Consider the following 144,179-nt stretch of genomic DNA (forward strand, 5'->3'; position numbering starts at 1 on the left):
GCATCCTCTACTCTCAACTGGCAGTAGCTCTCCAGTATCCCCAGCTGAGGTCCTTCCCATCACTTGTTGCCACCTCCTTTAACTGGAGATTCCCTCCATTGAGATGGAGGGGGACAAACTATGCATGCAAAAGCTCTGTGTACTTATCAGAAGGGACATGAGAATCAGGACTGAAGCTTCAGAAGAAGAAAAAGGAAAAGAATAGCTTGAATAGCAATGGAATTGAAACTACTGTGATAATGTAGGTCACATTATCTGGCGTTAGGGTTTTCAAATCTCACCATCCTGAACAGACATCAGGAGCCTTCAGCAGCCATGTGGAAAGAAAAACAGCAAATGAATTTGTTTTTTTTTCCCCCCCCAATTGCAATGAATGTTATTCTCTCCTTTTTGTCTGAGGAGCCCTGTTGACCACCTGGCAAACTTACCAAGATGTCAGAGCTGGCCTGCTTTGTATGGCTACAGCTTTTCATATATTACGCCCAATAATTCACCAAGTAAATTCTATTATCATGTCTCCTTACACTGATACTCTGATGCCCCATAAATAGGCCTCCAGCTTACTAGGATGTACATATCTGACATTCCAAAGTGGTACTGCTTCAAGCAGATGTTAGAGAGCAAACTTCCAGAATGCCTTCTCTTCCTTCTAAAATATGCACATTTTCTTCAGAAGTGTAGAAATAATTCAGACTTGAATTATTTTCCAAGTTTAACTGTGTATCCAGGCTGAACAAGGGGCTTCACTGATTTTCAATCACCGTGCCGATTTTTCAACCAGCAATTTTCAATCGTTGTGCCGAGGCACATTGGAGTGCCACAGACAGTCCGCAGGTGTGCGGAAGGGTCATTTATCAGTAAGGCCACTGGAGAATGTGAGCCTCCTGCTAGTAGCAAAGTGTGCCTTGTAAAAAAACTGAAGGTCTCCCTTGACAACTTTAGCACCTTGTCAGTGTGCTATGAGAAAGGTTGAAAATTGCTGGATGAAGAAGTCCGATTTCTACAGTAGAAAGCAAAAGAGAATGGCATTTTTATTTCCAATTACAGATATTAAGCAAGTCATTGCAGGGCAGTTTGAGAGCATTTTTAAAGAGCTATTATTTATAAATAGAAATAAATAGAACTTTTTTGGAGTTCTGAGTTCCTAAGACCAGTGGCACTAAGGCATCTTGCTTTATAGCTAAAGAGCATGCAAAACTCAACCAATGACACTGTAAAACTTGCTAAAACATATTGAAAAAACCATTCCAGTAAGACGCAAGGCTTTTGCCACAGGACACATTGCAGAAGAGGAGTCAGAATTCACTGACATCCCTTTACCAATGACCTACATATTCAACTTCTGGCTTTGCTAGTCATGCACAATGCTGCACTCCAAAGAGACATTGCTTAGCCCTTCATAAACCAACTGAAGTCTTCGTGGCCAAGTCTGGGTCTTATACAAATTCCCAACTACGTAGTTTCAATTCACTGAATCGTCTCCCTGAATCCTCTGGCAGTGGACATCAGCACCAGTCTTGCCATTCCAAAACATTCCAGAGACACATGTCCCATGGGTAGATTACTGGAGTGTGGACACACATTGAAATTTATTTTGTAAAATGAATTCTCCCTAAGAGTATATTTTTCAAAATTTTAGTATGAAGCATTTTTTATTCCAAAACTTACATGTCCTGAAGCAGTGCTGATGGGTCTGGACAGCTCTGTGGACTGAGTACAGAGCTGGCAGGCTCTGAGACCCAGGAGTATAGCCTGCATGTCTATCACAGATTTTCCCTAACAGATACCTCCAGGTCCACACACAAACTATTCCCCATTGTTTCAAAGTGATTTAACACAGCCTTTTCATACAATGGCATTCCCGTCCAAGTCACTTTGAATTGCATTTTCAGATGAAAATATATATTTTCAAACAATTTAATAAACTTCATTTTCTTCAGGAAAAATATTTGCTGCCATTATCTCTATTCAACAGTTTTGTTGTTTTATGAACAATGGCATTTTCTGGACTGTCTTTAAACTCTCATTGCTGAGAATATCAGCTTCTATCCCATTACCAAAAAACCCAGGTTCATGCACTCTGGTCCACCTCTCTGCCACTGATGCCCACTCTCATACATAATGGCTGAGATTCAGCAGACCATTTACTGTCCTCCTAGGGAGACTATGCACATTGTTCCTAAAGTACGAGGTTTAAGGAGGTAGAGGCATTATCTACAACCAAGCACAACCCAATGAATATATGAAGGTGCCTTCCACAGAATCTGATCATTAACCCATCGAGTTCAGTATTGTCCATGCTGACTGGCAGACATTATCCAGGGTTCCAGACAGGAAACTTTCCAAGCCGTATGTGATACCAGGACTGAAGCTGGAACTTCCGGCATGCAAAATATACCATACCACTAACTAGTGCTACATCTCCAATATTGGGACCTCTGTTGTCAACATATCCCCAGTTCTCAAGGATCTCCTGCAAGGCCTCAAACTCTGCACATGGCATTGTCCACTTAGCTCAAAGGCTTTCTGCAAGGTGGGCTTCTGTGAACCAATCAGATGACACACCAATAGGGTTATATTCCGCTTTTACTTGATCCCAGTCATTTTGCCAGTATCTCCTTGACACATGTACATTTGGTGGTTGTATTCCAAATGAAGGTCAGTACTATGCAGCTATACATGATACATGGAGCATATCACACTACAAACACTATGAAGACATCATTACGCAAAGGTCTTTGAAGAGTCACTCACATATGACCTGAAGGTTTGCTCCGTAATAGCAAAATCCTGATTGCATTCATTTATTTGCCCAAACTGAGGGGCTAGACAGCTGTGCCAATAAATTGTGTATAATCACCTCCTCTAAAAATAATAGTAAGTGTAAAAGAAAGTGTAAGGGGGAAAAAATAAGTATTATGTGCAAGATGGGGAAGGAAGACGAGGAACTGATATTTTTTTAAGAAGTGCAGGTGGAGGAACCGAATGAATGAAATTGGAACATGTTGATCAGGAAAAGCAACAATAGTGGAACAGTGAAATCAGAAGAAAATTTAATGGCAGGTAATTGCGCTGGGTCAAGACAAAATGCTAATTCTCAAAATAGAGGAAAGCTGGATTGAAAGGAAAGGGAGAGAAAGCAGCAATTAAATCATGGGTAGAATCATCTTTTCATCTCTAACAACACCAAGCATTAAGTGGAAGAATTCTACTCTGTTACCGGTGAAAACAGACACTCAATTTAGGATTGAGACTGACAGAGAAATCCAAACTTTCCCTTGTGCCGACCTCCAGCTGTCACTAATGCGCTGAAGAGCATGTTCACATCATGTCAGGAGGCAGGTAGGCTAGTGCTAGAACATGTGCCAACCTCCCCATGCCAAATCTGAACCCAGTCGACGTCAGTTTGTGCCAGCCGAGGAAGGCCGGCATGGGGGGTTGGACAGGGAGGCAGGAGGGTGAAACGGTGTTTTGAGGCAGAGGGAGGGCAGGACAATGGGCAGACTGGGCCTGGGAGGGGAATGGGACTGATCTTGGCAACTTATGTCAGACCCTAACCCACTTCCCAGAGGGCTGTTCAGATTTGTGCCCATAGGGATGGCTGGTGCAATACATGGGTAAGGTAACTTATTCCGAGTTGCACTTCAGCTGGCCCCTATCTATTCCAGTGTGTTAGGATTGCGCCCTGACTTTTATGGTACTAATGCTAAGTAATTACCTAAGGGCACAATCCTAATCAACTTTCCCACACTGACCTAGCTGTAACGCAGCCCCAAGGTAAGGTAACAAACATTCTTTTATCTTGAGGATGCCTCCTTTACTGCCTCTCCACTGCAGGATGCAGTGCGTGCAACATTGGTATAGCTATGTCAGTGCTGGAAAATTGGTTAGGACTGAGCGCTAAGTTAATGAAAAAAGCAGTAAAAATGTATTTCTGTAATATGGAACAAAATCGTCATGTGCACACTGAATAAAGACAAAGTGGATGAATTAAAACTCGTTCCCAGAATGCTAGCTAGAATGCTAGAACATAAGAACAGCCCTGCTGGATCAGGACATAGGCCCATCTACTCCAGCTTCTTGTATCTCATAGTGGCCCACCAAATGCCTCAGGGAGCACACAAGACAACAAGAGACCTGCATCCTGGTGCCCTCCCTTGCATCTGGCATTCTGAAGTAGCCCATTTCTAAAATCAGGAGGTTGCACATACACATCATGACTTGTAACCCATAATGGATTTTTCCCCAGAAACTTGTCCAATCCCCTTTTAAAGGCATCGAGGCCAGATGCCATCATCACATCCTGCGGCAAGGAGCTCCACAGACCAACTACACACTGAGTAAAGAAATATTTTCTTTTGTCTGTCCTAACTCTCCCAACACTCAATTTTAGTGGATGTCCCCTGGTTCTGGTGTTGTGTGAGAGTGTAAAGAGCATCTCTCTATCCACTCTGTCCATCCCCTACATAATTTTGTATGTCTCAATCATGCCCCCCCTCAAGCACCTCTTTTCTAGGCTAAAGAGGCCAAACGCCATAGCCTTTCCTCATAAGGAAGGTGCCCCAGCCCATTAATCATCTTAGTCGCTCTCTTTTGCACCTTTTCCATTTCCACTATGTCCTTTTTGAGATGCGGCGGCCAGATCTGGTTGCAATATTCCAGGTGCGACCTTACCATCAATTTGTACAACGGCATTATAATATTAGTCGTTTTGTTCTCAATACCTTTTCTGATGATCCCAAGAATAGAATTGGTCTTCTCTACTGCTGCCGCACATTGGGTTGACACTTTCATCAAGCTGTCCACAACCACCCCAAGGATCTGATCTGTTACAGACAGCTCAGAACCAATTAGCTTATATAAGAAGTTTTGATTTTTTACCCCAATGTGCATTACTTTACACTTACTTACATTGAAATGCATCTGCCATTCTGCTTCCCATTCTACCAGTTTGGAGAGATCCTGCTGGAGCTCCTCACAATCGCTTCTGGTCTTCACCACTTGGAAAAGCTTGGTGTCGTCTGCAAACTTAGCCACCTCACTGCTCAACCCTGTCTCCAGGTCCTTTATGACCAGGTTGAAAAGCTACTCAGTGTCACAGCGCTGTAGGAAAAAGTTTGCATTCCAACCATTCTAAAGACTATCACTTAATTTTTGAAGTCTTGCACTCATAATGTGGAAGTTCTTGAAGTTTTTTCAAAGCATGCAATAAAGTTAGAAGTAGCATAGCATACTTCTTTTATATATTTCATATATGCTCATATATGCGCTCACACTTCAGTAATCAGTTGTCACTCAGCCAAGACAATGCTGAAGACTGGCATTCGGGGAAGAAATACATCTCTGATTCAGGTCTGTCGAGCTTTTCAGAAAAGGAAAGTAATCAAAGCTCTGCTTCGAGTGTATGGGACTCATTTTAAAGACTATAATAAGAGGCAAATTACCTCTGTGGCATCAGCTAAAAAAGACAGCTGAATGACAGATTAGAAGAGACAGAAAAGGAAATGAAGGAGTTGGAAGCAAAATAAGCAAGGTCTGAAGACCAAAAAAGAGGTAGGATCAAGTTACTGGAATTAAGAAAAGAATGCAATTTTCCAATTATGCATGAAGACTTTTCTGCACAGTCATATGGGATAACAAATCCAGTATGCAAAAGGCCCACTTGAAGTTGACTTACAATGAAGTTTCTACAGCAGTTATTTGACTCTTACAGAATGTGCAGCATCAACAGGGGCCACATCTAAAAGCCAAACCAATCAAAGACACACGCCCCATTGAACTGTTTGGGTGCTCCTCACAAAAAACCTTGGAGTCTCCTTTTAGATGTTCCATTTGACATCTTTGTTCTGTAGAAAGGCAACATGGTGACATGCACAATTACTGGTCCGCCATGGAATTTTTTTACCTTCAGTGAAAGGGCAGATAACTGTCACACACAATTTTTTTCCCCAATGATAGGTGTCTGTTTAGTGTAAATCAGGATTTCTCAAACTGTGGGTCGTGACCTGATTGTGGGTGGGTCAGAAAGCTGAAACTGACAGGCAGGTAACTGAGAAGGAAAATACATGGAGTGTGAAACTGAGCCACATCGTGCATTCATGAGTAGGTGAAAGTGCCTTAGTTCATTGCAAAGGACAGGGCAAGAGGAATCCAACACCACCAGAATGGTCCTGATCTGATGAACACAGTCCCTAAAAACACCCAAGAAGGAAATCCCTCACTCCACGCTGACGAACATATTGAGCCCTATGGAAAGTGAAACTAAGCTACATTGTCACATTTATTCATGAGTAAGCAAATGTGCCTTGGTTCATGTTGAAGGTCAGGCAAAGGGGAAAGCAAGGACATCAAAATGATTCTGATCTGATGAAAGTGGAGTTCAACAAATGCTCCAGAAGACAGCTCCCACCACCATAAAAAAGATTAAGAACAAAGGCTTGAGCTGTTGAAGTGATTTCCCCCCCCCCTTTAGACTTGTAAAGCTAGGTTGATCCTGACAGTGACAAGGTTTAAATATAAAAATTTAAACTGAACTGGGCACTGGGTAGGGCTGAAAATTTTACTTTTTTGGGGGGGGGGTTAAAGTTATTGCAGGCAGAGAGAATTCTACAATTGCAATTCTCATTGCAATCCTACACAGGGAGTTTTATTTGGTGGAACAGGTTTGGCTTCATCATCTCATCTTCCCTTATTTGTTTCACTTTAATTATGTTAATTTGCTTGATGATGTCACTTCTGGCCATGACATCACTTCCTGGATAGATTGTTCTTCTAAAAAGTGGGTCCCAGTGCTAAAAGTTTGAGAACCACTGGTGTAGATCATATTCTACCTTGCCTATTCAGAAGTCAGATACCTTCTAACTATGCATATGGACTCAGGAGATGATGGTGATGACACAAGATAATAATAGTATATATTCATTAAATACTAAGAAAGTGATGTGTTTAAAAATCAGACTGAAACCAAAACTCCTTTCCCCAACAGTCCTCTTGAAACCCAGAGATTTTCCTGAAAGGTAAGAAAACCTAACAGCCTCTTGAGTCCTGTATTATATATAAAAAAGCACCCCTCTCCTGGCACACACACACTTTTTCTCTGCTAGACTCTTGATGGCTCTTCTTCTACAACACACTCCCTGCTGTTTTATATCCACCACATTGCAGGGAATCAATTCGCTGTTGCCAATTACATCATTGGTACTCCATTTCTTCCAGGTGCAGTGTATGGGCCGAGTCCAACTCCTGCTGCAATCTCTGTTTGTCCTGGCAGCGCTGGTTCGAGCCACAGGAGTATTCAAGTCTTCTAATTTAAATCAATCCTCTGGTTTCCTTGGAAAACTATCCTGGAGAAATAAGGCCATTTAGTAATTAAATACGCTGAAATTGGAAAAAAAATTCTCCCAGGAACGTGTAAGCTTATATCAAAGCATGTTCTTATGAAAAACCTTGGAAATACCATTTATCAAACTACAGGATAGATTTTGTACTCTGAACCGACAGAACCCCAAAGCCAGAGTGAGAGAGCCCAGAACCAGTGCATTCTGACAAGGTCATAGGGCAGACTGCCACAAGAGTTCAGGGGCCAGGGAGACAAGCTGGGTTCAGTGCACACAATCCTAGTTTTTGCACAAGTCTCACTTGATAAGCAAAGCCTTAACAAAAAAAACTTCAGTGTGTAAGGACAACAAAATACGTGCAGGCATAAGTTAGTGGCGGAGTGGGTTTTGCAGCAACTGTAGCTTCTCTAGCCAGTAGCACACTGGACGGATGCTTTTGCTGCAAGATCAATGCATATAGGGGACTTACTTCAGCAGCCCTAGCGTGTATGTGCTTTGACACACACAAAATAAAACAAAAATAGAGCTGGGGCTCTCACATGCAGCATTCCAGCAGCCATCTCGAATCTTTCCCTGACTTACTACAGTAGCCCTAGTGTGTATGTGCTTTTACACTTACACTTACACACACACACACACACACACACACACACACACAGAGAGAGAGAGAGAGAGAGAGACTCTGACTATGCTGGTGAACAGTATAAGGGCCATGGGATAAATGGCACTCCACTGAGGAAAAGAGAGAAATTCATTCCTTGAGTGGATGGTTGACATTCCACAGAGGACATACATGCCATGGTGACTTGCCTGACTAGTGTGGAGTTAGGGTACAAAGAAAAAGTGCTTTCCCAAATCTGCTTGAAAACATATGAGTGAACCTGGTCAACTTTTTCACCACTAGTACTATCTGATATCGCTTCACTTGTGTGAATATTAGGTCTTAACTGAGTGAGATCAAAAGAACAAGCAGTTAAGGAGGCAGCTGAATGCATGTCAAAGTACTAGGTGAGTTCTTGCATTTGATGCAGTGCCTTTTGGCCAATGGTGTATGCTGCCATAGCTTTGTTTATCCTTAAGGTGCCACATAACCCTGAGTTGATTTTTCGAAAGGAAATATTCCCTTTCATTGATGGAACTAGTCTTTCCTTCAGAGGAAAGGAAGAGACTATTTGGATCAAGTCCTGTGTTTCTGCTGCAGGAGGTACAATAAGGTTCAGGACCACTGGTTGATGAGGATTTTGCACCCTTTGCCTCATGGCAATCCTAACTGCCCACTTTATGTTAGAAAAATCAAGCACACCATTTCTAATCATGGAGTGGGCATGCTATCTAGTTTGGCCCTTAGATGGGACCAACTTTCTCTAGATTGGGGTACACAAGAATCTGCTGGAGTACTAATTTAATGGTACTGCCAGTAACATTTTTTGTTAATTTGGTCTTGAATTGCACAACTGAATGTGTTTGTTATAAGTAAGTGAATCCTGCATGGCACACAGCCAACATTCCAGAAGAGAAAAACTGTCTTATTTTACAGCTTTTGCACTTTGGGCTTCAAATATTTTTCCACTAACAAGTTCTGTTCCTCCATTACTTGGGTATACTGATTTTTTCCCCCCTACCGATCAGACAATAGGCTTTTTCAGGCAAGTGCAAACTAAACTCAGAATAATTTAAACAAATTACATTGTTTACATAGAGAATTAAAAAAGCGAGGTGAAAAGAGCTGACATATGATTTACTGCAGGGTCGTTCCTTGTATATTCACATTTTCCAGTTTAGCCACACGTGAGACAGAAACACATCTGCTTAATGTAGTTCACAGTTTTGGACACAGTATTGGTAAATATATATATTAAAAAGAAAAATGTAAAGAAAAACTTTAAAACGCAACAACGTGTTTTAAGCCTGATTATCTCATATAGAGTGTAGCGCATATTTGGCGCACGAAAAGGGGGGGAATCAATTTACAGCTTATGCTTGATACAATAACTAAATGCAAAGGAAGAAGGTCCACTAGGGGCAGTAAAGGACTTACTTGATGCTGGAGAAAAGGATCATTTTGTTGCATGGTGAGAATGGCTAGATAAGAGCATTCTTCTGTAGGAATACCTGCCAAGATGACATCTGAAGGTGCTTAAGGGGCATATCTATCAGTGTTGCCTAAAAGGGAGATCAAAGCCAGTTGGCACTAGAGCTTTCATCAGGTTGTGTCAGTTTTGCACCATATTCTGTAGTTCAAGGGCTTTGGGGGAAACACACGCACTAAGCCGTACTCCCCATCTTGGCTGTTTTTGTGAGCTGGGCTGCCTGTAATTAATACCAGCGCCACAGTAATAGTATACAGTTGTACATTTTGCTGACAATATAGTAATCTGGGGAAATGAAGAGAACATGGGATGAATTGCTTGCTAACTCATGACTAATGTGTATTACCATGGCATAGGACATTATAGTGGCAGCTTCTGTTTATAAGAACTTGTTTGCTTTTAGTTGCAGCGTAATGAGTTTAAATACGACAGAAAGTTTCAATACCAGATTCTAAAAGATATGTGTTGCTGTGATTGGGGCTTTTGACCATGAGGTGGTCCTGAAAATACAATGATAAATTTTTCAAATGCATTTGTAGAAATAATATAATTTTCTAACTGCATGTTAAACAGCTTTTTAATTGCTTTCTCCAATTAGCTCTAACATGCCAAAGCTGTACATGGTTTTTGCTGTGGACCCAATGTAAATGATGGTATTTAAAAACTCTTCCTAGAATAGGGATTCTTAACTAGAGGTATCCATAGCTCTCGGGGGCATGGGAACTAAATGATTGGCATATGGGCTTAATCTCTAAACCATTAAAAAAATTTTTTATTAGATTAGATTAGCTATTACCAATACTTGATTAAGGCGTCCTGTTCCTAGCTATCCATATGTAAAGTAAAACCAAGTTACTGACATCTTTTTTAAGTCATACTGGTACATAACAGGACTGGTGATGATGATGTTGACATTTTTTCGAAGGGGATATGGGGATGTACTGAGCAATCAGTTGGGGGTCTGTAATTGCAAAAATGTTAAGAACCTCTGCTCTAGAGGTTAATGGTGAGGTCACTGTCTATTTCAAACCTGTAGCTGTCCACAGGGAAAACAAGGCCCACCCATGTTTTCCAGTGTTGATCAAAATAGTGATTAACATGACCTCCCTGCATTACAATCTCTGCGCATGAACTGGAGGTTGTCCATGACTTTGTGTACCTTGGCTCAACGATCTCTGACACTCTTTCTCTTGATACCGAGCTAAACAAACGCATCAGTAAAGCAGCTACCATGTTTTCCAGACTCACAAAGAGAGTCTGGTCCAACAAGAAGCTGACAGAACATACCAAGATCCAGGTCTACAGAGCTTGCATCCTGAGTACACTTCTGTACTGCAGCGAGTCATGGACGCTTCGCTCACAACAGGAGAGGAAACTGAATGCTTTCCACATGCGCTGCCTCCAACGCATTCTCGGCATCACCTGGCAGGACAAAGTTCCAAACAACACAGTCCTGGAACGTGCTGGAATCCCTAGCATGTATGCACTGCTGAAACAGAGACACCTGCGTTGGCTCGGTCATGTTGTGAGAATGGATGATGGCCGGATCCCAAAGGATCTCCTCTATGGAGAACTCGTGCAAGGAAAGCGCCCTACAGGTAGACCACAGCTGCGATACAAGGACATCTGCAAGAGGGATCTGAAGGCCTTAGGAGTGGACCTCAACAAGTGGGAAACCCTGGCCTCTGAGCGGCCCCCTTGGAGGCAGGCTGTGCAGTATGACCTTTCCCAGTTTGCAGAGACACTTGGCCAACAGTCTGAAGCTAAGAGGCAAAGAAGGAAGGCCCATAGCCAGGGAGACAGACCAGAGACAGACTGCACTTGCTCCCGTTGTGGAAGGGATTGTCACTCCCGAATTGGCCTTTTCAGCCACACTAGATGCTGTTCCAAAACCACCTTTCAGAGCGCGATACCACAGTCTCTCGAGACTGAAGGTTGCCAACAAATAATGAGCAGTAAAGTAGCAGCCCAAACTGGGCATTAGCCTTGGCTGGGATGAAGCCCTCCTTTTGATATATCAATTAGGCCAGTCCTCCAAATCCAGACCTCTGTTACTCAGTACAACTAGGTAACATGTTCTGTTATATTCTTTCTTGCTTACTTTGGTATGTGAATTAGATAAGATTCAGACAACCAAAGCCCTCTCTTGCAAATAACTATATATTTCTCTTGTTTAACTATATTTAAAAAAAGAGAAAATAAAATAAAAAACTAAGGTTTCACAGTAGAAAAAATATAAAAATTATATTTAAAATATGTCATTTAGTTATGCAATTACACAGGTTATTGTCACAACCTTACATTTTTGGTTACACTTTGTTATATATACATACAGTACATGTTTTGAGAATACACCATTCATAAATTAGTGGTGCCCATTTGTTTGGTTAAGTATTCTTTCATATCAAGAAGCAAGAAAAACACAACAATTGCTATGTGAGCAAACTAGTATAACAGATCTTTATAAGCTATGATAATCCTTCATGCTTCCCATAACAAGCCAGAAGTAGAGTAAAATATTCTGGCTGTACTCCAGAAAGCCACACATGCAGCTGGATCCCACGGTGGCAATGGTAAGCAAAGAACTCTGAGCAACAGCCCTTCTGTAATCAACAGTAGGAAAATCCTAGCTGCACTCATCAAACAGCTGCCACTGCGTCACTTCAAAGAGGTCCAAGGAAATCTGCACTTACAAACTGGAAATGGACAATTCACTGACCTCAAATAATTCTGAGACGTTCTCAGCATACTACATATAGGAGAGTCATTGAAATCAAAGGCATAAACCTCTACATGCTGTAATCCAAGCTTTCACCTCAGCATTGTACTGGAATTAAACATTTTGCTTGAATCCGTTTGCTGAATCCGTTTGCGATTCCTTCATAAATTTACATTTTCTGGAAACAATGTATATTTTTTATTCCTCATACAATGGGCCCTCCTTACCCATGGGCTCAGCATCCACACATCTGAGTAATCACAGGTGAAGAGCCCATGGCTGAAAGGCATCAGGAGGCCTCCCAGACGAGACTGGAAGGCGCTTCTGGTGCACCGTGTAAACCTGAAGTGCCTTCCAGTTGTGTCCGGGAGGATTCTCAAGAGGCTGGAAGACCACATGCAAACTTCTGGAAGGGGTAAGTAACTGTGGTGTTATGCGGCTCCCTCATGTATTTTATTATTTGTGGAATTCGGTATCCATGGAGGGGGGGGTTCTGGAACAGATTCCCCATGGATACTAAGGGCCCACTGTATTTTTAAAAGTGCCATTTCTGCTGCAAGGTAAAAAGGATCAAGACAATTTGACTCTTGAGCAAAACAATTTTGAGAGCATCCAGTCCCAAATTACGGATCTGCAAAACCACTTTGACAGCACCTTGCATTTTTGTACTTAGAGATGCTCAGAGCAAGGCAAACATTTGTAGGACTTTCCAGCTCATCAAATGTCAGTTAGAATTTATCCTAATTCTTCCAAGTGATGCTAAGGAGGTGCAAAGATATTGATCTATACATTGAAACAACCCCCCACCGAAAAATGAGATATTTTGCTGCTATATTATCAGCAAACATACACATGCAAAAAAGCATGTGCGTCTATAAGTGTATTTACATATGCACTGAATACTATGAAGCACCAACTTTTGTCTCTGCCCCCCCAGCTGATGTGTGCTTGGTTTAGGAATCTGAGGGACATTCTGCTTGACATTTAGCACCAGAGCAGGTGCTAAAAACAAGCTAAAATAATGGCTCTGTGAGTATCACGGACATCTAAGAAATGCCACACATCTTTAGCAATTCACCTGAGTTTAAGAAAGACTGTCACTGTGGAAGTGCTGTTATACCCAGGATACCTCAAAATGACTGGACATGCAGAATTCAAATTACTAACCCCCTGCATCAGAAATCTGAGTTTAAGAGCATTTCATAAAGAAAGATCAAGGAAGCACCTGATATGCCAAGTGTGACTTTTGCAGTGAAGGTAAAATGTTTGACCAAAGCAAGAGTCCCCAAATTTGGCCATGGGCCAAATCAAGCTCACTAACACATTTTGACTCGCCTGCTGAGCCCAATGGCATTTTAATTATGCAAGTCCCTTTTTTTTACCCCTCACACCCACCTGTCACTGCTGGGTTGGGTAACTCTCTCCAAGAGCCCAGCTGAGGGAAAGAGAGACAGCAAGCAACCCCACTGCTGCACATATTTGCTTCCATTATGAAAATTCTTAGAGTTATGTACAAAATGTATATATTATTTTCTACAATAGACTTGCTCTGTTCCACTATCAGAGTAAGAACAAGTGATGCGGCCCTGGCAGCAAAACGTTTTGGGACCCCTGGACTAAAGAGTCAATCTTAACTTAAAAGATAAAATATTTACAGATACAGACAGAACATGCTATGCTCATGTGAGAAAATAGCAAATACCTTTAGCTGAAAGTTTGTTTAAACAGTTTGAGTCAATGATAAATAAGCTATACTTGAACTTCCTCCTCTGCAGAAAGTTCACATGTTGGACCACCTGGGCACATCCCTTTCCGGCTAGGGTGTGAGGCTACAGGGGATGCTGTGGGCGTCTGCACTGTGAGCAGAGACAGAGAGGGGGAAAAACTGGGAGTCATGGCTGATGGAGGATGTCTCAGGTGATGGGTGAGAGGAGAGCGGGGATATTTTTTCATTGCCTGAGCTGGTAGTAGACTTGGCAATCTTGGAGGGACTGTCTTTAAACCAGGTTGAGCTATGGAAGTAATTAAGGGAGGGGGAAAAATGAAATATTTCTTCTCCTTAGGAAAGCTGTATGTTTTTAGGCTTTCATCCTTCAATTCAGCAATTTCATTGAACACGGAAGCCAGAGGCTTAAACCTGGGTTCCCAGTTTAGCAAGTAATCCCAGTTACCGCTGTCCCTGAGATCCTCATCACAGTCTACTAGCGTAGCAAGAGATCCATAATGGGAATTCTGGCCATCAGGTATGAAGACATGTTCTCTAGTGATGTCAGCCACGATGTCTTTTTCTTTTATTCTCATATCTTGAAGTGCTTGCAACAGCATTTTATTGCAAGTATACGTTGTATCACAGTCGCTTCTCCCTCCATCTTTAAAGCAGTGGACAGGCCCAATGCTTTGAGAAACTGCCACCATATCCGTCTCTCCAGACTGACACGAAAGTTGGTCAGACTCCCTGGGAATCCCTGAGTCTGGAATGCGCGAGCCTCCGTCACTTAAAGCTGATCCAGAACCCTTCCGACAGGGATGCTCATTGATCCTCTGAATTTCCTCATCTTCTGCTGTTTCTCCTTCTGCAGACCCATGGCCACTAGAGTCTGAATGCCTGCAGCAATTATCTATGTTCTTCTTTTCTCTGATGCCGACTATACTTACCCACTCAGCTATGGCACCTATGGGAAGGGACCCGGTTGCAAGCACCTGAGTTTTCTGGGTAGCTTTAGGGGTGGTTTTTTCATTGTTCAAATCAGTAGCTGAGGAGCATGGCACCTCTTTCTTCATCCTGGAGTTTGCTGCATCTTTTTGTCTGTATCTCACAATAAGCACAGCAAGAGTGACGGCAAGTAACAGGAACATCACAGTGGAGGTAGCAATGCTGACAGACACAGTGTGTACTGGCAGCATGGAATAGGCCTCAGGAGTATTCGAAATGTTTACCCAAATTGTACAGGTGCTGAACTTAGAGTCCAGCTTTGGGCTATGAGCTTTTACAATCAATTCAAGAATGCCATCTGTCCTCTTCATACTGTCCCTTTTCCTGTGGAAGGATCTAGTCAAGTAGATAGCACCGCTACTATGGTTGACTGAAAAGAACGGAGACTGTTTTAGCAAAGTATAGTGAACAATGCCATCCAGTCCTCTGTCATAATCCGATGCTGTCACTTTGCCAACTAACTGACCCGCTTCATTCTTTTCTGGGAAATCAAAAAAATACTGATCCTGGTTGAAAACAGGATCAAATTCGTCTACTCCTTCAACGGTCACCTGAATGGTAACAGTGGCTATTGAATCACTTTTGTCTGATGCCTGAGCTACAAAGCAGAACTTCATCTGGCGCTCAAAGTCAAGCACATGTTTGGTGCGGATATCTCCAGTCAGAGGATCTATGAAAAACATGTCGTGATCTCTGGAAGTTCCGTGGTTGGGCAAACATGATGACATGATGGAGTATGAAAGATGACCAAAGGGGCCAGTATCAAAATCTAATGCAGAAATTGTGCATACTGAAGAAAGTGGAGGGAGGTTTTCACCTACTTCACAGTCCAGGTTGGGAAATACAAATATTGGGGTATAATCATTAGCATCAAGGATGTTGACAAACACAATTGCAAAAGCCTCATTTTTAACATCAACTCCTCCATCGGAGGCTTGAACAGTTAGACTGAATTTCATTGTTTCCTCATAATCCAGAGCTTTGACCAGATCAATGGAACCGGTTCTTGCATCTAACCGAAAATGTCCCTTGTCGTTTCCAGAGGTGATAATGTAAGTTACTTCTGCATTAGATCCAGAATCACAATCGCTAGCTGAAACAGCAGTAATATGACTACCTACTGGAATATTTTCTCTGATGTGAACGTGATATTCCAAACTGGTAAATATAGGTGGGTTGTCATTAACATCCAAAACAACAATTGACACAGTGGCTGTAGAGTTTAAAGGAGGAGTTCCATAATCAGATGCAAGAATTAATAACTGGTATGTCGAACTCTTCTCTCGGTCCAGAATACTTCCTAACACAAGATTTCCAACCAGTTTATTCACAGAATCTGGTCCAATGACACTTATTTCTACGTGGAATTTGTTACTACCATTGCCACCAATAATGGAGTACTCAACCTTGGTGTTTTCGGGTGTCCTGTCACGGTCAATAACCGAAAATGTGAGCAGCTTCTCTCCAACGGAGGCATTTTCGCTTACACTGACATTATATAATGGCGTTGTAAACTGAGGTGCATCCTTATTCACATCTTGTATCTGTACCAAGACTGAAGTGAGAGCAGTCAACGGGGGACTTCCATTGTCACAGGCTTCAATGAGGAGCTGAACCACTGGATTCTTGTCTTCATAGGTCACTGCTTTAGCAAGAAATACTGAGCCTAAAGCAAAGTAAAAGCAAACTTTCAGTAACAGAAATATAACAATGGCTCTGTTTGATCTGTCTTGCCTGAAAAGGAAGAAACAATGACAAATGGAGATTTTTTTTGTATGGTAAATGGCATCCTGATTTCAGAAAGGTGGGTAGAGAATGGGTAGAGAGTTTTTTTTGGGACTGGTGCCCTGTCTATGAAACGTTCCCAGCAGTGCTCAACTGGTGACTAGCCTGATACCATTCAACGGGGAGGCAAATACCTTTCCAGTTCTTTACTACCACTATTGACTGTTCTCTCCTGCTGTGTTCTATTGCTGTTACTTATTTTCTATGCTGTTTTTAATGGAAGGTTTTTTGAAGTTTATGCTTCATTTTTAAACTTCGTGAGCCACCCTGAGAGCACTTATGCGTTGAATGGTGGGACGTAACAAATAAGCAAACCAATCGTACAAGGAATGTGCCTAGTTCTTGTAAAAAAACTGTTAATGTGACAGATCTTTTTATTGTATAATTTCGGGATAATTCTAACATAGACCCATATTTACAGTTTTTGTCATTTTTTGAAAGTAGTGGAGTAGATGTAGTCTCTGTCACTGTTCTCTCTGTGTGCTGAGGACTCAGATTTCTCTTCTGCTTGATCTTTAGCTTTTTAGTATTTCATTATCTGTGCTTTATATGATTGTGCTGTAGATTCCAGCTGAAATCTACAGTTTGACTGCCTGTAATAAGCTACTGTAATGAAATCTGGTTGTGTGGATGACTAGTGGGCATTACCCAGAGGTGAATAAACAGAGCATTATGTACAGATTACATGCACTCAAGTCAATTTTCTGGCTCCTTTTCCCTCCAAGTTCTATTACACGAATTAGCGACAACTTTGGTAGCACTTGATGTGTAGACACGAAGACACGTCAGTAAGTTTCAATCCATGGTACATGTTCCACATTTCATATTATTAAATGTGTACCAAACTCACCATTTTGTGAATCAATAGAAAACACATCTGAGGGGAAAATAATTCTGTAGGATATATTTCCATTATACTGTGAATCTCTGTCTGTGGCATGGACAGTCAAGATGGAGACATCTATGGGCATAAGCTCTGGTATCATCACCTGAAGAGAAAACAGATCCCAGAGCCTCAAGGACACCAAAACATATTTTCAAAAGAAATGTTTCCAGTTATGTACTATAATATTTCTGATCTTACCTGATATGCATCCTGAGTAAATACTGGTGGATTATCATTTTCATCAAGTATAAGGATCAGAAGCTCTTCTGTGGTTTCGTGCACAGAATCCGAAACACTGATTAACAGTTTAAGTTGACCAATTTCTTCAAAGTCTAATGCTTGCACCAAGGTGATTATTCCCTTGTATTGGTCAATTGCAAATTTCATTCTTGAATTACCATCCTCAGCAAAACTGTAGTGAAGAGGTGGGCCTAGGTCCATGTCATCTGCCAAAACTTGCAGCACCAGGAAGCCAGGTGGAGCATCTACAATAGTCATGCTCAAAAGTTAGACTATGTTATCATGGCTGTTCTTGCATGTGCTGGAGAACATGGGCCCTCTATATATGCCATACATCTAATAAACAAGTCTAGGTGTAACAAAGACTAATTCCCAGGAACCTTAGTAATATTTTGTGTTCAAATTCATCTGGATTTCTCTGATATGATGTGCATAGACCAGTGGTTCTCAAACTTTTTAGCACCAGGACCCACTTTTTAGAATGACAATCTGTTGGGACCCACCAGAAGAGATGTCATTAATCTGGAAGTGATGTCATGGCCAGAAAGGACATCATCAAGCGGGAAGATTTTTAACAATCCAAGGATGCAATCCTACCCAAACGTGCCTAGGAGTAAGCCCCATTGACTATTATTGTTAAAAGCATGTACATAGTGGACTGTTTAAAGTACAGATTTGTCACATTTCCCCAAATGTAGTCACATAACATGGTAGCATGAAGTCTAACAGATTCAAAATAAAATATTGAAATGAATGGGGACCCACCTGAAATTGGCTCATGACCCACCAAGTGGGTCCCAACCCATAGTTTGAGAAACACTGAGTAGGGGTGTCAAACTCATTTCATATAGCTGGTCGAATAGCATTTATGAAGCTTGCTGAGGGCCAGAAGATATGTAATTAAGCAGAAGTATAAGCAGGCCATGATAAGAAATCAGCACTTTTTTCTCACTTAGGAACTCATTAGCGGCAAATAAGAGAAAATGTGCAAATCTTGATCATATTTTCAAGATACGGGAGAGCCCAATTATCAAGTGGGCTGCCCTTTTAGCAGTGACACCTCAGCACAGTTCGATTTTGGTGCTGGGAATGCCCAAGGGCTGGATAAATTGTTTCCCCACGGGCTGCATCCAGAATGCGGGCCTTATGTTTGACACCCCTGATACTGAATATTTTTGGGCAATTGCTCTTCCAACCACCTCACTGTTTTGCTCAACAAGTGAAAGATATGGCCTTCTATAATTCCCCTCCCCTGGGGAAAAAAAAACACCAAAATAGCACACTTGTTATCATCAGGGACCTACACGTATTTATACCATGAGAAATTATAGGACAGGACAGTCACCTTAGCAATCCTTGTCACAGCAAATTAGGCAAGATCTAAAAGTAACACAGAGGTTGAGCAAAAACTTCCACATATATATTTTTAAATAATGGCAGGAATGGAAATACAAAAAATGAGGTTAGTTTCCTAAATGGCATCATTCTCCTCTGAAATCAGAATTATTTGTAATATAACTTTGCTCAGATGAATCCTCCCCAATTCTTTTGAATACCTGATATTTCAATTGTGGATTTTAAAGTCCAACGGTTACTTTTCAGCCCATTCATGGTTTTTATTTGCAGGTGTGTTCCTAAAGGTTACAAATTAGCCAGAAACCAGGTAAACCAAACTACTTCTGGATTTTTGGCAAATCCATGCCAGATTAGTGGTCCGCAAATGAACAAATGCTTTACACTTGTGGGAGTGACTTGCATCATTCCTGTAAGTGAAAAATTAACATCAAAACATACCATATCCTCATTACCTTTACTGATGTGATAGCTAATGTATCATGGCTCCTTCATGAGCTGTATCTGTCTATAGCCAAAGGTCAAATGGGACCACTCAAGGCCCCAACTGCTTCTCATGTTGCTCCAGTTCCTGAGAGTGAAGACACTAGCACGTGGACTCATCCCATACAGCCTCATGCTTCCAGCACTGCTGAGTGGTACCATGATACAGCAGTTACCATGCCACTGAAGCATGAGCATCAGAAGGGGTCCTATGTACTGGAAAAAGGTTGCCTGACATTCCAACTCAAAACTCAATTTTGAGGACTTCAACGAATTAAGAAACTATTTTATTTTCATAACTTTGGTGTTACTTTTCTCAACAATGATAGTGTTACCCTGTTTCACCTAACTCTGCTAGCTTAAGAAAAATAATGTTTCTCTCTCTCCAAAAATGAAATGGAGACTCTAACTCAACAATTTGCCATCTGAGTCTTGGCTCAGTATATTAATCAATGTTGTGGTTTTGGAGAGGTAGACTGCATGAACCAATCTACTTGCTTTAAGTTACCTCATGCAGCTTTGCAACTAGCAGAAATATGCCACAGAATTATGGCTCATGTTTTTGACTGAAAATGACTGACAATTCAAAAAACTAGTCTATTTGTCCTTTACTGTGCACAAAACCATAAGAAGACCATTGCTTAGTCCAGCAGTCACCATACTTACTTTCTGGGAGCTTCACCACACCCAGTGGTTGCAGTGTTGGAGCGTTGTCATTGATATCCACAACTTGTATTTCTACTATGCTTGTAGCAGATAGTTGGGGTGTTCCCTTATCAACAGCTTGTACAATCAATCTGTTAAAAATTAGCCACCATGGGGTTATTATCTACTAGGAGCAAAATACCAATTACAGGCATGCGCCACTTAACAACCTTTTGCTTAATGATGGACCGTATATATGTTGGTGGTCATGCACAATAAAGATGCTCTTAATGATGCAATTGTATCTCCCATAGCCTGCAGCAGAGTGTCTGTTTACACAACAGAGAGGTTCTTAATGCAAAGAAGAGGCAATCTGTCTCCAGTAGCCATGCAGCCAGGGAGTGTCTGGCAGGGAGTGTCTATTTACACAACAAAGACAACAGATTGCACTGAATGTTCACGTAACGACCCAATCACATAACAAGAGGGACTGGAGAACGTACTCCAGTCATTAAGTGGCGCACACCTGTATTTAATTTCCTTACTTCTCAAAAGCAGGGCTAGGAAATAGTTCTATGGTTTCTAATGATTTCCAAAAGACAAATATTTTATGCTAAAAAAATATGGTATCAGTGTCGATCTTTATAAATATATGTCTACACCACGTTTTCCAACAATGCAGAAAAGACCACAACTTCATTCTCATCATTCCCAAAAACCTGAGTTGTTCAATCCAAATAGATCCACAGCAAGCGGGTACGATAACAATTAGCAAAGCACATGTAATCTGATGTGGGCATGTATCTAGCATAGAACACGTCTGCACAGGATCACTGAACAGAGGTAGTTACTATACAGATCAAATGCCTGTTTCTGACCTTCTTTAAAGACAGCTCTGGATTTGTACACTTTTACATCTAATGCAAAATAATTAACCAACCAATAATTCAAAAATTTGTTCTTGATTTTTCAAAACGAAAAATAAACATAGTTTTAATTTTATCACTTACATTGTACTATTTATTTTGCAGAGTGCTAGGGAGGGGTTCAATTCAAGAGCCATAACGGCAAGAACAAAAATAACACAGGACACAGGACTAGGAGTTGACAATAAGGCTTCGCGAATGTCATGTTTTAAATATTGTACAATGGGGTAAGCAGCATTTTCTTTCCTTCAGAGGCATGTGTTTTATTGTGAATGTCATTACAATCCATTTCAAAACTTAGGATCCAGGATGCTATAGTGGAGATTGCCAGGATGATGTAGAGGTTTGGGAGTTGGAAGATTCAAATCCCTTTTCAGCCATGAAGCTTTCTGGGTGACCTCGGGTCAGTCACTATCTCTCAGCCTAACCTACCTCATGTGGTTGTCATGTGGACAAAAAGGAGGGAAAGAACCATGTACACCATCTTGACTCCCTTGGAGGAGTCATGATGTAAACATGTGAAGAATGAATGAATGAATGAATGAATGAATAGCAGAATTCATCTTCTCTTTCATCTCTGACACAATAACTTCCTTGCAAAAGTGACAGAAGGAATTGTTTCCCATTCTTCACATGACAGCGCTGAACACAAAATGCTGCAATTTGATCTGTGGCGTCTGCTGTGATCTACCACACTGTTCTGCTCTGTGAGTTTTTGTGGCTTGAAAATTGTCAGAACACATTACTTGAATTACAGACTTGTATTCAAGTTTGTAAACAAGCATAATTTCATATTTTGTCTAGAATGTACAAAATTCTAAGGTACATATGAAAATATTTACTAAAATAATCAGTTTCTTTTAAGTTTTCAGTGGGAAAAAAAACCTCATAAAAAGAAATCTTAACCAAGATATTGAAATTAAACTTCTGTCGGCACTTCTCTCTGAAGCCTCTATTTTAAGGGCCTTAAATTCCAGCCCAAGTACATTGTTTAGGTGAAAAGGAGATCGTTTGAGTTTTGAGAAAGTGGAGTCCACAGTTTCCGTTTTGGGGGAAAAAAAGAGGAAACATAACATTCTAATACCAGAAATGCATTGCTTTTTGGTTTAACTTAAATAGTCCACTGATTAGAGAAGAACAGTTTAAAAATAAAAGCTTACCCAACAATATAAGAATGTGTTTCCAACTCTGCATTCAAGAATAGTGACCTGATGTATGGAAAATGATTCTGAAATCCCTGTTTTGTTTTGTTTTTAATGGCCAGGATCAAAGATTCTTGTCATGATTACATTGGATGGATTACAGATACAACCTGAAAAAGGTTAGTTATGACTAACAGCCGAATCCAATTGAGGAACAGGCTGTCGTGCTGAAACCTTTACAACGGCAGAAATTACTTCGACTGTCACAAAATGTGCACGCTGCTGCAAGTCTGTCACATTCACTGGACCAGGTAAGGCAATGGTGGGAGTGGGGTGAGCGTGAGGAAGGGGTGGACAGAGGGTGAAACTGGGCATGCAATGGGGCATGCCAGATCCTACCCTCTATGTTCAGACTCCTTGCCCTTTTTTCTCCTAGAATCTGTGCCAGCTCTGTCGCTGGCACAGGTCCAAGGAAACCCATTGGCAAGTGGGAGACTTACAGAGGGGTAAGGGGAAGTAATTCTTTCTCCTCCCAAGCCACCCAATCCATGCTGATACGGCATATGCTTTTTGGCACAGCTGCACTGGGGGGAGGGATACAATTGGGCTCTTAGTCCTACTGAAATTAGTCATGACTACTTTTTTCTCATTGATTTCAATGGTGCTTAGTTAAGATTCCTTCTGTTTGCATACAGCTCTAGGCTGCATGTGCTGAACAGCATTCTATGGAGTTCTTGGGAATCAAATTTTGGCTGGTGCAGAAAAGGGGAGGTAACAGTGCAGTGTATGTGATAGGTAAGAAAAACTCTGATGCCCCAAGCACATATGCAGAAGGTTATTTCACAGCCTTCAGACTTGTCCTGTATTAACCCAACTTTTCACACCATGACTCCTATAAAGTGAACTACTGCACTGAGGCAAGATTTTTAAAATCACATCTGGACAATCTATATCAAAATGTTTGCCGCTCATGGCATCTAATCCCAGAAATATGGCAGCTGGGGCCAAGGCTACCATTCTAGTAAAATGCCTGAAAGACAGATTCACTTGAGACCAGTGGACTAGAATTGGCTACATATGCTACAAACCTATATGATGAAATGCCTTCACGATCCAGAATTGTATTGGTTGATATAATTCCTTGCGTCGAATCAATGAGAAATGTGTCATTGATGTTTCCAGACAAAATTAAATATTCAATTTCTCCATTCAGTCCACTGTCAAGGTCTGTTGCATAGATCTGTATGGGAACAAAACCCATGCTTATCCCCATGTAGTAAACCACATGCTTCTGAATTGAATTGAATTGAGTCAGGGCCAAATGTAATACATGATCAGGAGGCTCATTTAGGGTTTTTTCTTAAAATAGCATGTGAGGCCCAGTGAAGTCACCGCAGGTGCTAGGGGTGCTTTAATAAATACTTTGCCATTGCTTCGGTTCTCATCAAGATTCTGCATTCCAGAGGAGGAATAAAACCTCCACTGAAGTAATTATTTAAAGATAAAGCTGTTTTAGTTTAGTTTTTAGCACCATTTCAAGGGAAAAAAAACACAGAAAAAGTGGCTAAAACAGGTATTAGAAAGTGTATGTTACATCTCATCCTTTTCTATCCAGTGTTCACATCTTGTCAATTGCCACCCTTTTCAATACGGCAGCTTCAACTGTACTTTCATAGAAAATGTTATGTGTTTTCCTCATATATTATATTACAAGCTTACAAATCTCACTCAGGGAAGTGATGATTTACATGGGAAAACTGGTTTCCATGTGTGGGTAAACGTCAAGAGACTGCTACAATTGATGCCTTTCTTGCTCATATGAAGGGATACTAATCTGATATTTGAACATACAATAGCAGGGGAATTTGTGCATGAAAGAGAGGGCTTATAGGAGGGCGTTCGTAGTCTCATAGACCCATTCCTAAACTATAATTCCATCTCTATATATGAACCGGACCTGGTTTCACACTGTTGTATATGTTAAATTGGTTAAGCAGGTTCATTTCATTTCTCATGACTTCTCAAAAGTCATGATAATTTTTGTAACCCCTTTTGTGAGTTAAGTAATCTGTAGGTGCCCTCAATTTTGCATTACAGGGGGAGCATGTATATTCATGGATTTTATATTTTAATACATTTTATATTTTAAATCCGCAAATCTGGTTCAACACAGATCCTCTGGAACCTGTGTTGAGCCAGACTTGGGCCCCATCGGAACCCTCTGGTCCACTCCAGAGGTTTTCTGAAGCTCGCAGAGACCAAGTGCATCTGCTCACAGCCTCTGCAGACTTCAGAATGGCCTAAAAGGCTGAAAAAACGCAACTTCCAGTTTCCAAAGGGAAACTGGAAATGACTTAAGGCATCATGAGGCCTGGGGAAGCCCCAGAGGGGTTGCATCCTGCGGTGGTGGGGACAATTATAGAGCCCTCCTCAAGATAAGGGAATGTTTGTGCCCTAACCTAGGGGCTGTATCATGGCTATATCAGGGCTGGAAAGTATTGATACCAATGGGGAACATTTTGAGCACTTGGTCGGTTGTCTACCTAACAAGTAACTGGGTCAACCAACAGCCTTGTATAAGTGTATACCATGTGCAGTTTAAGTGTAATTATAGCATGATAAATTTGACATTATAAAGTGTGTGTACATCTTGAGATTCTTTGTAAAAGGGAAACCTCCTGTATACAGCCTTACAAAAGCATAACTTTAACTAACTGAAGAAACATATTTAAAACAAGATTGAGGTTACCTGCATGACGTATGTGTTGCTGACTTGACCTTCCCACACCAATGTTTTGTAATAGCTTTGTTCAAACTGTGGTGCATTGTCATTCATGTCTTGTATCAACACAGTCATCTCACACAACGCTGAATTCAAGCCATTTTCAGCTAAGATTGCAAAATGCACCCTTTTCCTGACTTCATAGTCAAGAAATTGAGATTGTTTTACTGTGATCTCACCTGTTTTGTTTGATAAAAAAAGAAAACAAGGACAGTTAAAGACTTTGGACACACATATGTATATGGTTAAAGCAGTGGCATATCTTGCATAGTAGGATGCAACTGTTCATAGCAGCTGAACAGAGGAAAAATCTGTAAATAAAAGAGCATAAAACACAAATGTAGGCTGGTATTCTCTCTTTTAACCACTTGACAATGGAGATCTAGAGTTCATTTGCTCACACCAGCCACTCTCTAAATCCGTGTGCAGAAATGAAAACCATAATGGCAATCTGGCAACAAACAATCTACATACATTACAGTGGGACAACATCTGCCCCATATTAGGCCAATTAAAGAAGCACAACAGCCAGAGATGGGCTGATGAAAGCGGTCCAGATGAGAGCTGGTGCAACACTCTTATCTTGGTGAATCATTACTACTCCAGTAGCCAAAACTTACAAGGTGGGACAATCCTACAGTATTGCCACAACTATTTATCTCTACCAATATTAATACTGGTCGACTCTAGACCAGTGGTTCTCAAACTTTTAGCACCAGACCAACTTTTTAGAATGAGAATCTGTTGGGACCCACCAGAAGCGATACCATGACCAGAAGTGACATCATCAAGCAGGAAAATGTTTAACAATCCTAGGCTGCAATCCTATCCACACTTACCTAGGAGTAAGTCCCATTTACAATCATTGTTCAAAGCATATACATAGCAGTGTGTTAAAAGTACAGATCTGTCACATTTCCCCAAATGCAGTCACATACCATGGTAACATCAAGTCTGATATATTAAAAATAAAATACTGAAATGAATGGGGACCCACCTGGAATTGGCCTGCAACCCACCTAGTGGGTCCTGATGCACAAACACTGCTCAGACCATTTGGTAATAAATAGTTTAATTTATTATCTATGACCAGTTTTTTTAATCTAATATATTAATTGCACATTCTTACCCCAGCATTAGAGCTGTATGATCCACAGTTAAAGAGTTCTTATTATAAACACAGTTTATAAATAAACATTATGAACATGGTTGGTGTACATAAAATTTCCATATGGTCTCCCATCCATGCACTGAACAGACCCATAGCAACTTAGCTTCAGAAAAGTTGCTTCATCATGTATTATGCCCTGGGACCAGTATATCTGTGACTGATCTACAGATACTGAACATTGGTGAGAAAACATGCACTTCGATATGCACTTTCAATACATTATTTTTTATCCTTCCTGAAAAGCATTCAAAACAATGCTGTTGGACATGGCACAGCATCTGGTTCATAAGTGTCAACTAAGGGCCCAACCCTATCCAATTCTCCAGGGCTGGTGCAGTGGTGCCAATGGGGTGTGTGCTACATCCTTTGGTAGGGAGGCAGTCACTGAGGCCTCCTCAAGGTATGGGAACATTTGGTCCCTTACTTTGGGGCTACATTGTGACTGCACTGGAGCTGGAAATTTGGATAGGATTGGGCCCTAAGTTCAAATGCTACAAACAGAAGACAAATTTTGCTTACAAGAACATTCCCGGGGCAAGGCATATTGAACAAATTCACACTCACTGCTGTAGGGGATATACGGAATTGGAAGTAGGCACCTGATCCCACCCCATAAGCAGAGGCTTCCTAAAGGAGCATCCTCAATAAGGCAAAGAGGGAGTGCTGACCCATTTCAAAGCGCTCCAATAGTTGACTAATTTCTGTCAGTTCTATTGCAGCTTTACAAGGGGGTATAGGGCTGCTATGCCTAGGAGTTCCTTGGGATTTCTGCAGCCTTGCTTCTACTCCCCCACCTGCCTCAAAAACCCACTTTCATAGGAGTTTCCTGATGCACGAGTGCAGCTCCAGCAGCAACAAAGACTGCCATTTCTTAGTCAGTGGGCAGCTTCATAACACCCTCATTACACCTTCCCACTGTGCACATGCCCAGTACCTTGGTGCCACATCCCATGCAATGCTTTACTTTAAAGCAGCACCCAGGATTAATCTGTATGCATGTAAAAGGTGGGACTTTGTATCCAGAAGCTTCGATCTCTCCAACCACTCCTCAAAATAATTTAAGTGAATCATCCTGATGGAAAACTTATGACCTGAAAGATGTCCCAATTTAGGCCTTTTCCTGCTGGCACAAAGAAAGAAATAAAATTTTACATATATTATTTGACTCTATTGTATTAGCAACACAGTCGCTGAAAACATCTTATGTAAACGTTCCCAAATGTGCCCTTGATTTAGATTAAGCAAGACAGTCATGTTAATAAAATAATTGATTATTAAAAACATACTCGAGTTTTAACTAAGCAGTAGATCTCTCTTTCCACAGCCAGAAGGAAGTTATGTTTTCAGCAATCAGCTGGTATTCATTTAAGCACACAGCAATTTTACTCATAAAATCTAGCCTGTGGATGATTTATGTGAGAACTTTTTTAAAAAGACATACTTTTATGTTTCAATGGATGTTCCACAAATATATATGTTTACAGTTTTTTTCACATCAATATTTGTAACACTGTTGATGTTTGAATACTGAATATGAAAAATTCCATTTTGAACTCTCCACGGAGTTTGAGAATTAAAAATTGACATGAAGTTCACTATCAGTCTGCCTGATTGACTATAATTGCATACATTCCATCTGCCCTGTTGATGAGAGACAGTCCTACTGATCTTACCAAAATCACTATTTAATTTTTGCCTTCTAGCGATACTTTATAACAGGGTTTCTCAAACTGTGGGTGGGTCCTGTACAGATTGTCATTCTAAAAAGTGGGTCCTGGTGCTAAAAAGCTGGAGAACTTATGCTTTTAACATTATAAGGCATTTTCTAGTGAGTTTCTACAGCAGCCATTTTCACTATGCCATGGCACATAGGGAAGGATCACTTATTAGTAGGGCCATTGGGGGATGTGAGACCAACCGCATAGTGTGCCTTGTCAATTGTCAAAAAACTGATGGTGTGCATTGACCATTTTAGTACCTTGTCAGTGTGCCATGAGATGAAAAGGGTTGAAAATCACTGTTATAGAGTTAACATTTCTCAGGGTTCCTTACTCAATCTATAAGTTATATTTTTGAACAAGGGATGGGAGATTCATCTTCCCTCTAGTGCATAGGCTTATAAATGCATGCAAATGAATGCTAAGAGTCAAACATCACATTCTAGAGTTTTGGAGGCAGATGCAATATGCCTCTGAATACTAGTCGCAAGAGATGGTTATGTCTTTATCTCTTCCCTATGGGTTTCACCAAAGGCATCTGGTAGACTATTATGCGAAATGCAACGTTAGACCGCATAAGTCTTTAGTCTCATCCAGCTGGGCTTAAGTTCTTCAATATAGCCTGCTTCCTGTTTTTTTTAACTTATCTTTCCTTCTAAATAGCAGCCACTGAGAGGAGTCAGGACTGGAACTATGGTATGTGATGGGTAATCCTTTCCCCTCACACCATGGATGTAATATCTCCCCCCCCCCCACCCCTGAAATGTTCTTTTTGCCTTTGGAGAAAAATTGCCATTTGCACTAAAAGATTGTCATCTTGAGAGCAATTAGAGACACATTTTTTAGAAATACACTTCCCAGATGCAGAACTTTCCTCCTTCTGGGTTCTAACACAACCGAAGACTAAGGCCCCATTTTGCATTATGCTGGCTAAGTGGAAGACACTGCAGTGCAGCTTTTTCCTGTGCTACTAGGATGACATGCAAAGGCCCAGGTCACATGGGAAGAAAGGAAGGCGAGAGATGGGTGGTGTGTAAGCACAGTTAGGGTCTGTTGCCTGACATGCAACCTATTAATGATGAAGAAGTTCTGCCTACACTGAAAATAGGGATTAAAATCACATGATTTGGCTAGGAAAGAGGTTGCTGCTCCTAGTTTCACTGCTGGAGTGCAAAAACAGAGACAGCAGTGGAGGTGGAATAACAAAGATGGAGCCAATACAGAGTGAAGCAACAGGAAGACACTATGGGGAAGTATGATAGGAGTATTCCCAAGATCTCCTATTATTATTCTTCCCAATTGCTTTTTTCATCCTCAACCATCCTACTCATTTTTCAGCACATTTCTTACCATTCCACACAGTTCTTCGCTGCTACACTCAATCCTTGTAGGCTGCCTGCCAGTCTTTCCATTCTACTCACTCTCCCCGATGCCTGTCGTTATCCCACACTCTCTTCCCTCTATTCCCCCATCCCAATGTTTCAATTCACTTGCATTATTTCACAGCCTCTTTGAATTCCAAAATAGATCAATTACTTCCAAAGGGAATTTCATATATTCCAGTGCATGCCTTTATTGTTTAAATGACATGCAAGTTAAGAGGAACATTGGATTACAAATTCCATGCTCCTTGGACATCACTAAATTTGAAACAGCCTTGACTCTTTGCCTAAACTGACTTTTTAAATCATAAAACACACACTCAACCAGGTTTGTAGTACATAGAACTAACTGTCCAAGCAGATACATTCAGTCTTCCCAACAGTCCTCTATTGAGTCAAACCTTCAGTCCACTGAACTCAGCATTGTCTTCACAGACTGAAGCAGCTCTCCATGGGTTCAGTCAAGAGTCTCTCTCTACTGGCCCAATCCCTTTGCCGTTGTATGCAGCAAGTGTTCAGGCCATGTACAGCACTTTTAAGCTGACACAAAAGGCAACAAACCAGAGCAAGCAGCCAGTTCCATGCACCAGCAGACTCTGGATTCTCACCAGCCCTGTTAAGTCAGCCTAGAGGGTAGGTGGAATGGGGCAATAACAGTGGTGCAATGGAGGGAGGACAGGGAAAGAGAAGGGGTGGGTTTGGCAGCAGTGGTGTCTACCAAATTCAGGCCCCCTTCCTGACCTTGATCTGCCTTCATGGGGTCCATGCAGACTTGCACCAGGAATGGGACTGGCACAGGTTCAAGTAGTCCTGGCAGCCACAATTGCTCCCTTACCCCAAGGATGCCTCTGGAGGTTAAAAATATCCTGTAGGATATAGTGGGTGCCATGCTGGCACCACTGCATTGCTGCATGGGGAGTTAGGATTGGGTCACTTGAGATGTCAGGGATTGAGGCCTTCTGGATGCGAAGCTTATACTCTAGCGATCAGCTATAGCTTTTCCCCCAGGTGTTTGCAATTCTTGGGTTAATTATTTTGAGTAAATCATTAGAAGTTTCTCAAATGGGCTTTGCTGCACAACACATATAGCATGCTTCATAAAACCTATTCAGAGAATTTGATGGTGTTTTTGCCAAAGAAACAGAAGTTATGAGGACTAAAACCTGGTAGTGAAAAGGTAAGTAGGACAGTAAAGTAAAACAAAATCTTATTTTGTTTTAAAAGAGGGAAAATACCTCTTTTGTAATCGACGGCCAATATCCTCATGTGTAACCTGTGTAGTCCCAGCCCTAAGTTTATCCAACCTTCCTTACCTGTTTCTGTAATAAATAAATAAAGTATTGCCAAAAAAAAAAAAAAAAAAAGAGGGATAATACCTGCAAATCGCTATGGGAAATTATGTAGAATCTATTTCAGATTCTTTCACAGTTTTACAATGTTAACTGATTTACAAATGTACTAATGTAAGCTCACCCAGGGTGAGGCAGTCACAGTCCTGCTGACTCCAGCAATCTGCACCTGTTCCTGAACCACCTTGTTGGCTGTGTTTCTGCCTTATCCAGAACATAGACCTGACAATAAACACTGCTAGGATTCACATGGTAGTAATTGTCCCTGGGGGCTGGGGCTAAGAATAGGCCCTCAGTTTGGCTGTACTTGTCGTAAGAGGCGACTAAACAGCCACCGGGTAGATGGGACTCGTCAGCCTAGGAAGGCAGCTCATCTAAGAGAAGGAAACTCTGACCTCAAACCTCCACTGCCTTGTGGCTACATCCAGTTCTGGAAAAGGCTTCAGGAGTCAACCTCGAGGCAAAATCAGGAGCCGGAGTCCCTTAGGCAGTTCATGGCTGAACACAGTCACGTTCTGGCAACTCCTGCGACGCCGCTGGAACCAACCGTATTGGCTTCTGCCTTTCCATTGGACCATTCCAGCGACGTGGAGAGGGGGGATTTGCTGCATGGGTAACAGCCTATCCTCCATACCTTCTTTACCCAGGCTTCGCGCACTGGAGAGGACACTCCAACTTCGCCATACGGCGTTGGCACAACACGGGAAGCAGCAGTTTACCGGTTATAAGTCTTTGCTCGATTGGCGTAGAGCATGACGCCAGGGGCTGCTTCCGACGGTGGGAGAGATCATTGCATCTCATTGGGCAGCTACCGCCCGCCTTAAGCTGGGCAGTCCCCAGCCAGTAAGGTGTTGCCTCGCCACGGTCCGTTAACCTCATGGGGTGCGTGGGGTTTAGGGTGAAAACCGACAAGCGGATCGACAACTCTGCACCATGCAACAGAAAACAGAAAACTACTGCCCTAAAGCTGGGCACCTGGAACGTTAGGACAATGACACCTGGCTTCTCTGATGACCTGCAAGAAATAGACGACGCACGCAAAACAGCTGTCATCGACATGGAGCTGAGCAGACTGCAGATGGACATCGTCGCCCTTCAAGAGACTAGGCTGCCAGATTCCGGATCTGTCAAGGAGAGAAATTTCTCATTTTTCTGGCAGGGAAAACCACCAAACGAAACCAGGGAACATGGCGTTGGCTTTGCGGTCAGAAATACCCTGCTGAAATCCATCATCCCACCTACTGTGGGAAGTGAAAGAATTTTGTCCCTGCAGCTCCAGTCATCAGCAGGACCTATCACTCTCATCAGTGCTTATGCACCGACTCTGTCGTCTCCAGCAGAAGCCAAAGACAAATTCTATGATGACCTGGCCACCACTGTCAAGAAAATCCCTGTAAAAGAGCCATTGTTCATCCTCGGCGATTTCAATGCTAGAGTTGGTGCTGATAACAGTTCATGGCCCACTTGCTTAGGTCAGTTTGGCACTGGGAGGATGAACGAAAATGGCCAACGCCTGCTAGAGTTTTGCTGTCATCACGGTCTCTGTGTCAGCAACACGTTCTTCAACACAAAGCCCCAACATAGAGTCTCTTGGAGACATCCAAGATCAAAGCACTGGCACCAGCTCGACCTGATCCTCACCAGACGCTCCAGCCTTCCCAGCATCAAGATCACACGCAGTTATCATGGTGCTGCCTGCGACACTGACCACTCCCTGGTGTGCAGCAGAGTGAAACTGCAAACAAAGCGACTGTATCACACGAAAAAGGAAGGAAGACCTCGCATTGATACCAGCAAGACCCGGGATCAGAGAAAAGTGGAGGAATTTGCACAAGCGCTTGAGGAATCTCTTCCAGGCCCGGCCGACGCAAACGCATCCAACAGATGGGAACATTTCAAGAATACCGTTTACAACACCGCCTTGTCCATATTCGGCAAGAAAACCAACAAGGCGGCAGACTGGTTTGAAGCCCACTCTGAGGAGTTGACACCAGTCATTGAGGAAAAGAGGAGAGCTCAAGCAGCATACAAGGCCTGTCCCAGTGAGCGCAACCTGCAGGTCCTCCGAACTGCTCGCAGCAAAGTCCAACAGACTGCCAGGAGATGTGCTAACGACTACTGGCTCCAGCTCTGTTCCGAGATACAGATAGCAGCTGACACGGGCAACATCAAGGGGATGTATGATGGTATCAAGCAGGCCCTAGGTCCAACACAGAAGAAAATTGCCCCTCTGAAGTCTGCCACAGGCGAGGTCATCCAGGATCAGGCGCAGCAGATGGAACGCTGGGTGCAGCACTACTCTGAGCTATATTCCAGAGAAAATGTAGTCACCGAAGAAGCACTGAACAACATTGAGTGCCTGCCTGTGCTGGAAGAGCTTGACAGTGAACCAACCCTAGAAGAACTTCACGTGGTCCTGGACTCCCTTGCCTTTGGCAAGGCACCTGGAAAAGACAGCATCCCTGCTGAAGTCCTAAAATGCTGCAAAGAGATCATCGTCACTGAGCTGCATGAAATCCTCTGTCTCTGCTGGAGAGAAGGTGGAGTACCTCAAGACATGAGGGATGCAAACATCATCACGCTGTACAAGAACAAAGGCGACAGGGGTGACTGCAACAACTACCGCGGCATCTCTCTCCTTAGCGTTGTAGGAAAGCTGTTTGCCCGAGTTGTACTAAAGAGGCTCCAGGTACTTGCAGAGAGCGTCTATCCAGAATCGCAGTGTGGATTCCGAGCCAACAGGTCCACCACTGATATGGTATTCTCCCTTAGACAACTGCAGGAGAAATGCAGGGAACAACGACAGCCACTCTTTATAGCCTTCATAGATCTCACAAAGGCTTTCGACCTGGTCAGCAGAGACGGCCTCTTCAAGATTCTCCCCAAGATTGGATGTCCACCCAGGCTCCTCAGCATCATCAGATCTTTCCACAAGGACATGAAGGGCACTGTTGTCTTCGATGGCTCCACATCAGACCCTTTTGACATCCGAAGCGGAGTGAAGCAGGGCTGTGTTCTTGCACCAACCTTGTTTGGGATTTTCTTCGCTGTCCTGCTGAAGCAGGCCTTTGGAACTGCAACAGAAGGCATCTATCTCCGGACCAGATCAGACGGAAAGCTCTTCAACCTCTCCAGACTGAGAGCAAAATCCAAAGTCCAGCTGAAATGTCTGCGTGACTTCCTCTTTGCCGACGATGCAGCTGTCACTACCCACTCTGCCAAAGATCTCCAGCAGCTCATGGATCGTTTTAGCAAGGCCTGCCAAGATTTTGGACTGACAATCAGCCTGAAGAAAACACAGGTCATGGTTCAGGATGTGGACTCACCTCCCTGCATTACAATCTCTGAGCATGAACTGGAGGTTGTCCATGACTTTGTGTACCTTGGCTCAACGATCTCCGACACTCATTCTCTCGATACCGAGCTAAACAAGCGCATCGGTAAAGCAGCTACCACGTTTTCCAGACTCACAAAGAGAGTCTGGTCCAACAAGAAGCTGACGGAACATACCAAGATCCAGGTCTACAGAGCTTGCGTCCTGAGTACACTTCTGTACTGCAGCGAGTCATGGACTCTTCACTCACAACAGGAGAGGAAACTGAGCGCTTTCCACATGCGCTGCCTCCGACGCATCCTCGGCATCACCTGGCAGGACAAAGTTCCAAACAACACAGTCCTGGAACGTGCTGGAATCCCTAGCATGTATTCACTGCTGAAACAGAGACGCCTGCGTTGGCTTGGTCATGTCGTGAGAATGGATGATGGCCGGATCCCAAAGGATCTCCTCTATGGAGAACTCGTGCAAGGAAAGCGCCCTACAGGCAGACCACAGCTGCGATACAAGGACATCTGCAAGAGGGATCTGAAGGCCTTAGGGATGGACCTCAACAAGTGGGAAACCCTGGCCTCTGAGCGGCCCGCTTGGAGGCAGGCTGTGCAGCATGGCCTTTCCCAGTTTGAAGAGACACTTTGCCAACAGTCTGAGGCTAAGAGGCAAAGAAGGAAGGCCCATAGTCAGGGAGACAGACCAGGGACAGACTGCACTTGCTCCCGGTGTGGAAGGGATTGTCACTCCCGGATTGGCCTTTTCAGCCACACTAGACGCTGTGCCAGAACCACCATTCAGAGCGCGATACCAGAGTCTTTCAAGACTGAAGGTTGCCAATACAATGTAAGCTCTGTTACTAATATCCTCCTGGAAGGATGAATCAGTCCCTATGGCTTCAGATGGTTTGAGGAGAAAATCAACCCTATGAAAGTTTGATTTTGTAGCAACAAAAGTTTGAAGGCCAAAAGCCTGTTTCTACTGGCACTTAAATAAACTAACACTAACCACTGAGATAATGTTTGTACAAAAGCAACCATAAATCAAATGTGGAAAAAATTCTGCTAAAGCCTCAAATGGTTTTAGAACAGATGCACATATATAGAGATTGATTTACCCTTGATGGGATGGATGGAGAAAATATCCTCATGTTCATTGAAGATTGTGTGTTTTAAATTTGCTCCCAGCAAACTACGATCATAAGCGGCTACAGTGAAAACAGAGGTGCCTACGAAAACAAAAAATATTTTTCATTAACTAAATGTGGTAAGATGATATCTTAATTCACTATACATGGACTCCATACAATTATGAACAATGAAAGCCTAAGCACCCACTCATTTCCTACTTGGAGAATTTTTTTCCAATATTTAAAGAATATATTTTGTATCCCCATGCTAATCTAGCCAAACACACGCATGTTCCATGAATAATCCATATTTTGTAATGTAATAATCCAATGTAAGAAGCTAGTATAAAAACTGCAAGACAGAAAGGAGAGCAACACAGATTACAAAAGGTTTTAAATACATTGGGTTGTATTCTAAGTTTAGCTAGTTACGAGGAAGGAATTATTCATTAGTATGCCCCATTGACTTTAAGGGAACCACATCAGTAACTTCTTTAGTCACAGCTAATTGAACTAAGATATGAGCCATTTGATACAACTAGTGGAAGAAAGATCTAGACACATTTATATGTTGACAACAGCATTCCAATAACAATTTTGAAGTTCATATTTAGGAATGGATTTATCCGATTCTGTTCCACTACAGTTTTACAGGTTTGTTCACAGCAGAACTCTGCTCTGCCTTCCTTCTGATTTAACATGCATAGTTTGCCACAGATTACAGTTCCTTCAGTTCCAAGTCTTTTCTTCCTCTCTGTCTTACCATCATCGCCACTCTAAAGGGGCAACTCTATGCTGTAAGAATCCAGGAAGGTCATCCCAAGAAATGCTACTTGACTCAGGTTGCAGTTCAAGTTGCATTTTCTTTAGTCTTTATACAGCGTAGCCCTAACCTGGGTGCTCCCAGCTGCGCGTACACACCAAGGCTGCTTGCTTCAGTGTCCAGCACTCTGAAGTTCCATAGAATCAGTTCTTTCACTATCCCTCTCGGGACACTTCTTGCCTCCTCTCAGGTAGAGGCACAACACCCAGACTGATCTGGTGCCCAGCACCGGTCAGGGTAACAGAGGGACAAATCCAGCAGCCACGGCTGTGCAAAGTCAATGGTTTCTCTAGCAATGGGGCTAGGATACTGCTTCAGGAAGATATTGTTCCCCCCCCCCACTTTTCAGCAGTTCTCCTCTTGCTGCCTTCCTCTCAGTCCTCCACAGCTATCTCTCTCTCACACTCTTTTCACTCTGTCTTTGGTCTATTGCTTTCCTCTTTTTCAGACTTCCCATCGGTCTGTCTAGAGGGGCTCCTTGTATAGACTGGTACAAGCCCAGCAGCTTTGCCCACCCCCATATCAGACATCTCCTATGGGCCTTCTGGATCTTGCAGCAGCCTGGAATTGGCCCATGGTTTGGTTGCACTCCAATGTGACCTGATGGCTAGGTGTCCAAAGCTGCTGCTGATTAATCCACTTTCAGACTGGAGCCAGAAGTCAACTGTAGGGTCAGGGAGTCATCTCTACACTTACTGAACGGTACAAGCAACTGTTGCTGAACCACACCATAGGCTACATGAGCAAATGAGCACATGAACACAGATGCAGATGGTAAGGTCGTGCAAGGACTTTTGCGCATCAGCAAGGAAGGGAATTAAAATTGAACAGGTAACTGGAAATTAAAAGTGCGGTAAGTTGGACACAAGCAGAGGTCTCTACAAAGACTAGAAAGAAAAATGGAAGGATGGAGGGTACCCAAGGCATTGGTGCTCCCTGCAGACAAAACCAGGTCACTTGCAACCCCAAAACATACGGACAAATTTAAGATGGGGACAATGTTGTAAGCTCCCTACTAAAAAGTTTTTAATGGAGAAAGGGGAAAAATTTTTGTAGGACTAAAGGTACAAAAAACCATGAAAGTTCCATGAGTTGAGAGGAGGGTTAGGCTAAAATTCTGAGCAAACAGTTCTGGGAATAAACCTCGCTGAACATAGTAAGACTTACGCAGGAGTCTGCTGTTCAGACTTGCTTTTGTCAAACAACATATCCTTGTCCTCCACTCATGTGCCACATGGCAAACCGCTTTAAACAATGAGATATTTCAAAATCAGTTATATGGCATTGGAGGGGAGACAAAAAAGGTCAAAAATCCCGCTGGATTACAATTTTTCAGTGCGGTGAGAATTAGCCCCAAGATGTTTCACACGGATATGCTCAGTTTGTTACTGACATCAAAGAAAGTATACCATTTGTTCACAGGGATCCCTAAATCAGACAAAATCTATGATCTATCATAGAAAAGGCATGAAATAAACAAACATTCTGGTTGCAGTTTAAAGAGGAGGAATAAACAAACCCTAAGACATTATCCTAACCAAACACATCACATTTAACTGTGACTAAGTTTAAAAAACATTTAGCAAGATAGGTTTTCGTTAAGATTGCTTCAAGATTTATCAAGATTAAAGTTCTGAGAATTCTATTCAGTTGTGAAACCAATTTTGTTAACCTGACAATTGATTTTAATCAGTACTGATGGATTCAGGTTACTGTACATTGACCTTTTCCAAATGAGATTTTATTGCATTGCAGGAAACATTTTGTAAATACAAACAGACTTACATTTTGGGGGCAGGAATGTACTGCCTTTGTAGTCTGAGTGGCTGTTAGTGCAAAAAAATCTCCTGTTTAGTACTTTCTGCAATAATTTCAAAAAAAGCACGCATGCACACAAAGGAAATGTTAACAGCCTTTCTATTTGCTAACCACAAAAACATCAACATTTAAGTAAAAATAGTATACAATGCTATTGCAAAGGCTCAGATGTTAAGCGGAAATTACACTGAGAAAACATGGTTGTTTTGAATCAGTACAATAACGGTAGAGCTAACAGGTGTACAATATCTATATTATAGAAATTAAACAAGGGTGCCATTTTTCTGGTCACTGGTTAGAGCCACTGTAAACTACATCCTCAAAGACTTCTCACACAGTGGTACTGAAAACAAAAAAGACCTATTTTGAAACACAGCACGCTTTGTAAATATTGCATACTTTCCACTGCACATTAACACAAGATGCATTGTCTATAACTCCTAGGTTCAAGGTAATAAGTGCTGCACATACAGTAATTGGTGCATTTAGGTGGTTACATGCTTAAGGGCGCAATGCCTAAGGGTTACATGCCCTTGGCCCAGTGCAAGTCCCTTGCGCCGGCCCAAGAGGATCACAAAAGTGCCATAAGGCACATTTGTGCCTCCTTGAGAGACGGCTGGGCGGATGCACAGAGGCACGCCGGCCTGCAGAGGCTGAATTCAGCCTCTGCACTGACAGAGGGAGCAAGCCTCAGTCAACACATGGCTCTGTGGCGGGTGGGGAGGAGGCAGGAGGGAGGTGTTCCAGGATGGGGGGAGGGCTGGCAGTGGGCGGTCCCAGGGGCAGGCAGGTGGGGAGTAGGAGGCGGGGCTGGGATCTGGCTGTTATGCCTGATCCCAGACCCCATCCCCGAGCAGCTTCAAGCCGCTCTGCACTCTTCGAACTTGTGCCACCTCCGGAGATGGCACATGTCTGAGGAGACCCATAGGGGCTGCAGTGGCTTATCCTGGGGTAAGGGGAAGAGTTTTCCCTTACCTTCGGCTGAGCCACTTTTCAGCCCTATCTTGCGCTGGATACAGTGCAAACCTCCTGGCTGGCCCGTTCCAGCACAAGATAGGATTGCGCTGTAATGGTTATTATGAAACATGTATGGAAGTGGACAGGGAATAAGCTCCAACCTTACCACACATTTACTATGCATGGGAAGGTAAGGAAGGGTCGTGCTAAACTGTTACTCCTTCACTTGGATGCCCTTATTTCTGGTGGCACCAGGTTCCACAAAAGACTAGTACAGAAGTCATGAAAAGCTATTCAGAACCTTTCAATTCTAACCTGTACTTAAGTATATAAGACAGGGAGCCTTTTATTTGATTTTCTCTGTAAACTGCTCTGTGAATTTTTTGTTGAAAAGTGGTATATAAACATTCATTACTACTACTACTACTACTACTACTACTACTACTACTACTACTACTACTACAAACTTCCTTTGACAGAAACATTTTCTATCAGCAAATTCAGGACAAAGTCAGTACAAAGTCACAGTCATCGTACTAATGTGCACAAGCAAACAAGGCTACAGTATCTAATTGGATAGCTGAACATTTGGTAGACTACACATCCTGACAATGCAGAAACAAGGAAGCTATCATATAATGCCCTTTTCAAAACCATAGAAGCTATGTTGGAGAGCACAGCTGTTAGCAAGAGACATTCAGTTTCAAATCCCATTGCTGCATTTTTGGTATGAACTCTCTTTGTGCAGTCTCACCCCCTGCTGGACCTAAGACACCATATTTTTGGCAGAGGTATAAATGCAAATTACAACTGGGTACTCACCAATTCCACTGTTTTCAGGCAAAGCTGTTTCATATTGCTTATGGCTGAATGAAATCATCTCCATATTTGCTTCCGAATAGATAGCCAATAGAGCAGTAGCTGTCCTCGCTGGGATCCCTTGATCTGAAGCGATTATCAGAAAGTGGGTATTGAAATCTTTGTGAGGTATCTGTTCTCGAAGAAAAACTTCTCCTGTGCTTGGGTTCATCTGAAACATGGCTTCTGGTGTTGCCAAGCTAAAACTGACTGCTCCATTTCGTCCTAGGTCTAGGTCACTGGCCCTCACTGTAGCTATGGTCTGATTTACAGGTGTTTGAGAGGATACATATGCTTTGACAGGATTCTGTAGAAAAAAGGGGGTGTTGTCATTCACATCCTCAATGTGTATGATTACAGTAACACTACTGCTTCTTGGCCCCAGAATGCCAGAGTCTGTTGCCATTACCCGAAATACATATTGAGACTTTCTTTCCCGATCCAGTGGTTTGGTAGTACTTACAGTACCAGTAACATTGTTAATAGTAAATGCTCCCAATGTGCTGTCAATGAGCCAATAGGTGACCTCCCCGTTTGGACCTTCATCTGCATCCACAGCAAATAGTTCAAGAACTGCTGACCCTTCCCGAAGATCTTCTCTTACAGTTGTTTCGTAGTGATTTCTTGCAAACAAAGGACTGTTGTCATTTTCATCAAGGACTGTGATCTGCAGTTGAGTCACAGAGCTTCTTGTCAGATTGCCCAAGTCTGAACTCTCAATAAGCAGGGTAAAGTTTCTGGCAGTTTCTCTGTCTAAGGTACAGGTGGTGAAGAGCTCTCCTGAAGTTTTGTGCAGTGCAAAGTATCCTCTATCATTTCCACCTTTAAAATGAAGCAAACTTGTCTGTTTTTTGTTGTGTGTGTTTTTTTTTTAAAATGTACACATCAATTGTAATGCTGAACATGCTTTTGGAAGGATTACTGTGTTAACTGCAACAACACAATCCACATTAGCATTGTTTTTCTGCCTATAAATCACAGGCACATTTTCCCAACTTTCAAATGTATTTTATGGAAACCCAATTTCATTTAAAATCAATAACAAATACAAAGTTGTAATTGATTTATGCTGTCTACATCAATTTTCAGAATAAGTTTCAGATAAATGGATGCCCTTCCTCTGTTCTGCCCAAATAAGCCATGTATAATTTATTACTTGTACACAAGGTAATCCTTTATCAACATTGGTTACATGCTAAAATCTACAAAATTTGCTAATAATGAATAGAGATAATTTTGCTCATTCCCATTTATAATATTATCTATGGGAAGTGAATATTTCCAGCACAATCTGCAGAATTAAAAAGAATTTTATAGCAAGAAATCTCAAAAGAGTTATTCAATAAAAATTTTGTCCATTTTAAATCTCAACTCAAAAAGTGGGAAACACAAATTTTAAAAAAGATATACGATATCTGCAATCTCAAGTAAATTCTCTTCTCAGGACAAAAACAAAGAATTAAGCACAGGCACCCATTTAAGCAGTGCTTAAATGAGGCACAGGAAAGAAATATTAACAAAAGTAGAAAATATATAAGAACCACCACTCTCCACCAAGACCTCTTTGGACTAACAAAGGCCAAAACCTAAAAAATTAATTGAATGCAGAATATCCCAAAGTGTGATGCATAACAACCCCAAGGGAATACAGATTAAATATCAAAACGCTCACAATTTGACTGTATAGTGAATTTAGGAGGGATAATTTAAGAATTTAATACTGTCTGGTAAAAAGGGGGAAACATAGTTTCATGATGGAACACTAAACTAATATAGCTCCTACAAGGATAGACTTGATTCTGATCTCGTAGGAAGCAGTGAGATAATCATACTATGGCCTTATGAAAGATGAATTCATGGTGCAAGAGAACAAAACTTAATATAAATTCAACGGGACTTACTCCCAGGAAAGTATACAAAGGACTGCCCAAGTTGTGGAAACTTGACCTTTTCAATATAATGCATTTCACCTTACCAATGATGTGATAGTGCATAGTTCCATTACTGGCAGCATCTTGGTCCACAGCCAGGAGAGTGGATATTGCGGAAGGTTCTTGGTTCTCTAGAATCTGGATCTCAGTAACAGGAACAATAAACTTGGGAGCATAGTCGTTTTCATCCAGTATTCGGAAGACAACTGATGTCGTACTGGATAAAATGGGGCTTCCGCTGTCTCGAACAAGCACTGAGTAGAGAGGCATATCTGAGAGCAAGTTCACAATGACAGTCTACCAACAATAACAGAACAGCAGGCTTCACGTGCTTTTTCTCCTCATACGCAATGTAACTTTATGTTTCTGAACACATCACTATATGGGCTCTTGTTTCCTTAAGTTTGGTAACGCAAATATCCATTCACTTGCACAATTTGTGCAACACCCATAAAATTGATGCATTTCCCAATGGACCACATGCATTGTGGATAAATGTCTCTGTAACACCAATTCGGTCACATCACAATGTGTCATATCACACCAACTGTTTTTACCTTTAATAGTAAAGATCTCTTGAGTCTCCCTGTCAAGTGAGGCGGCTGTTGTAATTTCTCCGGTAACTGAGTTTATTTGGAACATCTCATAACCAGGTCCAGGTAAAATTTCATATCGAAGCAAGGAATTGGTTCCTTAATACACAAAAGGAAACATTCTAAGTGAGTCAGCTACAATATTAACAGTCTTGACTTAATAGGTTTACTAGTTTTGTCATAAGAACATTTATGGTACAAAGATGGCTGTCACTGAATTCAGGATTCAATCATATTCAACTTTCCAATGATGGTGCAGCCATGCTAACAAGGCATGTGCTACATCCCGCAATGTGGGGCCAATCATGGAGGCCTCCTCAAGGTTAACAAAATGTTTGTTCCCTTATCTTGGGAACATTGTGGCTGCATTGTGCACTGCGGTTGCATCACTGCTGGAAAGTTGGATAGGATTGGGCCCACAGTGCTGTCATTTTTGCAGAGAATTCCTCCTATGTTATTTTAGGTATCTAATAAATGATTTGCCCTATTACTTAAACTTCAGTGCAACTCTAGAGATGAACCGGAAGATAACACAAACTCAGAAGCAATAATCCAGAGATAATAATCCTGCCAAGGACGTTTGTGTATCTCCCAGGATTTTTGAATTTTTTTTTTTCTTGGAAGTGTCGCTGCATTGAAAATCCATCTTGAAATCCAAATATTAAAAGGAAGACCTCCTTGGAATGCTATGCACACCGCCTGGAGTTCCATCATGGAAGAAAGGTGAGATATAACAATAAAGCAATCAAACAAAAAAGGAGTTTGCCATGTTGGTTCACCGGATTGCTCTTTTTTAAAAAGTCAAAAGTTCCACTAGGCATGCAGGCCTAGTCTTGTAGTTCTCTTGCCTGCAATCAAAATCTACAGGTTGTGACATAACCATATAGTTAATAATACAGAAAGCGGTTATGGTGTCAGAGGAGAACCACTACATGATCTGGTAATCAACAATCTCAGGGTCAAAGTAGCCATGACCTGGAACGCAGGTTTTTGTTTTCCTGTTAAATAGCATGCTAGGCGACTGTAGCAACTGTACAATCAGGGAAGGCATGGGGCTTTTGTACTTTGGTATGGACTGCCCCCACATGTTATTTTAATTGGGGGAGAACCTTCCATTTGTTTTAAATAAATGGGTTTTTTTTCCAATTAAAATAGCACAGAGGAACACAATTGGGATAGGAACCATGGTGGGGGAACAGTCCTAAAGCCACCCTACCTTCACCACACTATCTCTTACACACACACACACACACACACACACACAGTGTGTTATTTGACAACAACAAGACAAAGGGGCACTTGTGAGTTCTGGGTCACATCTAAGTTTGATTCTCAGGTAAGCCAATGTCTTGATAAAAATACCCTACCCAAAGAACACTTGCATGTTCTAACATATCTCTTTTCTAACATATCTCTTGAATCTTCAACCTCTTGAATCTAACAAATTCAAGGAAATAAGAGAATTTGCAACAGGAACAGTATTACCTGGATGCTGCCTGATGCTGTGTTGGGACCACTGCGCTGCAAAGCATCCCCAAACACCATCTTCCTTGCGTGAAACCCAGAAACACGGGACTTCTGACTTCATTTACAGAGACACTGTGAAATCTTTCACTGCCCCCCCGCAAATGAAACTGGAAGCCCTGAACTTCATTGCAGTTCACAAAGAGAGGTCTGTTTTGCAATCTGAAAATACTACATTCCCTATTTTTCTTGATGCACCTTACTTAGAGCTCAGATTCATACAGCTCGTATGGTATTCCATATTACTTATCATGCAAGAGCATGACCACACCTGGGTGTTGCAGGAGAACATGTCACTTATAAAACCGAACAGCTGTTTGTTTCTTTCTACAGCTGTGTGCCTTCTGTATGTACTGAGAATCTTGTTTCCTATCTTCTGCTGCAGAATAAATTGCTCCCACATTTCTTGTGGTCTCAGTACTCTCCTGAGGAAAGCCTGGCATCATTTTCATAATGTGCTATACAGCAAAATAACTGATACTATTAAGAATAATGGATTTAATCCTGTTCTATGGACAAAGGACAGTAAATATACAGTACATCTCATATTACTGTATTTTATATAACTTGCAACTACTTAGAAGTTCCTGTCTGAAAAACACAAATGATTAATAGCCCAATTGGGCAGTGGGGGGAGAGGAAGTCGTGGAGGCTCCTCAAGATAAAGGAACGTTTATTCCCCTACCTTGGGCTGCATCAGCAACGGAAAGTTGTTTAGGATTAGCCTGTAATTCAACAATCCTATATACGCTTACCTGGGAGTAAGTCCTATTGGATGCAGTGGGACTTACTTCTGAGTACACATGCATACTATTGTCTGTGAGAACACCAGACAGTGCACCCTATCTTAGTGCTAATACTGCCATAATGCTTTAGTGTTAATACCGCCACAATGCTTCTTTTTCAATTATGTTGGACTTGTGTTCACAATCTATGGTGACATTATAGCTGAAAGCAAAGAGCCTCTCAACTGCATGCAACAAGATTTTCTACTTTCATCCTATCTCCTGCAGGGAGAACAGCAGTTCAGGGAAGGGAGCAGATTTAGATTTTGTATAGGAAATTGGCCAGTAAGGAAAATATTATGGATATGTAGCACACATATGCCTTGAGCATTTGCTCAATACAGATATACACACATAAATAGTAATATAGGCCCTCTGTGACAGATTGGGTTTTAAAAAAACAAATCTTGGGGAACACATCCATTCAACTGCACATTTAACCTGAATATTTTGCAGTTTCCTATGCTCAAGGCCATCACTTGAGAACTCCAACTCTTTGTGTCTTAGCCCTTATCTTTCAAGTAGTGCTAATCAAGCTGCTGATAGTTGGCAGCAACATAAAACCAACCCAGCATGTTGGATTGGACTACACCAGTTCACCAAGTAGCTGTTCCACTCTAGTGCATACTTGTACTTGGTGAGTTTTGTATGAAGCGACAGCCAAAATGCCCATGACAGTTCCCCTGAACCAAGTCCATGAAGGTGCTTTTAATTCCTTATCTGTGGAGCCCTACGTGCAAAACATATTAGTTTGGGACTCTTTGTTGACATGGCTGTTTCAAGGGGATCCTCAAAGTTATTCAGTTCCTGGTGGATCCTGCTGATAGAATGACCCTGAGAAATCCAGTTGGACGGACAACCAGTTCCAAATGTTTTCATGCCTGCCATCAATCTCTGACCCTCTGTTGCCAAACATTTATAAGATCCACTTCCTGTCACTTTCATCTTGCATAACAAAAATGGTATAAGATCAAATCCCACTAAAATCAATGGGACATGAGCACACACAAATTGTGCCAGAGGTTCAAATTGTGGAAACTGTATTTTGTTTAGAAAAGTTTGTTTGGAAAAGAGATGATACCCTTCTCCTTTTCTTTTTAATGTCAGTATTTGGGAGAAACATAAATGTACCAAGGAAGTCTCTGAGCTGTTACTTTTGGGGTTTTAAAAAATGGTCGTATTGCCTTTAGTTTACTCCCTCTCTCTTTGCAGCTCTAATGAAAAAACAATGGGATTACAGCGCCCCATTCTGGCCAGATGAGATTAATGCATCCTTTTTACCACCATTACAATGCTACTTTCTGGTTTATCAAATCGCTTTTCAAATAAATATAAATGGCTTAACACAGCATTTCTCAGACTTTTTGAACTTGGACCATATTACAAATTCACACACTATCTAGCATCAGTCATTTGGTTCCCCAGGTGAAGGAGCAGAAATCCTTGCACACAGTCATGGATATACAGGCTCCTGCTGTGTGTAAGGGTGCAGTGACTGTAGTGGCATTAAAAGAGAAACCATGCATGATTTCCCTGGCCCCATTGTAAAGCCACATGGCAGAACACACAGAAACACAGCAGCTCTTCTTCCCAGAAACCAATTGGGTGATGGAACAGCAGAGGACAGTTTTCCTTGGAAATTCAATATAAATTAGTGGGAATTCACAGCCAGCAGGCTTTTATTCTATACAAAGATATATTTTGGAGCAGGGGGAGAAAGTAAGGCACCACCTGTCTGAAGGATCCTACTCCACCATGAAACTCTGTATCCTTCTATTTATCTGCAAAGGCCCATTTACAGCTTGAAAGTCTCTAGCTTAGTAGGAACACATGTTGAAAACTATTCCCTAAGACAGGAGTGCTCAATAGGTGGATCACGATCTACCGGTAGATCGCGAGGCAAAATGAGTAGATCGCGGAGCCCTGTCTCTCCAAACTGTTAATATGTCAGTTTCGTCTAGTGACTAGACGAAACTGACATATTTAGCTGACACTAAACTGACACTGAAACTGACACTTTAGCTGCTCTTCAGGCATGCAGCAACAAAACTGACGAAACTGACTAGACTCCAGCAGGGGCTCCATACATTAAAGGGGGTGTCTGTCAGACGCTTCCTTCCCCCCTGGTAGATCTCCGGGCCTTGCTGGGTTTCAAAGTAGCTCTCGAGCCAAAAAAGTGTGAGCACCCCTGCCCTAAGAGGAAAGGATAACAAGTAGGGAGGGAAGAATGAGGAATGTATGACCAACGGCTACTAGTCATGATGGCTATATGCTACTTCCAGGTTCAAAGGCAGTATGTGCCTGAATATTTGCTACTCATGGAAAGCAATAGTAGGAGAGTGGTGTAGACTTCATCTCCTGCTTCTGAGATTACTAGAGCCTTCTGGTGTCCCCAGTAAGGAAACAGGATGCTGACTAGAAAGGCCTTTTGTCTGCTCCAACAAGGCTCTTCCTTATGTGAAAGAACTAGACATTTCTGCTCCTTGGCAAGGATGCCAGCTACATCCAACACCTTATTTAAGTAAAATAATTTAGGGGTAACTTTATGGCACAATTAGAGCACAATTAGGGAAATCTGATTGCCAAACTACTCTATTGTGACTTTGCAGCTTTTCATTCAAAATGATCACTCTAAATAATTTTTTGCACAGAGTTTGTGTTTTTAAACAATTAAGGGAGCAATCCTAACCAACTTTCCAGCACTGGCATAGCTATGCCAGTGGGGCATGTGCTGCATCCTGCAGTTGGGGGGGCAATCACAGAGGCCTCCTCAAGGTAGGGCAATGTTTGTTCCCTTACCTCAGACTTGCATGGCCCTTATATCAGTGCTGGAAAGTTGGTTAGGACTGTGCCCTAAATTAAACAGGTATTAATTTACAGTACTTAAATAAAGAAGGAATGGATCTGAACCTCAAGCCAAATTACTACCAAACATTGGTGGATGTTTCCTATGAAAATCTGGGTCCAGTAATGGAAATTAAAATTTGATTTTCATGAGTATAAAAATCAACAGGGACAAGGTTGAGGATACTTTTTCTTTCTGAAGGAAACATCTATTTTTTCAGAAAGCAAGTTACCTGAATCTTTATCCATGGCTTCTATTTTAATGACAACCTCTTCTGGGTCATTGTTTTCACAGATGGAAGTCTCATAAAGGGCTTTTGTAAATACTGGCTTTTCATCATTGACATCAAGAACAAGTATTGTCAGAATCTGTGTTGCAGACAAAGCTGGAATGCCATTGTCAAAGGCCACAACTGTCAAATTGTAGTATTCTTGGCGTTCATGATCCAAAGCATAGGTGGTTGTAAGCAGCCCTGTTGTAAGGACAAAAATGGACAAGTGGATATTAATTCTTCAGAAGCAGTTGTTGTTTTAACAATGTATTGCTATGCCTTGATTCAGACACTATGTCAAACCATAGCTTGCCCTCATTAGAATTTGAAAACTAAACCACAGTTCCATGTTTCCAAAGAACAGGCAGCACATTGTATAGCTTACCGTGTAAAACCCTTTATACAGACATAGGCAGGTGACCTTATATCGAGTCATACCTTTAGTCCAGCTAGGGCAGTATCACCTACACTGACCACAAATAGGTTTTAGACAGGAGACCAATCTCTGTTTTATCCCAGGTGTCTTATCCAGCCCTACCTGGAGAGGCCAAGGACTGAAGTGGGAACCTCCTGCATCCAAAATTATATGTTCAACCCTTGAGCTACAGCCTCTTTCCTTTGTAGGCTTGAATAGGGTTTCCAAGAACACCAGCTTAGTGGGACAGATAGCTAGTGAGTGGGAAAACAAGGAGGATGTGAATTCTGCATGCTTCACTTCCTGAATATGGAGGTGGGGTGGGAAAAGTAATGCTGTGTGTAGATTATAATTAAAGGTCATTTTAAACTTTCTCTTCAAATTCTTGCTACTCATATTTATTTTGCTTACAAACAATATGTGCTTTTGTTTGTCTTGTTTAACTCTTGTACTGGAAACCACTCTGAGAATTCTGCTATGAAGGAAATCTCAAGAGCCATACTGTGGACAGAGAGACTTGACTTGTGGGGAGTTCAGAGCACTGAGGAAGGTGGACTTAGGGTACCACCATAAAGGGCCACTCGGATGATTTGTTTTTGACCGCTTAAGCACTTCCTGGCTCTAATATATAGCGATATCCAAAAGTGGAGTAGTGGCCATAAATAGTGGTGTGTCACAATATGCAATCCTCCAAACCACGGTTTAAGATTTTGGTTAGTTGGCCAGTAACAAACTATGTTCTGACAGTATAGGTGTCATGCCAAATCATGCTCAGTCTTGATTTGGCATGTCTGAATTGACCTTATAAGATTTGGATTTATCTCTACTGATCATTAAGAGCTCAATTAGGACAGAAGTTTAGACTTTTATTTAATAATATGTAATTCTGCAGTGCTGATGTAGCATGCTTGCTGGAGAGCTCATGTAATGACAGAGACACAAACCAGGACCTCCTTGGTTTGGATGGTACACCTGCCATGGCCTTGCTAAGTGGCCTTGGGCAAGCCATTCTCTCTCAGCTGCAGCTGCAATATGGCTACAACTTATTTACTTTGCAGGGTTGCTGTAAGAATTCCATCAAGATGCACATATGCAGTACTTTGCAAACTCAGAAAATGCTCTAGAAGCGTTAATTAGCAGTATGTGCAGTTAAAAAGTTCTACTTTCGGCAGTTTGGTCAAAACATGAGAACATCCTTAACAGAACTGGGACCACTTAGTCCTTTTAACTTACCTGTAGTTTTGTCTAGAACAAATGCATAGTCTTCATTGCCTGAGAGAAGATGATATGTAATTTGTCCATTCCTTCCTTGATCTGGATCCTCTGCAATGACACAATGCACTAGAGAGCCTACTTCTGCATCCTCTCTGATGTAGGAAAGAGGAGATGAAACAAAACTAGGATGGTTGTCATTGACATCCAAAATGACAATTTTTGCTGTCAGCGAGTCCTGCCTACGATCAGTTATGTTTACAGCCTGATCAGACACCAACACCCTGAGGACAACAGACTGAGTCATCTCTCTGTCAAGGGGAAGCACTGTGATTAAATTACCATACGAAGAGTGGATGAGAAATGGATTTGCAGCCAAGTCAGTCCTGTGTATGGAATACTCCAGGTTGCTGTTCAGAGAACTGCCATCTTCATCTCTCGCATCAAATGTATACACCAAAGTGCCAATGGGGACATTCTCCTCAATTCCAATGACAACAAAGTCATTCTGGAAAGAAGGCGAGTGGTCATTTTGATCTTCAACATCAACAGTGACGAAAACAGTATTATTCTGGGAAGAACTATTCAGAACAACTGTAAAGAAGTAGTGGGATGCGGTTTCATAATCGAGTTCTTTGATAAGGAAGAGATCCCCAGTGGCGCTGTCAACTTCAAACGGAACATCAGAGTCTTCTTCAGAGATACTAAAGTGAAGCTTCTTGTTACTATATGACTGCTGACTTGGCAATCTTAGAGAGCCTATTATTTGAGCAGGCCTAAAATTTTCTGGTACACCAAAATGCCTGATGTTTTGGGAAGAAAGCGATCTCCTTTTCAGAAGTGGGATTACCTGAAACAAAAACAACAATTTATTTAAAAACTCGGCCACTATTAACATTTTTTTTTCTTTTTTCTGGGTGAGGATATTAATAATTGCTCACAGCCTAAGCACATACACTTCAGTATGCCAATATGCCTCAGGAGCTGAACAGACATCACAACTGTTTACACACTCAAAAGGTTCCTAGGCTAGACTCTTCACATTAGTCAAGGCTCCTCAGGGTCAAACTACAAGTTATGTTTAATGTGTGTTATGTCTTTTTTTTTCTTAACAAATAGCAGGTGCATGTAGGTGTGAAATGGCTGCAAATAGCAGCAGAGAAATAGGAGGGAATTTACCATTTAGCCCTCCCAATGTTTCCTATTTGAGAGTCCAATCCTATTCATGTCTACTCAGAAGTGAGTCCCATTATAGTCAATAGGACTTACTCCCAGGTAAGTCTGGATAGGATTGCAGCCTCAGTCAAGTTCCTCCCTTTCTCTGTGTTATTTTTAATAGCAGAAAGAGCAGGCTTCTACTGGCTCCCAAAAGAAGCTTTTTAGAAACAATATATAGTGCATGGAGAGGTGCATGATCAGAATAGGAACAGAGTTCAAGTCTCTCCCTATAGTTTCAAGCCATTTTGTATGCTTTTCTACTTTTCTTCCCTGTGCTATTGTTTTAAGTAAAAAAGGGCCATACATACGAATGAATCATAAGCTATGGTCTGGCCCCCAGACGTGTAGCTCCCTAGTAGCCTTAAGAGCTCTTGCGCTTGTAAAGCACAGAGAACACAACACATGATAAATAGTTTAATCTGTCAATTGATTTTGCGGAAGGGTTATTAAATCACAGCAGGAATTGCTTTTGCACAGATCCTTCTAATGGTCTCAAGTGCTCCCAAGTATCATGATCCATCAGCTGCCTAGACAGGGAATCAGTACCGGATTCTTTAAACAAACTAAAATAGCCTTCTTACTGGTAATGCATGTGCAATGAACTTTCTCAGCAATATTCAGCCTTTAATGTAGGTACATGAAAAAGGCCCCACAACTGAGAAAGTGAGAGTCTAGAAAGGAAGGGCCTACACCACTTCAGAAACAAATGAAAGCAGGAAACCATAAAAGGTGCAAAACGTCTTGTTGCATGCAAAGTCATGCACGATTTACCCTGTTGCATATCAAACCACAACAGCTACTTCACCAGGGAATTTAATTTACTGCTCTCTGTTAGTAAGAAGCAATTAAAGAGATTTTTCAACTTCTCATGTGTAGAGAGCATACTTTTGAAGTGTGTTGTAAGTTTCTTTAACTGCAGCTTTACTAGAACAGAGCACATTATGTCCCCTAATGAAACAGCAGTTGTGGTTTGAAATGCTCTAGGAAAGCCTACGGCACAACACTGTAAGCATTTTACAACTTTGTCTGTTTTGTTTGTTTGCTCACAATGAAGCAAACCAAGAATCATGATATAAAAGCAGGTGCACTGGAGAAGCAATCTCTGTGGATCCCAAACTCCCTTAAGAGCAGAGCTACTCAGCAGTACAGCACATGGGTCATATGTGGAAGGTTCTAGGTTTAATCCCTGGCAATTAGGACTAGGAAAGATCCCTTCCTGCAACCCAGGAGAGCCACTGCCATTCAGGTTAGGAAAAAAAATGAGCTAGTTGGACCAATGTTCTGACACAGTATAAGGCGTCTACACAGGTTCAATTAAAAGATCTCTAATGAGGCCCGCAGGAACAGATAAGCAACCTGATAAAGTAACTTTGCAGTCAACTGATGCTTCAGTTCTATTTTCAGACTGAGTTCTCATCTCTATGAAGACAAGTGTATTGCTTTTCCACTGCTTGTTGGATAGCTTAAAAGAGTGTGAATATTCAGGCCAAACATTGCAGCATGCACACTTAAAATCAAACAAATCCATTTCCAACTTTCCCAATCTACTGGCTTAGAAGAGAAATATTTAGAGGAGGAAGGATACTACAGGCATGCTTCTTACTAAAGGTACTTACTATACCCAGAAAACAAAGTTTAAGCCCATACCTCAACAATGATGACTGTTTGTCCTTGAAGTGAAGGTATTCCCTGATCAGTTGCAGTGACTACCAATCTGTAGCTTGACTGCCAACTGTATAAAAGAGTTTCAGTGGTTCTTAACTCACCACTGGTGCTGTTGATCTGAAAGAGATCCAAACTTTCCCCTAGAAAAGATACATTACCATGAATATACCTGCAGATCAGTAAAGTACTATGTAAACATCACCTTGCAGAACGAACTTCAGGTCTATGCACATGGCTTCCTGTCCAATTCATGTTCCAGTTGCCAACCTAATGCTTGCTGCATGCAGGGGAATCTCTCTGCACCCACAATAGCCAGAACATGTTGCATTTGTCATAGTGCTGTGCATTATCATACTCAGCTTCTTACACTGTGTTCATCTTATGTAGTGTCTGTCTTCCAGCGTCCAAGAGCTCCACTTAAGACAAGAGCAACCACTTAACCAGGTTATATGCCTTTCATATATCACAGTCTATTTCACATGTAGTGACTTGATTACTTTGGCTCACTTTACTTTGGATTACTTTGATTACTTTAAGCATTCACACACCCACACAAAAAAGGAGAAATTTTACCTGGGCAATGGACTGCAGTTATAGCTCACACAGGAGGAAAAGTTACTCCAGTGAGAGCACAGTAATAGCTGTCCCATTCTACCCTATGCTCTATTGTTTTGGTATACTGTCTCTCAAAAACTTTGGTGTTACCAAGTAGGGCAGGATCCTTTTCTGTTAGTCAAGGCACTGAATCTGTTAAGCCATTAAGGTACAAATTACTGATTTATGTAAGCTGCATGGTGTATTAAATGCTGCAAAAGGTTGTCTGAAAGTGCCCTGCAGTGAGCCCTTTGCGTGTGGAAGACCAGATGTATGAAAATCTGCTTTTGGTTGCCAATGTCAAGATTCACAGAGTTGGAAGGGACCTCATAGATAATCTACTCTGCTGTTCAGTGTTCACAGAGGATGAAGAAGCACCAGGGTCTGAAGCTTTTGACAGTCAATCTCTCTCAGGAGACAAGCTATGATATTCAGCACCAGCTGCGGTCTTCTCAACAGTTGTGTTATTGTATAGCCTATCCCAAAGCCTAGCACTGAAGGCAGATAGTTTCCAGCTTCCATGGTTTAATACGGGAAGAGGAGACTTGGAAAACAGGTTTCACACATAACCTGTTTCTCACAGTGAGAAATAAACATGCTAGCCATTGTGGAGTTCATGGTGTCTGAAGTTCAGGCTTTCTTCATGTCAAGTATATACAGTGTGTGAAGATGCCAGAAGACTAAAGCACGACTTGGGAGGACTTCTGGGAAATCATTACTGCTCCTTCTTTCTGTCTTTCCCCCTTCCTCACTCCCATGTTATGAGAAAAAGGCAATTTAATAGTTGGGCTTCTTTCACTAACAAATAATTACGACAAATATAAACTGACTCCAGGACATGCATCTGAGCCGTTCGTATAAGAAAAAAAAGGCACATGATAAACGCAAAACCCAGCTGTATGAGGGCTGTGGTATTCTTTAGCTGGTTTTTGATTAACAGATGCCAATTTGCCAAGATTTCATATGTTAAGGATTACAACTTTCCTCCAAAAAACCCATGTTATGTATATAAATAACAACATGGTATTTGATAGCAAGCCCTGTATGGAAGAACTGCTTTAAAAAGGAATTCCCAAAGACTAGCAAGTTGTGAGTACTTGATGATGCAGGAGAAGCAAGGTTATTCTTCTGAAGGCAAACAAATTTATCATGACAAGAATTTTCCTAGACAAAAAAACAGATTGCAATACTTTAAATATGTTAGGGTCCACTCATACGTGAGCTTCATTGTGCAGCTTCAACTGATGCTGAATTAGTCCCCCCTCCATTTACAAACAGCATGCTTTGGGGGTGATTGCAATCCAAACTGCACTAGGAGAAAACTTCTAAAGCCACGCCCCCAACTTCCATCCATTATTTCACTGCTCCTCAACTTCTTGCTAATACCTAAAGCCAACCCCATTGAATAAAGTTGTGGGATTAGCACATCAGCACATGCTGATTAGGCCTTCAGTTTCTACTTACTAGAAACTGCAGAATTAACTGCAGAAACTTTGCAAATTAGAATTTGCAATTAGAATTTGCAAAGAGCAAAAGCAGCAAACTTTTTTTTCTTTTTTTTGAAATGATAATATCCTGTTCTGTGCATCTAACAGAATTTCAAATGTTCCTTTGTCAAACCTCCCCTGAATTGTGTGCAATGTATTATTGCTTCTGTTCAGCTGTGGGAAAATCTTTCTTTGTTGTACCCCTGCATGATTCTCAGATTTCAAATAAACCAGAACCAGGTCCTGAAATGACCCTACTTTAACTATACCTTTCTTATAGCAAGAGGAAAGATAACTACCATAATTTTACCACAGAACTCTATCAGGCAAACATCCCACCAAATTAAAAATGAAACAGGAACTACAGCACACAAGTCCTATTATTTGCTCAGATTAGCTTTTGATTCGTGTCAGACTATCACAACCAAGCACTGAAGGAAGAAAATTTTCAGTTAGTCATGGGAGAGGCAGGATCATTTTTCCACTAGGATGCTAAAAGAATGTATCTATAATGAATGAAATCCTAAACTACAGTCAATATGCTTTAGTATTATCATCTTAATCCTGGGTGAACTGCTGTTTTCAGATAAGAATAAGGATAAAAAGGGTCATGATTTTTCAAATTCAGAAAGTGAATAATTAAGGCAAAAGTGATCTTACTATATATATGGTCCAAGAAAGGCTGATTACACAAGCCAACACACATTTTGCTTCCTTAAACGTTACACCAATTCCTGGGTATATTTGGGGTGCTGATTCCAAAAATGGCATCCATTTTGCCCTATCATGTCTAGTTTTGGAGATATAGTATAGTCTCTTTAGTGAATGGTTCAAGCAGCTTCCTCATGAGGAAGCCTACACCATGAGGAATTTGTAAAAATAGCAATCAAACAATTTGCCACAACAGTCCTAGGTTATATTTTAATGGTGTGTGTTTACTGGCTCCTTTATCAAACACATTTTTAATTCGACACAGTTTTATTTGCTCTTGACAAATGAAAAATTCTTACCTGATGACAAGGAATACAAAACAATCCCACTGTTTCCAGAATCAAGATCCTTGGCAAATACAGAGGCAACAAGTGTTCCTGCAGGTTGCCCTTCCAAAACCTAAGAGCAAGTAGTTAGTCTGTTAACAACTGAACTTTCCAAACTGGCTGCTGGAGTGCTAAGGGACTCCCAATCAGAGATACACACAGGGTGGTTTTAAAAACTCCCTGGACCTGAAAGGGTGTTAAATGCTGCCTGCTCCTTACCTAGTGATGTTCCAGCCTCTGCTCCTCTCACTCCCTGGACCAGAAAGGAGAAAGGGGACTAAATAGAAGAGGATGTGTGGAGGAAAGGAAAGTGGTCAGCTAGAGCATCAAACATTCCCCCTTCCACTTGCCCCCTTTATTTTCCAACCCAGGGAGTAGTAGGAAGCACAGTGGATAAGAGTAGATAGATGGAAGTGGGTGCCCCAATCCATTAATCTGCTGTCTGAGGTGACCACTTCAGGCCATCTCATGGATGGGCCATGGATGGACTGGCCCTAGATACACATTACTTTCCTTTCTACAGTAAATACCTAGCTTTATATGCCCCAAAGTTCACAAGCTGGCTCTCACTAACAGATTCATTCCACTGGACCAAAATACAACAGCAACAGAGGTGCAACTTTTAAAGATTATTGCTATCTCTAAAAAAAAAAAATTACTACTACTGTACTTTTGTCAAAGATTTGAGACAATAAAATTATGAACCCATAACTGGTGGGCTTCATATTTTTAAAAAATGGGGAATTAGCCATTGTCATCTCTTCCTCATCACAAAAGCTTCAAGTGCAACCTCAGAGTACGCTTAGTACGTAGTGAGGCAATTAACATGAGTCTGCTCAGCTCCTTGAATACTCTCTGCTAGGACTCTTTTAAACTGCAGACTGAGGATCCATTATATGATACCCAGCCTCTCCCTTTTGGCTTAACATCCAATCTGAATCAGAGTTTGTTAGAACTCAAAAGCTTGCTTAAGATTTTATGTCTTTTTGGTTGGTCCTTGTTTAGATATTGCCAGATGGTGGCTTTTGCATTTTTCTATTGGACCAACACAGCTAATCCACATTAAAAAAAAAAAAAAAAAACAATTGCCATTCCTAATATTACTTTCCATATCTCCAGGCTATTTGGAGAACCTACAAAGCCAAATCCTGCAGTATGCTATTTAACAGGTATAGGTCAAAAAAATTTCTCTCTCTGTGACAAATTTGACGTAAGTTTAAGTTCTCCATAACAACAGAGCAGACCCTTAGTCATATGATAACATTTCATCAGGGTAGCAGCTAAAGCCAAAGAGCTATATGGATAAAGCCATGAAGTTAAAGCTATAAACAAAGTCACATTATGACCTACTAGCATATACAACAGATATGGGCTGCAGCAACATTTGAGAAATTTTACTATGGTTGTCAGTGATAGAGCGAGTAATTAGAGTTTTAGTTTTAAAAAAGGTTTAATAATCTCACAGGCCAATCAATGACACACTTCATAATTATGTGTCCACTCTATATGCTTTTCCAGGAATATTTCATTTTCAATTCAACAACAAATCCACAAGATGGTGCTCAAAACAAATGAAAAATAATTGTCAGCTACAGCAGAAGGAAATATCTAAGGTTTCCACCTGAGGCTTAACAAATGATTATTTAGATTTATCTGTAATGTGATGTTAACACCTACACTAGATGGAATGTGCATTTAAATTAAAAATGACCTTTTCCCACATTCTATCTCATAATACTGCAATTCGTACCTGAATCCATACATGACAGTAGTAGCTCTCTCACACATTGCAGCAGAAGAGCCACTGTCCTTATTCAACCCAGCTAGTGCTGAGTTGAAATTTTGGCCCCGCAAAGGGCCCACAAGGTTACCAAGCCTCACTCATTTTTCCTGCCTGTGAAAATGGGAAAGGCACTTCAGAGCAGCACCAAATTCCTGGGATCTTCCTCCAAAATCGAACCTTTTTAGACTGAGTGCCCCTTTTGAGATAAGGAACCATCTTTCTTTTGCTTGGTTTATGTTGCAAAGTGGCATATAAATATTCTGAATAATAATATATGGCACAAAGATGCTTTTCAATGTTATATGCGAAAATAGCATAAACCAGTTGACTACAAACCTTGACGCGCAGCTCTACTCCAGGAGGAAGCTGGGGGAAGGATGGGTGATTATCATTGATGTCAGTAACTGATATATAGGAAGTTACTGTGGCATTATGTTGAGGGACTCCATGGTCAGTCACTAACACAGTGAGTTGATGGTGAGCCTGCTGCTCATGGTCTAAAGCAACCCAATTTATAATTTCACCTGGAGAATAAGGAAGATAAAAAGAAAGCGCTGTGGGCTGAACTAGACACATGCTTATACACTGTACAAGACCATTAGCTGCTTCCGTCACCTGATACATGGATTATACATGGTACAGACCTGAGGAAGAGAATGTCAATCAGCATTTATTTGTATACCCTGGGGTCATTATAACTCCAGTGCACTCTGAATGACTATATTTTACACACATACAAAAAACTAACTTGAAAGCCAGATGGCTGCTCTAAAGAAGCCAAAATGTTTTCTCTTTCCTGCCAGCAGAATAATAGAAGGAAAATTATTTTAGTCATTGACCAGCTGGCTGAGCCATCACATACTGGGGACTTCTCAGCTCAGACCCTATTTGGAGATTAATTTCCACATTTTGCTGCATGGCTGAAGATATTCCACAGCTTTGCAGCCACTTTCTATGAACATCTGGCTTTCTTTATTCCAGAATTCTGGGTGCTTCTTACAAAATTATGTCAGTTGAACTGTGGTATTTATCTTTGATCTCAACATTATCTTGCTAGACCAGAGGTTCCCAAAGATCTACTCAGACTTTGGGAACATTGTGCTTGGGTGGAAGGCCCTGATGGAGCAGATTGGAGCTCCAAAAGAAAACCGGAAGTGGGCTCCGATCACTGACTGCAACCACAGGGAGGCTTGCAGAGGGGGCTGCGAGCCTCCCAGATCCTGGAGTGTAACCCCCCAGGTAAGGTTAAAACCCCTTCGGTCCCCAAAACACCATGACTGCTGCGGTGCCATCAGGGTACCCATTCCTAGGCCGCTCCCCTTAAGGGGGATGGTCCATTTCCAGTTCCCCTGGTGGGTCTTGACCCACCAGTTTGGGAACCACTACTCTAGAGTCATCTCTATTAGCCACTTCAATGTACTCATTCTTTAGACATTAAATCTTATAGGTTCTGGGTAGTCTCAGATTCCATATCTTTTGCCAGCTACTTCATCACTCGTGCTTAATTTTCACCCAGTATTCCCTTCTGATTGACCTTCAGCCTCTTTATTTTGCCTTGTTAAAATATCTGTCTGTTTATCTTGAACTGGACATTTTATTCTCACTTTCTCAAGTGCTAATACTACATTCTGTTTACTATTGTGGTACAGAATTGTTATGCATTTTCACACACGCACACATCTCTAAGACATATTCAAAGCCAAAGAGTTAACAGTAGTAGCCAGGGCTACACTGCAGATGAGGAGAGCTATTAGTGGGTACAAGTTTGAATCAGGCTAGATTCTTTACAAGGAAGAAAACAGAGAAAGTCAATTACTAGCACAAAGCCTGAAGGCTACTAGATAAAGCAGGAAAAGTAGTTAAAAATATGACAGTTAGAGCAAGGTGGGGAAGATCAGAAAAAAAACCTCAGTAGGTAGTTAGACAAAAAAAGAGTTCAAGGGAACATCAGTAGATAGATTCAGGGAGAGTCATGGCAAGGATAACACTAGGTGGGGCTACAGCTCAGTAGAGCATGTGCTTGACAAAGCAGAAGGTCCCAGGTTGAAATCCTGGCATCTCCAGATAGGGCATATTAAAATGCCTGTCTGAAATCCTGGGGAGTCAATGCCAGTTGGTATCAACAGTACTGAGTTAAATGGACCAGTGGTCATACCCAGCACAAGGCAGCTTTCTTTCTATAGCATCAATTGGTAATACACTGAGCATCTTTCCTAGAAGTTAGGCAGCCGCTGACAGCACAGACCTACGCATGTCTAACTCAGAAGAAAGGCCCAATGTGTCCAATAGGGGACACTCCCAGGAAAGTGTATACAGGATTATAGCCCGAGTGTTTTCCATTTCACCTGCACATGGAAAGACAAGGCCACTCTTCCTCATCTATCTTTGCACTTTTGCAGAAGTTTGAGCGTGTTAAGTGACAGTGGTTATTTATTGTCTTTGCTGGTACTTTCCCCATGTTTCTTGAAATGCTGTATTTGAGCTCAGTAGTACCAGAAACCATCCTTTTAGACTGCATTGTTTGTTGTTGATCATTGCTGAATAATAGCTAAAGACTTTTTTAAAAAATCATACTACATGCAATTATCAGATCATAGTGTCACAGACCCACCTTTTCTATATTTTGAAATGTGAAGCTCCCTTATACTGCATCAGACCAATGGTCCAACACAGCTGCTGTGGCAGCATCTCCATCTAGCAGAAGTTCTCCAGGGTTTCAGACAGAGGTCTTTCCCAGGCCCACCTGGAAATGCCAGGAATTAAACCTGGGACTTTCTACATACAAAGCATGTGGTCATCCACCAAGGGTGAAAGCAAGATTTGAGCAAATTACAAAAAGAAAAGCTACAATGATACAAAATTAATTCAACAACTATATTAACCAAAGAAAAAACTACTATTTAAGACAAGCCCATACATTCCACAAGGAATATGCTGAAGAGCAAAAATGCATTACCTGTATTGGAATTGATTTTGAAATATTTTCCATCAGATAAGAGAAAATAGGAGAGCTGCCCATTTCTCCCCGAGTCCTTGTCAACAGCTGCAATTGTCCCAACCACACCTTGAGGTAATGGACTCTCCTCAATTTCAAAAAAATAAGCTTCATGTACAAACACTGGAGAATTGTCATTTTCATCCATGACATTAACTATTACCGAGGTACTTGTGTTTTGTCCTGACTTGTCCATCAGGCTAGAAACAAAGGCTCTAAAACTATGTGATTGCATATGTTCATAGTCTAAAGGATTCTGCAGGTAAATCACACCTGTTTCTGGACAAATTCTAAATGAAGCAGAATCTGTATTATGTTCCAGGGAGTACGCAACTTCCCCAGGTGTATGTTGTGGATCTAATGTCCGGGTTTGTATTTGCAGAATTCTGGCACCTATGGAAGTTCTCTCGCTGACTTCCACCTGATACACCAAATTTTCAAAAGCCAAAGCGGGGACTCCCTTTTGATCTTCAACAGCCACTGTCAGGATCAACACAGAACTTAGAGGAGGACTTCCACGGTCTTCTGCTGTGATGTGCAATATGTATTTATTCTGCTTATCAGCAGCCAGAGTCCTGGCAAGATAAAGCACTCCAAGAGCTGGATCAATGCTAAAAACACCTGATTCATTGCTTAAAATGGTGTATTGGATTGCCCCGTTGAGCCCACTGTCTTTGTCTTCTGCACGGGCAATGTAAAGAGCTGTGCCAGGTACTGTGCTTCGCGATATATTTATCTGATCAGATTCCACTGCAAAGACTGGAGGGTTGTCATTGACATCAATTATTGCTATGTTGACCTGAGCACTGCTGTGAACAGGGGAGTTTCCCAACTGAGACTGCACCGTAAGAACTATATGGTTATAAATTTCATGGTCAAGCTCTTTTCTAGTGCGGATGATGCCATACTGAGGGTCAACAGAGAATCTTCCATAGGGATCACCAGATGAAATTCTGTAAGAAATTGGTTCCAAGAAATCTGTAAGAGACCAAACACAACCAACGTCAAGAACAGGCATCTGAACTGTTTAGGACTACACTTAATAGAAGATACCATAGAATGTATAGCCCACTGCAGTGATAAGTGAACCAAACGTCTTCAACTTCTCTGCAGATGCTTAAGCTCTTGTCTTTCCCCTGACTTTGCCTTCAAAGCACAACAGAGAAATGGCTACAGTAGACACACAGGTGTGATTAAACTTTATGAAAAAATCAATATCATTTCTCCCATGTAAAATATACTGGAACTCTTTGCCAGCTAGGTCACACTGAACAGATGAACTCCATGCTGAGCAGACACAAACATCCCATTGCAGTCTTATTTTAAGACTTCAGTATAACTGTTGCATGAACTAAGGATCAAAACCTGAGCCCCCTGTGCAAAATAGAAGATTATAACATATTATAAGCTCTTGCCATCCATTTATAAGGGGAACTACTGGGTAATAGACAAAGATGCCTGACTGATCAGTAAGTGTTCAGAGGTAATCTTTGGACAAGGAGATGACTTTGGAATGTGGAATCAGAGCTTGGAAAAGGTGACAAAGCTCCTAAACCTATTCCCACCCGACTGATGCGGCAGCACCAAAATGGCTACCACTGCATCCTGCAGGGAGGGGCAGTTGCAGAGGTCTTCTCTGAGTAAGGGAACAATCATTCCCTTACCCAGGGGTAAGCTTCCACACAACAGGGGGGTTTACTCAGACCTATGCTTGTTAAATAGCTGGTGCAGGTCCATGTGGACCCATACCATGGGATCAGGTTTGGGAAGAGGGTTGAGAATCAGTTGCCACAGCTGCCATCAAACACCCCTATTCCCAGACCCAATCCGCTCACCTGTTGCGCCCCCCCCATCTTAGCTAGATCAGTGGGCAGTTCCTGATCTGAAGGCACTGGTAGGAAGGCTCTGACCTTCCCACCAGTGTCCCCATCAGTGCACTGAGTGGCATGCTGCCACAGTGCCTTTTACAACTGGTGCTGACAGTACGTGGCACTCAGCGTCAGGAGAAGAGACACTGATAGGATTGGGCTGTAAGTGGTGACTTGGAAGAGGTGACTCAAACCAATGGTTGGTGTAAGGTGAGAGCATAAAGAATGTAAAGTACTTTGTAGTTTTGGGGGGAGACAGGCAAAGGGAGAAGTTGGGAGAGGTGCAACTTAGAGGTGCCTCATGGGGTTCAGGCCTCTCTCTGGCAAACTGATGTAAAGCAGCAGGTCTGCTGCCATGTAGGAGTGCATTAACTATTTGCCCTTACTGATACACTATCTGCATATTTAAAGACTAAGGGAGCAATCCTAATCCACTTTCCAGCACTGACATAAGGGCAACACAGCTTTGAGGAGGCTTCTGTGAGTAACACTCAACTGCAGGATGCAGCACATGTCCCATTGGCACAGCTATGCCAGTGCTGGAAAGTTGGTTAGGATTTGGGCCTAAGGAAATGAAAACGTTTTTGCAAATCATGGAGCTTTAGTACTATATTATTGCCAGGTTACATTCTGCAACAATTATTTTCTGAAATCAATACACTTGTCTTTGGAGAAAAAAAAGGTAGAGGAATGTGAACATGCAAAGCTATATCCTCACTGTCTCACTGTTCCATCAACATATTCAAAGTCCTAGCTGTCCCCAAATCCACAAGAGAGAATCCCACAGCACTGTTTAAATTTATTGTAGCACAAACTGTTTATCCAGCCTGACTATTCCTGCTTATTATAGCTTTAATATTTAATTCATACTAAAAGAATAAAATAACCCTCAAACAATACTGATTGTGTTGGGCCCAGTACAATTTGTCTGAATGCATTCCAAGTCCACTTACTCAAAGGTTCCCTCACTTTCACCGTTCCAACGGCACTGCCTTCAGAGATGTCTTCAGGGATGGAAAAGGTATAACGTGACCTCTCAAATATGGCAGGAGCCACAGCCATCTGGAGGATCCTTACCGTCACAACGGCATTAACAACAGAACAAAGACCACCTCCATCCCGGGCAGAAATAGTCAACACCACATTGTGCTGTTTTACTTTACTGAGAGTGGATATCAAATAAACAATTCCTGCAAAGGAAAATAAAGGAGTGAGTAGAAGGAACACCAGCTCTCCTGCACCTACAAGAAAATGCTACATGAATGCTCAGAGTGCCACGATATCAACCTCAGGCAGGTGTATTTTATTGGTGTGTTGCTGTTGGAAAGTTTCCGAACAAACAAGATAAATGTTTTGGAGAGAAATAAGTCAGGTGAAATGTTGCAAAATGCATCTATTGGCCCATGTATTGTTTTTGTTGGTTATATTGCACTTTCAAGTATGCACAAAGCTGTAAAATTTTGGCAGAGTCTTTACTAGCTGTTGTGCTCAGGGTCATAATGACTACATCCTGCATGAACTCCAACAGAAGTTTGGGAAGATAGAGAGAGAACTAAAACCAGGAACTCAATAGCTGTAAGACAGCTGGACGGTCTGCAGGGAAGCCTTCTGATGATTCTGGGGAGTGGGTTGTGAAAAAAAAATAAATCATTAAAAAGATAATTTTATTGCTTTTTTCACAATTTTCACAATTATACCTACTCTCCAGAATCAACCAAAGTCATGTTTGGACACAAACACAACCCACTATAAATTTTTGGTCTCAACCCAAAAAGAGGACAGGCTCAACTGCAAGACACAGCACTATCTTCACTGCCCTAAGCAAATTTGGCTGAAAGAAAACAGATTAATCCAGACTTGACAGCAACTTCAAAAATTGTCCTATTCTACCAGCTTCTTTAAAAATGTGTAGAGCCTGCAACGCACGCATAGCATTTATCTTGCTTTGTTTTCCTCAAAGAAACAGAGTTACTATTATTTCCATTTTGCAGAGGGGCAGGGAATTAAGCTGAGAGTTGATTTTCCAAGGCCGTAAAACAATTTAACTACAATGCAGAGCAAGGGTTTGAATCCAGTTCTCTCAAGGTCCAACACTTCACTCATTGGATCATATGGATGTCTTTTGTTCCACACTTTACCTTATTTGGAGAGCTTAGGGCCCAATCCTATCCAACTTTCCCATGCCAATGCAGCCCCGAGGTAAGGGAACATCTGTTCCCTTATCTTGAAGAAGCCCCCATGACTGCTTTACCACAACAGGATGCAGTGCACTGGTATGGCTGCATCAGAGCTGGAAGGCTGGATAGGACTGGGCCCTTAGTTCAGAAACAAATTAGTTTTTTCTAATGGGGGACGACAACTTGCTGTTGAAGAAAAAAAGCAATTGAATCAATTTCCACAAACAAGACTATCAGATCAATGCCAATAGCATACCATTCACACTGTTCCAAAAGGAATAAACATGGTCAAATATAATTTTTAAAAATAAATATGAGCACCCTGGAAATCGAAATGAACACATGATCAACTAAACTTCAGAATATCCAATATCTATCTCATCTTTTTGTAAACAAAATGGTTCACATATGCTTTACTCCAGGAGGTACATTTTTCTAGCCAAATAGAAAAAAAAAATCTATTTGATTCAAATGATATTGTGTTTTCTTCTGCATAAAAGACATTGGGTTAGATCCAAGGTACTGTGAGCAAAAAAGGAGAACAGCCTCTAGCACTTTTTCAGCAAATGCATGTAAAATGCTTGGATAATACTTGCAGCAAATGCTTGCACAGAATAGGTAAGCTCTATCACCGTTTTCATGCTTCTGCTTGGTCAACATGGTAGGCAAATAGACAAACATCACTGGATTTATCATGCAACATTGTAATGATGTGATGAACAGCCTTCCCTTGGGTATAAAATGTCTTCTGCATACTGCAGTGTGCCTTTGGATCTAACCCACTGTCTCTAATTCGCACCTATTAGACATAGAATTACAAAACAATTCATTAACGTAATTGAGTTGCGGTCTTCTTCTCCTCCTCCTCACCCCCCCCCCGCCACCACAGAAGTACAAAACACTTGTGAGTGCTTTGGTCTAACCACCACAAGGGATAGCATTTTAAGAGAAGGTGCAGGGTGTAGTAAGCAAAAAATTCCATGAAGGTCCAAGCTCCAAAAAGTAGGTCTGGAAATACATAATCCCATGTGCAAAGGAAGCTTTTGTGTGTTTCCTGCACACATAAGTACTCTATTTTACATACACTCTGAAGATCAACACTTTTAACAATGGAGAATTAAAACATCTGATTTAACTATGCCACAGTTGTTTCACCAGTTGAATGACTAATTTGGGATAAGCGTTAAGTTGGAGAATGGAAAGCAGATAAAAACACAATCAAAGGTGCTTTTAGCGAATTTTCCATCCACACTGCCAGAACCTTAAAACAACAAACTGCCACTTGATTGTTTTAAAATGTAACATATCTTCAAAAAGGAACAGATCTCTGTTTATGCAACACCTAAAAATAAAGAAGTTCAGTAACTTAGCAGAGGTGGACTGAATATGTATTATGGGCACCGGATGTGTTTCCAGCAAAGAGTTTTATTGGGCCATTTCCACACATTTTGGAATGTGATTACATTTTGTGATTAGATAACCCAGTGGAGCATCATTTCAAAGATAAAACATTTGGCTTTTCTTGAAGCAATATGCTCTATTTCAGCTTGTGGGGCCAAGCTTATCTTTTGTTCCCTTAAGAGGTTAAACAGATTGCAAAGTTTCTGCAATATCAGTCACAACACCAAAAAATGTAGTTTTGATTAATTCTGTGCAAAAAAGAAAAGAAATCAAGAATAGTCAACCAACAAATACTTGGATTTGGCATGGAACGTTTTCCTCATGAATAAAGGTGTCATGATATTTTGCTCTGCGGCGGCCTGCGTGGTTACTGGAGGTAGGCAGTTTGACTATCAGTCTGCTTCTCCAGCGACTGCACTAGCAGCCCATTCGTTTCCGGGCCCAATTCAAGGTGCTCGTTTTGACCTGTAAAGCCCTATACTGCTCTGGGCCAGGGTATCTTAAAGATCGCCTACTCCCGTACAATCCGGCTCGTCCTCTTAGGTCATCAGAGAAGGCCTTTTTACAAGTGCCGCCGCCTAGGGAGGCACGTGGGGCGACGGCAAGAAATAGGGCCTTCTCAGTAGTGGCACCAACGCTATGGAATTCCCTTCCCCTTGACTTAAGAACGGCTCTCTCTCTTGTAACTTTCCGGCGAGGCCTGAAGACCCTTCTGTTTAGACAAGCCTTCTGAGTTCCTGGCCTTTTTAACATCTGCTCACAGGCCTGATCCTTTTCTAATTTGCTGCCCTATGCTCTTACCTGATTAGTTTTATCCGACTACTGTTTTTATGATACATTGTGTTTTTATCAGCTTTTAAATTATGTTTTTAACTTGTTTTAACCTTGTTTTGTAAGCCGCCTTGAGTCCCTTCGGGGAGAAAGGCGGGGTAAAAATAAAGTATAATAATAAAAAATAATAATAATAATTTTGTAAAACAATTTCCCTCAGGTAGCCCAATCCTATCCCTGGCAACTCTGCTGGGTTTAGCAACACCAAACTGCTACCGCAGCATCCAGAGACACCGCTGGGGCTGCCAGAGGCCTCCAAGGTGGAAGGGGACTTTTGTCCCCTTCCCCTGAGTAAGACTGCAAGAGCCATAATGGGTCTCCTACATTCTGCACCAGCTGTTTGGCCAGTGCAGACTGGATGAACTCCATGTCGGGCTTTTAAGACGACACAGAGTACAGGATCCGGCAGAGCAGGGCTTCACCGCTCCCACCCCCCCTTGTCCCAGTACCTCCTTCTGCCCTCCCCCCATCCCAGAAAGCCTCCTCCCCACCCCAAGGCCCCCATCAGCACCAAGAGCCTCCACTGTGCTCTGGGCAGCGTCCACCTGGTACTGAGCTCAGCGCTGACTGGCACTGGGCTGGTGCTGACTCCTTGCAGGGTGTTGTGCTTACAGCACATTTGGGACTCCCTGGAGCTCAGCACCAGCGCTAGGCCCAGTTAGAATTTGGCTCTAAGTGATTAGATCAGATTTATTTTTATTTCACTATTAGCTTGAGTAACACCATTGACTGGAAAGAAAATGCAACCAAATTATTTTTTAAAAATCGCTGTTATGATTACACATAGTACTCCATAAAATAATTTGACAGAGTTAGATTACTGTTTCACTTTTCCACAACGATACCATTTAAACACCAGATAGCAGTACCTTCCAAAAGTAAGAACCCAGAACAACTAAACTAAAAAAAAAACAAAGAGTGACAGGTGACACATTGGCCAGTTTCAGTGGTAACAATATTCATGCTATCAAAGACCAAAGATCTGGCTGAATTACAAAGTCATCCAGTCACATGTGTTTCATCTCTTGAAATAACTGTTATAGCTCTAACTTAATATTAGCATTTCAGTTTGCTCATTATAAAGTTCTCATTTTTGAGTACTGGATGAAAGGAATTTTCCTGTCATGCTCTTAAGACATATGTTATTTGACTGGTGATCCTGCTGTGGTTCTTTCCTCATTCCTTTGGTGTGCAGGTGTACAGTCTTCCCAAGAGAATCAAGTTCAGAAGCAACAGGCAGCAACAAGCCCAAACCTGAGCTGCCTGGAGGTCAGAGGAGCAGCGGCGCCAAAATGGCAGCCACTGCATCCAATGCTCACTGGGGAGCCACCACTGGCTCCTCAGGGCAAGGGGACATTAAACCTCTTCCCCCAGGTAAGGGAGGAGACCCTGCAATGGAACTAACTCAAGTCTGCACCAGCTATTTAGAGCTCCACTGGTCCCATCCCTCTCTCACCCCGCTCCTTCCCCCAACCCACCATTCCCCTGTTCTCCCTCCACCCCGGAGCAAGGGCAGCGAGGAAAGGGCCTCTAGCCAGCGCTAGCTCAGTGCAGGCTGGCGCTGACACAGTGCCAGCACTGACCCAGCACTAAGCACTGCTGACATGCTTTATGGCACATTTGTGACGTTCAGCACCGGCGCAGGGCTGGCACTAGCTGGTCTGGATTGGGCCCTGACTCGTCCTATTCCCAGCAAACACTGGTGGTCCAGAATGCTAGTTGGCTGGCTCTTGTGACAATCATGAAGTCACTCCCAGTGTTTCAAATTAAACTATTACACTCGCTTTACTAAGTAAACATGCCAAGTGCCTAATTTGTTTATTTTTAATAAAAACCTCAAAAGCATGTCTGAAGTGTGTGCCAGGGTAAAAAATACATACTAAATTCAGAGCCAGATATACATGCTAACAGAAGTCTTGTTAGTTTAAAGTTTTCCTAAAGATCAAATTTAGATGGAACTCTCAAGATTTTACGAGGACGATACAAAACTGAAGAGAGTCCTGATACTGCTTATATTTCATTCAAACATTTAATAATGTAGCAGCAACTGTTACCCTGCAGATGCCTGATCTTGTCTGATCTTGGAAGCTAAGCAGTTCAGGCCTGGTTAGTACTAGGATGGGAGACCGCCTGGGAATACTGGGTGCTGTAGGCACATACCATAGTCTTTCGAGACTGAAGGTTGCCAACCATCATCTTTAATAATGTGCCTGAAATCTTTCAAATAGGTGATGGTGGTTTAAGTGGTGGCATACTCCAAATCAAGTCCAAATTTTAAAAAAAATTGAATTGCGATTCTAGTAGCACTACAATACATATTCAGCATCAGTATCTTTGTGCGGTTCTATGACTAGTCTACTGAGACATGGAGCAGGCAGAAGAGCAGCTCTGGCTATGGAACAGACAACTCACCAGCCCATGTATTCCTGCTGAAGTGTGACATGAACACTTCTTGCTTTTGCTGTCCATATGCTGGAGAGTATTCGCCACCAATTTTAAAATGGAATCTCAGACATTTGCTACTGCATAGGAAGGCTGCCCTCTTTAGTGAAATGACAGAGGAGCTCCACCATGGCAGAGGGAGCTTGTTGCACATGAAGGATCTCCATGTGAACACTGGTGCTTCTGTACAGATTTTAAATAATGTCCCATGATGTTGTAGATTTTTGTCATTCACAAGGATGACTTGTGAAGTGAAATTCAAAAGTTACAGGTCCACTTGAACAGATAACAGAAATAGAGTAGAGCAGAAATAAAATGTTTTAAAAATATACTTCATTCAAAATATTCCTTATTTTCACAGGGCCCCATGTAGTCAGCTAAAATCAAGAACTGTACTTACAGCCCAAACCTTGTGCATGTCTACACAAAAGCAACTCCCACTGAGCTCAATGAACCCACCTGCAGGTAAGTATGTATATGATTACAGCCGTAAACATTAGAACTACCTTCAGCATATATATTACTTTTTAGCAACACTTACTGCATAGTAAATTAGTTTCACTCTATGGCCACCTTTTCCTTTTTTATGTAGGAGCATGCAGTGAAACCATGGAAAACTCTACCTTACACCTAGTTAATTCAGGGCCAGCCCATCCATGAAGCCTACTGAGGCCTCAGAAAGCAGATTGCAGGAATTGCCCACCTCTGTCCCTCACCTTAAGAACATAAGAACAGCCCCACTGGATCAGGCCATAGCCCCATCTAGTCCAGCTTCCTGTATCTCACAGCGGCCCACCAAATGCCCCAGGGAGCACACCAGATGACCTCATCCTGGTGCCCTCCCTTGCATCTGGCATTCTGACATAGCCCATTTCTAAAATCAGGAGGTTGCACATACACATCATGGCTTGTAACCAGTAATAGATTTTTCCTCCAGAAACTTGTCCAATCCACTTTTAAAGGTGTCCAGGCCAGATGCCATCACCACATCCTGCGGCAAGGAGTTCCACAGACCAACCACACGCTGAGTAAAGAAATATTTTCTTTTGTCTGTTCTAACTCTCCCAACACTCAATTTTAGTGGATGTCCCCTGGTTCTGGTGTTAAGTGAAAGTGTAAAGAGCATCTCCCTATCCACTCTGTCCATCCCCTACATAATTTTGCATGTCTCAATCATGTCCCCCCTCAGGCGTCTCTTTTCTAGGCTGAAGAGGCCCAAACGCCGTAGCCTTTCCTCATAAGGAAGGTGCCCCAGCCCCGCAATCATCTTAGTTGCTCTCTTTTCCACCTTTTCCATTTCCACTATGTCTTTTTTGAGATGCAGCGACCAGAACTGGACACAATATTCCAGGTGTGGCCTTACCATTGATTTGTACAACGGCATTATAATATTAGCCTTTTTGTTCTCAATACCTTTTCTAATGATCCCAAGCATAGAACTGGCCTTCTTTACTGCCGCCGCACATTGGGTCGACACTTTCATCGACCTGTCCACCACCACCCCAAGATCTCTCTCCTGATCTGTCACAGACACCTCAGAACTCATCAGCCTATATCTAAAATTTTGATTTTTTGCCGAAATGTGCATGACCTTACACTTACTGACATTGGAGTGCATCTGCCATTTTGCTGCCCATTCTGCCAGTATGGAGAGATCCTTCTGGAGCTCCTCACAATCACTTCTGGTCTTCACCACTCGGAAAAGTTTGGTGTCGTCTGCAAACTTAGCCACCTCACTGCTCACCCTTGTCTCCAGGTCATTTATGGTTGAAGAGCACCGGTCCCAGGACAGATCCTTGGGGCACACCGCTTTTCACTTCTCTCCATTGTGAAAATTGCCCACTGACACCCACTCTCTGTTTCCTGGTCTTCAACCAGTTCTCAATCCAGGAGAGAAGCTGCCCTCTAATTCCCTGACTGTGGAGTTTTTTTCAGTAGTCTTTGGTGAGGGACTGTGTCGAACGCCTTCTGAAAGTCCAGATATATAATTTCTATGGGTTCTCCTGCATCCACATGCCTGTTGACCTTTTCAAAGAATTCTATAAGGTTCGTGAGGCAAGACTTACAGAAGCCATGCTGATTCTCCCTCAGCAAGGCCTATTCGTCTATTTTTTGAGATTCTATCTTTGATGAGGCATTCCACCATCTTACCAGGTACAGATGTTAGGCTGACTGGCCTATAGTTTCCCGGGTCGCCCCTCTTTCCCTTTTTAAAGATCGGCGTGACATTTGCTATCTTCCAATCTTCTGGCACCATGGCCGTTTTGAGGGACAAGTTGCATATCTTAGTCAAGAAATCAGCAACTTCATTCTTCAATTCCTTAATAACTCTTGAGTGGATGCCATCAGGGCCCGGTGACTTATTGATCTTTAATTTATCAATTAGGTCTGAAGCATCTTCTCTTTTAACCTCTATCTGACTTAACTGACTTGACTATCAGGACCTTCACTGGTCCTCCTCCTCCAAGTACCTGGACTGAAAAAGGAAGAGGGGGAACAGAACAGAAGAGGTAGTGTGGAAGAGCTGAAGGTTGAGTGCTAGAGCACCCACTGTTTTGCCCCCTCTTCCTTTTCTAATCCATGGATTAGAAAAGAGGTTGGCACTTCACCAGATAAGGGAGGGTAGAATTCAGCACCCTGCCTGTGATGCCAGGAAGTCTTGGGCCAGCCCTGAGTGAATTATGTCTAGTTTTGTTAGATGTAGACTTGCATTTACCAGGAGGCAAATCAGCTTACCTCTAAGTGGACAACATAATGACTTCTGTATCAACTACTGGTACCTTGACCTTTGACTAAATCCAGAAACCACAGCCCACACCTCCGGGCAGGAGATAAACTGCAGCAACTCCTACACTGTGATTAGCAATTGGTATTATGAGAATCAAGGACCACTGCGCATGTTATTTCTAAATAAGCAGCTCACCAACAGCTGTAGAAATCAAAATAAATTCATATGTGTGCCCAAGACAAAACTGCTTAGAATCGCCATAGTCTCCACTATTCTCCCTGCTACAGAAGGAACCATTCTATTGCACTGTCTAGTTCAGTAGCGTTTAATCTATATACAACCTTCTGCTAACTTCCAAATTAAACTGTTCCTGCTGTCTTTCGCACCCTGCAGCATTGTCACCAGGGCCGTGCCCTGGCGACGCCAGCCTACTTGACAGCAAGGGGCTCCTCAACCATCCAGCACCATATTCTGGACATATGGGCTTTACTTTGTTTTTCCAAAGAGCTGTATAGTCCAAAATATCTGGCTATTTATCTATAGATTTCAACTAGTCCCAATCAGTGGTTAATACTTCTAATATTCTGCACATGCTTTTAGCTGCTGGTAGCCAACAGTGCAGAGAAAAAGGAACGATATACTGTTAAGTTTAATATAAGGCATTCTTTCTCCAGACTTCAGGGCTCTACCATTTATGAAATACTAACAATAGAACAAAATTATAGTAAGAAGGAGAAAAGATCTGCAGTCATAGGGGGATGGGGATGACAACACATCTATCTGCAATGCCTGTCTCCAGATGGCTCCCAACTAACATACTAGACAGTCATCTCAGACAGCAGCCAGATGGCTATAAAGGTGTGCACAGTTCATCACCCGAACTCACCTTCAGATCTAGCAGCTGAACCGACTTAACACTGTGGCAGATCAATGCTCATTCTCACAGTGACCTATTCAGAATGCATTTTTTCCCAACTTGCCTAAGCTGACTGACCTATGAACTGAGAATTAAGTACTGTACAAGTAGTATGACCTCTTGGGAAAAGTGAGCAGGCAGTGCACAAAGCCCCTGGCCTATCTGCAAGAAGCAGCACCAGAAGTCCACAGAAGGCAGGCTCATTTCAGTTTATCTGCCTGTTACCTTTCTACTAGCCTTTATGCTGTCAGTTTTCATCTGTCTGTGTTCAAAATGCACCTGCCTGAATACAGCTTACTTTTCCCTGGCAGTAACCATGGCAACACAGAGCAAAACACAGAATAAAGAACAACTTATTAACGTTTCATCAGGGAATGAAACACTTAGCGTTTGAGGGCGGTGGCCATGAGCACTACCTTAACTCCAGGGCCCAGGTCAACTGAACTTGCCTCTGTGGCCAAGGTTTGCTGAGTTGGTAGACCTGGGCTCCTGCCTGAACTTGGAGCCCAGGTCTACCTGTTGGGTAGACCTGGGCTCCTGGTTTAACTGGTCTCTGTGGCCAAGGTTTGCTGGGTAGGCATACTTGGGCTTTTGCCTGGATTTGAAGCCCAGATCTATCTGTTGGGTAGACCTGGCCTCCCGACTGAACTAGCCTCAGTGACTGAGGTTTGCTGGGCAGGCAGACCTGGGCTCTCGCCTCAACTTGGAGCCCAGATCAACATGCTGGGTAGACCTGGGCTCCCATTCCACGTCTTCCAGGTGGGTAGACCTGCACTCCTGGCTGTGCTTAGGCTTCCCATCCTGGCAAGTGCCCTTCCACACTGGCGACAGTTTGGAGGGCCCATGGCCCCTGCTTGGATTCGCCCTGGTTCAAATACAGTCAAAAGGATGCCATTGCCACCCCAGTTCCACCTAAGCCTATCCCCCTCCCTGCTAAGACACTCCACCATTCTTCCCCCTCTCCGCCCCATTCCTCCTACCTCCAGCTTCCCCCACAATGGCTCACCTGTGGTCCTGCACATAGCCAGCCGCAGCAGCAGGTCTCCAACACTGCTACCATTTACTGTTTGTATTGCCATTTACGACAGCAGAACTGCTATTGTAAAGACCAGGTAGGAGAGGGCTGCAATTCAAGTTTTGTGTACAGAGCTGCAATTCCCTCAGACAGCGTAAGGTGCAGGTTGATTATACCTTATCCAAACTGCTTGGGATGGGAAGGTGTCTGGATTTTGGAATAATTACATATAATGGGAAATGTGTGCTCTTGCCCCTTTCACTGTTACCCATAAAGGTGTCTGCAGGCCTCCTTGACATTTTTCAACAATGTCTGTACAGGTACACATCACAGAGCAAAGAACAGAACTTACAGTACCTGTACTGTTCACGGGAATGAGCACAAGACCTTCTAGTGTTCAGAAAACACATTTCAGAAAACAAGTCTTGGACAAAAATGTCTGGATTTCAGAATAGTCCAGATTTCAGGATAAGGAGTAACCTACCTGTACTGGACAGTCAGCATGAGTCCCTGTCCTCAAGGGTCTTTGCTGCTGGAACATACTCTGGCCTGATCTTATCAGTCAATGAATAATTCTCACAGACTGATCACTTTGGCTGAGGTCCAAAGACCTCTGCAGTAAATTCCTGATTGAGCAGGTTAGACCCTAATTGTTCCCAGCCCTCTCCATACCTGAAAATTTCACTTAATCTTATGTTAAATTCTGTGGTGCTTTTCAACAGAGGCATCCATCCATTAGTGCCTGGTGTCTGACCACCAATAGGATTCCCATTGCTAAATGCATAACTAGTTCTCAAAAGGTCAAAGCTAAATGCATTAATCTAGTCCCATTTACTTTCAATGGCCTCAATGTGTTATCAATTACTTATGCAGATTGGATAAAATAGTAACAAATGGGTTTTCTTCAAAAGGATGTGGTTTTTAAATGTTCCAAAATAAATGATTCCAATCTTACAGTCTGTCTTTACTCATATGGATCCTTTCATGTGTGCATTGATTTTGCTTTATGGCATTCCATATAAAAATACCATATGTAGTTTAAAAATTAAAAAGGATTAATTCTTTCTGCAATAAAGTACAAGGAAAAGGGAAGCATTAACAATCAGATATAACTTTCCCTTGTTTTATCTTTTTTCTAAAAATATACAACTTATGTTACATTATTGCCACCATTAGTCAAACATGTGTCATTAAAGGTCTGCTGCATTTAATGATGCAATGATGCACGCAAGCCTGATTAAAACCTTGAGGTAAACCATGATAGCCTCAAAATATTACCTCATATCCCAGAGTCCTTTGCACCTCAAACCACCAAGCCTTATTTCTCAGGCAGGATCTACAGAGTGCCCGGAGAAGTCAATGATTAGTTGTGTCATTATATGACAATAGGCAAATTATCAGTTACATATCTGTGGTCACAACCCATATTGAGGCACTGCCGAGTACTGTACTGTTTTACTGGAGAAGTTTAGCTTCAAAGCTCAGTACAGCAATCATTCAAAGTATCTTTGCCACATGGATCACTGTGCATACTTTGCGCATATTTTCACAGGATCAAATTTAGGGCAAATTACAATTTCAGCAGACTAACAGTCTTGAGACTAACAACAGACTAACAGATACCGCTGCCCGAACGGCCCCTCCTGATTGAGGGGTTAAGTCAGATAGAGGTTAAAAGAGAAGATGTTTCAGACCTCATTGATAAACTAAAGATCAATAAGTCACTGGGCCCTGATGGCATCCACCCTAGAGTTATTAAGGAATTGAAGAATGAAGTTGCTGATCTCTTGACTAAAACATGCAATTTGTCCCTCAAAACGGCCACGGTGCCAGAAGATTGGAGGATAGCAAATGTCATGCCTATCTTTAAAAAGGGAAAGAGGGGGGACCTGGGAAACTATAGACCGGTCAGCCTAACATCTATACCGGGTAAGATGGTGGAATGCCTCATCAAAGATAGAATCTCAGAACACATAGACGAACAGGCCTTGCTGAGGGAGAATCAGTACAGCTTCTGTAAGGGTAAGTCTTGCCTCACGAACCTCATAGAATTCTTTGAAAAGGTCAACAGGCATGTGGATGCGGGAGAACCTGTGGACATTATATATCTGGACTTTCAGAAGGCGTTCGACACGGTCCCTCACCAAAGGCTACAGAAAAAACTCCACAGTCAGGGAATTAGAGGACAGGTACTCTAATGGATTGAGAACTGGTTGGAGGCCAGGAAGCAGAGAGTGGGTGTCAATGGGCAATTTTCACAATGGAGAGAGGTGAAAAGCGGTATGCCCCAAGGATCTGTCCTGGGACCGGTGCTTTTCAACCTCTTCATAAATAACCTGGAGACAGGGGTGAGCAGTGAGGTTGCAAAGTTTGCAGACGACACCAAACTTTTCCGAGTGGTGAAGACCAGAAGTGATTGTGAGGAGCTCCAGAAGAATCTCTCCAGACTGGCAGAATGCGCAACAAAATGGCAGATGCGCTTCAATGTCAGTAAGTGTAAGGTCATGCACATTGGGGCAAAAAATCAAAACTTCACATATAGACTGATGGGTTCTGAGGTGTCTGTGACAGATCAGGAGAGAGATCTTGGGGTGGTGGTGGACAGGTCGATGAAAGTGTCGACCCAATGTGCGGCGGCAGTAAAGAAGGCCAATTCTATGCTTGGGATCATTAGGAAAGGCATTGAGAACAAAACGGCTAATATTATAATGCTGTTGTACAAATCTATGGTAAGGTCACACTTGGAGTATTGTGTCCAGTTCTGGTCGCCGCATCTCAAAAAACACATAGTAGAAATGGAAAAGGTGCAAAAGAGAGCGACTAAGATGATTACTGGGCTGGGGCACCTTCCTTACGAGGAAAGGCTACGGCGTTTGGGCCTCTTCAGCCTAGAAAAGAGACGCCTGAGGGGGGACATGATTGAGACATACAAAATTATGCAGGGGATGGACAGAGTGGATAGGGAGATGCTCTTTACACTCTCACATAACACCAGAACCAGGGGACATCCACTAAAATTGAGTGTTGGGAGAGTTAGAACAGACAAGAGAAAATATTCCTTTACTCAGCGTGTGGTTGGTCTGTGGAACTCCTTGCCACAGGATGTGGTGACGGCATCTGGCCTGGACGCCTTTAAAAGGGGATTGGACAAGTTTCTGGAGGAAAAATCCATTACGGGTACAAGCCATGATGTTTATGCGCAACCTCCTGATTTTAGAAATGGGCTATGTCAGAATGCCAGATGCAAGGGAGGGCACCAGGATGAGGTCTCTTGTTAACTGGTGTGCTCCCTGGGGCATTTAGTGAGCTGCTGTGAGATACAGGAAGCTGGACTAGATGGGCCTATGGCCTGATCCAGTGGGGCTGTTCTTATGTTCTTATTGTCACAAAACCCATTTATGCATTGTACATGTTTCTACAACAAAGAGGAGATGTGGAAGAACTTGTTTTCTTCACTTAGGATGCAACTCAGCTCAGCAGGAAACGAACAGAGAGTTAATCAAAATCAGGACCAGCCCCACACCTCCCACTGCCTGAACCAGTGCAATGAATCACCCCTTACCCAGTGTTGTGTCACCTGCTGACTCTACTGCTCCTCCTCCCAGCCCTTGGATTAAAAAGAAGAAGAAGAAGACAGACTGCAGTGGAAAAGGAAACATGGAGAAGAGTAGTAGGTTAGAGCACTTCCAAGGCCTCATCAACTATTATGTTATTAAGATGCAGTTGCCACTGCACTGGTGTATCCTGCTGATGACCTTGGCAATCAGTGGGAAGGGGGGTAGCATAAAACAAGATCCCTTCCCACAAGACTACAAATGCACCCCTTCTGAAGTGGGGATCATTTCCAGCTCAGCGACAAACAACTTTAGAACTTGGTATTGTGGCTGTTGGCAAACAGATGCACAGCAGGTTGACCCCAGGAACGAACTGCAGAAAGAAAGACTTTGATGTTGATTCATGGGCAACCACTATCTTCCACCTTCTTCAGATGTCCGAAGCCATAGTGGGTGATGGCACTTAATAGTCCCTCCTTGTCAAAAGGAAAGTCTTCAGCGTGGTGTCCAGAAGGAGAGGGATAGAAAGTAGCCGAGCACCTGAGAGCTGTGAACCTAGTTATAGTTTTAGATAGACACCCTACAAGATCATGGTCAGGAACAACCTGCGAGCCTCGAGCCTTTGTCAACATCAACACATAAGCCACCAAACTGAAAGGCACCAATGTCCATAGAAGGCTTTTCTACAGAGCTGGCCTCTGACTGAAGTTTCACGTTCCTCTTAGGGGGATTCCTGGTAATGGTGAAGCACCCAAAGCGAGATAACATCATATTTGGTGTTTGCCATGCTCCTGCAGGTGTTGCTTCAGTTCTGATGACTCAATGAAGGAGATTAGTGTGCAATTTTATTTGCTTGCTTCAGTAGAACTATTAGCAGAAGTGAAGAGGGAAGAGGGACTGTATGAGGTGCCAACCTTACTGCAGGGGAAGTGAGGGCCAACTCCAGGGCTCCCTGTTTTTCCTCATCGTCCTGGAAAATTATTCTATAGTGCTTAAGAACATAAGAAGAGCCCTGCTGAATCAGGCCAATGGGTCATCCAGTCCAGCTTCTTGTATCTCACAGTGACCCACCAGATGCCTCAGGGAGCCACACAACACAACAAGAATATCTGTATCCTGTACTCCCTTGCATCTGGAATTCAGAGATAGGCTACTTCTAGAACCAGGAGGTTGCATGTACCCTCATTGCTTGTAACCTGTGATAGATTTTTCCTCCATTAATCTGTCCAATCCGCTTTTAAAGGGGATCTAGGTCAGGTGCCATCAGGTTGAAGGTTTCCACAGTATGACTCTCTCCCAAACATAGGAGACGTGTCACACATTCAGAAGAGTGCTTTTGCCCCACAGTGACAACACTTTATAAGTAACAAACAACAAAAAATGAGGTAGAACTAACCAACTTGCTAAAAAAAGTGTCATTTTTAGAACTACAAAAACAAGGTAGAGTATAAAAAAGAAAGTAACGATGTCCTAAAATATTTTGGAAGGGTAAAAGACAAAAAGAAGTGTTTCTCACATTGCTGCTTCAATAGCAATTGAAAAGACCCTGGGGAATTGTGTGTGTTTTTTGCCCTTGACACACACAGCATGCAATGGGTTTCTTGCTCTCAACAGCAGGGACAGAATGCTCACTAACAGCTCTGGATGCTTCCAAGCCTGATTCTGCATATGCACAGAACTCCACTATGTGTGAATGCAATGATACTACAAAGAAAAACTGGATTTGTGTGAATTCTACTCTCTCTACATTCCCATTATATTTTCTTTTGAAAATGGGATAAACACATTGATTCCTGTTCAATTTATGTTTTCCAGAAAACAAAAGCAACCAAGATGAAAGAAAGATAATGATTTCACAGCTGCTGTACTGTAACTTTTCAACAATCATAAAGAAGAAGGTGGTGATTTCATATACAAGCAAGGAGATGAAACAACTCCCAGCTTAAACACATTTACCTTTGCAACCTACATTTTCTGCAGCAAATGATCTTTTCACAGAAAGAAACAAGATGAACTAGAATTATTTATCATAAGGGAAAACCACAGGAAACTGCCCAGCATTCTACAAAGGTTAATGAGATGCCTGAAACACATTTGGAAGTCAACTACGAAAGACAGAACTTCCTCTCTCTCTGGAACTCTGGTACTGCGTAATTTCTGTATGTGGTCCTGTACATCCACAGTGGCATTCTTATAAGGCTTAGAATGAAACACAAGATTAGTGGATTCATATCATGAGCCTACTGCAGAACAGAACTAGTCAGATATTTGAAATATCACCGGTATAAAATCACTCATTCAAACTCACTATTTTAGGCTGGGCTAGAAAGTTTCACCCCACAAGCAAGTTTTGTAGAGACAAAGTGAAAAGCTTTGGTATGCCAGATACAATCTAGTGACTTGCAGTACCTGACCAGTTTGCTCAGTATTTTGGAAGCAGATGGAAGGGTCTAGTTGTTAATTGTTCACATTTGTATGTCATCTTTAAAACTCAAAAAGCTCCCATTCAGATGCAGACCAGGCCAGCAAAATAACTGCATGTGCCTCCAGAACATGCCATGGAACAATGCACATGATACTTAATAATCAAGAAACTTGCACTAAAACATGATTGTCTCACAGTTAACAAGTAAAAGTTGGTAAAAGCAATGGATTAATTTCTTCAAGGCCCCTTAACAATGGCATGTGTAATGGAAGATCAGAAGATCATCAGGTGGATGATGTGGTGTTGACAGCGATTCCATGTTTTGACAGCTGGTTGACAGTTCTGGGAAGGGCAGGGCTGGCTCCACAGCTGTAATCAATCAAGGCCAGTGGGACTCTGATGGACACCTGAGCTTCATTTGACCTTGATGGGACTTTGAATGGACATGGACTGAAGAGATGGCTCAGCTGAGCCTAATTTGGACTTAACAAGGTAGCTCACAGCTGAGCTGCATTTTGGATTATGAAACATCCAAGGATAAAAGGCAGCTTCAGAAGGACCAAAGGCTACCCTGACCCAGAGGGAGATGCTACCTAACCCAGAGGAAACCTGACCTGGCTTACCTGGACTTTGACCTTGGACTGTGACTTGGCATATTGACATTGGACTGTGAGTTGGCAATCTGCATTTATTGGACTAGGACCTGACTCTGACTTTTGCTTGCTGCACTTGTGAGTTTAACAAGGGAAGCTAATCAGCTTTAAGTGGGCACAAGGCCCAGTGGGGAGGAGCTGTGGCACAACAGCATGTATTGATAATTCTGTAATGTAAATATACCTGTAGATGTATCCACCGTGAACAGGGATGAAAAGTCCCCTGGTACCAATTCGTAAGTTACAACTCCATATATCCCAGAATCTTTGTCTGTAGCTACAACACTGATGATTTCTGTGCCTGGTTGCATATGACTGCTGATGCTCGTCATATAAGTCGCAGGGTTGAAGATAGGGTGATTGTCATTAATGTCTTCTATCTCAATGCGAACAAATGCTTGAGCACTTAGCCCACCCTGTTGAATAAACCAAATCAAATGTTAAGTCAAACATCAATTTTAATGAAGCATCACATACGTGAATGAAATTATGCATGTGTCATCTTGCTCAGACAGCCAAGCTAATTTAAATTGACAAAAGAAAAAATGTGCGGACTTCAGTGTGGTATTTTAAAAACATTTTCTTATACAGTTTCTCAATAAATCAACAAATAGCAGCTGGAGCAAAATTATACAAGTAGTCCCCTACTTGGGCATAAGTTAGGTTCAAGAGCTCTATGCTCAAGTTAAGGCATGATTTATTTATGCGACATAAACAAAACAGTGAACAATTTTCCATAGTAGTTGAAAAACAGTAAATATTTCTATAAATAAATCACTATCAAAGAGATAATAATTCACTCCCTAGTGAATGCACATTCTGTGGTAACCTTGTTTTATTGTACAACATGGAAATTTGGCCTTTGAGCAGCTTAGATAGGGGGAGGGCTGCAACTGCATTTTAAAATAAAATTTTACATTTTACAACAAGAAGTTAAAATTTGCATGTATATTAGCTGGAGAGTTTCCTATTCTATTCACTACTGTACCGGCTCTCCTTTATCCACCACTTCCCCATCTCCAAAATACAGTGTCTCTCACACTCTCACAAACTAGCGCTATTTCCCATTTGAAAATGACAGACTGGTCAGACTGTGCCAGCATGAAATCAGGACATGACTATCGCAAGTTAGGATGTCTGTGAGTTGGATGTCCTTAAGGCAGAAGTTACCTGTACACATTTTTTACTTACCAATATGTTAAAGTACATAATCGGCAACCCTGCATACTTTTCATTCACATACAAGCTAGAGATACTGGGAATGCAATGTCCCAGGGACATTGCATTCCCAGTATCTGGGAGGGCTAAGTCCTCAGGGACTTAGCAAGTAGATCTTATGTCTCAGTGAGGTGATCAAAGAAGCACCAAAGCTGGAAGAGCTCCAAGTGAAGTAGCAGCAGTGCAATGGCACAACTGTTGTCCTGACAACAAGCTAGAAAAGAGAGCAGCAGCTAGGCTGATGGCCCAGGGAGCTACAGATCCACTGCCATAATGATGGGAATGTGACATGCCTTACTTTTAAACTATCAGTTATTAATACAGGTAATTTGTATTGATACTTTACTGAAAAGTAGTACTATACAAAGTAATTTGTATTGATGCTGAATTGATATCAAAAGGAAAAACAAACTTAAAGAGGTCACATACCTTCCCCCTTAGTATTCTGCAGTCCAGTATTTCAACAGAAATGCAGAGATGCACACAAGACGGTGAGTATAGCCAAGTTCTAGTTTTATAATGTAAGAAGATACACCAGTCACCTTGTCTTCCAAGGGGGGAAACAGAGAGAAATTATCCCGGCCTCAGATCAAGCGTGCCGAGAGTGAGGCTCAGCACATGTGCGGTGCAGGTTCCACCCCACTCCTCGACAAAGACCAGATCAACGCTCACCTCAGCCGCACGCACCAGGACTGGGCTGAGTAAGAAGCAATGGTGCGAAAGAAGCACCACTATGATTATTAGGAGTGATTAGATTTGATTGTGACATTGTTATAGTTTATGTGAGATGGTGCTCTGTATAATTGCCAGGCTGGCCAATCTTGTTAGAATTTACAGCCCAATCCTATCCACACTTACCTGGAAGTAAGCCCCATAGACTCTCATGGGACTTACTTCTGAGTAGGATTGGGCTCTCAGTTGTCCATGGTTCTCAAAGTACTAGTGCTTTATGTTTGCTGAGCACTATGTGTAGTGATGCCATTCTGGAAAAGGACAGAGACCTGGAGAACAGCCCCTTAAACCATCAGCAACATGTAATGGGATATCATGAAGAGAAGAGGGGAAAAACCTTACACCATTTTACAACAATGTACCAATAAGAATGAACAACACACATGGCAAGTCTGCCTCAGCTACTCAGTCTGCTCATATATCTGTGGTAAGCGTAACATCTGCATTAATTCATATAAGAAAGAGTTCCTTATTTCTTTCAGAGAAATTAGATTGACTGTAATAGGCTAGAGTCCAATTATCCTCAGGTATACAGTTTTTCTACAATGTGATATCAGATATAGCAACTACTGTCAAGTAGTTCTCATACTTGGCTCCTTAAGAAGCATGAAGCTTTAGCCTGTTATTCAAGCAGAAGGCATCATACAAAATGTGCTTTATAAAGTCACATCAGCTGGGAAATTATACTAAAGCTTTTGTTGATTGTTTCCACATCTGAGCATGGGTCATTGTGGTGTTGAAGTATCATGAACTTTAGCTCTCAATGAGCCTTTCTTTTTTCCTACACTTGTTCATACAGTTTGAGTTTGGCTGGCACCGAGATTGACATGAGGTAGGTAGTAAGGAAGAATCATTAAATGCCAAGAAAAAATAAAGGGGATTGCTAAACTGGTTGGCATCACCTGGCAGGACAAAGTTCCAAACACAGTCCTGGAATGAGCTGGAATCCCTAGCATGTATGCACTGCTGAAACAGACGCCTGCGTTGGCTCGGTCATGTCGTGAGAATGGATGATGGCCGGATCCCAAAGGACCTCCTCTATGGAGAACTCGTGCAAGGAAAGCACCCTACAGGTAGACCACAGCTGTGATAAAAGGACATCTGCAAGAAGGATCTGAAGGCCTTAGGAGTGGACCTCAACAGGTGGGAAACCCTGGCCTCTGAGCGGCCCGCTTGGAGGCAGGCTGTGCAGCATGGCCTTTCCTAGTTTGAGGAGACACTTGGGCAACAGACTGAGGCAAAGAAGGAAGGCCCATAGCCAGGGAGTCAGACCAGGGACAGACTGCACTTGCTCCCAGTGTGGAAGGGATTGTCACTCCCGGATCACCCTTTTCAGCCACACTAGACGCTGTTCCAGAATCACCAATCAGAGCACGATACCATAGTCTTTCGAGACTGAAAGTTGCCAACAACAACAACAGCTTGATTCTCTGCACGCTGTGAATATTCAGTGCAGGGCTTTGGAGATGAATATGAAGGGTTCTTAGGGGGGAAAAAAGGAATTTCCTTTTCTTCCAAGGAAGAGGATACTAATACTACAAAAAGGACTGATGCTAGGGGTTGCAAAGATTAGCTTTGGACCACTTAGTTTTTCTAATTTACTTCCTGTGCCTAGTTGTAAACCTCCACCAATGCAATATCTTTCCCACTGACATTAACCAGCAGAAAAGGACTTTATTAAGTTTGATTGAACTATACAGAGAATCAAACTTCCACATGGGTTACTTTTTTGCTTTACTGCAGCAGACAACCTTATTAATAATCTTTGTCAAATAACAGCCCAATCCTATCTGGGGGGAGGGAGGAACAGGAGAAGATGGAGCAGAATAGGCAGACTGGGCCCAAGAGGTGGTGAGATTGGATGCGCCAGCGCGTGACGCATGCAAACCCCCCTTCCTGGGCCTGATCCACCTGCATTGATCAACATGGACTTGCAGCTACTGAGGCTTAACCTAGGCAAAGGGAACAAATGTCCCCTTACCATAAGGAGACAGGCTATAGCCAAAAATTCCCTGTGAGACAGTCCATGCCGCTGTCACTGCATCACCACATAATTTAGGTTGGATTGGGCTGTGAGTTTTATAATCTCTACCTCTTGCATTTCATGACCATTTTATCCCAGTATTTACCATTTTTCCTCCATATAACAGCTGAGGCTATCACTAACTGCATCTAATATATTATCCAGTTCACAATTTAACATCAGAATACATTTGCTAGTCTTTAAGGCAGGGGTGTCAAACATAAGGCCTGCGGACCAAATGCAGTCCCCAGAAGCAATTTATCAGGTTCCCAGTATAACTGGGTTCTCCTAGCATGAAAATTGGGCTCTCTCATATCTTGAAAATATGAACAAGATATGCACATATTCTTTTCTGCCATTTGCAGCTAATGAGTTTCTATTAGAGAACGAAGTGCTTTTTCTGGCCATCATCTGCTTAATAATGTCACTTCCGGCCCTCAGCAGGCACCAGGAATGCTATCTTCAGCCCTCTGTATGACACGAGTTTGTCACAAGGTGTTACAAGGCGCTTTAATGCTTTCACCACTACAGGTCCAACACGGCTAGTCCTCTGGAAATGCACATTACAAGAAGTTTGATTTTTATATATCAAGTCATGCACAAACTTAACAAAGCTAATTTTTAATATTTCAGCTTGCAAGAATCAGCTGCTGCTACTTCTAGACTCATAACTGTAATACATACACACAAAATCTAAGAGAAATATTTTCCGGAATATTGAGACTGACGTTGATATGCTTTTACTATTTTAAGAGGAAACTTGCCATAAAACATTCTAAGCGGAAATTGTACATTTTGCCTTGCTACTCGGGGAATATTAAGTTCTATAATTCTATGTCTAAAGCTCAAGAAAATTTTACTCGATCATTTTGCTGACTGATAGAGTTATAAAAAAAAAAAAAACAAGAACAGAGCAAAGCCACATACAAAATCTTCTTGTTTGAATTCCAATGGAAAAATCTTGTATTCTTTTAACGTTATGAAACTGACTATGATAAATAGCTACTAAACTCAGATGACAGTACCTGGTGCTGTTTCCCCTTCTTTGCTAGCACCCAATTTGTATAACAAATGGGAAGCCAACAGAGTTCCTCTTACATCCTTGGAAAAAAGCTAAAACTATTCTCCAGTGAAAGACTAGCCTGACAAATACTTGTGCTGTTTTTCAGAATGGAAAATTTCCCTCTGTAAAGATAGTTATGAATCTTCCAAATTTCTATAACCACTGCCACCATTAAAATGCTGCATTTTTCAGAACTGACAGGCGATTCCTTATTAAAGACTTGTGCACTTTTTTAGCACCTGAAAATTCAAAGTAGCGTGGCATTACTATCAGTGCTTTCAGTTCAATACAGCAGTATATACCCTGAGGAGGGAACACTAAAGCAAAGTCACAGTTATCAGTAGGACCATCATACAGCCTCATGGTTTTCATTTAAAACTTCAGTTGAACAAGCATCTATACTTGGTTTCTCCATAGAAGTTTCTTTCCTTATATTTTGATAGTAAAACTGCTGCTGCAATCAACACAAAAAGAAAGAGGTAAAGAAAGTAAAGGCAAGGTCCTATGAAAGCTATACGCTCTATTTAGAAATGTCAGTTCCCTGATGTGAGAGAATGGAACGCGAGACACGAGGAGAAGACTACAGAAAAATAAATATAACGCTAGATTGGGGTAAATTACATGTATTCATAATACATTATACATAAATTAAGAAATTAAATTAATAATTTAATAATAATAAATAATAATAATTAAATTAAATATAAATAAATACACCATTATACGTAAATGGTGAGGTGGAAAGGGTTGCTAGTTTCAAATTCCTAGGTATTTACATCACAGAGGACCTCTCATGGACTATTAACACCAGCATGTTGATAAAAAAGGTACAAAAGCGGTTATATTTTCTGAGGAAGCTTGGGAGGTTAAATTTGTCACAGCAGCTGCTTGTGTCTTACTATCATTGCACCATTGAGAGTGTCCTAACCTATGATATCTTGGTGTGGTACAGAAATTGCTCTGCAGGGGACAAAAAAGCTCTGCAGAAAATTATTAAGATTGCGCAGCACATCATCAACCTTCATCTACCAGCTTTGGAGGACATCTATACATCTCGCTGTCTGCAGAAGTCACATAGTATTCTGAGAGACCCCTTCCATCTGGCTCATAAGTTCTTTGAACTGTTGCCTTCGGGTAGACGATACAGAACTATTAGACCATGCACCACACGATTCCTGAACAGTTTTTATCCCACAGTCATAATTACCTTGAATAAAGTGATATAGTTGTTACCATGCTCCTGGGTATTATGGTCTGTTATACTGTTTTTATATTATGATGCATGTGTATAGAATGTGTGGGTGAGTGTGTAGAGAGTGATTGTTGGAATTGTAGTATATATTTATGCTTGTATCTCAAAGATGCATAAATTTTGTTGTGCTGTAGCACAATGACAATAAAGTTACTCCTCCTCCTCAGAAATTGGTCTTGGCATGTCCTGAAGACAGACACATACTGTACTCCAATGTTTCTCAAAATGTGCTCCCTAAGAGGCCTGGGACCTCCTAAGACCTAAGCCCTTCCTAAGACCACTTCAAAGTCTCATGGAAAGGGATGGATGAAGGCAAGAGGAAAACCTTACAAAGAAATGGATGCATTAGGGAAGATGGAAGACCAGATTGTGAGAGATAAGGGGAGAGACTGATAGTAATGGAAATGCAGGTGGATAGAAGGGAAACATGAGGTTAATGAGAGACGGGGGAGTTGAATGGAAGGGGAAAGTGCTAAAGTGTTCAAAGGAGACTCCTGTTTCCTGAAAGCTGTTGAGGGATCCAACATCCAATACTGGTTCATATAGCTCAGCATTTCTCACCCAGTGGTTCGAGTACCACCAGTGGTACTTGAGGTGGTGTCTGGTGGAACCGGCAGGACCCTAGACCCTACTGCCTGGCAGTGAGACCAGCAATGCAACGCAACACAACAGGCAGCAGTAGGAGGCTTGGCTAGCACAGCCCCAGTGTGTGTTTTTCACAAGCTTGAAAAAGCTCTCTATCCACTCTGGTCCTCTTACCAGTGTTTATCACGTCGCAACTGGCCTCCCAATCTGGAAGCAACTGGTGATGAAATCATCGCCAGTTACTTCCGGTGGTACTTCCAATAGGTGAACCATGCAAAGTGCTACAGCGGAGGACAAATGTTGAGAAACACTGATCTAGCTCAAGATTGTCTGTTGTGACTTGCAGCCATTACCAAGTTTTTAGACCGACTACTGGTCTTTAGCACTGACAGAACAAGCATTCCTCCAGAGCTAACTGCCTTACTTACAGCAGTCGTAAAAGTAACTCCAATAGTGCATGGAGTTGTGTGCTGCTGGAGCACCTGCAGGAAGGCCAGAACCTTCCCCCCCCCCCGTGTGCTGGAGGATGGACAAAGACCCGACAACACAAGTAAAGCAGTGGGGGGGGGGAGCAACAATGGGGTACGGTGAAACAGGGACGGTGGATCAGGTCTCGGAAGGGGGTGGGTTTTGCAGCAGCAGCAGCTGCCGAATCCTAGCTCCCTTCGAGGATCTGATCCCACAATGCCAGTCCAAGCGGACCTGTGCCAGTAAATTTGCTAGCAGGTCTGAGTATATCCCCTCTGTGTTGTGGAGGCTTACCACTGAGTAAGGGAAAAATGTTCCCTTAACCACAGGAGTCCAACTGCCCTCCGGCAAGATGCAGCGGTAACCATTTTGGTGTCATTGCATGGGGGGGGGGATAGGATTGGGTCATCTAACTGGGGCAACAGTTCAAGGCCAGTACATCCATGAGGACCTGTAGAGTGGCTGCTTTAACTAGTGTGCTAGGGAACGTGACAGACAGGTAGGGGGTGCCCTGAATCTGCTAGGGCACTTCACCCACCATGAGAACTCCATAAGTGAACCTGCTTGGTGTTGTGTCATTCCATACATGTGCCAGTGTTCTGGGGCTCCACAAGATTCCACAGGTGTACCAGTGGGCTTCCTGAGACTTCTTTTAGGAGAGTGAAGGGCTCTGAAGACCAAAAAGTTTGAAATCCACTACTGTACTCCTTCCAGCCAAATACCCATGTCAGCAAAGGTAAATTGCCAGGGAAAGATTTTGCTACTGCTAAAATGGTGCTTAATGGTTTCTTATAAAGGTGAATACCAGCCAGTAATGATAGACTAATAGCAAAGAGAGAACAGCTGCATATTTGTTTTTAATATACAGTAATTGGAACACTTACTCAAATGGTTGCACATTTTATCTCCACATTTCCTGGAGCGGCCCTGATGCTGACAAACTAGAAAGGAACAAAATATATTTGCTTTTTCTCCCTCACAAAATACAACTAGCCTTGGGAAATTCCAACACTACATCTAGTGCTGTTCAATTGCAACTTCACATCACCTCACCTCCGAACAAAAAAACCCAAAGGAATGGCATGATCCAAGGACAAAACATACCCCATCTGTAGCTTTCACTAGGAGATCATATGTAGAGGGATCTTCTTCACTGTCAATATCCTGAGCCACACATATGTGGCCACTGCTTGAGTTTATCTGGAATGCTTTTGATTTTTCATAGTTGTGGAATCCATCATAAAGAAAATACTCAATATGGCCAAAGAGGCCCGAATCTCTATCTGTTGCCTTGACCTATAAAGAAGAAAAGAAGAAGGGGGGGGGGAAATCATCAATTTCTTACATTATGATTGCTGTATCCCCAAATAATTAATATCAAGTTTATCATAACTCCATTTTCAAAGTACATGATGAACTCTTAAAAAAAGGTTCAGTACTGTTGAGAATACAATGAAGAAGAATTCTCTTCAGAGGTCTATACAGGCCATATACAAGCCTACATATGCTGCTTTGGGCAAAGCTTCAGTTCAATCCAGGTTTTGTAACTGAGAGCCCAATCCTATACCTGTCTACTCAGAAGTAAGTCCCATTATAGTCAATGGAGTTTACTTCCAGGAAAGTGTGGATAGGATTGCCGCCAGAATAACCAAACTTGATCCTAAAGCAGCATCAGGCCTCTGGTCTGCTTCTTCACGAGGGTGATGGCTGGCACAATCCTTCCATGGAGATGTCCACCTCTTGGAATGTTCCCGCGCATAAATTAAAATCATGTTTCACAGAAAGAAGGTTTCCAAGCTAACAGTATAAAGTGCAATCAATGCTCCCTTGGTTTTGATAATAGGACTTGGTATTTGTAGGCACAAAAATAAAACAAGATCCTTTGATCACCAAAACATTACAACCAGAGGCCCAATGCTCAGTTACGGCACTCAATCAGATGTGTTACTCCTCCACTGCTTCTTTCTCCATTTTTATATGCCGTAATCTCTATCTTTTAAAAATCATTAAATGCCTAAAGAAGCTTAGGTACAAGTAAGTCAAAGCACTAATAACCACACTGAAGGCAAATCACTGACTAACTAGATTATTAATTGGCATTTCATTAGCACTTCCCAGCATACCAAGTCTTTTATGAGTCTTCTCTCAGATGTTAATCAAAATCCAAGACTGAAAAATGGATGCGTCTGACAGCAAACTATTTCTCTCCTTTACTCTCTACAGCCTTTGAAATGTGATTAACTAATTCTCTAATAATAATAACTAATAACGAGGTATTTATATACCGCCTTTCTGCTCATTGGATTACTCCTCTGACTTTATTCAAGGCGGTTTCCCTTAGGCAGGTGTTTCTAAATCCCTCAAGGGGATTTTTATAATCATAGAGGTTCTCTCTTTCAAGAACCAACAACATTTCAGAATGGATCTTCCTGGTTTGGTCTCTACTAGATCCCTTGCAATCCGAACAGTTAAGAGCTGATTTTTGGAAAAGTATGTGGTATCTGAATGCACATTTTATGTACTTATGTATTTTGTGTACCTGTGGCCATTGACAATATGCAGAGCGAGAGAGATAATGCTGTGATGTTTGTATAAGACCTTGCATAGGTCTTGCAATAAAGCAACCTGAAATGGTCACATGGAATAGCACCCTTGGAGGGGCAGTGAATGGATAAGACCCAGCTCATCTACCCACTCCCTCTCCAAGCCACCGGAACACTGGGTACTCCGATTTTCCTTCCAACCTGTTGGAAGCAAGTCAGAACAGGACTGTAGCAGCCCTCTTCGCCTTCCAGCACTTCACCTGCAAGAAGAAGGGGGGAGCAAAAGCAGCTCCAGATTGCCTCTCCCACCCTATTTGGTGCTTATGAAGTAACAGGGGCAAGCAACTTGGAGTCCAACTTCTTCCTTTCCCCCCTCCCCTTTACTTTCTCATTTGCAAAGAGCAGGAGATGCTAGGTTTCTTACTTGCATTCATTTCAAAGAGGAGTGGCACAGAGTAAGTAGACCACACATTGGACTCTTCACAAAGAAGGGGAAATGGGCACACCTGCTCGTTTGCGTGACTGCCACCCCACTCCATGTCAAGGAGGCATTTGGAAGAATTCAGGTAGGATGGCATACATGCCACCCATGCAAAGGACACAGGAAGCTGCCACATACTGAGTCGAACCACTGGCCCATCCAGCTCAAAACTGCTCCACCGATAGCAGCAGCTGTCCAGGATTTCAAACAGGGGCCTTTTTGAGCCCTACTTGGAAGTGCCATGGATTGAATTTGGAACCTTCTGCATATACAGACGTGCTTTATTGCTCCGCCCTCGCCCCAACCCTAATTCATGAAGCAGGGATGTAGATGCTTTCCCCATTGTGTGGAAATAAACCATGACAGAGAAAAGCCTGAACATAATGCATCTCCCCAGTACAATAACTTTCTGCATGGATGGTTTTTTTGTCTGTGCGCTTTCTAATTAAATAAGGCTGCATTCCAACATGTGATCCTTCAAAACAAAAGTGGTATTGTCTCAAGTCTAGTACATGCAATTCTCAAAATCAAAACAGTGCCATTTTGACCCTCCCCAACTGCAGCAATTGCATGCACACGTCAGATCCACACCATATGGCCAACATGTGCAAAACCTTCAAGTAAATGAACAGAGGCTGCAGCCAATCCCGTAAGTCGCTCCAAAGTGATGCCAGGATCTAAAACGAAAACTATAAATATGCACTAAGTAGTTTGTAAAATACTCCCTCAGAAGCATTTGCAGTTATGCATAAAAATGGAGTTCTCAATTATTTCTTCTGGCTTTTTTAAATAACATCTTTTTTTTAATCATAGAGAGATAAATTATTAACTGTTCTAATATTCCCAGAGAGCCATTGCAGAAAATCTTTGAATTCAAAGCCTAATTCAATAGTTCTCTCCTGATGGCTGTTAAGAGGCAACTAACTCTAAAATCTGAAATGTCCATCTCCTGAAAGGTATACCTCCCTCACAGAACTGTGGTGGGGATAAATGGGAAAAAAAATGCTGCATGAATTATTACCGCATGTAATAGTATTATATTAACTGCTGAGACACCTTCTGTCCAGTTGTAATGTAACAGATGGTGATCCACTGGAAGGCTACTATATGCCTATTCATTTATTTTCCAATTACCTGCATTTGAAATCATGTATCTAAAATTCATTGTAGAAGAGACGTAACGAGTATGGAATCGCAAAATAATTTTAACAATATTTTTCATCTTACAAATTAGATGGTCCTTTGTTTTCAGGAAACACAAATGTGTGCATATACAAAGAACCTAAAAAATAATAATTAAAAACCAAATCAAATACATTACAAAAAAAAAATCCTAGCTCCCTTTTTCTTGATATGACCCTATCCATAATATGATATCAAGAATATTCAAACATTCCTACTGTAAAGAAATGGTTAAGATTGCAATCCTATTCACTTGTATCTGGGAATAAGTCTCACTCGACACAATGGAGCTTACTTCTAAGTAGGATTGCATATTAACAGCCCAATCCTATCTTTTCCCCCACCATAGCATGCAGCCACACCAAAACAGGCTACACTGCATGCTATGGTGGGACTGGATAGATCAGCAAGCTTGCAAGAAGTAAGGGGAATATCTTCCCTTAACCCTCCGTAAGCCCCTCAATTACCAATGGGTCTCCTCAGACCTGTACCAGCTCTATAGACAGCACAAGTCTGAGGATAAGAGGACATATTGGGAGGCTCTGAAGCGGACAGAATCCCAGTCAAAGTTGCTTGTGCCAGGATATAACCCCTTCCATTTCTCACATGCCCCCTTTCCTCCCTCCAGTCCTCCCCATTCTGCCTGCTCACCCACCCCCCCCACCACCTTCTACCCATTCCACTAACTTATCAACATAGATAGGGTTTCTCCTGGCTGCCACCATGCATGCAATGCTCTTCGGCATCTGTGGTAGCGACCTGGAAGCGTGTGGCCATGTGCACTTCATAATGGCATTAACAATGCTATAAAGGGCTCTCTGCTGCTAGAATGCTAGTTCCAGCAGTGGAGCCCAAGCATAAGATTGAGCTGTCAGTCACAGAATACATACCATCAGGCGGCAGCAGTGAAATTGCACAGTCTCAGTTTGTCAGATAGTAATCATCGCTAATCTCATCATAACGATATTATGGTATGATACTGGGCTAAGATCTAACTTCTTCCCTTTTTCCAAGGCTCCCAATAATGTATCATAGATTCTCTATATAGTATTTTCCACTTCTCTATCATTTTCCAACAACATATCACCTAAGATAGTACATAAACTACTTAGCAATTTTGCTACAGGGTTCTTGAAGTTCATCATCAATTTCTTGTACTCCTGAGTGAGAGGAAAGGAAATGGGGGAAAAAGTTGTGCGACAGAAACTATATGAAAGGCAACAGGAAGTACAGCACCCATACACACACATACAATCACTTCAAACACACCTGATATCTATGGAATTTGTGTTTGCACAAAATGCATAAAGAGTATCTAGAGATACTGACAGAATTGCTGGCTTGCACTCTACTGTCAAGCTCTCAAAAATGGAATCAGCAACAGCAACAAGCAACACAATTCTATGTTTATTCAGAAGGGAGCCCTGTTTGTTCAAGGGGGCTTACGCTTAGCTTAGTGTGTATAGCAGTGGTTCTCACACATTTAGCACCAGGACCCACTTTTTAGAATGAGAATCTGTCAGCACCCACCGGAGTGATGTCATGTTCGGAAGTGACATCATCAAGCAGAAAATTTTTTAGGAAACCTAAGCTGCAATCCTACCCACACTTACCCAGGAGTAAGTCCCATTTACTGTCATTGTTAAAAAAAATATACATAGTAGCTTGTCCAAAGTACAGGTCTGTAACATTTCCCCAAATGTAGTCACATACCATGGTAGCATCAAGTTTAATATATTTCAAATAAAATATTGAAATGAATGGAGACCCACCTGAAATGGGCTCGCGACCCTCCTAGTGGGTCCCGACCCACAGTTTGAGAAACACTGGTGTATAGGATTGTAACTTCAAAGCAAGTACCTTAAGGGTGGCAAAAATTTGTTAAGTAAAGCAAGGAAGCTAAAGGGTGCCAAAAATGAGTAGCGCATGTTAAATGATCTTAAATATGTGACCCAGCAGTGAATTACTGTGGTCAGGAAGAGAGGAAATGAAGGTGTCAGAAGACGCATAAGGGCAGGTTCAAAGGTGTTGAGTGGATGATAGAGAAAAGTTTACAGTCCTTTGAGATGCGGGAGGCAAAAGAGCTCCTGAGGATGGAAGCATGAATAGCGCAAAAATAGTGTGGTTCATTTAAAGGATTTCCTTTAAACTGGATACTGGAGTGAGTCAGAGGAGGAGGAAAAAGAACAAGACTAAAATACATACACACATTCAAGTTACATGGCTAGTTAAGCTTGCCACAATAACATTTCTCCCTTGGCCACCACTGTAGACAAAATTCCTACAATAACAGATGTTCCCTGCTAAAAAAATTCACTTCATTCTGGTAAATCATTACAGAATGTTGTCCCTTGTTCATCAAAATACACACATTTGGACTGTTAACGTCCAGATGGAGGGATAAAATTCTCTTTTGTGTCTTATACAGCCTAGAATCATGCTTTGCAATAAAAAATGTAAGTACCACAGATGGTACTTCACAATATAGGGCACATGGCTTTCTATATTATTTTATATGTGTGTAAAGTGCTGCACCCCAGGAACTGTGCAGCAATGGTCTGCCTGGCCCAATCCCACCTGTTACGAAGAAAACATTGGCAGCAGTAAAAGCACAATTGTGCAGCAACCCAGATCTTGTCCTGCAGAAGAGGGGCAGAAGCAAGCAGAGTTGAGGACAGGCCAGGAGGCAGCAGTAATGGGAGAATTCTGGCACACAGCAGCCGTCCTTGGAGGCAATAGAACTTGCAGAAAAATGATACAGTGGGCCCTTGGCATCCCTAAGGGTTCCCCAGACACACGGCAGATGCCAAAATGCATGGATGCTTAATGTTTTTAAAAGTTAAAAAAAAATGTGTTCCCTACCTTAGTACTGCAAACTATGCCAGCTGCAGGGCAGTCTCTGATGCTCCCTGAAGCCACTTCTGTGTTGCCCCAAGGCCCGTGACCCCTTCCCATGGCCCAAGCATGCCCCAGAATGTGTCGTGGAAGCATTACCAAAAGCTTCCACTGGGTGCACCAGGGTCAAGGGAGAGGGGGTCATGAACCTCGGCACAGCCCAGACGCAGTCTGTGGTCTCAGGATTCGCAGATGGTGGAATCCACAGATACCGAGACCATGGATAAGGAGGGACCATCGTGGATAAGGAGAGACAATTCCTGACTGAGGAATTAAGTCAGACAGAGGTTAAAAGAGAAGATGTTTCAGACCTCATTGATAAATTAAAGATCAATAAGTCACCGGGCCCGGATGGCATCCACACAAGAGTTATTAAGGAATTGAAGAATGAAGTTGCTGATCTCTTGACTAAGATATGCAACTTGTCCCTCAAAACAGCCATGGTGCCAGAGGATTGGAGGATAGCAAATGTCACGCCTATCTTTAAAAAGGGAAAGAGGGGGGACCCGGGAAACTATAGGCCGGTCAGCCTAACATCTATACTGGGTAAGATGGTAGAATGCCTCATCAAAGATAGAATCTCAAAACACATAGACGAACAGGCCTTGCTGAGGGAGAATCAGTATGGCTTCTGTAAGAGTAAGTCTTGCCTCACAAACCTTATAGAATTCTTTGAAAAGGTCAACAGGCATGTGGATGCAGGAGAACCCGTAGACGTTATATATCTGGACTTTCAGAAGGCGTTCGACACGGTCCCTCACCAAAGGCTACTGAAAAAACTCCACAGTCAGGGAATTAGAGGACAGGTCCTATCCTGGATTGAGAACTGGTTGAAGGCCAGGAAACAGAGAGTGGGTGTCAATGGGCAATTTTCACAATGGAGAGAGGTGAAAAGCGGTGTGCCCCAAGGATCTGTCCTGGGACCGGTGCTTTTCAACCTCTTCATAAATGACCTGGAGACAGGGGTGAGCAGTGAGGTGGCTAAGTTTGCAGATGACACTAAACTTTTCCGAGTGGTGAAGACCAGAAGTGATTGTGAGGAGCTCCAGAAGGATCTCTCCAGAATGGGCAACAAAATGGCAGATGCGCTTCAATGTCAGTAAGTGTAAGGTCATGCACATTGGGGCAAAAAATCAAAACTTTAGATATAGGCCGATGGGTTCTGAGGTGTCTGTGACAGATCAGGAGAGAGATCTTGGGGTGGTGGTGGACAGGTCGATGAAAGTGTCGACCCAATGTGCGGCGGCAGTAAAGAAGGCCAATTCTATGCTTGGGATCATTAGGAAAGGCATTGAGAACAAAACGGCTAATATTATAATGCTGTTGTACAAATCTATGGTAAGGCCACACCTGGAGTATTGTGTCCAGTTCTAGTTGCTGCATCTCAAAAAAGACATAGCGGAAATGGAAAAGGTGCAAAAGAGAGCAACTAAGATGATTACTGGGCTGGGGCACCTTCCTTATGAGGAAAGGCTACGGCAGTTGGGGCTCTTCAGCCTAGAAAAGAGACGCCTGAGGGGGGACATGATTGAGACATACAAAATTATGCAGGGGATGGACAGAGTGTAAAGAGAGATGCTCTTTACACTCTCACATAACACCAGAACCAGGGGACATTTGCTAAAATTGAGTGTTGGGAGAGTTAGAACAGACAAAAGAAAATATTTCTTTACTCAGCGTGTGGTTGGTCTGTGGAACTCCTTGCCACAGGATGTGGTGATGGTGTCTAGCCTGGAGGCCTTTAAAAGGGGATTGGACAAGTTTCTGGAGGAAAAATCCATTACGGGTTACAAGCCATGACGTGTATGTACAACCTCCTGATTTTAGAAATGGGCTATGTCAGAATGCCAGATGCAAGGGAGGGCACCAGGATGAGGTCTCTTGTTATCTGGTGTGCTCCCTGGGGCATTTGGTGGGCCGCTGTGAGATACAGGAAGCTGGACTAGATGGGCCTATGGCCTGATCCAGTGGGGCTGTTCTTATGTTCATCATACTTGCAAAAGAGATGCTCACAAAAAAAGCCTAGAAATAAGAAGACAATACTGCAGTCATCTATTATAGTTTTGACTTATTCATTATATATGAAACTTTTGAACACTGTAATATTTTTATAGCAATGGCTAAAAGTCATTGCAAAGTCGTAACTTTACTGCCTGCACAGTCCATTTAAACTTTGCCAGCTAGGATTGGTGCACCCATAATGCTGTTTTACAATGGTTAAAATTGGAAGCAGGCCAAAGAATCATATTTTTTTTAGACAGGTTGTAGGCTGGGTGCATGCCAGCTATATGGCTGCACTGAGACGTCTATACTTCCCCCCTTCTCTAGGATAGAAATTAAAGGGCTAAAGATAAGAAAATACAACAACTTGGATCAAATAATGCTTTTGATGTGGGAAAAAGTATTGTACTTTAAGTGAACAAGGTAAATGGAGTACAATAAAAGGATACTTTATATTAAAGGTTGACAAGCTAATTATCTAAATTTCTTCAGGATGTGTGGAAGTATCAGAAAATACAAGTACCTGGAACTATAGTCTCATCTGAGTTTAGAAATGCTTCATATATACAAAGCACTGTCCTTAAAAATGTTATGAATATTTATATACCACTTTTGAAAAATTCATTAAAATTTCTGAATTCAAATACAATGTGCAAATAGTAGGATGGAATCTTTTATGAGGATACAGCCATAAAGTGCTATTCAACAAGTTCTTAAATGGGCTTAACTAGCAAACAAAATCTAATAAAGCTTCTCAAAGCTTAGTGTCTCAAAGGGACTCACGGTTTAAAAAAAAAATAAGACACAAGGGGGATATCAGCAAACCACTGAAAGAAAGTGCTATGCTGTAAAGAACAGGGATAATTCCTTCTCCCTGCTAAATATAAGAGAACCACCACTTTAAAAGGTTCCTCTTTGTCCAGTTAACAGGGTGGGTGAAGGTACATTCAGCAACACACAATTCCCATTTTTCCTATTTTCCTCCTCAACCTTTCCATTTTTAACATTTATCGCAGAACCATTTTTTTAATATACATTACACAGTACGAACGAACCCTAGGGTAGGTGCTGAAGTTAATTATGATAATTAGTATGTTTTGCTTAAAAGAACTGAGACCATTTTTTACATTTAGAGAGTGACACATAATACACTGTAGCTAATCGAGTGTAAATTAAGGGCCTTGAGGACCCTTAAGCGGGGTGGAAAGGCAGGGTATAAATTCCTTAAATAAATAAATTATAAGCAGCACATTCTGAAATGCATCTACTTAGAACTGAATGCAAAGCAGGTTGTGATTTCTCCTACACTGACAGAATCTATTAGAATGCATTATCCATTCATTTATTCATTGTAAATCATAAAGGACTACAACCCCTGTACATTAACACACCACAAAGATCGATACTTAAGCAGACCCTGGGAATCTAGCCTTGCCCTCAATCTGTTACCGTTTCAAAGCACCACTACAAAATCCAGACAAACCATATGTTCACTCACAAACAATGGCATGCTTTCCCACATATTTATCGCACAACATTCAAACTAGAGAGTCATTCAATTATTGGAAACAAGTTCTGGACAGACCAAAGGAAATATTACTTCCTTCCCATGCATAATTAACCTATGGAATTTGTTGCCACCAAATGCAGCGATGGTCACTAGCTTAGATGGCTTTAAATTCATGGAAGATTTTGATCAATGGCTACTCATTGTCACGGCTATATATGGCAGCATGTCTCTGAATACCAAATGCAAGAGAGCAAGGGCTGGAGAAGGCTGTTGAGTTCGTGCCCTGCTTGTGGGCATGTCCACCAGGGTTACCAGGAAACCAGGATGCTGAACTAGAAGGATCTTTGGTCTGATCCAAAAGATCCTTCTTATGTTCTTATCTGTTCTAACAATATGATTGGAGACAGATTCCAACAATTGATCTCAATTCATTATCCAGAAGCAGTGCTTTTTAAATGCTTTTCTGATCACAAAAAAATAAATGCTTCTGTGTTCACTCATGGGGTAGAAGGAGAAAACATGTTGATGGTGTGAAGACATAAAAAAGAAAAAGGAGGAAATGCAAAATTTAAAAACATGAGGACTAGAAAGAGCCACCACTTTTAAAGCAAAATGTATGAAATTTATCCAGACTAGCATTTTACAAAGATGAGGTAGTGATCAATTATTTCAATTTGCAGCAGGGGCATAAACTGAATGGAAGATGAAATGCTACCACAATCATTTAACAAATGTTATTGCAATTTAACAGTGCTGATGCCAAATTTAACAGTGCAACCCTATGCATGTTTATACCGAATTCAATGGAGCTTACTCCAAGGTAAGCGTGCACTAGATTTCAGCTTAGATATGCTTTTTCAGAAGAGGCATGAAGCAGAGAGAATTTAAATGTATTTCAGACAGGCAGAACTTGATTCAAAAATGTTTACAAATCATTTTTTTTTGCACACTTCTAATTCCATATGCACCAAAAACATAACTTAAGTTGCACAAATTCCATCAAGCATATCTGAATGACAGACATTTAATGGCTTCTCAAGTGTCACTCTACCGCCAACTCTTCTTAAATATCCATACTGTTCAATAAAGGCAAGCAGTCAACATGCAGTTTCAAACATGTGAACTATTTAGCAGCTTGATATGACGTGTTCAACTTCAAACAAAGGATTACTATTCTGAAGAAACTTTAGAGCAGTGTTTCTCAAACTGTGGGTTGGGATCCACTAGGTGGGTCACAAGTCGATTTCAGGTGGGTCCCCATTTATTTCAATATTTTATTTTTAATATATTAGATTTGATGCTACCATGGGATGCGACTGCATTTGGGGAAATGTGACAGACCTGTTTTTTTAACAAGCTGCTATGTATATTCTTTAAACGATGATGGTAAAAGGTACTTAATCCTCGGTAGGACTGCAGCCTAGGATTGTTAAAAATTGTCCTGCTTGATGATGTCACTTTAGGTCATGACATTACTTCTGGTGGGTCCTGACAGGTTCTCATTCTAAAAATTGGGTCCCGGTACTAAATGTGTGAGAAGCACTGCTTTAGAGATATCTAGCATTCTGTATGCATGCATGATGTACTATCAGTTGTTTATCAGCACCCATGCTCACATTCACAGACAGCAATAACTCCTAAAACTTGCAAGAAATGGTTTAACTCAGTTTTATAAATCTGGTCCCTCTGACATTATCGTTCTTTGTAATAAGATTAATATTTGAAAGTGAAAAAGAAAACACTGTAACTCACAATAAAAGCAGAAGAGTTATAAAAACAAAAAGGTCTGTAAATCACTATCATAATTACATTAAGCAGTCAAGAGTGTTATAAAGCACAGGCTGTTTTGGTTAATCTTTTTGCCGGGATGCATGGAAAATTTAAAACATGGCCAACTTTACAGCTTGTCTCATTTATGCAAACTGCTTTTTAAAAAGCTCTTCCATTTTCTCAACATAAATAACCCAGTTGGCAAAGGATTACATTTCTTCGAAGACATCCTGCAATCATATAGATTCATATTCCTTTCATCATAGTAACCATTACCTACATTTGCCACACCCAGATATGTACACAGAATGCAAAACGTGACAGGATACTGGTGTAGCAAATGGTTTCCATTATACACCTCTCTGGATGTACCACTTTTACTCACAACCTTCAAAAGAAAAAATTTACTGTATATTATTCTGCACTTGTAGCCATGAAATAGTGATGGCCAACTACAACTTCTGCTAGAAAAAAAAAATCCTTTCTTTTAGCTTGTTTTTCTATCAAGCCACAATAAAAATTGCCAAGTACAAATGATCCAGTCCAACTTAGAGAACAACAGGCAGGGATTTCACTGATTTACTGTACAACTGAGAGAACTAAATCCAATTCCTACTCCTGCTTCCCCCATACCACCTCCTGAACAGCTGACACCTGTGATGACCGCTTTTTAAAGAAGTCTCTTCATTTAGAGACCCACCAGCCAGACTGGGAAAATAATTATGTGGACAGTAGCCACATTTGTGCTAAATTCCTAGATTTCTCAACTTTCTGAAACTGAGAATAACCACCATGGGATAAGCTGCAGTTGGGAAGATATAAATTCAATGAGTAGCATGAATTGAAAACTCCTTCCTTGCTCAGATTTTGCACAGAAAAGTAACATACTATTGCCAGGTATGTATTGAGGGTTCAAGGTCCTTGGGCAAGAAACAACACTGTATCTTTACTCCTCTGTTGAAGTTTCCTTTTCTCATTTATGCACCAGCAGTTCATGGGGCTGTTTCCTTACAATGTAAAAAGAGTTGTGGCTATTATTTATCCAAAACTTAGTATTTATAGCTTTCTTATGAAAATTTACAGTATGTTAACTATGAGTGAGCATCACTCAATGGACACCCTTGGGCATGTCTTTAGCCCAACAGAGCTCAAAAGGGTTGCTATAAATTTAAAAAAGAGAAAACTGTGACCTATATGCTGCCTTGAACTCTTTGGAAGATGGGCAAGATATAGAATCATAACATTAGAAGGGACCTACCAGATCGGGTCCAACCCCCTGCCAATACATGCAGTCCACAACTACAACACTTCTCATAGATGGCTATCTAATCTCTGCTTATATACCTCCAAATAGAGAGTCTACCATTTTCTGAGTCAGACTGTTCCAATGCCAAACAGTTCATATCTTCAAGAAGTTTTTCCTAACATTTAATCGAAATCTCCTTTGTTGTATAAATACATTTAATAAATAATAAGAGAAACCTTTTATATACAGGGGGTCCCCATATCCACAGATGCTGTACCTGCGGATTCACTTATCTGCGGATCAGGTCTACGGGGCCCCCCATGCCCTCCCCACACAGCCCCTCCAAAGGATTTTCTGAAGAATCCTCACCTCCAGAGGATTTTCTTACCCAGCAAAGATGGTGCATGTCCGCCCATGGCCTCTGCCCAGCTCAAACTGACTCTTAGCAAGTCAAAAAAGGTCACCTCTGGTTTTTAAAAACAAACCAGAAGCAACGTTTTTAATGCCTTATTTAATTTATTTAATGCCCCAGGCCTCCAAATACCTTATAAGGCATTAAAAAGTTGCTTCCGGAAGTGAAATCTTTTGACTCTTAAGAATCAGTCTGAGCCCAGCAGAAGCCGCGGGTGGATGCTTGCAGCCTCTGCTGGGTTCAGAAGACCCTCCAGAGGCAAAGGGAGCAGAGCTCCCCTTGCCTCTGGAGGAAGGCGTTCCCTGGTGTCCACAGTTTTACTTAACTACAGGGAGTTCCGGAAGAGAATCCCCTCAGAAACCAGGGCATGTCTGTATACAAATATTAATATATAATTATGATGAGTTCATATGCAACTGAACTCACTTACATTTAAATTATATACTTCTTCAAAAGCACTTCATATACATTCTTATAATGTGTTACTGTTTATAAAGTAGGAGGTGGGTTGTAGCTTGGTGACCGAACCCCTCCTTTCCATGCAGAAGTTTGAGATTCAGCCTCGAGGAAGGGCTGAGAAAGACACCATCTGAAACCTTGCTGTCAGAAGAGATAATACTAAGCTAGACAGACCAACAGCCTGACTCAGGGTTCAGTTTTACCCAGCGTTCCAGCACGAATGCAGCCATCATGCAGTCCCGATGTAAGGGAACAAATGTTCCCTTACCTTGAGGAGGCCTCTATGACTGCCCCCCCCCCACAGGATGCAGTGCACACCCTGTTGGCATGGTTACATCAATGATGAAAATTTGAATAGGATTGGACCCTAAGTAGAAGACAGTGCCACGTGTTTACAGAGTAGCACTGGTATCCTCATACTACAAAATAAGGTTGAGGTTGAAAATGGAACATGGATACCACCTAGTAATTTGTGAATTTGAACAATGAACATTCCATCTTACTCCATCAAATTGGCCCCTGCACTGGCTCTTCCTATATGCTCAAAAACAATTGTTTTAACAATACACCAGACTTGACACTTTTTAGCAGTTAATGCAGCCATTTTCAACCACTGTGCTGTGGCACACTGGTGTACTGCAAATGGTCAGCAGGTGTACTGTAATTTAGGGAGTTTAGGGGAAGGTCATTTATTAGTAGGGTCATTAGGGATGTGAGCCCTCCACCAGCGGCATGGTGTGCCTTGCCAGTTGACAAAAAACAAATGGTGTGCCTTGACAATTTTATTAGCTTGTCAGTGTGCCATGAGACGAAAAAGACTGAAAATCACTAAGCTTACATGTTCGCACAAGGCAAGAAAACTTTGAGCATTTGATCATTTTACTTTCCTACAAACAGGGGGGTACACAAATGTGATACCTCTTAAATTCACATGTTTGTGTCAAGTGGGGGATGGGGAAAGGAACAGAGTTTCATTTGGCTTCAGATGTAAAATGAGGTCATTTGCACTTGGTTGTTATCTGTCAACACAAGATTTTAAAAAGACTATCTTTAAATCCTGTGCAAGGAAATCAACTGGCAAAGCTTACAAGCAGTATATTCAGAGAACTCGATGCTTCATTAAGAGAAGAACAACAGGTACACACTGGCTCAAGTGTAGGCATACGCTAAAAGAAAGCAGCTTATTGACATGACCACTGCACCTTGGCAGCTACTCAGATAAACAGGATTGCCAAGTATCAAAGGACCACAGCCAACACTAGATTACAGTAATTGTGCAACTGCCTAAACTACAGGACTAAAAAAGCTTTATCAGCAAGAAAGGGTGAGCTACTATCAGTAGCTGTTGTATCAAGAAGGGGGGGGGAAATACTTTCTCCATTTCCATGAATGATATTTCCTAAAAATTACTGAAAATGCTTTGAAACATTACGATTTGATGACAGTGTGACTTCAAGAAGGTATTTGGGAGCAGTGACTTTAGGAATAAAAACTATTGCGAGAATCTGCAGTAATAACTCAAGTCCTAGTCCATACAACAACTTAATCTACTGATTGATCATCTTAAGACATGCACATTATTCTCCTGAGTATTTCAGCTTTAAAAACATAACTGTAATAAAAAAATGCATACTGACAAAAAATGAGTAATAAAAACAAAACCCGGTCATTCGACTGGGCCATTAAATGTTAGGGGTTTTCTTTCACTTGCCAAAATGCATTCAGAGATCATTTTACACAGCTCCACTCAGTTGAATAAACTGGGTTCATAAATAGGAGGTATTTTTACAGCTTGTTCCGAACAGATGCCTGCAGGGGCCACAGGTTCCAGTAGTCTTCCCTTCTCTCCCTTCCCATAGATTTCGGCTCTTTCATTGTCACAGTCGTTTCTAACCATTTCACTGTTTGCAAGATTCCTTCTGATTCACCAATACATAGTTTTGGGCCCCAATCCTATCCCCAAACACCAGTGCCAATGCAACTGGGCCCAAAAGGAGCACACTGCATCCTGTGGTGGGATGGGGCAATTGGACTACCTGTAGGAGGTAAGTAAAAACTTTTTGTACTTACTGCCTGGTAGACTGACTGATTGCCAAAGGGTCTCCTCTGATATTTACAGGTTGAGTCTCATTATTCGAGAGGGTTCAGTTTCAAGAATTCAGGTAAAAATGCACTATAACAAATCAATTTAAAAAACAAAGTTTCTTTGCTCTGGTGATTTAAAAACAGCCTTGACGGCCTTTGTAATGCACTCCAGTCTCTCTCCAGGAGCTTAGGCTTCACTAGGAGGAAGCAATCTCTCCCTTCACCAGGAGCCCCAGCAAGGGGGAAAGAATGGAGAAGGTGATAATTGCTGCCATTTAGCCTTCATTCAGGTGCTCAGGGGGAAGGGGGGAAGGGAGGGGTTTGCCTTGTGCCTGGAGAGAGAATGATTGATGGATTGTCAGCTGCCCTCTCTGGCATTATTAAACGACTGTTTTCCTTTAATTTAAAGGGCCCTTCTCATCAGCTTTGAGATAGAAAAATCTGTGGATACCTAGGTTATACCTGTAATCACTCGTATGACTGTCTCTCTGCAACAGTAAAAAGCAGTTTTTTAAATGGTGATTTTAAAGGAGTGCATTTTTCCCCTTCTCCAGGGATCAGCACATTCTTTCTAATTTGCAGGGGTCATTTGTGTTGAGTCAAATCTGTGTATAAAAATCTGTGCATAACAAGGCTGGACCTGTAACACCTATTTTGGTGGCATATGTCGGGGGAGAAAGGGTAGGGCGGTTTCAAAAGGAACAGATAAGATATTTGGCAGTTACAAATAAGCATCAGGTTTACCTAGGAAGGCACCATTTATATGGCCCAGTCACTCCATGTAGGGGCTGCAAACATGACTGCCATGATAGTGGCAGTGCACAGTGGTAATCTGTGGTAATCTGTGCACATTCTCAAGCCTCAGTGACTGCAAATCACAGTAGCCATGCGTATAGTCATTGTATGGAGATACAACTTTAAACTAACAACATATCCATGTGAATGCCTCTTGGACACAAGCTCAGCTGGTTTCTGCACTCCAAAACATCTCATGGAATGCTGCAGGCTCCTATGACTGGTCCAAGTGACCCAGGGACAGAAGAACAAAGGTAGTAAGCAAAAATTTGCTTCAGATAGTGTTAATAAATAAAATCCTATTCAAGTATAGATGACAAGAAAGAAAGACTGTATTCATCCCACAGAGGACTTTATATTATTGGTATGAATTTTCCCATCCTGCAATGGTGCAACTTTCAGCCCTTTAATAACCTAATTACTACTTTAAGCACATATGTTTGCAAAATCTATACTACAATCCATTTTCCAAGGTACATCCTGTGAACAAATTTCAAGTGCAAGTTTCAGCACAGGACTGCAGCTGAGCCAGACCTCAAAACTCAATTTAAATCCAACCCCACAGTCACCCATTCCAAACCCAGAGGGGTTCCAAATACAACAAAAAGAAATAATTTATCAGAGCCAGTATGAAAAGGAAGCTGCATTTCACAATATCCTTTTCAAGGACTTCTTTTAATATTCTAGCTGAAGCTCTAGCATTATATGTGAGGATGTCAGGACTAAGGCATAATTCTTATCAATAGAGACTGAGCTGGTAAAAGCAGCTGGATTGTATCATTTCAGAAAGCAGTTGGAAATTCACGTGATTGGATGTCCTTCTAGAACAGCTGCCTCTAAGCTGGAACCCACTGCACAGTGATAAAGCCCTCCCTGTCCCAAGTAGCGCTTACTGCTACGCACGCTGCTACTTCTTTTTTCACCTGATCTGGGCATAAGGATGCTTTGGGCAAACGCTTCTATTACCCATTGTCCCACCAGGATTTCCAGGCAGACACAACTGCCCAGAGTGTCCCTATGCCCAGAATGGGTGCAAAAAGAAGCAGCAGCACAGTGAAATGGTAAGCACTGCTCATAGAGGGACGGGCTTTTGCCAAACGCCAACACACCAGTGTGCTGCGAATAGTCCACAGATGTGCCGTGGGAGTTCGGGGGAGGGTCATATATTAGTAGGGCCATTGGGAGATGTGAGCCCCTCCCCAGCAGAAGGCTCTCTTTTGGGTCCTCTAGATAACGATGTCAGGCATTGCTGGGCACCTTCCCCTGCTGACTTTAACAAGTAAGCAAGATCATATGCAAGAGAATATGTGTAGACTGGCTGCGGAAAAGCAGGCAGTCAGGACACCATTCTACAAGCCCAAGACTATCACCTGCACACTACCATTAGCAACTCTGGGTTTCCCAGGGGGAGCATTTTTGTCCAGGGTTTTATTCTTAATGCAGGGGGCCTGCGTTATCCGCGGATTCCGCATCCACAGATTTTAGTTATCCATGGCTGGCGAATTCCCCCCCCCCCCCCCACACATACACAAGTTCAACCAGAGCACATCTTCTTGGAGAGCTTCCAAGGGCCTCAGAATGCCTTATAAGACAATAAAAACATCCAGTTTTACAATAAAACTGGAAGTAGCTTTTAGTTTGTTTTTGCTTTTTCGGGTACTCTGAGGCCCACAACAGCCGCTGGTGGTCACATGGCTCAGAGCCTTGAGCCTCTGTGGGCCTCAGAAACCCTCCAGGCTCAACCAGAGCCCAGTTCCAGTCAATGTTCAGAGGGTGGAGGATCCCTAAAACCGCAGGTTTCAATACTTGCCATTTTCCATAACAGCAGGGCTTCTGGGAAAGGAACCCCCATGGATAATGAGGGCCCCCTGCACTTTATTTATATAGCGCCATCAATGTGCAATGGCACTTTACAGTAGAAAATGGGTAGCTGTCCTGAGGAGTTCACAATCTATAATAGGCACAAGGGAGAAAGGATTTAAGAAAAAGATGGAGTTCAAGGAGGCTTGAAGGAAATAAGAACATAAGAACAGCCCCACTGGATCAGGCCATAGGCCCATCTAGTCCAGCTTCCTGTATCTCACAGCGGCCCACCAAATGCCCCAGGGAGCACACCAGATAACAAGAGACCTCATCCTGGTGCTCTCCCCTACATCTGGCATTCTGACTTAACCCATTCCTAAAATCAGGAGGTTGCGCATACACATCATGGCTTGTACCCCATAATGGATTTTTCCTCCAGAAACTCGTCCAATCCCCTTTTAAAGGCGTCTAGGCTAGACGCCAGCACCACATCCTGTGGCAAGGAGTTCCACAGACCGACCACGCGCTGAGTAAAGAAATATTTTCTCTTGTCTGTCCTAACCCGCCCAACACTCAATTTTAGTGGATGTCCCCTGGTTCTGGTATTATGTGAGAGTGTAAAGAGCATCTCCCTATCCACTCTGTCCATTCCCTGCATAATTTTGTATGTCTCAATCATGTCCCCCCTCAAGCGTCTCTTTTCTAGGCTGAAGAGGCCCAAACGCCGTAGCCTTTCCTCATAAGGAAGGTGCCCCAGCCCCGTAATCATCTTAGTCGCTCTCTTTTGCACCTTTTCCATTTCCACTATGTCTTTTTTGAGATGCGGCGACCAGAACTGGACACAATACTCCAGGTGTGGCCTTACCATAGATTTGTACAACGGCATTATAATACTAACCGTTTTGTTCTCAATACCCTTTCTAATGATCCCAAGCATAGAATTGGCCTTCTTCACTGCCGCCGCACATTGGGTCGACACTTTCATCGACCTGTCCACCACCACCCCAAGATCTCTCTCCTGATCTGTCACAGACAGCTCAGAACCCATCAGCCTATATCTAAAGTTTTGATTTTTTGCCCCAATGTGCATGACTTTACACTTACTGACATTGAAGCGCATCTGCCATTTTGCTGCCCATTCTGCCAGTCTGGAGAGATCCTTCTGGAGCTCCTCACAATCACTTCTGGTCTTCACCACTCGGAAAAGTTTGGTGTCATCTGCAAACTTAGCCACTTCACTGCTCAACCCTGTCTCCAGGTCATTTATGAAGAGGTTGAAAAGCACCGGTCCCAGGACAGATCCTTGGGGCACACCGCTTTTCACCTCTCTCCATTGTGAAAATTGCCCATTGACACCCACTCTCTGCTTCCTGGCCTCCAACCAGTTCTCAATCCAGGAGAGGACCTGTCCTCTAATTCCCTGACTGTGGAGTTTTTTCAGTAACCTTTGGTGAGGGACCGTGTCAAACGCCTTCTGAAAGTCCAGATATATAATGTCCACGGGTTCTCCCGCGTCCACATGCCTGTTGACCTTTTCAAAGAATTCTATAAGGTTTGTGAGGCAAGACTTACCCTTACAGAAGCCATGCTGACTCTCCCTCAGCAAGGCCTGTTCGTCTATGTGTTTTGAGATCCTATCTTTGATGAGGCATTCCACCATCTTACCCGGTATGGAATTTAGGCTGACCGGCCTATAGTTTCCCGGGTCCCCCCTCTTTCCCTTTTTAAAAATAGGCGTGACATTTGCTATCCTCCAATCTTCTGGCACCGTGGCCGTTTTGAGGGACAAGTTGCATACCTTAGTCAAGAGATCTGCAACTTCATTCTTCAATTCCTTAATAACCCTTGGGTGTATGCCATCAGGGCCCGGTGAGTTATTGATCTTTAATTTATCAATGAGGTCTGAAACATCTTCTCTTTTAACCTCTATCTGACTTAACTCCTCGGTTAGGAGGGGCCGTTCAGGCAGCGGTATCTGCCCGAGGTCTTCTGCCGTGAAGACAGATGCAAAGAACTCATTTAATTTTTCTGCCATCTCTAAGTCTCCTTTTATCTCCCCTTTCCCTCCCTCACCATCCAGAGGGCCAACCGCTTCTCTGGCGGGTTTCCTGCTTCTAACATATTTGAAGAAGCTTTTATTATTCCCCTTAATGTTGCTGGCCACGCGTTCCTCATAGTCTCGCTTGGCCTCCCCTATCACCTTCTTACATTTCTTTTGCCACAGTTTATGTTCCTTTTTATTCTCTTCATTAGGGCAAGACTTCCATTTACGGAAGGAAGCTTCCTTGCCCTTCACAGCCTCTCTAACTTGGCTGGTTAGCCATGCGGGCACCCTCCTGGATTTAGTGGAACCCTTCTTTCTTTGTGGTATACACCTCTGCTGGGCCTCTATTACTGTTGTTTTAAGCAGCCTCCATGCACTCTGGAGAGACTGGACTCTTTTTACCCTCCCTTTCAGCCTCCTTCTAACCAGCCTCCTCATTTGAGGGAAGTCCGCCCGTCGGAAGTCAAGGGTTTTTGTTAGAGATTTGCCTGGTATTCCTCCCCCAACGTGCACGTCAAAACGGATCGCAGCATGATCACTGTTCCCCAATGGCTCAGTAACGTTTACATCTCTAACCAGGTCCTGCGTACCACACAAAATTAAATCCAGAGTCACCTGTCCTCTGGTGGGCTCCGTGACTAGCTGATCTAAGCCACAGTCATTTAGCACGTCAAGAAATCCGGTTTCCTTATCGTGACCAGAACACAAATTGACCCAGTCAATATGAGGATAATTGAAGTCCCCCATGATTACAACCCTGTCCTTCCTTGTCACCTCCCTGATCTGTTTCCTCATTTCAAGGTCCCCATCAGATTTCTGGTCTGGAGGACGATAGCACACCCCCAGTATTACATCGCTGCTCAAGCCTGGTAATTTAACCCACAGAGATTCTACGGTGGAGTCGGACCCACCTTCAATCTCTACTTTGCTGGATTCTATCCCTTCCTTAACATAAAGGGCCACCCCACCTCCAACACGCCCCTGCCTGTCCCTCCTGTAGAGTTTATAGCCCGGGATTGCGGTATCCCACTGATTCTCCGCATTCCACCAGGTTTCCGTTATGCCCACTATGTCAATATTTTCCCTTGTCACCAGACATTCCAGTTCTCCCACCTTTGCTCGTAGACTTCGGGCATTCGCATAAAAGCAATTATACACGGAATGCCCCAGGATGGGCTGCTTATTCGCTCCTTTGTCCCCGCATCCTCTCATTGTGCCAAACTGTCTATCACATCCCATCTCCCTACCTTTCCCAATTTCTTCTCCTACCCTGCCTTTGTCTTGTTGTTCTCTAACCTCCCCATCCTCATCCCATAGGGATGAGGAGTCCCGAACCGGATGCCCCTCGGCTCCTGTCGGCCTTCCCCCAGGGATCAGTTTAAAAGCTGCTCTGCCACCTTTTTAATGTTATGCGCCAGCAGTCTGGTTCCATTCTGGTTCAAATGGAGCCCGTCCCTCTTGTACAGGCCCCGCTTGTCCCAAAACGTTCCCCAGTGCCTAACGAATCTAAACCCCTCCTCCCTACACCACTGTCTCATCCACGCATTGAGACCCCTGATCTCTGCCTGCCTAGCTGGCCCTGCGCGTGGAACAGGTAGCACTTCAGAGAACGCTACCTTTGAGGTCCTGGCTTTCAGCTTCCTGCCTAAAAGCCTAAATTTGGCCTCCAGGACCTCCCAGCTACACTTGCCCACATCGTTGGTGCCGACATGCACCACAGCCGCTACCTCTCCCCCAGCACTGAAATGAGGGGGGGCTCCCCCATATGACTAGGGAGAGAGTTACAGATATAACAGAGTAAGGTAAATAACATCGTTTTCAAACACCTCTAGTCATGAGACATAACTTAGGGCTAAATCCTATCCAATTTTCCAGCACTGGTGCAGCCATGCCAACAAGCCATGCGCTGCATCCTGAAGTAGGGGAGTAGTCATGGAGGCCTCCTCCAAGTAAGGGAACATTTGTTTCCTTTACTCAGGGCTGGATTGCAGCTGTGCCAGAAAGCTGGACAAGATTGGGCCCTAAGTCCCACTGATTTCAATAGCACTTCATCATGATTAGTTTCCTTAGCCATGATTAGCTAAACTTAAGATATGACCAGCGGCACAGCTAACAAAACTGTAGCCTGGTGCCAGGTCCAAAATGATGGCCCAGAAGTGATGTCACACCCAGACTTTAAAAAATGAAAAATGGAGCAGTGGCATAGCTAAGGAATCTAATGATTGGTTGGCAACCTTCAGTCTCGTAAGACTATGGTATAAGCCTACAGCACCCAGTATTCCCAAGCAATCTCCCACCCAAGTACTAACCCTGCTTAGCTTCTGAGATCAGACAAGATTGGGCATGTAAAGACAATTTTCTAGCCCCCCCCCCCGATAAAATCAAATAAAATTTATAGAGTAAATAAATAAAAGTTTTTCTGGTTAATTGGCCATAACTTTGATAGAATATAGATATTCCAATGTGGTTTATTTCATTGCATTCTGCATTAAATTAACTTTCCAATTATATATAACACGATTCCAAGGTTTTCACAATTTTGGCCACTAGTGTCAAACTCAGGTTTTTGCCTGGTGCTACTTCCTGCACCCCATTAGTTACGCCACTAGATATGATCCATTAAAAGAACAGGACTTCATTCCTTAAGCTCAGACATACATCCATGCATTCATTTACATGGGTCAGAGTTTCAGGAACTATCATTTAAAATCTTGATGTTTGAAAGGTTATGAATCCAAGACCCACATTTACTCTAAGATGTATATCTTGGGCCTCACAATAAGTTATATGTGCTGCATTACAAGATCCTAACAAACTGGAGGCTCTAGGCATTCACTGGAAATGAATGCATGATCAGGTTTTACTGTGAGGCACTTTCTTTTCTCCAATTGACCATAAATTTTTTTACTGTCAGGCTGGATAACGTTTTGATCTGTGCCCTTAAGTGCCCCTAATCACTAGACACCTTAAACATGGTAAGACAAACAGTGCCACAGTTTCTTTCTTGGTTGTATCAAATGACTTAGTGATGAGCCACCACCTGCAAGTCATACTACAAGACATACTATGAAGAGATTTTGTGACCATTCACCTTCAAGATATTACTATGTAAGTGAAAACCAAATAACAAAAGATTCAAGAGACAAGTAACTGGAGTTACTGAAGGTAAATCAGGCTAAAGTTAGAAAAACAGCTTTAGGAAAAAAATAAAAATGGGGAAATATTACCCTACCAAGGCATTCCTGCTTCTCAGAGGTTCGGGGAGGGGAGCGAAGAGTTTTCTTGTGGTAGTTCCTCCTCTTGGCAGCAGAGATGGGCCAATCCCACCCTTCAAGCCACTACTGGTAGCAAATCAGAGCCTCCCATCAATCATGGGGGGGGGGGAGAGAAAATGCAGCATCCACCTTTCTCACCAAGTTGGGCAGACAGGAAAGGATTCCACCTCCATTGATTTGCTCTGCCAAGTGGAGACTTCCCTACCAACGGCAAGAAAAGACTGAGCAAGGCTTGAACCACTGGAGAACATTTAAATGACATACTCAGAGTTCCTGACAGGAACTCTGGTAACTCTACACATGGTAATCACCAACAACAGATGTCATTCACACATCTGCCCATTTGGACCATAATCCTGAGAAGCACAAAGCTGAAATTCATACATGTTGCAGTGCTTAGTTTGTCTTCAATCTGTCAACAGCAGCAGTGGGCCCTCCTGTTCACAGGCTCAGAATCCATGGATTTCAGTACCCACGGGTTCCAAGTTCATGGCTGGAGGGCTTCACAGGACCTAGAAGTGCCCTTCTGGTTGTGTCCAGAAGAAACTTCCAGTTCATGAGGGTAACCCAAAATGCCTTCCAGACATGTCCGTGAGGCTTTCTGAAGTCCAGGAACACTGAGTGTGGTCTACCTGCGCCTCAGAACACCTTCTGAACATGACTGAAAGGCACTTCCGGTCACATCCATGCCCTGCAAGGCCCTTGCCATGGATCTGATTATCCACAGAAATCGGTCTTCACAGGGAACCCTAGAATGAATCCCCCACAGATAGTGAGGGCCCACTGGATAGCACTTTTTCAATGTGCAAAACACTTTGTATGTATTATCTGGATGCAATTCTTGCTATCACCAGGTAAGATAGGTCACTGGTATTACTTCCATATTGGTACTGGAGAACTGATGCTGCAAGGAAACATTTTGCAGAAGGTCTAGTCTAGAGCAGGGATGTCCAAAGTTTTTGGCAAGAGGGCCACATCTTGTAAACCGCCTTGAATAAAGTTAAAGGAGTACTCCAACAACCAAAAAAGGCCATATATAAATACCAGTATTATTATTATTGCCCATGGCCACTTTGAAGTGGCAACACTAGGGTTTGAGTCACCTAGTGCAGGACAGCAGGTGTCACCCCCATGATAGACTTCCTCCCATGCAGTGGTGGTGTAACATTCTGGGCAGTGGGTATGGTGATGCACCATCTCCCTAACCCCATTAGTTGTGGGGGTTTTTTTGCTATAACTTTTGATAGAATAGAGATTTTTCAATGCAGTTTTATTGCATTCTGCATAAAATTACGCATCAAATGATATATATCATGATGGTATTACTCAAAAATACTAAGATTTTAAAAAATTGTGGCAACCCCCTTTGCATACCCCTGAGCGGTGCCACTGCCACTTTGTGAGCTCATGGTAGAGCTGCAATCTAAACTGCGGAAGTCTCGATTTACAATTTATTCTCTTGGCCACTACGCTGCATCAGCTCTCAAAAGCCTACCCTGCAACAGCAAAATGTTTTTGAGATTCAATGCAGGCTATGGGCGAGACAGGGGTGAGAACGTTTTGAAAAAGGGACACATGCTTCATAGCTTGTACATTTGTAAAAACACTGCACTGTGGCCTAGGTAAATGTAATCCATTATTTTTAGTAATGAAACAAAGGAACCCAAAACCTTTAGCAAAACTGCTGCCTCTGGAATGCATAGAAAATACAGGAGGCTGAGAAGCAAAGAACCAATATGCATGCAAGTGGGAACGGAAGCAAGGGGGAGAGGACAGAAAAACCAACTTTCACAAACGGTGCCAGTGTGGGCAACAGTTCCTCCTGCCTTTCCCACAAGGAGTATCTCTGGAGACCAGAGATAATATAGTATAGGAGTGGGAACATCTCTGCCAGTGGAAGCATTAATGGAGGCCCTGCAATAGTACAGGGCTTCCGAGGAACACTTCCATTTGTAGATGGGGTGCCAGGTGCAGCAGAAGCACGAGTCTCTCTGCTGACTCGCACTACTACTGTCACCAGTACTGGAGGGGTACAAGAGTCTGCCTGGCCACATGGGCCATCTGATGAGTATGGGCCCTCAGCCAACAGCTGACCTGGCCTATCCTTGACATTACTTTGAGTATGCATAAAACTATTGCTGACACAGCCATCCCTAATATCTGATAAACAATCTGCTATTTTATTTTAAATGCATGAATTTTCTGTGGCAATGGAAACTACCTTAGCAAAAGCAGCAAACCCCTGGCTGTACAGAGAATCTCTCCTGCATGCACGTCTTACTTCTTTTCAATTGTGGCCATGCACTTTTTTATTACAGATTCTTACAAAGCACATTTGTAAACCAGACTTCATTGTCTCTTCTCCAAAATTTTCAACACTAGTATCTCCTTTTACCCTTGAAATGGCTCTTTGTGTGGATCATATGGTAGCACCAGGCAATCAGTATAATGTTCAGGCACGGGCACCACTACTATGTCATTTTACTGTTAACAACTGCTACACCACAAAAGACGCTGGTCAGAAGCACACAGTCTCAAGAACTGTGAGTCTCAACACTGATGGCTTTTGTCCAAAAATAAAGACTAGCTATAAGAATTCCATCATTACTGTAACTGTGTCTGCCATGCTCCTAACAGCAACAATGAACAAAAATCCACTTTCACAAAATAATAATTATGGGCAAAAGCAATTCAAAAGGTTCACTTGTGTTGTGCGGGCACAAGGACAGCATTGCTTATGAAAACAATACTTCTTATTCTAAATCCTATACAATATGGAGTAACTGGTTATCACATGAATGACATGCCCGAAACAAGAGGGAATCCCATGGTATTTTGAACTTGTGACCAAGATGTTTGGCACCCAAATCCAATAAACATAAGCACTGCATTGGCACGGCGAATTCTTTCAGACAGAAAAGGCAGCTGTTACATTTCTCAGGCTCTCCCAAGCCATAATTTCACACCGAGGTATCCTGTTTTACAACGAAAGTGGGCGTGGGGTTTCCTCTTTCACTGCAGAACCTGCAGTGTTTGTTTTGGAGCGTCCCAGATGAAAGCAGTTGGACACGCTACAGCTGCAGAGCTCCGGAAGACTGTGAAAGGAATTCCATTTTAAAAAACGCTACCCTTGGTTGTTTCAACAGCATCAAGTGTCTGAACTGGGACTTTTATAGTTTAGGAGACTGAACAGCAATTAGTTCGTGTGTTAGCTCATGTGCCTGAACAGTTGGATTCTGGCAGCTTCCTGAAAAGGGAGGGGAAGTGACAGCTTCTAGGAGCCAAAAATAAATCTTCACTGTGATTCAAGACTTTTCGAAGCACATAACACAGCTCCCAGGCCCCAAATTTTGCCTTATGCAAAAGACGGAAGACAGGCATTTAACATATGGCACTGCTTTAAAACATGACCAAAATGGGGAACTTCACTGCAGACACCATGGCTGTAACTGAACAAGTCACTTATGAAGGCCATTCATCTTAAAATATATAGTAACAAACATTTTTTTTAAATTAATAAGAGAGATACAAAGCTCAAAGCCTTCTATCAGAAAACACAGGATAAGCTCATTCAAACCGGACAGGGCTTTGTCTTTTTATTGTATTACGTTTAATCCCACCCTTCCGATAAACTCAAAGTGATGTATGTGGCTGTTGCATCCCACTTTAATCGTCGTAACACAGTGAGGTAGGTTAGAGAAAGAAGAGCTTTGAAATCTGGCCTCTGATTCTAGTCTGACTAACCACTATACTACACCAGTTGTAGTGTCACTGAACTTAATGACATAATGTGCTTCAGGACTCTAATGAAAGAAGCTGGTACAAAGAGGCTAGAATAAATCAGGCTACTGACCTAGTGTGCTTTCTGCTGGCAACTGAAACATAAGGGCATTTCAACTGTGGTGTCATAGATAGGTAGGCTAAAGAGTTAGCATCCTGCAGGCTCTTCAGCTGCTACAGTTACAAGAGTTGGGGTGATGGTGGATACAGTTGGCAGAGTGGCACAGCTGGGGAGGGCTAGTATGTCAACAAAGGAACAACTTCTCATCTCTTCATATATATTACAAGATGAGGAATGATCTGCACTCAATATTTATGCGCCAGCACTTCAATCTTCAACTCTACCTTGGGAAGTGAAATCAACTTGCATTTGTCTTATACCAGTGGTTCCCAAACTTTTTAGAGGCCCTAGAGGCTGCTGCCTGACTTATAAATGCCAAGGGATGAGGCTATAATGGTGATTGGGTAGCAGTGCTCCCTCCCCAGTAGCTTATTTAACCCTTGATGTACATCGCCTAATCTGCCCTGTCATGAACTACCAAAAACTGGGACACAACCCATAGGGGAGGGGTTGCAGACCGATCGTTTGAGAACCACTATCGTATGCTATTGCACAACTATTTACATAATCAGAACTTAATGTACCTTCATGAAGTTTTCAGCAACACATATAGGTACCAGAGGAAACAGTCTACTAGATAAATCACGAGACTATAATAAAAGTATCCCTCTTACACAGTAACATCTTCTGTATAAGAATCTTGTCTTTTTCTATGCATTGTTTGCAACATATTTTTCTACATTATTTAAATAACACGTGTACCCTCTATTTTTCTTTTATATTTATTTCAGGAGCGCACTGAAGCTATTTGCATTATTAAAAGCACATTCCTCTAAAACAAGCACAGAATAAACTAGCCTGTTTTTCAGTTTATTCTATTACAAAAATCTCATTCGACAGTTGCCCCATACCTCCCCAATCACAGATTTTCCCACCAGCAGTTCCTGAAATGGCAGACTGTTTTGCTCCAAACTGTATAACAACTAAACCTGCATTTGGGAGATTTAGAAATACAAAGCAAATTATTTCCAATGGAGGTATGTGGTTTAAGGCACTTGGGATGCATATTAGATTATACAAGTCCAGCCTATTTATACACTGATTTTTTATACACGGATTTGACTCAACACGAATGGCCCCTGCAAATGAGAAGCAATGTGCTGATCCCTGGAGAAGGCGAAAAATGTATCCCTTTAAAATCAGTATAAAAAACTGAACAGTCCTTTAACAATAGCCTCGTTAATATGAGAGAGAGAGAGAGAGAGAGAGCGCAGCTGGTTGACAATCCATCAATCTCTCTCTCTCCAGCAGACCCCTCCCTTCCCCCTGAGCAGTTGAAAGAAAGGTGATCGCTTTGCATTGGTGAAGGAAGGGGCTGAGTGAAGCTTTCTAAGCTCTTGGAGGAGGATTGGTTGATGGATTGTTTTCTTAATGACTCTTATCTTAGAGTCAGCAAGGTCAGCAAGGCTGTTTTTAAACACTAGAGCAAAGAAACTTTGTTTTTTACATTGATTTGCTATAGTGCATTTTTTGCCATCCATGTGAGTGCTTGGAGTGGAATCCAGGTGAATAATTAATCTCAACCTATACTCACAAATGATTCATATACATATGTTGAAAGCAACTGCGTTATTACTTCAAGACATACGCTGAGCAGAAATAATGGGCTATTGTCATCACCTGAAATGCTAGCATCTGGATAAGGATTTTGGCTTTGGAGTGTGGCTGTCCTAGGTTAATGCTGGACTACTTGTACCATGAAGTACAGCGGACCCTCCACATACACAGGTCCTGTATCTGCAGATTTAATCATCCACAGATCAGAGATGCCTCTGCTGTGCTGCAATGCCTTACCAGGAACCTCTGGAGCCCGCTCCCAAGTTGCGCTGGGCCTGTGATACATTCCATTGGCCTCCAAAGGTCTTAAATGCCTTGAAGAGGCCTCCAGAAGCAACTTCTGGTTTTCGAACGGAAACTGGAAGTTGTGTCGGAAAACCAGAACTTCCTTCCCTAGGCCTCCATGAGGCACTCTGAAGCCTGCGGAGGACAATGGAGTGCATCGCAACCCAGCACAACCCAAGAGAGGCCTCCGGAGGCTCATGGTAAGTCACTGCAGAGTATCAGATACTGGGCTCCAGAATGCACAGATTTTGTTATCCACAGAGGTTTCGGGAACCAAACTGGGCAGAGAAGGAGGACCCACTGTATAGTACAGCAGGAATCTTTGTGAGGAAGTTCACCTATTTCCTCTGTAACTCCTTGTACATTTTCTCCTCCATATATTTGGATAAAACTCTAACTGAAAGAAGAGAGAACAAGACAGAAGTCCAGCACTGAGGAAAGTTATGGAGCAGTGATTTTCAACCTTTTTCGTCTCATGGCACACTGATAAGGTACTAAAATTGTCAAGGCACACCATCCGTTTTTGACAATTGACAAGGCACACCATGCTGTTGGTGGGAGGCTCATATCCCCCAACGGTCCTAATAATAAATGACCCTCCACCAAACTCCCGCAGCACACCTGGGGACCATTCGCGGCACACCAGTGTGCCACAGCACAGTGGTTGAAAATGGCTGTTATGGAGAAAAACACAAAATGAATCTTTCTGTAAACAGTTGTTTACAGCAGTTAACAGGAAACTGTTCTAACAAAGAGTCACTAAAAGAGAGCAAATGCAAGGACAAGTCAGGGTGTAGCTCCCTGACTCAAACACTCCATTTCATGCTAAAAACCAATGCCATCTTCTTTATACATGGTTGAGGAGACATGTAAAAATGCACATGGCTATTCCATCACATCTAGTTTGGTCCTGAGATACACCTTTGTGAGCGCAAAATTGGGCGGGGGGGGGGGGAAGACAGAACTGCAAGCACAAAAGTCTGCCAAATCCACCAATGCACAATGGGCCAAAAGAAGATGCTACTCCCATCATTCCTTGAATTTCTCATACACAGGTTGAGTCTCATTATTGGCTAGGGTTCCCATTCCCAGAACTCATGTGGATGGCCAAAAATGCACTATAGCAAATCAATTTTTTTTTAAAAAGTTTCTTTGCTCAGGTGATTTAAAAACAGCTTTGCTGACCTTTGTGATATTAAGATAGCATCATTAAGAGGGCAATCCAACAATTCCTCTCTACCAAGGTGCTTAGAAAGGCTCACTTCGATCCCTCCCTTTACCAATGCAAAGTATCTTTCTTTCATGCTCACAGGGAAGGGAGGGGTCTTGGACTGAAGCTGCCTGAAAAAAGAATGATTGACGGATTGTCAGCCTGCTGGCCCCCGCCCCCGTCTCTCTCTCCCTCTCACTGTTAAACTGTTTTCCTTTAATTTAAAGGGCGCTTCTCACAGCACTGAGAGAGAAAAATCTATGGATGATTAGGTTATACCTGTAATGGCTTACGTGACTGTCTTTCTCTACAACAGTAAGAAAAGCGGTTTTTTAAAACTGATTTTACAGGGATGCATTTTTCCCCTTCTCCAAGGATCAGCACATCCCTTCTCATTTGCAGTGGCCATTCCTGTTGAGTCAAATCTGTGTATAAAAAATCCGTGTATAACAAGGCTGGACCTGTATGTTTTAGGACTACCAACAGCACTGAATGTGGTGGGTGGGTTACATCAAGATTTGACATCAACACACGTTGACTGGATTGTTCTCATGACAAATTATTGTTTTTAATTATGATATGCTCTTTGAAATCTGTAATTTTGTTATGATCTATTGTTTAAACAAAATAAAACTTTACATTGTACCATATGCTTCCCAGAAAATTTGTTCCTTCTCTGTTACTTATGCTAAATTATTTGCATAAGGAAAGAAAATGAGGATCTTCTTGTTCCAGAAAATTGCCACAGTTTTTTGGCAGCTACAAAAATTCAACTTTAATCCTACTAGTCTAAAATGTTTACAGACATGAATGCTAAATACTGAGTGTGTCTTTAATTATACATCCACTGAAGTAAAGGATCAGCTGGTTGGACTACTGTTCATTCATAATTTAGACCTTTCTTTAGAGTACTCTTATTGCTTACATTAATGACAACAAGCTCATTTAAAACTATTAGTAAACGGTTGCATTTTTTCAGGTTCCAGAAGCCTGCTCTAAAGAGCATCGCTTGTATCTGGAATTCTTGTACTTGGGTGTATACCTCCCCAGGCCACAGAAGCTCACATCATCATGTACCATATAAAATAGCACCAATCTGACAGAGCTGCTGGGGACAACCTTATTTCCCACAGTTTCTCATATGTCTTGAGAGCAGTGCAGAACATGACAGACCAGGTCTGATGGGCTCCTATCCTCAGTTCCTGAAGGGACTGTCAATAACCTGAAAGTACTCTTTTATCTCATGTCATTTTTGTTGTTGAACTAATACAGGTATGCGCCACAATGACTGGGATATGTTCTCCTATCCCTGCTGTTATGCATTAGGTCATTAAGTGAATATTCAGCCTAATCTATTGCCTTTGCTGTATAAACAGACACTCCGTTCCAGACACTAGCTGGCTGCACAGGCTACTGGAAACAGATTGCCTCTTCTTTGCATTAAGAGCCTCTCTGTTTAGACTCTCTGCTGCAGGTTATGGGAGACTTGATCACCGCATTAAGAGCCACTTTGCTGTACTTTGACTACTGTCATATAATAAAAATAAATAATAATAACTTTATTTATACCGCCTTTCTTCCCGAAGGGACTCAAGGCGGCTTACAACAGGTTAAAAACAGATTAAACAACAGAATTGAAAAACAGATTAACAACATAATTGAAAAACAGATAAAAAGCATATTAACACATATCATAAAAACAGTAGTCAGATAACAAGTAGTAAAAAGGTAAAAAGAGCATAGAGCAGCAAGTCATAAAAGAATCAGGCCTGTAAAAAATTAAAAGATGTTGAAAAGATGTTAAAAAGGCCATGAACTCAGAAGGCTTGTTTAAACAGAAGGGTCTTCAGGCCTCACCGAAAAGTCTCAAGAGAGGGAGCCATTCTTAAATCAAGGGGAAGGGAATTCCATAGCATTGGTGCCACTACTGAGAAGGCCCTATTTCTAGCCACCACCCCACGTACCTCCCTAGGTAAAAAGGCCTTCTCTGATGACCTAAGCCGGATTGTACAGAAGTAGGCGATTTCTAAGACACCCTGGCCCAGAGCAGTATAGGGCTTTAAAGGTCAAAACCAGCACCTTGAATTGGGCCCGGAAATGAATGGGCAGCCAATGTAGCCGCTGGAGAAGTGGACTGACAGAGTCAAACCGCCTACCTCCAGTAACCACACAGGCCGCCGCATTCTGCACTAGTTGCAGTTTCTGAACCGTCTTCAAGGGCAGCCCCACATAGAACGCGTTACAATAATCTAACCTCGATGTCACCGTGGCATGGATCACTGTGGCCAGGTCTGCACGGCCAGCTGGCGCACCAGCCGAAGCTGAGCGAAGGCCCCCTAGCCACAGCCGCCACCTGAGAATCCAGGAGCAGCTGTGAGTCCAGGTGGACCCCCAAGCTGCGGACCTGCTCCTTCAGGGGGAGTGCAACCCCATTCAACACAAGTCGATAGTCCAGCACCTGCATCGAGGATTTCCGAACCAGGAGAGCCTCTGTCTTATTCGGATTTAATTTCAGCTTGTTAGCCCCCATCCAGATCCTCACTGCCTCCAGACAGCACTCCAGGCCCTCAACCGCCACCCTGGAGTCTGGAGGAAAGGAGAGATAGAGCTGGGTGTCATCGGCATATTGATGGCACCCCACTCCAAACCCCCGGATGACCTCTCCCAGCGGTTTCATGTAGGTGTTAAATAGCATGGGGGACATAATTGAACCCTGTGGCACCCGGCACCTCAAGGGCCAGGACGTCGAACATGCATTCCCCAGCACCACCATCTGGGACCGATCCTCCAAGTAGGAGTGGAACCACCGCAAAACAGTGCCTCCAACTCCCAACTTGGCCAATCGGCCCAGAAGGATACCATGGTCGATGGTATCGAAAGCCACTGAGAGGTCCAGCAAGACCAACAGGGACACACTCCCCCTGTCCAGTCCCTGGCGTAGGTCATCTACCAAGGTGACCAAGGCAGTTTCCTTCCCAAAGCCCGGCCTGAAACCAGATTGAAAAGGATCCAGATAATGGATATATGTGGTCTGTCGTTAAGTGAATGGTTGTTAAGCGGCACACACATGTACAGTACTTTTTAAGTTGCAAACCACCTTGAATTCCAAGTCAGGAAGTCAGTACACAGTGTAATAAGTAAGTAACTAAGTAAATAAATGAATAAGTGTGCAAAAAATACAAGCATTGATCTAACTGCAAACATGTCTGGTGTGCCCTTTACTGTATTTATTGGTGAGACACTCACAAATTTGACTCCTAGTAAGTACAAAGCAGACAAAAAGAAACACATTGTGCACATCATCCACCACTGAAACCACTGCTAAACTTGTTTCTCTTGTCTGACATCATTTCCTTTAATTCCATTTTATCTTCCAGCAGATGGGGTAGGATGTGTTGGAGATTAGGTCCCAAACCCTCAATTTATAAGTGCCTCTCCCACTTCAGAAAAGTTACACACACTCTCTAATATCCTCTATCAGTGGTTCAAACTTACTGTGGTTACGGCACCCTTCTGTCATGACTGCCTCTTCTTCACAGCTCTTCTGGATGCCATTATCTTGGATCTTGCACAATCCAAGATGGCAGTACAGAGAATAGCTAGGAAGAAGACGCCACGGTGACATTCCTCTGTGCCCCTACCAGTTCACTGCAGTACCCTGAGGCTCCGTGGACCACAGTTTGAAAAACACAGTCTTACTGGGTACATGAGTGTGTTACTTTTACCTATCGAATGTATGTTAACTGGATCCTGTTTGCTTGGATGTCTTCACTGATCATGGGAAAAAAATCTACAGAATAAATTCTCATTAAAAATAGTGTAGCAAAAAACTGGGAATAGCAACCTGGTGTTTTATATATCAGATTAGCACATGTGTTGATTAGTCCCATCTTGCAACTTAGCGTGAAAACACCCCTAAATAACATTTTTTAATGAAATGAAGATTTTAAGCGACACCCAATTAATGACATACAGATTCAGAGTATAGCTTTAATTTAGAAAATCCGTGGTGCTCTCGTTCTTGACTTCTATTTAATGAAAACAAAATGCTCCAACAGTCTAGTAGCAGCATAAAACCATTATGAAGCTGTAGTGACGCAAAAACTATTCTGAAGACTGGGACTTCAAAGGCATCTTTAAAAAGAAAATGAACAAACAAAAATGTTATCCCAGAAAATGGAGCCTTGCCATAAGAGTCATCAAAGGGAACAAACAAAAATACTGACCAAATATATTTTGTTTTGCATAAATGTTTTGGTTTTGAGCCATTTTTTTTAAGGCTCAAGCGGAGGAAATTATCTGTGTAAAAATCGAACCAAAGGACCAGAGTAGTTACCGCAGTTTGAACTAGTTTTTAGGAATATAATTTCTTTCCGCTCTCATGCCCTTTTTCCATATGTACATCATGTTTCCAGACTTTGAAAAGCCAAATCAGATTTATTTTTGTTTGTTCCTTGCTTACTTTCCATACCATTACAAATGAAGTGCACATCACCTAGACTTCTAAGTAGGCATGCTTACTTTTTCTCGTAGGACAAAGTGGCAAATGATTCCCTAAGACAGCAGTTACTCAAAATACTGCTTAGGCTGTCCAAAGCTAGCCCTCACCCTTATGCTTAATACACCAAAGACGTTTTACAGGACACACACACATTCTCTCTCACAACTCGATGGAGACAAATACGATCCAGACTCAGAAATAGCTTTATGCTCCTAATGGGTAGTGTGCATGCTAGTTCCAGCCCAATGTAAAATTTCCGCACTAAGTATTACAAGTCTTCTGTGCACAACTGAAGCCCAAAGAGGAGCCACTACACTGTATGAAGAAGTGAGGCTTGTGGAGCACCTACAATCCTTGAGAGGAGGAAATGGGTTACAGTTATACAGTTTGGCAGCCTGGCATCAGCAAGGAAGCAGTGCAACTTCCACATCAGGACCTGGGACAGCACCCTGTGGGAGCTAGAGGCAAGACCAGCAGGGCATATGCAAAAGCTCAGGTAACAAGGAAAGTCTCTTCACCTTTGGTCTGAAGCCCACTGCTGTACCAGGCATGTGATCCAAGCCCTGCCGTGCTTCCCACCACACCGCTGCAGCCAGCCCCGCGGCTCAGCTATTATTTAAAGAGGCCAAGAACTGTTTCAGAAACATAAATGACCTGGAGACAGGGTTGAGCAGTGAGGTGGCTAAGTTTGCAGATGACACTAACATTTTCCGTGTGGTGAAGACCAGAAGTGATTGTGAGGAGTTCCAGAAGGATCTCTCCAAACTGGCAGAATGGGCAGCAAAAAGGAAGATGCGTTTCAATGTAAGTAAGTGTAAAGTCATGCACATTGGGGCAAAAAATCAAAACTTCACATATAGACTGATGGGTTCTGAGCTGTCTGTGACAGATCAGGAGAGAGATCTTGGGGTGGTGGTGGACAGGTCGTTGAAAGTGTCGACCTAATGTGCGGCAGCAGTAAAGAAGGCCAATTCTATGCTGGGGATCATTAGAAAAGGTATTGAGAACAAAATGGCTAATATTATAATGCTGTTGTACAAATCGATGGTAAAGCCACACCTGGAGTATTGTGTCCAGTTCTGGTCACCACATCTCAAAAAGGATATAGTGGAAATGGAAAAGGTGCAAAAGAGAGCAACTAAGATGATTGCTGGGCTGGGGCACCTTCCTTATGAGGAAAGGCTATGGCGTTTGGGCCTCTTCAGCCTAGAAAAGAGGCGCCTGAGGGGGGACATGATTGAGATATACAAAATTATGCAGGGGATGGACAGAGTGGATAGAGAGATGCTCTTCACACTCTCACATAACACCAGAACCAGGGGACATCCACTAAAATTGAGTGTTGGGAGAGTTAGAACAGACAAAAGAAAATATTTCTTTACCCAGCGTGCGGCTGGTCTGTGGAACTCCTTGCCACAGGATGTGGTGATGGCGTCTGACCTGGATGCCTTTAAAAGGGGATTGGACAAGTTTCTGGAGGAAAAATCCATTATGGGTTACAAGCCATGATGTGTACGTGCAACCTCCTGATTTTAGAAATGGGCTATGTCAGATGCAAGGGAGGGCACCAGGATGCAGGTCTCTTGTTATCAGGTGTGCTCCATGGGGCATTTGGTGGGCCGCCATGAGATACAGGAAGCTGGACTAGATAGGCCTATGGCCTGATCCAGCGGGGCTGTTCTTATGTTCTTAACATGTGTTCTGACAATGCTACGTTAGCTGCCACCTTTTGGATGAATTAAGAATGAATGCAGGCTCCTGAGTCCAAAGAAAATTTCTGGAGAAAAAGTCATTCTTGTCCATAAATATTAGCAAGGAAACATTCTCCAGGACAGGAGAGAAGTATAGTCCTCTAGGACTACTGTCCCCTAGGATACATCATCCATGGAAATATCCACTTCCTGAGATGTTCGTGGGAGAAGGTCTCTCATTTCCTCAGAGTCCTTGAGGTCCCAGGTCTCCACATATGATACAGAATAATTTGAGTCTGGGACTACGACAACAAACACACCCATAAAACTATAAAATGTCACTGGTCAGCATGTCTACTGCATAAAAGGATGTTCAAATCATCACACAAGTCAATCAATGTGCTCCCTGCTTCATGCCAGCTACAAATAAAATGTCCAGCACAGCTCAAGTTGTCTGAATCAGCTTACGATCTCCTACAAAATCATCCAAAATGTAAACACAGTAAATGATGAACTACGAACTATTCAGAGAGTCTTTGCCACATGATTTGGCAAAAGTTTAACCAATGGTTATTTTCAGGTTTGCCGGCACCTTCAAAGGAATGGACACATGGAATGCAGTGTAAAAACAACTCAATGTATAACAGCTTTAAATGGTTTCTGAGAGCAGAAATGTACATCCAGTACTTTGGAAATTACATTGAACCATATGCATTTGTTTTTATTGGTAAGAACAATAAAGCATACACAGGCTGTTTGTCTCAAGCACGTCTAGGAGGTTTAAATAACTGCCCTTCTCATCACCCTTTTCCAAGTACCAGATGTAAGTACCGTCAGTGGAAGTGGAGCAGACACAAGCATGACAATCCAATTCCCTGCATAAAAGGGAAGAAAAACACAATCTAAGAGACCCTCAAGGTCAGGGCAAGAGACTAAGACATCTGTCAAGGCTAGGAATTCATATACTTGGGTGTCCTATGTGCAAAAAGTAGCTACAATATGTATTAACAGCTTCATGCTTAAAATAATCCAAACTTCAAAGTGAGGAGATGATTGCAAGTACACAGGTCTAAAAATATTCTGACCTTTATATATATAAAAAAGTCTGGATTGGAGGCAACAGAAATCTTAAGAATTAACAAAGTCTGCTTTAAATTTTTTTTTTAATGTTTTGTTTGGCCCAAAAAGAGGAAACAGAACAGACAAGTTAGATCTGAACAGCCACAGCCATTTTTTAAAACAAGAAACTTTGATAGGGATAAATTTTTCAGAGACAACCATAGTTTAAAAGGAAGTGGCTTTCAAAGCTCATGGTCTTAATGTACTACTGAGTTGTTCCAATATCTGTCACAATTACAAAGGAAAACAAAGGGCTTTACCATTTCTACCATCTAATGCCTACTAGAGGACAACGTTTACAACAGACACAGTGAAGAAAACTCATTGTAGTTACTGGATGACCAGCAAAAAGAGAGATCCACTTTGAGGTCATTTTGTCAAGTCAAAAAAGTGACTCCCAGGGGAAAAAAGGAAATGGAAAATGCTTGTGCATATTCCACACACCAATGATACATCAACATATTTGCATGACTACTAATCATTGCAACACATCTCACAGCACCACAGTGCATTCCATCATATTTCAGCTACAGAATACAGAATACCAGTGCTATTACCACTAAAGGTGCCATGTGTTCTCTTTATCTGAGGAAACAAAATGAGTCCAACCGCCTAATCCCAATTATGAAGTTGAGTACAGGTCCAACCTTGTTATACACGGATTTGTTATACACGGATTTGACTCAAAACAAATAGCCCCTGCAAATGAGAAGGAGTGTGCTGATCCCTGGAGAAGGGGAAAAATGCATCTCTTTAAAATCACAGTTTTAAAAACTGCTTTTCTTACTGTTGTAGAGAGACAGTCACGCAAGCAATCATTCCATTCTTCAGCTAAGCCAGGCAAAGGCAAGGGGTCCTTTGCATTTCTAATTGCTGACTGCCTCTCTACAAAAGTAAGAAAAGCTGTTTTTAAACCACAATTGTAAAGGGACACACTTTTTAATTTTTTTAAAATTGCTTTTATTTAACACATAAAATGTGTTTTATGGTATTATCAGGGAGTCCGAGAATCAAACCCCTGTGAATGTCAAGAAGTGACTTTACCAGGAGCAATGGAGGGGCAAGAAACCTGGAAGTGGGTCTTCAAATCTATTTTTTCACTTTCTTTTAATCCACAAATTTTTTTTATCCACTAGGGGTTCTGGAACAGAACCCTAGCAGATAACGAGACACGGCCTGTACTAAGAATATTCATATACTGATACTCAACAAAAAGTATCCTCCTTTCCCAGACCCACCTCTGGCCCTTTCCTCTCTTTGGATTTATGCCAGCAAACAGCTGATGTACGTCCAAGGAGACCAACTGGCAACAGTAAAAATGGTTTTATTTACTTCTTGCCAGCCATCTGATCCCTACCACCACAGCTGAATGCAACACACACTCCCTCAGCATGGCTGCAAGAAGAAAGATAGTTGGGGATAGGAGTGGGCTGTAAGTGCCATAGTGTGAACCAGCAGGAAGTTCGAGATCTTTAAAGGCAACCCAACTATAAGCCATTACTGTAAGCCAGGGGTGCCCAAACCCCAGCCCTGGGGCCATTTGCAGCCCTCGAGGCCTCTCAATGCGGCCCTCAGGGAGCCCCCAGTCTCCAATGAGCCTCTGGCCCTCGGGAGATTTGTTGGAGCCCACACTGGCCCAACGCAACTGCTCTCAGCATGAGGGTGACTGTTTGACCTCTCACTTTAGCTGTGGGATGAGGGCTCCCTCCACTGCTTGCTGTTTCACATCTGTGATGCAGTAGCGGCAGCAAAGGAAAGGCCAGCCTTGCTTTGTGCAAGGCCTTTTAGAGGCCTTGAGCTATTGCAGAACCTTCATTCAGTCATACAAGGTCATCTTTAACATATTCATTTATGTAAACGTATGTAAATTTATTCAAATTTTAAATGGAAATTAATTCTTCCCACCCCCAGCCCAGTGTCAGAGAGATGATGTGGCCCTCCTGCCAAAAACTTTGGACACCCCTGCTGTAAGCTAACCTGATTTTACCAGAGCAAAGATAACTATTTATTGATTTATTTTGCTATGTAAATCACTTTATGAACTACTTTTTTTTGTTGAAAAGCAGTATATACGTATCTTTAATACGTGTATTATATACGTATCTTTTATACGTATATTAAAGATATTTTTTGCATCTTTTTAGATTGTGAGCCCTTTTGGGACAGGGAGCCATTTAGTTATTTGATTTTTCTCTGTAAACCGCTTTGTGAACATTTAGTTGAAAAGCGGTATATAAATACTGTTGTTGTTGTTGTTTAATAATATGTGGCGAGAACAACTTTTTACAAGATGAGATACAGCTGGCAAACTCATGAAAGTTGGTGAAAGATACTCTGTACCATGGAAAACATTTTAGCTTCCTTTACCAGGGCAAGGTTCAAAAAAATTCTCGAGCTGCAAAGGAGTATTAAGGGGGCGTGTAAGCCATTCTCCTGGTCTACCAACACATGCAGTACCTCCAGCAGGTCTGAAATGAGCTTCATTTTATTTCAGTCTATTGGCATTTATCCTGCTCATTGGTAACCATAAGCACCTTCAGGGAATCCACTGTCTCCTCCAGAAGAAGAGAAAGAGAGCTGAGTTGTCAGCAAGGTGATGGCACTTCACCCCAAATCCCCAGACAACCTCTTATGGAGGGCAGTATATATAGTGACAAGTGCATTCTTAATCTTACTTGAGGAAAACTGTCATGTGTGAAACATAGGAGCTCTGCTGGATCAGGCCCAGAGCCCATTTAGTCCAGTGTCCTGAATCTCACAGCAGAACACCAGATGCCTCCGGGAGCACACAAGACCACAAGATATTTGCATCCTGCTGCCACTCCCCTGCATCTAGCATTCTACTTACCCTCGCAACCCCCAAAAAAGACACCACACTGCACTTAGGTTTAATTTGGGCCATTTTACGAAACATAAGTGACCAGTGTTCAACACATGCCACAAAAACTGCCATCCATGGCCAATTTGGATAACAAAACTTTCCTACCCGGCCCTCATGACAAGCGACCAGCTAATCTCAGACTGCACATACCCATCATGGCTGGTAACCTGTGAAGGAGTTTTTCTCCAGAAATCTGTCCAATCCCCTTTTAAAGGCATCCAGGTCAGATGCCATCACCACATCCTGTAGCAAGGAGTTCCACAAACTAATTATACGCTGAGTGAAGAGCATCCCTCTATCCACTCTCTCATTCCCTGCACAATTTTATAAGTCTCAGTCATGTCACCCCCTCAGGTGCCTTGTTTCTAGACTGAAGAGCCTCAAACACTGTAGCCTTTCCTAATAAGGGAGGTGTGCCAGCCCATTAATAATTTTGGTCACTCTCTATTGCACCTTTTTTAGTTCAGCTATGTCCTTTTAAAGATGTGGTGACCAGAATTGAACACAATACTCCATGCATGACCATACCATCGATTTGTATAATGGCATTATAATATTAGCTGTATAATGGCATTACTGTATAATATTAGCCTCAAGATAAGCATTCAAAAGTGTTACGGTGCTTATCTGTGTCAAATCAAATGAACAGTTAGTAAAGTAAGCAGTATCTCCTTACCATATCTTATACCACAAAGCACAGAAGGGAATTAAAGGGAGGAAACTCCAGTACAGATGAAGAGGGACTTCCAAAGCTAAACTACGTGGAATCTTGCAAACTATGATTCCAATCCCACTTTGGCTGAAATAATGGAAAATGTGCAAGTGGGGAAGGAGGGGGGCTTAACCCCTCCAGAGTTTCCTCGTGCAAATGTCTCCACTGCATACATTGGTCTTGCCCAAGCTGGGTGCACTTCTGAAGCAGCTTCTGGGAAAGCTCAAAAACTGCCAGGCATGAGGGCATTTGCTGGAGTGTCAACAGGTGAAAGGGGTAACCCCATGACACAACCCAACCCACCCAATTCTCTCCTGAAAATGCCCTCCAACCTCCACATTATTTTTTATTTACTTGATTTGTAATTGCCTTTCTCCGCAAAGGGCACTGAGGGAGACCTCATGTTTTTCGTACAATGTCCACTAGCACCTCCAAACCAGCAAGAATTCTAGAATTTTCCTTTCAAAATTCAGCATTTGCTGTGATCTCTGAACCTTCTCATCTTACCAAAGGTACACACTGGAGTAAGCTCAAATTACAAAAGCATGAAAATCCAACCATTTTTGTCCTTTGATGGCCAGCTATTTCTCATGAGAAAAATACAGGAAAACAAGTCTTTAAATACAATCAATGTTACTTACTTACTGAAAGAATTTAATCATCTCCACGGGAAACCCAGGAGCACTAAATACTATCCGTTTCCTGTGACCAGCCTTTCTACTGACAGACTGCCTAAAAGACTTTGCAGTTTTCATGGAATATTTCACGTTTTTCTATTGCTAACTATGGAAGACTCATCACCTCGTATTTCTTCAATCAGCTTCTTTCATTCCTGCTTTTCTCAAATTCTATGTCTAGCCATAAATCCTGATTCTCAAAGTCAGCAAAATGTTTAACTGACACTGAAAAATTTATCCTCGCCTACTATCATATGACATTTTCCTGGGAGCAGGCCCCACTGGGCACAATGGGACATACTTCTGAGTAGACCTGAATAGGACTGGGTAGTTCGGAAGACAGATTTATGTATTTTGTAAATATAGGTTTTAAAAGCTTCTTGTTTCCATGGAGGAAAAAATGAGCTCACAAATTTCTTTGCAGTACATCTTCAAAAGGATCAAAAAATTTATATTAAACTGTAAAGCACTCCGTACTCTGAAGAGCATTCAAGATGATAAAAGTCTACCAAATGTGAGGTGAAGCTTTTAGGGTGTTTATTTCCTCCAAGCACACACTGGTATGATGAAAAATTACATTTTCCTGAATCTATTCTGTAAGTGCACCTCTGAACCTCATTTAAGAATATATGTAGAAGATTAGGACAAAAACAGGAACAAAAGAGTGAAAATGGTGTTCAGGATCCTGCATGTTAACACATAACAAACACAATATTATCCTAGCTGCACAGTGACTTTGTGCTTATTTCATGAATGCACAAGATGAAAATAGCAAGCTACAGAACGTGAAATGTACAATATTTCATCAGTACAATAGAACTGAGCTGATGAGCTATGAGATAAAACACGGGCAGCCCAATCCTAACCTGCGCTAGCAAAGCCAGATCGTGTGGCCAGCACTGTATCCAACGCAGATCAGGAGGTTGCTGGAGGTCGCGTTGGGATAAGGGGATATTTTTCCCCTTACCCTGTGTGGAGCCACAGCCTGCCCTATGGGGCTTCTTGGATCCCGGAAGCCCTGTGTAAAGCTGAGATGGCAGGAAAGGAGGTTAGGGTATGGTGACGGAGGCCTCTGCCAATCCCAGGCCTGATCCACCTCCTGCATTGTCGCATGTTTGCAACATTCTGGCCTGGCGCAGCAGCCAAAGAGGATGTTAAGATTGTGCTGTAACAGAGGCACATTTCTATGCCCCAATTATTTGCAGCTTTTCCAACTTTCCTACCATCAACAGCAGCAGCTAATATTACTATCCCCACTGTGCCATTATTTTTTTTTTAATCTGTATGCAAAAAACTGTAACAGTACTGGACATTTATAGAGCTCATTTCAAATGTTCAAAATGCATCGCGTACAACACGATCACAGTAATTTTTATAATAACTCTGTAAACTAGGCCAGTTTTGCTATCCCTGATTGTAGATGGGGTGCTGATGGTGCTGAGCTCAAGATAATAAGAGTAGCTTGCTTAAAGCTACCTAGTGAATTAATAACTTAGAAGAGGGACTTCCTGGCTGACAATTCATACAATTAGTAACCATACTACACAACATTCTGGTATAAGTATACAACAGTGTTCCCAATTTCATCACAAGTATAATTGTTAAGTAACTTGCAATGTAATCCTATGCATTACTCAGAAATAACCTCCATTAGTTGAACAGGGCTCACTTCCCCTCTAGGCGAGCTGTCTGAATGTCAGGGTGGGGAGCAAGCAGTAGCATCTTTTGTCTGTAATTAGCTGAACAACTTCCAGTTTAAGGATCTGTGGCTGACATGGGTTGTCATAGAAACTCATGAGCTAACCAGATCCTTTAGAAAGGCAGCACGCTTAATAGGGTTTAGGAAAGGCAGGAGAAAAAAAGCACGGATCTAGAAAAACAGGAGGTTGGGGCCTGAGAAGACAGTAGCCAAAGAAAGGGAAGAGGCCTCAAAAATGTAGAATGGAAGCGAAATGGTCCAGGATTGAGAGGAAGATAAGAAGACCACAGGAAAAGACATGCTAGGAGAGAGGAAAGTTGCACATGGGATGCAGAAGAATGATGACTTGAAATAAGCAACCAAATCTTGTGTTGTAAGCCTCTAGTGTTTATTTTAATTAGCCATTAACATTCAAGATACAACACTAATTTCCAAAATAAGTCATGCTCTGTAGCTGTGCCTCCAGTGTGCATACATGCATTTATGTTCAGCCTGTCTACGTAAACCACCTTGAGTCTATTGAGAAAGGTAATGAATGAATGACTGAATGAATGAAGCAAAAATTAGAAGGTCAAGCAAAAGGCTACAGCCGTGGTACTCAAATTTTCTTCCACCACAACCTACTTCATCAGCCTCAGCAGTTGTGTCACACTCAAGAATGCCTTGTGGCTTTTGGGTCACACCCCAGAATGCAAGGCCACAAGGCATTCTGGCCACAATACAGCCACCATGGCCAATGATATGGGTTGTGTGGCTGTGCTCCCTGGAAGCTGCAAGGCATTTTGAAGCATGACACAGCCCATAATACCTTGCGGTTTCCAGGTAATGCTGGCCCCACGACCCACGAAAAATCAGGTCACAAGTGACCCACAGTTTGATCACTGCTGGGCTAGATGCATTAGAGACTATCATTGCCTAGGCAAAATCTCACCTGAACAGGAAACTACTATAGCCCTTTCTGGAGACATGCCAGTGGACAAGCAGGATGGATAAAGTCACTCCAAAACCCAGCTTACCTTTACTGTATAGAATAGTGCAATCTGTAACTTAAAACTCTGGTGATTCACTACATGGGGCAGATGTGTAGAGGGAGGGATTCATGGTTCTGTTTTGTTTTTAAATTACATTTATCTCACTAGTTTTCCATCATGGAACTTGAGGCAGTATACATGGGCTCCCGGGGTGGGGGGCGCCCATTCAAGCTCTGACTAGATTAAGATCAGTTTAGCCTCTACCATGTTTTACAAAATCATACTACATTATCCTGTTCGGGAAAACAATACCTGGATATAAAGATCATAGTGGCTGGCTACAGACACTGCATACAGCTACTTAAAACTACCTTTCATAATATTATTCAACAGCGCAATCCTATGCATATCTACTCAGAAAGAAAAGGGGAAAAAACCATTGGGATTAATAGCTCTTACACAGCGCAATACTATTGCTGCCTTGAGCCAGCACAAGTTTCCTGTGCTGATTCCTGAGTGTTGCAAACATGCCATAAAACATACGAGTATTTGCAGCTACTTGGGAACAAGCTGGGCCAGCGCACAGATGCATGCCAGCCCAGCAGAGCCAAAGTAGTGCCAGGACAGTGAGGGTTTGTGCCTGGCCAGGCAGACCAGCACACGGGGTGGGAAAGGGTGGAGGAAGGGAGAATCAGAGGCAGGAAGGAGGCATTTCAGAGCTGGGGAGGGCGGCCCAGGGGACAGATCAGGCCCGGGTGCAGGCTGGATCCCAACCCCTGTCCCCAACCTGAGTGGTGTTACTCGGGCTGCTTGGATTTGCGTCCACAAAATCACAGACAAAGATCTGAGAAGCCCCATAGGGCTGCCTGTGGCACTGCTTGGGGTAAGGGGATTAAAATTTCCTTGCTCCTAACTGCGCCCCAAGTCACACCAAATTTGCAGGGGAAGCAACACAGGCCAGTTGGCCTGCCTGTTCCAGTGCAGTGCAGGTTAGGATTGCAGTGCAGTGCAGGTTAGAATTGTGCCTTTACTCTCTTAGTAAATGGACTATAAATTTTGCACACATATATTCAGTTCTTCTGTTTAACTGCATGCCAAAACAAAGTTATTAGACTGGATTGAAGAGCACTGTACCTTCTCCATGGCATGAAAGGACTTAAACCCAAATAGCTTATTGCATTCTTGATCTTTTGCAATGGAGACTACAAGAAACTATAAAATGACACTGTCATGAAATACGAGAAAAGGCTGCTGTCCTGAACACAATCAGGCTGTTGAAATCTATCATGATTATAGCCACAGACTCCTCAAGCCACTTATTCTTATAAGTCACTTATTACACCATGCAATCCTAGAAATACCCCTGGTGGGTTTTTGCTGTAAACAGAGAGTACAAATGATGTTAGTGCTTACAAATGGTTAAAAAAATGATATTGGGGCAGAGTTGACTTCCTCCTCCTAAAACTTTGATACCAGCCCATAGGATATTTTTCCCAGGCCCTACATGCAAATATGGTAGTTCAACTTCAGCCATTTTCAGAATGAAGCCTTTATGTTTATGATTCTTAAAATGAGCTAAACTAATATTAAAATCCATAGAACCACGCAACATGTTTTATAAGTGCCTTCATTCAAAGTCATATCACCACACGCTTCATCAGAATGGGTAGTTATCAGCCCCCAGTAAGCATACTACTTTTCACTGTGTCTCACAGCATTTCAAATGCTATTCAGAGTACTTTGATATTTATTGTGAATTCGTAAAGCTTAACATCAAACCATTCTGTGCAAGATGGTAGGGTGGAATAAGCACAGAATTTCCTAAATCCTAGTTTGAAAAAAAATAACAAATGAGCATGTTTTATGGAGCATAGAAAGTGCTGATTTCTGGCTGCAGTCTTATGCACACTTTCTTGGGGGTATGCTCCACTGGATATAGCCAAACTTGCCTTTGAATAAGCATGCTCAAAACTGCATTGTCTTTACACCACACACACCCCAACTCTGCATGAGCTTTAGTCTTGAAGGTACTTAAAACATAAATAAAATAATATAAACAACCTTAAAACAACGCAGATAAAATCAACAGTAGCTGTCTGCATTATTGGGGGGGGGATTTTATACATGATTTCTGGCTGATCCCAACAGTCACAAAATAAATTTTTAGAACAGCAACTAAATAGGAAGATACTTAACCAGTCTCCAAAAAGTAAGAAGTAAATGAGCCTGTCTCATCCTTAGGAAATGTTCTCGACAAAGAAGGCATCACCAATGTGAAAATCTTCTTCTTTCTCGCAACTAAGTGGCCTCAAGTGCACCAGGAAAAAGGGCCTTCCCTGATTATCTCATAGCCCATAGGATAACACAACGGAGCCAGAATTCCTCCAAACACATAACATATTTCAACATCTGATTTTGCTACTTTTCTCCACACTGGATGCAATTTAAGGACCAGAAAAATGCTGAAAAACCTACATAGAAATGGGAATTTCCCACCGATGTTTGGTTGTAAAACCCATGTGAGTTTCCTTATCTGTAAGTTTTTTTCCCCCAGGAAATAAGCCTATGAAGTCAATGGAATATTTCCATGGAATAAGCAAATACAGGCACCATGCCCCCAACTGTGAATCCTGTTATCTGCTGTTTCACTTATCCTCAGATCCAAGCAGGATCACAGCAGGCAAGCAGCCTCCAGTCTACAAGAGAGGCTAAAAGTGAACAGAAAGCAGGAAGTGAATGTTCACTTTTAGTCTCCCTTCTAGGCTGCAGGCTACTTGCCTGCTAGTCTAGCTATAAGGTTTTTTTTTCTTATAGCATGTATTGAAGCAAGACACCTTATTTCAGGGGAATATAATCCACATAAACTAAGGTAATGGGGTATGGGGGCCTCGGAGGTAGGTCCTCCCTTATCCACAGTTTCCAGTATCTGCGAGGGAACCAGGAACGCAACCTTTGCAGATACTAGACACCTGTACTTCCCCTTTCTCTGCTATACTGTCCTGAGAAGTCACTTTTCACATTTCTCAACTCCGACCGAGTTCAATTTTTCCAGTGGCCAGTATGGCCACACAAAGTATTGTTTCTTTTTAATTTATAATCAAGGAGTTCATAACTGTACACTATTTATAACTAAAGCCTAACTGCACATGTCTCATTAGGAAGACAACCACACAAGCTGCCCAATGCCTGTAGTGGCCACCAGTTCCGCAAGCCACTACAGGCACCTGTGGCTGAAGTGCTTCCTTCCAGCCTTCATCCTGTCCCACAATCCTGGCAACCTACTCATGCTAGTACTTTGATTTGATACTTACCAAAGGAAATACTAGCTGTAAATCTTTGTCTTCTTTTTAGCACCAGCTGCTCTTGCCTACAGTTGAGAGGCAGAGGAACAGGGAGATACAACAAATACACTTACAGATCTCTCTGAGATCCACCAATATAAAATTCTGTTGCAACAACTCAAGCACATGCACTAGGGACTAAGCCCCACTAAGCTTATTGGGATTTACTGTAAAGTCCACTTATTTAGAATTCATTTAGGCTCTGTAGCCAAATTTCTGGGCAGACGAAGTTGCCTGACACAATGTTCTGGGGAGATTGGAGGCAGATATGACGCTGTTGTGCAGAACAGTCAGTGCCACGTGGGAGGGGGAAGGGCTTTGTGGTGAGCAGCAGCTACATAGTTTGGAGACCGCTGGTTTACAGTCTGCAGAACACATTTCCTGCAATCAATTCCTATTAATTCTCTATAACAGTTTCTCAAACTGTGGGTCTGGACCTACTATGTGGGTCATGAGCCAATTTCAGGTAGGTCCCCATTTATTTCAATATTTTATTTTTAATATATTAGATTTGATGCTACCATGATATGCGACTGCATTTGGGGAAATGTTATACATCTGTACTTTTAACAGGCTACTATGTATAGGCTTTTAACAATGATAGCAAATGGAACTTCCTCCTGGGTAAGTGTGGGCAGGATTGCAGCCTAGTATTGTTAAAAAATTTTCTTGCTTGATGATGTCTCTTCTGGTCATGACATCACTTCCGTCGGATCCCGACAGATTCACATTCTAAAAAGTGGGTCCCAGTGCTAAAAGTTTGAGAACCACTGCCCTATAAGAACATACAGAGCAGATACATGGAGGAAAACTTTCTTAAGGAACCAGTCAATTCTATGTTCACTTCTCAAAAACAGAAAAGATCATGGGCTCATCAAACAAGCCAACAGCAGAGCACAGTTTTTCAATGACCATTCGCTCTCCACCAGCAGCAAGTCACTGCCCCATAACTGCAACAAGGATTCTGTGAGAACAGAACTGACAATGCAATTTTATGCATACTTACCTGGGAATAACACAGTGGGACATTTCTGAAGAAACCTGCACAGGATTGCACTGCTAGTCTATGTATATGGCTAAACAACTGGCTTTCTGCTCCCTCTTTCAAACTACAATGACTTTCCAAGATGAAAGGCAACTTATTAACCCTGTCAACCTGGCTGACTCCAACTTTATGAAGCTTAGCTGCTTTTATTAGAAATGTTAATAAAGTTGTATGTGTTATTTCTAGCCATACTGCTGAATGCTCAAGGGGCCAATCATTTCTGTTTGCTATTATAAAACAGCAATGGCACCAAATAATAAAGTTGAATTCATATTATTGAAGTGTGTGTGTGTGTGTGTGTGTGTGTGTGTGTGTGTGTGTGTGTGTACCTTCTAAAGTGCTGGGTTTAATTTGTTTAGTTATTTTCCTTTGTAATTCAGTCACCGTGCTGTCAGCCTCTCTGCATAAATTACTGGAATTTACTTTGGCACACAGAAAATAAAAATGAAAAGCTTCTCTCTCACACATCAACACACTCACTGTGGTTGTCAGGACACATGTGCAAACTGAATATCTAACTCCGGCTCTGATCTCTTTACCTCAGCAAAAGGATCAGCAGTCTGAACGGTGTATAAAGACAAGAGGGCAGAAGACTGTTAAATAAAAGATGATATAGATCAGTACAGACCTCAGACCCGGAGCCAGAATACGAGAACTAGACGCATATAAAAATCCCTGTCCATGTTTCTGTTCCCTTTCCCTCCAACTGGGACTGAGGAAGGCAGATACAGAACAACAGTGTTGCCAGGGTAGAGATGAGGGCACCCCCCCCCCATTAAGTAACTTCCATCCTCATTGCTGGACAACTGTGGTAAACTGAAGAATGTATTTTTCATATTCTGAGCCATTTTTTTTCCTTATAAAACAATCGGTTTGTATTAAAAGTATATTATATACTATATAATATCTCAATATCTCCTCCATATAATCCTTATAATCCTCCATATCTACTTTACCCAGGCTTCGCGCACTGGAGAGGACACTGTTCCAGAACCACCATTCAGGGCACGATACTATAGTCTTCTGAGACTGAAGGATGCCAACATGGATATTATATACATATACATGTAAAGGATGGGACCATTAATATGCAATACTTTGGTATATTTTTTCCATTCAGAAATCCAACACGTGGGACCAACTGCATTTCCCCATCTCCAACAACTGCACTGTATCCCTTCAGTGCTCCCCACTCTACCCCAATTTTGGGAATTTTTTTCTAGTGCTGTCACCAAAATAGATAAGAACATAAGAACAGCCCCGCTGGATCAGGCCATAGGCCCATCTAGTCCAGCTTCCTGTATCTCATAGCGGCCTACCAAATGCCCCAGGGAGCACACCAGATAACAACAGACCTAATTCTGGTGCCCTTCTTTGCATCTGGCATTTGGACATAGCCCATTTCTAAGATGCTGGTAACAGATTATGAGAAAGAAGCAGAGTCAGTAGCAGGCCTGGGGAAGCAAAAGCCCCAGGCACCACACCTGCAGGCCCCAATGGGGCGGCACTGCCACACCTTCTGCGGTGCCGCCTCTGCCCACTGCAGTGCTGCCACCGCCTCTGCCCACCCTCGGGAGCCATTCCGGGGGCAGGCGAAGCCCTGCGCTGCAACTCCTCTGCGCTTGGAAACCCTTCTGAGGCCTCCAGAGTGCCTTTAACAGAACTTCCTGGTTCTGTAGGAAAACCAGATGTAAAGGCGCTCCAGAGGTCTCTGAAGGCTTTTCTAGCACCAAAGAAAGTCTCGTGAAACTCCGCAGTGAAGATAAGTATCCTCCGGAAGGGCAGCATGTTGTGGGGGGGGGGTGGCATTGTGGACCTGTACCCTGGTGCGCCACAGGAGCCAGGTCCATAACTGAGCTGAGTGGAGAGGCAGGCAGTTGTTTACCTGTGGAATTTCAAACTTAGACAGGAGATGTAAAAGGGGACTTCACAGGTGTAGAGGTTAACAGAGGGCTCAGGTGGTGGAAGCTGGATCAGGACTAGCAGGTCCCATTAATGCCCATGAGCCATCCTGTCATACCAGACCTCTAGCACTGAGATTACCCTGACATAGACCATCTTACCAAGATTTCTTCAAGAGCTTATAAATAGAAATGCATCAATATATCAAGAGAATTGCAGAACACAGCACTCTGCCAATTCAATGTAATACTGCTGCCCATTAAACACACACACACATGCCCTCAGCCAGGCACTAGATCAATCTAGAGACAAAGTACATCCTGGTCCAAGGCCAGTATAGTTTCCCTGTCACCCAAGGCTGAAAATCTTGGCAGGTTATTCTGCAAAATAGGTACATTTTAACTTGAATATGTGTTACCAGCATGGAAGCAATTATGTCAAAACTTACCCAATGTTAAGCGGATGTTTTTGGAAATAGGCAAATTCAGACTAGTTTGTGCATTTCTGCTAAGGCAAATATAGAACATGCCTGGAAAAGAAGCTACCTCAACATTTTGCCAACATTCAGAATTGATCAACCACTGAAAAGCATCCCAGAGCTCAATAATCCACAATCTGGAACTCAGCAACAAAGGTGCATTGTCTTAAATGTCCAAGATCCTTACGGTCACTAGGAGAGCCCTGGGCATGTTGGCCACCATCCCTGCTGCAGCCAGGCACAAAGCCCTGGCAACGGTCGTCGTGAAAGTGCTGTAAACACTTTGCAGCAGTGAGGATGCAGCAGTGAGGCTCTGGTGCAGAGGCCAGCACAGGCAGGTGCTAGGCTTCTGTGCCGGAAGGAGAGGCCCCAGGAACCAAGGACAATTAGTTTACCACTGAGTAGTATGGAGGCATTCTGGGGTGGGAGAAGGCAGGGGTTGAACCAGGCTCCGGAGGGGGTGAGGACAGCTTAGCGCCTCCACATCACCCACTTTCATGTGAGTAAACCCCAGAGACCATAATGGGGCTTGCCTCTGAGGAGCCAGGCAGAGGCTTAAATGCTGGGGCTGCAACCCCAACCACAATTTCCAGGGAGGAAGCCCTTTGCACTATAATGGGCCTTGCTTCTGAGGAGGCAGGCAGAGCCCTGGACTCTGGCTGCAATCCTAGACACACTTTCCTGAGAGTAAGCCACATAGTCTATAATGGGCCTTGCTTCTGAGGAGGCAGGCAGAGCCTTTGACTCTGGCCGCAATCCTAGACACACTTTCCTGAGAGTAAGCCCCATAGTCTATAGTGGGCCTTGCTTCTGAGGAGGCAAGCAGAGCCTTGACTCTGGCTGCAATCCTAGACAAACTTTCCTGAGAGTAAGCCCCATATTCTATAATGGGCCTTGCTTCTGAGGAGGCAAGCAGAGCCTTGACTCTGGCTGCAATCCTAGACAAACTTGAGTAAGCCCCATAGTCTATAATGGGCCTTGCTTCTGAGGAGGCAGGCGGAGCCTTTGACTCTGGCCGCAATCCTAGACACACTTTCCTGAGAGTAAGCCCCATAGTCTATAATGGGCCTTGCTTCTGAGGAGGCAGGCAGAGCCTTGGACTCTGGCCGTAATCCTACACACACTTTCTTGAGAATAAGCCCCATAGTCTATAATGGGCCTTGCTTCTGAGGAGGCAGGCAGAGCCCTGGACTCTGGACGTAATCCTACACACACTTTCTTGAGAGTAAGCCCCATAGTCTATAATGGGCCTTGCTTCTGAGGAGGCAAGCAGAGCCTTGACTCTGGCTGCAATCCTAGACAAACTTTCCTGAGAGTAAGTCCCATAGTCTATAATGGGCCTTGCTTCTGAGGAGGCAGGCAGAGCCTTGGACTTTGGCCGCAATCCTAGCCATGCTTTCCTGGGAGTAAGCTCCATGGACTATAAGGGGCCTTGCTTCCAGATCATAGGGCCGCAGTTCTCACCCCACTTTCTAAGGAGTAAGCTCCTTGGGCTATAAGGGAGCTTGATTCTGAACAGGCACACAGAGACTCGGTCATAGGGTTGCAGTCCTTGCCCACTGTACGGGGAATAAGCCCCTGGGGGATAATGGGGGCTTGCTTCTGATGGGGCATGCAGAGGCTTGGAGCATAGGGCTCAGATCCGGGCTCCAACTTTCAAGGAATAAGTCCCAGGAGTATAAGGGGTCTTGCATCCGGGTAGACATAGCTGGACTTAAGGCTACAATCTTGTCCACACTTTCCTGGGAGTGTATTCCATTGATTTTAATGGGACTTAATGATGAGTATACGGGCATAAAATGAGCTCCAATGAGTGCAAGCCAGTACAGATACACCAGCCCAACCACCCGCAACAATCTCCTCTCAGGCACCTGACCTCCTCCTTGTTAATACTTCATCAATATTGGAGGATATTTAGAGGCATATGGGGAGCCCCTGGCCATCTCGGATTGCTTACAGCATACACTCCATCTATGTGGGAGCCGCTTTGAAAGCTGCCTGGCCAGGCTTCAGCACCCAAGGAATGGGGCAGAGTAGATGGGGCATTTAATATGAGAGTATAGCATTTAATATTATGCTTTCCCTGGGCATCAGCAGGGCATTTAGTAACTCGCTTGGTGGGCATGCCGCCCTTGCTCCTTGAGAGAGGAGATGTGTGCTGCCCCCTACGCCTTTAAGGGAAGAGTGGCATTCTATTACCAACCTGCTTAACAGGCATGCTACCCCTTCTCCTTAGGGGAGGATGATGATCTGTTACCAGGCTGCCTAATGGGTGTGAATACCCGACTTCTGTGGGGGTGGGGGTGTTCTGTCAACAATGTGCTTACCAGGAGTCCTGCCCCTACTCCTTTCAGAGAAGGGGGGTGTTCTGGTGCAGACCCACTTAGTGGGCATAATGCCACTAGGCCTTTGGAAGAGGGGAGGTTTCTGTTAATAACCCGTGTAGCCGTTTCTCCTTAGAGAGGGGTGATGTTTCGTTACCAGCCCGCTTAAGGGGTGCACTGTCCCGGCTCCTGGGGGAGGGGCAATGTTTGTTTACAACCCCCCTTACAGATTTGTGGCCCCTTTGAGAGGGGGGCGTTCTATTAGCAACTGTTTTATGGGTGCTCTGCCCCCACCCAGGAAAAGGATAATGTTCTGTCGACCAGTATTGCACGGTTCACTTCAGTGACTCTGGTGTTCCGGGCATTCCCCAATCTGTGGGGGAGCAGCGTTGGAGGAGATGCCTTGCTATAACCTCTCTGCTTTCATCTTGCAGGACGCTGTGGTGGCCCAGGGCGCGTGTTAAGCTGCGGCAGCAGCAGCAGGGATACCCTGCATTAACATCTCTGCTTCCATTTTGCAGGACATGGTGGTAACCCTGTACGCGTATTAATCTGCGGCCACTCCATGGTCTTTTTGGGCCCGCAAGAGGGCGGCTGCAACCCTCCTCAGATCGCACTTGCCTCAGCCCGGCAGTGCAGGTCGCTTGGTTAGCCAAGAAGGGGATGAGATGGGGCCAGCTGCTGCCCACGTTGATGAAGTTACTGAATGTGAACCGCCCACCGGACGTTTTGGGTGCTCCACCTGGGCGAGAATGACTTTTGCAGGATGTCTAGTCTGGCTCTGATGAGCAGAGCCCGTGAAGACATCAGCACCCTTATGCGTTGGCTGCCTGGTACCGCCTTGGTCTGGTCGGACCTCTTGCAGCATTGTGGATGGCGAAGGGCCTTCTGCTGCACTAAGATTAAAAGGATGCGCAGGAAAATCACCAAGGGCATTGGTGGCTTGGTGTCTCGTGCTGGTGGCAGCGTGGTAATGCATCTTGCAATTGTGTTCTCGCTACCTTACCTGTACAGGGGCGATGTGTGGTCATTTGTCGGAGAAAGGCGCAGGCATCTTTCTTAAGGACCTGCAGGACGGCCTTAAGTCACTTCTGCCCCTGTTTGGGAGCGGGGGGGTCAAGCGCTAGGCTGACCCCTCCTTGTGGCAGGTGGTGCGGGTTAGGAGGCGTGAATGGGACTTTGGCATGCACCTTCAGGCGGCATAGGCAGGGCAGAACCCTATTTCAGTCCTCAGGGGCTTGGCGGCACGAGGACGTAGACAGGGCCCTGGGCCGGGACCGCGGGGCACACCTCAGAGGCTCAGCGGCTCGAGGTGGCGCAGTCTGCGGTCCAGCTGCCTTCCCCTTAAGGGATAGACATGGATGAGACGCGCCGTCCCAGCAGCGGGGCGCGACTTGGAGTCGGGTGCATGCCCGCCTGGGGGCAGAGGTTTCTGGTACCGCCCAGAGGTCCCTCCCCGCACCACAGGGGCTTCGCTGCCTCAGATGCTGCAGGTCTCAGCCTCTGCTTCTCTTGGTAACATGAAATAAAGTTGCCCTTTCTCCCATATCTGTTGTCTCGAGTGTTCATTGGACAGTGCGGAAACCATTGATTTCAACAGAACTGAACTTTCTTGACTATCTACACTTAGAACACAAACCACTGCATTTCTTGGAAAACTTGTCTGAAACAATATGGATGTTTCTCCCTTCATACCATGATTACTAGTGCAAGCATCCTAAGCCAAACCACTGGAAAGTCAGCCCAATCCTATTCCCCGGCAGCTCCACTGGGTGCAGAAGCACCAGAATGGCTACTGCTGCATCCAGCGGCACCGCTGAGACCTCTAGAGGTCTCCTCAGAAAAGGGGATTTGTGTTTCCTCCGCCTGGGAAAAAGCCCCAAGCTCCACAACAGGGCTTGTCTGCACCAGCTATTTAGCCAGCACAGACTTGAGAACCTGACACAAAGGATAGGATACAGTAGAACCAGTTCCTCCCCACGCCACATCCTCCTCTGTTCCGCCCACTCTCCGCCTCCCCCTACCCCGAAAATACTCACCATCGGCC

The 144,179-nt window shown here is 42.7% G+C and overlaps 1 protein-coding gene across 1 annotated transcript; it reads right to left on the reverse strand.

Annotated features, from left to right (window-relative positions):
• Positions 1-13,895: 13,895 nt before the first annotated feature.
• On the reverse strand, positions 13,896-94,676 carry DCHS2 (dachsous cadherin-related 2). Its single transcript, XM_066632889.1, has 25 exons — positions 94,538-94,676; positions 90,082-90,140; positions 88,442-88,633; positions 85,388-85,486; positions 84,398-84,519; positions 83,570-83,594; positions 80,147-80,412; positions 77,524-77,651; positions 62,808-63,044; positions 59,948-60,964; positions 57,328-57,515; positions 55,182-55,281; positions 52,073-52,230; positions 49,229-50,057; positions 47,542-47,781; positions 42,120-42,254; positions 41,607-41,816; positions 39,596-40,453; positions 35,188-35,274; positions 25,069-25,307; positions 23,408-23,559; positions 20,273-20,403; positions 17,729-18,015; positions 17,495-17,633; positions 13,896-16,525 (listed from the first exon to the last, which is right to left on the reverse strand). Exons 1-25 carry the CDS (start codon positions 94,674-94,676, stop codon positions 13,896-13,898), a joined length of 8,667 nt encoding a protein of 2,888 aa, XP_066488986.1.
• Between the last annotated feature and the right edge of the window lie 49,503 nt (positions 94,677-144,179).

This window comes from Tiliqua scincoides, chromosome 6 (assembly GCF_035046505.1).
Source record: "Tiliqua scincoides isolate rTilSci1 chromosome 6, rTilSci1.hap2, whole genome shotgun sequence".
NCBI classification, from domain to species: domain Eukaryota; kingdom Metazoa; phylum Chordata; class Lepidosauria; order Squamata; family Scincidae; genus Tiliqua; species Tiliqua scincoides.

Bases quoted from the DNA above. Each gene is read 5' to 3' on its own strand.
- DCHS2 (XM_066632889.1), bottom strand. From the start codon at position 94,676: ATGGTCCCTCCTTATCCATGGTCTCGGTATCTGTGGATTCCACCATCT. The intron at 60,965-62,807 runs GTAAGTGGACTT...GGTCTCTTACAG, and splicing joins GAAAGTGAGGGAACCTTTGA to ATTTCTTGGAACCAATTTCT. The intron at 35,275-39,595 runs GTGAGTACCCAG...TTGTTTTCGTAG, and splicing joins GCCTGAAAACAGTGGAATTG to GCACCTCTGTTTTCACTGTA.